The 144,179-nt window shown below is 33.5% G+C and overlaps 1 long non-coding RNA gene across 1 annotated transcript; it reads right to left on the reverse strand.

The window, feature by feature from the left end:
* Nucleotides 1–6,548: 6,548 nt before the first annotated feature.
* On the reverse strand, nucleotides 6,549–120,322 carry LOC146997053 (uncharacterized). Its single transcript, XR_015041084.1, has 2 exons — nucleotides 120,188–120,322; nucleotides 6,549–6,848 (listed from the first exon to the last, which is right to left on the reverse strand). It is a non-coding gene; the product is annotated as an uncharacterized LOC146997053 (long non-coding RNA).
* Nucleotides 120,323–144,179: the final 23,857 nt, after the last annotated feature.

Consider the following 144,179-nt stretch of genomic DNA (forward strand, 5'->3'; position numbering starts at 1 on the left):
TACAATCACTTTAAAGTAGACGTATTTCTAGCCATACATGCTAAAAAACTGAGAATTTTTTGTTCAAAATTTCTCAAGAGATACGTGAATTTATATATAGGCGCGTTTCGAAAGTTGACACATTTGTTATAAGCGTTAATTACTCAAATGTGCCTTATGCGTTTTGCTAAGATTATTTGAAAGAATGAATGAGGCCCTCTTTTTTCCGCCCCTGACAACGAAAGGAAAAGTAAAATAGGTTACCAAAAATTAAGAATTTCGACAAGAGAATTGAAATAAGTGCGTGAAGGTTAATTTTTTTTTTTTTTTTAATTTCACGGTAAGTTTCTCAATTTTCAAAATTTAAAATTTAGGACTAATTTGAGTCTTAGAATAAAATGATGAAAAAATAAAAATAGATATATTATTTCAGAAAAAGTCCGATTTCGTATCAAAATACAATGTTATTCAATTGTACCAAAATACATTGTTAGAAGAATTTCATATATAAATCTAATGTATATCCTAAGTCATGCTTTCGAAACGTAAAATACGCAAGTGAAATTTCGTAAAAGGGCTCAGTGGAACGGAAAATGTCCCCCCCCCTTTTTGTGCAGAGAGTATCTATTTTAAAATCGGTACAGGTCAGTTCGACGCCAACGTTTCGACGCCAACGGTTCGACGCCAGCGTTTCGACGCGTGGACAGTTCGACACGAGGTCGTTTCGACGTGGGGTCAGTTCAACGCCATACTTTTTTTGCTTTTGTTTGACGCCATACTTTTCGTATTTTTATTTATTTTTAGAATATGTTTGCATCATCATTCAAATAAATTTGGTGTCATCATCATTTGATGTTTCACACCCCACATTATGGGAATTCATAGATGGTCTCAGGCGTGTTTGAACATCAATTGATCAATGTTATGAAGAATTTGTACGTGGAGATGAACCGCGGCCCAAGCGGAACAGGTACCTACGAGCTAATATGAGAATTAAAGTAATAGTTGAAGATTTTGAAAATCGAGAAATAATGGAATACCTGAAAGGTGTGGCGCATAATTTTGCAATGGATTAGTATAATAACAGTTCTGTGATGTAATATTATTTATCTCTAATTTTATTTATATGTAATCTTATTTATCTGTAATCTTATTTATCTATAATTATATTTGTCTGCAATATAATATAACTACTTTGTAGCCATACGTTTATTTACCATTTGTGTATTTTGCCTTTTTGATGCTGTTTTGTGAAATAAATAAAAAAAAACCCTCCCTCCTTGTCCCGGGGCCTTGACGTTGGCGAGGGGCCTTCTCACGAATCTGGGACACAAACAAAAATCTAGAACACTTTCACACACATACACACATATATTTATTTCAAATATGCATGCAAATAATCGCTTATTCAATTTCTAAAAATAAATAAAAATACGAAAAAAATATGGCGTCGTACTGCCCCGGCGTCGAAACGACCTGCTTCGTTTTAAAATATCATACTATAATGTTGTACTGAACAATGAGTTTTATTCGTAACGGCAAGCTGGCTCGAAAATGGAGCAGACGTAGGAATCGGATTAAACTGGTTTGAATCGGATTAAACTGGTGGAAACCGGTGAATCGTATCGAAACTGATTATACCGGTTAAAGCAGCTCTACACCAGATCGAACCAGATCAAAAGAGATCCGAAACCAGATCAAACCGGATTAAACCGGTTAAAACCGGACTAAATCGGTTCGAACCAGATAAAACTAGGTTGAACCTGTTTCAACCGCCTGATACTGGATTAAACCGCATCGAACCGTAAACCAGATCAAACCGGATTAATCTGGTTCAAACTGGTCTAAACCGGATCAGACTGGTTTCAACTGGTTCAAACAGGATTAAACCGGTTTGGACTGGAATAGGATGTGTAATAGTTCTTGATCTTGATGTACATCAGTGTTGTAGATCCGGTTGCCTAAGTGCTCCTTGTATCGAAATCTTTGTCCGCATTTGAAGCTTGAATTTTTTTCTCCCTTTTTCTGTCAACAAATGATGGGATTCAGATGATTCGTTTGAGCCAGGCTAATCAGTGGTCCAGTTGTTAAAACTGTGAAACGTTGCGAATTTGCCCGGTTTTTGCTTGTATTGGTTGATTATTACAGCTTCGTGTGGTTTTAATAATTTTCTTCATGTGAAAGTCTATGAAGGGCAAATTAACTTCGAAAATCCTCCTGAATGTATCTCCATTCACAAGCATTTTGATGACTTTTGCCATAACTGGGTATTTTCGGACACAATAAATCAAATTCCTCCTCTCTATATAAATTATTTATTTATATTTTTACATTTGCCGGCAGACAATGTACTGGTTAGGGTGGGAGATACCGGAGGTCCCAGGCTCAAATCCCGGAGCGTCGCCGGATTAAACCGGATTGAACTGGTTTAACCGAACCGGATCAAACTGGATGAAACCGGTTTGAGCTCAATTAAACCGGTTGAAACGGGATAAAACCGAACCGAACCAGTTTGAATCGTATAAAAACTGGTTCAACCGGATTAAACCGGTTTAAACCGGTCTGAAGTGGATCAACCGGTTTGAACTGGTGTAAACTGTATTAAACCAGCTCAAATCGGTCTGAACCGGATCAAACTGGATGAATCAAACCGGACTGAACCAGTTTGAACTGGATAAAAACTAGTTCAACCGGTTAAACCAGTTCAAACCGGTCAGTACCGGATCAAACTGGATGAAACCGGTTCGAGGAAGCGGATCAACCGGTTTGAACTAGTTTAAACGGGATGAACCGAATGAAACTGGTTTAAACCGGATCAACCGGATGAAACTGGATGAAATCGGTTTACCCTAGACCGTATTGAACCGGATGAAACCGGTTAGATTAGTCTGGATCAAACCGGACTGAATGAGTTTGAATTGGATGCAAACTGGTTCAAACCGGTCTGAAGTGGATTAAACCAGTTCAAATCGGTCTGGACCGGATCAAACTGGATGAAACCGGTTCGAGGAAGCGATTCAACCGGTTTAAACTGATTAAACCAGGACAAATCAGTCGCCACCTATTAGGCCTGCAGCCCGCCCTACCGGTATAGTGGTTAGCTTCGCTGACTGCCGTGCTCGTGTCCCGGATGTTTGTAAATGTTTAGTGTCGGTGATGCATGGCTGCACACTAAATATGCGGCCAGCCGAAAGTCTTCTTGTGTGGTGTGTTGGAAGGGGAGAGGGGTGGTAGACACCCGTCCATCAAAATTGGGGGCGGTGGAACTGAGCTAAATCGCGCTGTCAACTGTAAGGGTGTTAAAGGCTATTGCCAACGACAAGGGTTATCACGACAAGTGAGCTTGGACCAATAACAACAGAAACAGGTGCCTCCATAAAGAGAATCCACAGAATTTCATGTAATTTAGTTTTGTGAATACAATATACATCGTCTAAAAAATGTGTGAACAGCCTCTGTAATGAAGTCACCACTGTTTACTTTTAAAACAGTTACAATGTTTACGTTTTAAAAAAGTTAAGGAATGCATTTCAAAATTGGCAACAAGAATACAAATTCTAAAGTTTTAACGGTTATTTTTGTTTTAATTATTCTTGCATTTACCATGGATTTAAAAATTTGGAACTCGCCTAATTAATTAAACATCTTCTATGCAATTAATTCCTGGTACTGTTAAGTTATCAGGACCGGAGTCGTCGCCAAATGTTTCGCTAAACTCGCCAAATGGTTCATATGAAATCGCCAATGTCTACTTCTAAATTCGTTATAATGTTTACTTTTTTAAAAAAGTTTAAGAATGCGTTATCAATATTGGCAACGAGAATACAAATTCTATAGATGTAAAGATAACTTGTGTTTTTATTATTACTGGATTTAACGCGGCTAAGAAGATTTAGGACTTATCTAATGATGAAACCTGTGTGGTGTTTAAAATTTTCTTCCTCTGAATTTGGTCAGTATCAACTTGATATGAATCACTACATTGTTGTGGATTGGAACAGTTGCATATGGGAAATCTATGGTCATGCAGTAATATCTAGACTGTCAGTTAAAATTGGAGGCACTGGTAATATTATCAAAGTTGACGAAAGTCTGTTTTCGCGCCAAAAAATAACGCCGGTCGTGTCCTTCCTCTCCAGTGGGTGTACGGCGGAATTTGCAGAGATATTTTTTAGTTGCTGTGTGCACCTGCGTATGTTTTTAGACATTTTGAATGATATGCACAGTCTTCGCATTAATTTTATTTCGATAACCGAATTTTTTCCCCTGATTCCTTTGGGGAAGCTCTTTAATTTTCATTAAAAGCTTCTAATTTTACGAATATATGTTATTGTTTTCCTTTGGATTTTTCTTCGCTGAAGTCCATTGTAAAAATTTTGGTGATTATTTTTATGCTTCGAATTTTTTTCTAGATCATCAGCTTTTGGCGATATCTGAATCCGGTTCGCGATAACAGAACAGTGCCTAATTTCTGCAGGAACAAGGAATCATTCACTTTAGTAGGAGGTTTTACAAAAAAAAAAAACCATACAAATAAGTTCTGCTCTAATTCGAAAGAAGTACTGAAATGGAGATGTGAAGATCCGGATTTGAACATTCCTGCGTGAGCCGTAAGTATAATTTTATCGATCCCGATACTAGTTATCAATGCTCAAACTTTTGAAAGGTTATTGGATAGTGCGAAATAGACTTCAACGCAGCAATGAACGTAACCAATTAGATTTTTATTTGAGTTAATGTGGCGGCAGTAGCGTTCTATAACGCTAATATTTTCAGACATTTAAAATAATATTCTCAGTTTCATGCCTACTCATTTTTCTTAATTCATTAAATTCCCTAACCAGCTTTTTAAAAAATTTGTTTAAATTTACATTAAAAATTTCTAATTATACAAATAGCTGTTATCTTATTTTTTACCTTGTATTTTTCTTCAATTAAACCATGTCGTAAATATTTTGACCATTATTTTTACATTTCGAATTTTTCGCCAGATCATCAGCTCTTGGTGATATTTGAATTCGGTCCCGATAACAGAACAAGGCTTTAGTGTACAATTGGATATCCTTCGATTGCCGACAAATTTGTTCAGTTTTGGCAATGAAAACCCATTTCTGTTTACTATGATAGTTTTAACGGTACTTTTCCGTTTTGCAGGCGCAGGCGATAAAGTCGCCAAAACTGGTACAGCCGACGACAAACGGAATATCTTCACTGGTAACGTTTTACGTCTCATTTTCAAAACAAGTCGCAGCCATTTCTTATCAGATAAATTGTCTCTTTCAATACTGGCATACAATTACATAGAAATTTTACCAGATAGTTGAATTTTATGCCCGAGGCCATTCGCGGTAATTAAGTCAATTAGGATGTAATCACACCGCTCACCCCCGAAGACGAAAATATAGAAAAGGCAAAGTAAAGGGTTAAATTCATCCATTCTAATTGACAGTCCACTAACGAAGTAAAGCACTGCGGTTTTACATAATTTCTGCGTAAGCTGTTCGTACGAATTGAAATTATTCTTGCATTTAAATTTGTATTCCATATTAAGAGTTCAGTTGAAATTAATGTAGATAATTACCGAGAGAATTAGATTTTTGTAGCGTAGTTTACATGAGATGATATCACTTGGGGTCACGTGATATGAATCGGCGAATCAGAATGTTGTACCACGAAAGCATAATAAATTCTTAAATTAATGTCTTTCTACAAATTTATTGTCTTTATTTATTGTCTTTTTACAAAATTTTAAACGATATTAAAAATTTTATGCCTTCAAAATAAAAAAATTGTAAGAACTAGCAATTTGTTAACTTTTTTATGTGTATTCTGTTGCCAATAAAGTCTGCTTGGCGAGATTTGCGCCGGCGAAACGGAAAAGTACCGTTTTAACTTAGTTTTAGCTTCCATTGCCGTTACCGTCAGGGTACCGTAACTTTGTTTTAACCTTATATGACTTCATCATTTTCCTGAATTTTTTTAAGGGAAAATATATCGATGACGTGCACATGGACAAAGTCAAGGCAGTGCGCAATGCCGAGTTTGTGCAATTGTCTGATGTTTTTTAAGTAAAAATAGATTGATGTGTACATGGACACCGAGTTTATGCAATTCCTTTGACTTCTTATTTTGGTTTTGTGTAGCGGCCATCTTGGAATTGTGCCTTCTTGGCGTCAAAAAAGAATCGGCGAAAAAACAAAGAGCACCCCAATTGTAAACTTTCCCAGAACAATACGAAATTTGAATATGCCGAAACTCAGTTTTTTTTATTACGGTAAAATAACATAAAGTAATATTTTTCGCTATTCTCATTTTCCTGCTGATTCAGAAGTGAACTTGCATCTGAGTAATTACACCTTCTGCAAGCGAGGATATGTGTCAAGGAATTTAACTATGTTTTGATTAATAACGATAACTGTCATTTCACTCACTGCATGGTATATCTGTAAATTATTTAATTCAGAAAGTACTCTTTTTATATCATTGTTGTAACGAACTGAGAAACGTAAATGTTTAAATAATGGTAAATGTGTGAAATAAGTGTGAGGTGTTAAAATATATACAAGATATTTTAAACTCGTATCTTTTATTATCTTTTTTTTATTTTACATTAATTCATCTAATCGTAAAACAACTTTTTTTTAACATCGGATATTTTTTTTCTCTGGTTAGTTTATAGAAATGAATCCCAAGAACTTTCCTTCATTTTACATCTGTAGACATAATCATATTTTATTTAACAGAAACACACTTGATAACACCAAAAGAAAGGAAAATTATTTTCTAATGAAGTTTGGACATTCTGCCTACTATCGAATCATCGAACCTTTTTCCTCTGGTTGCAAAAAACGACATGGGTCGCTTCAAGGCTGAAAGAGAAAAATAAAAAAAATTAGTTTTGGATTAAATAGATATATAAAAGAAATATTTCAATATAAATGCAGTTTTCTAATCTATCAAATTTCATCACTACCCTTCGACATAAACAATATCAGTGGCGGATTTAGGAAGAGGTCAGTAGTTAATCAGTGGCTCATTTAGGAAGAGGGGGGGCCAATCAATCGCTTGAGGGTGGAAGGCTCTCTTTTTAAATTATCGGTTATATTTAGTATTATTCTAAAATTAATTAATTAATTTTGGAGTATCTTAGAATTTGGTGATCTTCGTAATTGCGACTTGCGCAACATTATAAATCCACCTCTGAACGGAATGGGAAACCTATTTACTGAGCAAAAGTCATTTAGGATTCAACTGCTAGCAAGATTTGTATGAGCTATTAATTTATTTCCTGGTTTGTAAATCTAATTAACAAGAAAAGATTTAAAAATAACTTGATTATTAAAAGAAAAAACTTCAAATGACGGTTTAGATGCAAAGTTACCGTGTTTACTTGCGTAACAGTCGAACTTTGGTTGTCAATCTTTCATTGTGAAAGTCTAGGAGCGACTATTTTATGTGAGGAAATGTACTACACAATATTGCGCATTTTTGAGGATTTCTTCTGCTTCAAAACTGGGGGTGCGACTATTACGCAAGTAAATACGTTAATTACATTTCATTCTCCAAATAATCAGATGAAATTTAAAGAATGCGAACCATTATTATACGCACATCCCGGCCCATAAGTCCTTGTGATCTTTTTTTTTTAAATGAAAATTTTGAGTGAAAAATAAATTGTCTTGACAAAGGTTTAATATTAGTCAACAGAGAATTATTTGCTTACAAAACGGTGTGTTTAGTTTTTTTTTTGATTGCTGATATACTTTTTGTTCGTCTCATGTCACGTCGAGACCCCCCTCCGAAAAAAAAAATGAAACTGAAATCTTTCAGATTTTATATTACGTCCAAAGGGACACTTTTTAAACGTTTTGTGTGTTACTTTTATTTATTAAATATCATGTTCTACCATAAAGCTACTAAACTGTTTTTCTACTTAAACGACAAAATTCAATTCTACAGCAATATTGCAAAATGACTTAAGAAGAGCATATTTTTAGAATTTCCGATACAATCTTGCACACTAGCGATAATTTTTTTTTTTTTTTTTTTTTTTTTCCCGTACAGTGTTGCCATTGCTCGCTTCGAAATCGTTGAGTTTCTTAATCAAAAACTCAAATGCTTTACAAAATATGAAATTGATAATAAAACAAATTCCAAATTCGAGCTTCCAATTGCCCGTATTCGGGTGGAGACGTACGTTATTCAAAATTGGATGGCTCTAGGTTATCGTTATTTTATCACTGCGCTTCCTCTTGATATTTTAATAAGCAAGTGCTTAAAGTGGTTTGACTATTTTTTAGGCTTTAAAAAGATCTTCCCGTGTTTTATTCTCTTAAGGGCATTTAATGGTTAATGATCCTAATGCGATGCGTCAAATCGTGCCATCTCACAATGTTTTAGAAACTTTGATCAATAATAAATTCGTGATCTTTTTATTTTGATATACAAAGTACATATTTTACGTTATTAGTAATTTTCAGTATGGTAATTAGAAAAGCAAGTATACTGTTATTAGATAGTTTGTTCAATTGAAGTCAAGTTTTCCGGAACTGCAGATATCCGAAACTTCAGTTATCCGAGCAGCTTGTTTTCTTTTTACACTAAGTAAAATTTTTATTAATATAATACATAGGGATTCAAACATGACATGAACTGTTGCTGTTACAAATCACTACACATGCACAGAGCTGAGTGTCCTTGGGCCACATAACCCCACCTTCTTTGGTTGGTTGGTATCGTGTTGTTTGAGAAGTCAAATGGATCCATGGTGGAAATTCCAGCTTTTTGGCAGTTCTACAATCTTTCCACTATACAGGATCTTCCTGGAAAGGAAATTCCTCCAAGCTTTGCTGAGCTGTGCAAGTATTGTCGGATAGGTGAAGAGGTGTTCTGGAGAACGTTTCTTTTCGGGGCAGTTTCTACGAATTCTTATATGATCCATTACCATCTTCGTTAATTTTCATTCCTATGAAATGGCAGGTTCTCATTTTAATAATGGTCTTTATAATTTCTGACCAATCTTACATACCTGATGGTCTTTCTTAATTGATTTCTCTTTGAGTCTACCCACCTTACTTGCCGTTCAGATTAGAACTTGCTCAGTCAACTCCGGCTGTCGCGAGAATGTTGAGCAAACAACAGCTGGCTTGGAGTTTTACAGAATTCCGCAAATCGGAACCCGGAAGTGTGTTCTACGTCATCACCGGATATGTACCTTTGATATCTCTGTTGGCAACAAAGCTTGGCGAGCATTTGGCGTTATTTTTTTTCCGTAAATTTTTCCACAAGCTGAAGAATTGGCGCGAATTTGGTTCACGTGTTAATATTAGCGGGAGTGAGGTGTGTATTTTTTGTGCCATTTTTCTCGCATTACTTGAGCTATTTACATTTTTTTCTATTAATAATTATTTGTATTTTGGGCACAGCTTTAGTATTAGTCCTTTTTGGCGAGAAATTTGTTTGGCGACATTTTGGAGCGATAAATGAAAAATTATGATAACCTTGGTAACCCTAAATACTGAGCTTCAAACATGACGCCATTTCTGTCCACGTAACTCTAACGAATTTGATAGGTATCAGAGCTTTGATGGCAGGAGGGATAAATTGTGTGTTTTTCTTAAAGTTACTTTTGTGTTAGGAAAGCACAACATTTAAAATATCTTTTAAAAAGCCAAATTTTTTATAGTTAAAACTGGTGCTTTTAATATTACATCACATGAGTCTTGACATTTTTTCATATGTCAACTCTGCATATTATTATAAACGCCACCCCCCTCCTCAAGGAAAAAAAAAAACACATTTTCAGTAGCATGAGGTAAACTCTTGGTGTTTCCTTTGCTAAGGAGATCAAAATTACCATGGTCTAAAAATACTTGTATACCTCATATTAGAACTAGTGTAATTGCATGAATTCATAGGTTCAAATCAGGTTTCATTATTGCTTTTATAACATTTTCATAATTTGTCTGACTATAAAAAATATAATGCTGCTTAGATTATGGAATATATTGCTTATAATTTAGAGTTCTCAAATTTTGTAAATCTTACAACCTAACAGCTGTATATGAATAACCTTCACTGAGTATTATTACTTTCATTAATAGTATGTTGACATAACAGTCGACTTTTTATTTTAAATTTTATGCAAATTTTCTACATTACTCAAACATTTTATCTAACAGAAATCTGAATTTTTTTGTAATAAAAACTCTATAATAAAAGTAAGAGTACAATTTATATATAAAAATTTGACTACATGGCAAGCACTTAGATACTGATTTCAATGTCTTTAAATGTTATTATCATAAAGTTTAGATATATTCTTATTAAGTTAAGATATACTTTTATTCTATTATAAAGTTTAGATGTACAGAACAGAAGGCACACTTTGTACTTACGACTCGGTCAACCACTTGTGGCAAGATAACTTATGATAACAATTAAGTTCAAATGTAAAATTTAAATTCAAATAAATTTGTAGCCCAAAGGCTGCACAAATCAATTTAATGCAAAGTCGGTTAAAAACTTAACTGGCATGGAATTCAACTATCAGCAATTATAATGCAAGGCTGAAGACTACAAATCTTTTCTTATCTAGCAACCTATTAATGTGGCCTCAAAAGGCAAAACACGGTTTGTTTTACAAAATAAAAGCTTCATTTGGATTCTGGTGAGAAAACGGATGGAGGAAATAGACAGTAAAGATCCCAAGAATAAAATAACTCTGGTTACAAAATAAAGGATCATTACAATATACTTTGTTCCCTGATTAATTATTCAGTACATGAAATAGTGTAATGCATTTTTGTTTGCATCACATACAAATTATTTAGTTTATTTAAATGCTTTCCAAAACTGACAGGATTTTGCAAACATATTGACCATATTTTTTGACCTATAGATGCAACACTTCTTCTCTTCAGAAGTAAGATTTAGAATTAAGAAATAAGAAAATAAGAGAGAATTATGAATAGAAAATAAATACATATGCTGCCTAGCAGAAGAAGGATGCCTTCATAAAGTACTTTTTAAGAGAAACTGGCTCAGATTCACATTACATCTACGGAAAACTACTAAAACTCTCATATAGCCAGCCTGAACTACCACTGTTCGGTGGCTATCACTCCACCACTAGTGGATTCCAATGACTGTTCGAATTTTTCACAGAAATCATCATTTACGATGATTGTTGTATTATTACCATTGGTACAAAATTTACTCATTATGATAATTTAATTTTAGCTTTTAAATTATGATCATAAATTACTTGTAATAAATTAAGGGATTAAAAAATACACATTTCGTAATATTTTTACCATTTACAATATTTAATCATAAAAAATATTTCTAACACTGGTACAAAACTTGCCCATTATAATTGAATTTGATTTCCTTCACTTTGAAATATTTTTTTTTCTTTTAATAACAGAATCTAAGAAACTGAAGTAACATATACTAGTTTGAAATGCATTTATTAACCTTTTGTAAATTTCATTATTCATAAACATAAAAATTAACCTTTTGTAAATTTAAAATATTAGCTAAGTACTAATATAATAAAACATAAATATGAACTAACTACTTAAAATATTAATGTTTAATACATTATATTTTGTAATTAAAAATATTAACATTTTGTAAATTTCATTACTCATAACATAATAATTGTCATAAATTCATTTACAGTAGTGTTTCAAGAATTTATCATAGCAGTACTAGAAATATTGAAAATTAGAGAAAGACTGTTTATTCTGATTAAGAGCTTATTTTTTAGGATTGTTATTTAGTCTAGATCGGGTTTTGTTGACAATCCGCCATTTTTTTCCGATCTTCAAAACCGGGTCTACCTTGGCGATCGAAGTTTGTCGCCAAATAAAAAAATCGCCAAAAGGACCAATACTAAAGCTGTTCCCGTTTTTTATGAAAAATTAAATAATATTTCTTAATTTATTGTAGAGTTTTAACCCATAGAAATAAAAGTCAAATATTATTGTCCCAGCAGTTCGTACATGTGGTATATAAATATTGTTAAGAATTACCTCGATTTTCTATTCCTTTTCATTCATTACATCAGTTAATGAGAAATAATTATTTTGCTAATAACCAAAATATGAAATGTACTGTGACCCAAAATGTTTTTCGATGCCGTTTAATTACTTTTTCTTACTGTTATTTATTTCACTTAGAGTGCAAGTAGATGCGTAGCAATACAATAACAACAGTATTCAAATTATAATAATTTAATTCAATATATGTCACAGAGTAATATCATATGTAAATTTTCTGTCAAACATTGTGAATAATATGTAATAGGGAATGTTTACAAACTAAGAACAATATCTGTGAATTTAAAAATGTTCTGCCTAAAAAACACTGAAGATGTATAGTTTTCCTACATCAAATTTTTACCGATACTAGACCGTCAATCTCGGAACGCCTGCTATTGTCAGCTGGGCGAGTTCAATATACGCAGGTGAGAGGAATACAAAGGAAAGGTTCCGGAATGGTTTCCAACGGAAATAATTAGATCGTGGAATGGCTTTCAGTGGGTACTAGGGAAAAAAATGGATATGCTCGCTGACTTATTCCCGAACCGTGGAAGGAGTTTCCCTTCTTTTTTATGCACCATGTTTTGTTGAACATTTTGTTTAAGGAAAGATTAATTTTTATCAATTTATGAAACAAAAAAAAAAAAAAAATATTTCGTAGAGAAATACGTGTTTGCAATGTAAAATTGTATGCTTATTTAAAATTTGCTTAAAGGCATAATGTTTTGGCGAAATTACATAATTTTGTTTATTCCAACGAAATTTAATATTTGTTAGAACTCTTATTACGGTAAAGTAAGAGAGTATTACATGCAGTTACAATACGTAACTGTAAAGTTTTTATTTACTTAAGCTATTGTAGAAAATTGTAACTGTAAAAAAAAAAGGGCAGACAATAAGAATAATAAATAATACACTTACTAACGAAACGCTAGCTACCCTCACAAAGCAGGAGCCCGTTCATAGCAAGCGCTTAATCCCGGAATGACTGAAATTCCCTATACTCAAAATCCCTTTTCCTTTCTCCTCTTAGCTCATCCCTACTTTCACGTACAATACCTACAAATCTTGGACTCTTCCAGCAAACAATAGGATTCGTTTCGGGATTGAGCGCCTACTTTTACCGATAACTACTGTGCTTGTTTACGATATTATTTACCTATTGTAATTGCCAAGCAGTGATAAATCAAAGAGTAGGGCAACCACTGTTAGAACTATGTTAACCCTGCTCGTATGCCATTGGTCAGCAAAGATAATGTAACGATGACGTAGGTACACTTCCGGTGATGACGTACAACACACTTCCGGGTTCCGATTTGCAGAATTGTAGCTCGTTCGCTGGCTTGCAGCGTGGAACAAAGAATTGCGGTCGAATTTCTAGTTCGGGAAAACGCCCAGATACCTGAAATTTGGCAGTGATAAGTGACTTAGAAGAGAAGGGCTAGCTCATAGAGCTTTTCCCCCTGAAGCAGAAAGTGAGAAGTGATGACGTAGCCATGATGACGCTGAGCGCGCCAATATAATTCACAGCTTGGAAATTAGCGTTTTTGAACCAGCGTTTAAAATGAGCTGTATGTGAAAGATAGCTATAATTTGGAAAAGGCAATGTTACTGCTTTATGAATTTTAGACTGAACCATTAAAAATTTAATAATGCTTACTCAATTTTAAAATAATAGATAAAATGTGCTACTCTTTTAACATAAAGTTCCGTGGTTTTTTTATTTTTATTTGCAGGTTTTTTTTATTTAATGCACGTTTTTTTCTAATCATTTCTTTATTTGCATACTAACTGAGAGAATTTTTATGCTGCTTCTAAGATAACTATAATAGCAGCTATTTAAATTTACTCAAAAAACAACTTTACATTGACATAGGTTTAAACATATATGACATATATGGCAACATTTCTGCTAACCTACGTTTGATTTTTTGCCTAATTGTAAATTTTACATCGTTATAATTCTCTTCCGATTCAATATAATAGATATTTTTTAAATAATTTTGTAATTTATACTTATATCTATATTACAATTAAATAAATGTATATAAGATTGTTACCTTAATTTTGACAAAATAGCTTTATTCAGAGTACCTAAAACAGTTATTTAATTTTTCAAAAGTGTGAGTAAAGGAAGCAGGTCTTTTTATGCCAATTACTTTGATGTTTTATACTATTATATTTTATCTAGAATGCTAATCTAGCACAAAATCTAATCAATAATTAGTTACAAAGGATACAATAAGAATAACTTTAACAAGTACTTTACAAAATTAGTTTGTTAAATACTTGTTATTCTTGTTGGTACTATTTTGGTACTATTCATAATACCGAAAAGGCCCACCAGCGGACGAGCGGTAAAGTCGCTGAACACTGGTAGTTCGGTCCGAGGTTCGAATCCCGCGAACGGGCTGGCTGCATGGGTGTTTTCGTGGTTTTCCCCATGTGTAACGTGTATACGAGCCAGTTTTCCTTAGAAAGTCCTCCACGAAGGCATCCCTCCCCTTAGGCAGATAGCCCTAGTGTGCTTTTCCATAATTAAATACACACATACACATAATACCGAAGATATTATCAATTAACTCATAGAAGTCAGGTGCTTTCTGATTTCCTGTGGGGTAGAGTATACCTTTTGCGGTACTTTTTGAAAATAATGTTTTCTCTGGAGCGACTTTTTGTCTCTCGTTTCCCTTGACCATTAAATAATTTGGTTTTAGTTTGTGATACAATTTGATTTCTTCTCAATCTCTATTTAAAACCTCTTTAATAATATCAAAATTTCAAACAGTTACATCTTCTAAAACAAATCCTCTATCTAAAACGCGGTTTCTCAGTAATTTGAGGCAGAGCGCGAAATGAGACTCTGATTCAAACAAACTGCACATTTTGAAAAGAACCAACTTAGTCCAGTTTAGAGTCATAGCAGAGTTTTCAATCTATATGCATTTTTCGTCGAAACTGAGAACGCATATTTTTTCTACAGAATACAAATATTCGCTTCTTTCCTTCTTTAGAGTAAGAACATTACTTTGAATTCTTGGACTACACTAAAATTTAGAAAACACTAAAAAATAAAATAAACACCATTTCTTTAATTTGATAATACTAGGTAAAGATATTCCAATTTTTTTTCTTTCCAAAAATCATAGCTTTAAGATGACAGAGCTCTTATGACGATGCTACGTGAAATATTTTCTCTAGTCCACCTGATTTTTTTCTTCTTTTTCAGTAATGCATTAATCTACGTCTTTATAAAAATAGGCTTTAGACATTTTTCCAAATTCTCCGATTTCTGCTCCCCCCCCCCCAAATTTCGCTATTTGAGATTTTAATTTCTGATACCAATTTCTGTCTAGATGTCGTCCACCTTCTTTGTCGCTGAACAAACATTCTAAAATTGTTCTTTTCTCTATTTTTCAATACTTTAATACAATTTAATACAATTTTCTAAGGATATTATTTTGTTCTTCAAATTATCAATGCATTCTTGTTTATCCTTAAACATTCAGGATGATCTACATTTGCATTTGTGAGTTTTATTTCAAAATCATTAAAATTTGATTTATTATTGTCATCATCAATTTCGATTTATTATTGCCATCATAATTTACTTTCGGCACAGCATTCCATTTCAACAGTTTCTTTTTGTGGCTATCCAAACAATCGATTTTTCATATCATCTTCATAAACACTGCATAGAAAATGTTCGCTGCAGATTTTTCCGCTCTTCACATTAATAGAATCTTCTCTTTGACATTTGTGTATCCATTCTTTCGTCAAAAGCAAACTTTCATTTGGATCCTTTGGTCCCATGAAACAAAATACCTCATCCTTTCATACTTCTGTAAGTGCTACGGCACGTTACTGCAGCGCAAAAAGCCATATTACGTAAACGATATTTTACAATATAGAATTTAAAATAAAAACTGACTAAAATTACATATATATAAATTATTTTAAATATATACATTATTAGAAAACAGATATATATATTATTAAAATTAATTTGGGATATGTAACCTCTAGAAAATCGTCTCGCAGCTCAATGAAACTACTGTTTTAAACGCGGGAAATCAGGACAGGTGGCGGGAAGGACAGTGACGTCAGATTATTGCCTGTTACGTCCCCCCACTAGGCTCGCGTCGGCGAGGAGTCGAACAAAGAAATGAGCTAGCCCTTCTATTTATCCCTGGCGAGGCTCCATGGAAGAAACAAGCAGCCAACACATCTTCTTGCTTCTACTCGCACATGTTTCCGGTCATCCGAAGTTACGATTGTTGAGATAAAACTTTTATCACCCAACTTGGCGATCTTTCTAAACATGCCTTATATTTCCCATTGCAAACGAAGGGTGACATTTTTTCCGTTCCTTATTTTCCGGTGATATTCTTTCCGTTTCCCTTTTTTCCGGGTGACATTTTTTCCTACAACCCTCTTTGCTAAATGTGGTGTCATAAATTCTTTGCATTTCCTGGACAAGGACACCATTTCGACATGTGGGTGGGACAAAGTCCTTTCATGCCAGGACTGCTCAATGATTCTGTGTCCTTAAGAAAGGAAAGCATACATTCTGGAGTTAGCAATAGTGCTGTAGAAGTAACGAGAAATTGTGTACCCGTATGTATTCGTTACTCGGTGAACCAGTACTCGTTACTATCGTATCGTTACTCGTTACTTTCGGTAAAATCGATCGGTATCCGTATCTTGAGCCTATTTTATCGGTCTACGGCCCTAAAAAGGGCTTTGAAACGTCGCATTGCATTGAATAACGTGAGCTATTCTACCCTGCGGGAACTGGGTAGTGCTGCGATAGGGAGTTTTGCGTCGCATTTTTAGGTAGAAATAATTCACTTTATTTTGGCTATTATTTTTTGGTGCACTGGATTCATTATTAATTTTTCTATTGCTGTCAGGGCTTAGTTTCTAAAGTCAGAAGGCCATCAGGAAAACAGGAAAAAATAAAAAAAAAAAATAAAGAAAGAAAGGAAATAAATATTACAATAATAACATTAATTAGTAATTAAAATAACAAAAAATTACTTATTAAAAACTTAATAATTAAAATAATAAAAAATAGTGATTAAAATAATGAATAATTAAAGTAACATAATAATTAGCAACTGTATAAAATACTTATAAGTACAATTTAATAAAAATGTAAAAACAAATAAAAATTATAATAATTTTTTAATTTATGATGACTAATTAAATAATAAAGTAAAATACCAGATCTTGTCTTATTGGCTTAGTATCGTTTCGTCCTATCTCATTTTATCCCCAGCTCGAAAAAGTGTTATTTCGTTCGCTGCCTTCCCCCACCAATTCCCTCTTTCCCGTTTCATCCGCTGTTTGAAAAATAGGTTTTTACTTTACGATAAGGCGAACGTATGTTTACTTCAATTAAAATGGTTTAGAAGAAATGACTGTTTCTACTTCGACTTAGCTTTTGATTTTTTAATATTATTTAATATTTTATGCAGACAAATTATGTTGAGCAGAATAATGAATTTTAGACGTGTTCAAAAGGTGTGTATCTGAATATAATAACATTTTTGTTGTATAGTATCCATTTTTTAAATTTCACACATTTCTAAAGCAACAGAAGTACGTTATCACTATTTTGGCACACACATCAAAAACATGTATAATTAAGATTAATGTTACATTCCTTATTAAAAGTAATGGGTCCTCATTAAATGCAACCATTCATGCTTTTAGAGGATTTTACATGTGGTGGTCTTAAAAAGATGATGTTCACTACCAATGTTTATTTATGTTCCCAAAAATAGAGATCTCTTAAAAGGTGACCTCTTAGAGATGTCGTAAGTAGATGATTTGCTATAATTATTTTCCGATAGATAATGGAATTAATGTAATTTAATGTCAATAACTCGAGGAAGCAAGTTTAAATACGGTGCAACAAAAATACAGAAGTATTTTAAATGACGAAAATATTCATATTTTGTCAATGTCAAATTTAAAAAAGAATTAATTTTGGACAAATTATGAAATCTAACTTTTAATGTCGTCTTCTGGTTTCTATATTTATATCTGGCAAAGTTTTATACTTGTTATGAAAAAATAAAAATACAAGAAGTTTGAGTCCCGTAGGACAAAGATTGACCGGGAAATTTAGTTTCAAAATTTGCAATGTTTGGTGCCATTTGTAACTTGCCTTCGGGTATCGCTTAATTGAGTTAGAATAATTCGAGGAAATAAGTTTAAATGAAGTGCAGCAAAAATAAGCATAATTTAAATAGTCGTAGAAGGAAGTCATGCGGAATCCATATCAAATTTTCACTTTTTCATAATGACCATAAAACTTTCCCAAATACAAATACAGAAACTGGGAGACCGCATTAAAGATTAGCTTTCGTTATTTGTCCGTTATTCGTTATTTCGTTTGCTGCTTCCCCCATTCCCTTCATCAGAACCGCTAATGACGAAAGGGTGAAATTTCCCCGATTCATCCCCTCTCCAAAAACTCCTTGTTGAGACTGTTATTTGTTGAGACAAGGAATGCTATATTATAAATGCCAACTTGCTTTTTACACTTAACAATAAAATCGATAAAAACATTCGCAAATGTATAGGTTAAGTACAAATAAGAACTTGAAAGAAATTTAGAAATCTATAAAAGGTAAGGAAAGTTTTATGTTACTTTATTACAGATAATAGTGAAGCACTAAATATTTCAATCAGTGTTATTTCATAATGCTATGAGTATACCTTTATTCATTTAAGAAATGGCCCACCAGCGGTCGAGCGGTAAAATCGCTGAACGCTGGTAGTTCCGACCTGAGTTCGATCTCAGGCAAACGAGTTGGCTTCATAACCGTTTCGTGGTTTTTTTTTTTTCCCGTACCAGCTTACAAGCCAGCTTACCACGTACCATACGAGCCAGCTTTCCTAAGAAAGTGCTCTACGAAGGCATTTTTCCTTTTAGGCACATAGCCCCAGTGTGTTTTGTCATAATCAACTAAACCAAATCATTTAAGAAATATGGGGCCCACCAGCGGCCGAGCGATAAAGTCGCTGAACACTGGTAGTTCGGTCTGAGGTTCGAAACCCGCGAATGGGCTGGCTGCATGGGTGTTTTCGTGGTTTTCCCCATGTGTAACGTGTATACGAGCCAGTTTCCCTTAGAAAGTCCTCCACGAAGGCATCCCTCCCCTTAGGCAGATAGCCCTCGAGGCTTTGCCGTAATTAAATAACCTAACCTAACCTAACCATTTAAGAAATATATCAGTTGATCACTGCTCAGTGTACATCTGCTGTTTGCTTATAAAAACATAATTTTTTGTTTGCTTATAAAAACATAATTTAAAGACGTTTCGACTATTTTGCTAATAGTTCTGGAAGGCTCATAGAATCCGAAATTATGTTACACTAGCTAACAAAGAACTTAAGTCTGCTTAATACAACAAAAATCTGCTTGACTTGCTTTCGTGTCTTTGGGAAACGTAAGTATATGCAGAAATAAATATTAAAATCTATCACGTATATTTGTAAGGATGTAAAGCATACTGTTTTGGTTCACGATAATGATAAATGTGCATCATATTACGACAGTTTTAAAAGATCACAAATAACTATACATATGCTAGACTTCTAACAAAATTTCTGTTACAATATGAATATGCATTTATTATTATATGAGTCGTAAAACGGCCCACCAGCGGCCGAGCGGTAAAGTCGCTAAACACTGGTAGTTCGGTCCGAGGTTCGAATCCCGCGAACGGTCCGGCTACATGGGTGTTTTCGTGGTTTTTCTCATGTGTAACGTGTATACGAGCCAGTTTTCCTTAGAAAGTCCTCCACGAAGACATCCCCCTTAGGCAGATAGCCATAGTGTGCCTTGCCATAATTAAATACACCCATACACACATGAGTCGTAAAATTCAGTATTCGTCATTTTTAGATTCTAGGTGTACAAAAAAAATTTTTTTTTTAATTTTTGTTTTGTTTTTAAAAATTATTCACTTTATAGCTTTTCTTCAATTTATTATAAAAGAATAGGAGTTTAAATTTTGATTTATATATAATATGATATAAATTCATCACATTCATTAATAATATTTTATGTATAACAAAAAATTATCATTAATGTTCCAAATTTTAATTTTTTTAATGATTTGTCTTACATTTTTTGTATATTTGTTGAATGCATAGCTAAATATTTCAATTATACACAAAAAGGTTATGCAGAAAACAATTCAGCTGGCATGATAGCTAATTGCGAAAGAAAAATTAGAGTCTTATTGCTCTTAACTCTTAGTACAAGCAGCCATTTTTAAATTGACGTTAAAATAAATTTATTCTATGGTCTATTAGAAAATAACTATACTGAATCATTTATTGACGACTTCTAAGAGGTCGCTTTCTGAAAGAGACCTGTATTTTTGAGAACATAAACATACGTTGATACTGAACATCACTTTTTTAAGATGCCAGAGCAAATTCACAGAGCTCCAAAAATCCTCTAAAAGCATAGACGATCACGTTTTAAAAGGCTGACTACTTTTAATAAAGCCTGTATATATTAATGTTCATTATACATTTCTCACATTTTTACTTTCTTTCAAAACAGCGATGCTGTGGTTCAATTGCTTTAGAACTATGTGAAACTAATAAAATGGGCCCTATGTTATAAAAACCTAATTATATTCAGACACACACCTTTTGAACTTGTTTGAAATCTATTATTCTAATCAGAATACTTTGTCTACAGAAAACATTGAATGAATATTAGAAATCAAAAGCTAAGTGAGATTAAAGTAGGAAGAGTCATATCGTCTAACCCATTTTAATTGAAGTAAACAGGTGCTTACTTTATCGTAAAGTGAACACCCGTTTTTCAAACAGCGAATGAAAAGAAAAAAAGAGCCCACCAGAGCTCGAGCGGTAAAGTCGCTGAGCACTAATAGTTCGGTCCGGGATTCAATTCCCGGCTAACGGCTAGCTGCACGGGCGTTTTCATTGTTATTCCCGTGTGTAACTTGCATATGAGTCACGAATATCCTACACGAAGGCCTCCCTCCCCGTAGGCAATAGCCCTAGTGTGCTTTGCTGTAACCGAATTAACCGAAGCTGAAAAAAAAAAAAAAAAAAAAAAAAAAGGAATTGGTGGTGGAAGGCAGCTACGAAACGTCGTTTTAGAAGAATGGGCTACATAACCAAATTTCTATCTATACTCTGGTAAACAGTACATTATTTGCTCATCAAAAGCCTAAATTTAGCTAATGCTCGGCTTAGTTCTTAAATTGCAATTTTAGCCACAGCCCCCAAACAAGACAATGTCTGGTATTTTATTTCATTACTTAGTTATTCATCATTAATTTAAGAATTAATTAAATTTTCATTTGTCTTTAAATTTTTATTGAATTATAATAATAATCATTTAATATTCTAGTTGCTAATTATTTTATTATTGTAATAGTTATTTTATTTTTATTTATTTATTTATTTATTTATTCATCTTTCCTGATGGCCTTCCATAGAGCTCCAGCACTTCTAATTTTAAAAATTAAGTCCTGACTACAACCAATGATTGCGAAAATAAAAGTCAAGTAACTTATTTAGTGATAATTAAATAAAATAAAAGCCAAGGCTTTTATTTTCTCCTTACTTGGCTTTTATTTTATATATAGTGTGTGTGTGTACTTTACACTTAATTATAAGGACATATATGTCATAATAAGAGCAAAGGGAAAAAGACGGAACACTGTAGATGCGTGCTTAGATCCATATTGAAGAAGAATTTTGATTGCGTAGTATTTAAAGAACTTGGCAGTCGAGGCAGTTTCAATTCCATTTTTATTTCCAATTGATATTTGTGGCCACAATCACTTGGCACTCTAGTCGTGCCTTTCCACAGAAGATTTACATTTTTGATATTGTTGGGATAGAAAGCAAGCCAGCGAAATCACATCTCAGCACAGTAGCGAGCAAAAGCTGAAGTGCGTAGTTATGAAGGATGGAAGCACGCGAAGAGGAAAGTTTTTGTTTGTTATTTGGTGATTGGTCAAGAGGCATCTGCATTAGCGGTTACGTAAGATCGCATGATTAATTTGAATGACGCAATGCAGATAAGTTATTACGATTTTAGAATAGAGAGGAAGAATTAATATTTATAATTATATTATAATTCTGATTCATACATTTTTATCTTACATATATATATGTACTTTACATTTAATTATAATTTATTTGATATATATATATATACATATTTACGTTTGGTAGTATTACCGATTGCAATAAAAAGGGAGGTGCACATCTAGATGTTATAACGGACCCATATACTAAATTTCAACGTTCTATAACTAACCGTTTTTGAGTTATGCAAAATGCATACATACGTACTTACACATCACGAAAAAAATCCCTTTCAAGTGTCAACTTAGAGTCATAATCATTAGCCATAAGTATCAGCTTAGAGTAAATGGGATTACATTTAACAATAAGTTAAAAAAAAAAAAAAAAAAAAAAAAAAAAAGAAAGAGAGAGAGAGAGAGTCCTTCATTGTGTTCGTACGTACAGGCGTCAGCCCAAAAAATAATTCATATGGATTCCGTAATCGTCAAAAACGGATATTTTCGTTAAAATATGATAACCAAAAGTTTTCTCGATTACAATAATTACTACCATTTTATTTGATACAAGGAAGTAAAGAACCTACATTAACCTACATATTCTTATATAAACAATACCTAAGTGCAGTATATAAATATTTCAAATCAATAAAATCTGACTATGGCACGCTCAAGGGAAAAAAAAAAGAAAAAAAAAAAAAAAAAAGAATCATTTAAATTTTCAAATTGCAAACATAAATAGCAATAGTAAAAAGCAAATACAAAATAACGCTTCGCGCTATCAAAATTGCTCATTTTCTTAAATATCAACAACTAAATAGTATTTCAACTAAAACACATAATGTAAACAAGAGTTTGCCCGATGCCCAAAAAAATTCAAAATTATCTATGAAAAATATGAGCGCATTGTGACGCAACCGTATCATTCCTATTCGAACAGCAACCGCATCATTCGTATTCGCATCGAAACCGCATCATTCGTACTCGAACAAACCGCATCGTACGACAGATGCGAGTAACGAACAGATGCGAATAACGAAATGAATTTGTGAGTACCGAATCGGTACTTCGAGTCAACCGATGTACCCGTTACTCAGTAACGAATACATGCGGTTTGCTCCAGCTCTAGTTAGCAATTGATACTTACGAATGATTTCCCCCTCCAGATTATTAGTCTAAAAAAGAGAAAAAAATCGATCCGCCTTTAACTTTGCCATTTTGAAATGTTTCATACTTCTAAAACCAAAAATTTTCCGTCCCTATACCCTGCCTTCTGGGGCGACTGCACCGTCGTTTTTTACATTGTGAGAACCATACATTCAAACATTCTAGGTAACGTTGTTTCGTCATAGTGCGAGAAACATACATACATTTATGCAGATTCTTCCTTATTTAATTTTTAAAAAAATAGTACAGGGTGAAATTATTTGGTGGCAACAATTTGAAAAGTGATACGCCGTTTATAGTGAACCAACGCAATACATGTTATATTAAATTGTAAAAATCGTTCACATTAATAAATTCAATTTCAAGCTTAATATTAGTCCTGATTTTTGGACTTGGGTTTAATGGAAATGCTAGTAACAGATTCAATATATGAGCAAAATTAAACGCTTCGGAATGACATATTATGAAAATTTCGAATTGCAAATAATATACCACGTTTCCTCTTAACTTGCAAAGGTCATTCGATATTAAGTACCAGAATCCTGTTTAGTTACTTCTTTATTTATATTTAGAAAATGTGTCTATTAATTATTCGATCATACAAAATAAATACATTATAATAAATAGTTACAATTAATTTCCATTTCCACCCTCTGTTGAATTGGGATTGCAAAGGGAGAAACATTTCCTTCAGGATATCGCCTTTAAGGGGGCTCATACACCTTAGACCCCTTAACACCCTTCGAATATATGACTGTTGCAAGAATTGGGATATTTTATTTATTTTAAAATCAATTACCTCCAACTTTTTACAGCTGACTACATAATATAGCTGCTTTCTGAAATAGTGATCAGAAAGTTTGTGTTGCCACAAATATTTTTGTAATTTAATCCGCTTTGCGACAAAAGCTTTCGTCACATTTCCACCTTGCGCGCACGATATTTTAAAAATGGCTAATGGTACAGACTTGAAATTTGATGGATTTCTTTATATGAGCCCTATCTTTTAACTGAACCTAAAATCTGATGAATACTTTAATATTAAAAAATGTTATGGACGGAAACATTACAGATTTTTTTAATAAAATACATTTTAGAAACTCGACTCCAAACAAAATAAAAATTTAACATGAAATTCTTAGAATTTTTTGGTTCACAGTAGTTTCCAAATATTGTAAAAGCTGTATATTAAATATGGAATTAAATTATGGAACAGAATGTTTTAAACTGTGCGCGCAAGGTGGAAACATAACGAAAATGTTTGTCAAAAAGCGGATTAAATTATAAAAATATTTGTGGCAACACAAACTTTCTGATCACTATTTTAGAAAACAGCTATATTATGTAGTTATCTGTAAAAAGTTGGAAGTAATTGCTTTTAAAATAAACAAGTTATCCCAATTCTCGCAACAGTCACATATTCGAAAATCGTATGGGTTTTAAAGTGTACGAGTCCCCTTAAAAATTTTCAGGTAAGAAAATAAGAAATACAAAGGAACTTTTCCTATTTTCTGCTGACTCCTATGCCTGAACTGAGGTAGGTCACGAAGTTACTATTTCATAGTCGAATGATGGAATATTAACTTTTACAAACACTGAATTTAACTGTTTCATGTGCTTCCAAGGGCCCCTTTTCTGTGTCTTATACGGAACTGCGTCACTGCACCATATAGGAAGAGGGCCCTTAAAAACTTAAGACGATTTCTATTATATTGAAATAAGAATTCATAGTAGTACAAACTCTAAAAATAAAAATAAAAAGCGAAAGGGAAAAAATACTTTTAAGTTTAAACATGTAAATGTAGTTCAGCAGGACATTTAAGGGCCCCCTAAACCTTCGGGCCCCTATGCGACGGCATTCCTTGCATACCCTTATTTACGCCACTGATTACAAACATCCAAACGGTTGATTGCAAGAAGTAAAATTTCATCGAGAACGTAATTATAAAAATATTTTATAATAAATTTTAAAATGAATATTCGAATTGCATAAATAATTTAATTTTAGCATTAATTTTAATTATTAATTTAGGATTAATTAATAAATTAGTTGTTAGTTATTATTTTACTTGAAAAGTTTGAAACTGGTATCGCGATTTGCAATACGCAAATCGCCGTCTGTAATGGATTTTCATAGGCAGCAGGTAGTGTACGTACAAAATGAGAGAAGAACGTTGCTGTAGAACTAAATTTCAGCACAAGATGGCAGCACAGAACGAAATTTCTAAATATTCCATTTGTTCAGGAGAAATATTTTCTCCACTACTTTCTCGTGCCGCCATCTAGTGTTCAGCGTAAATTGAATTTTTTCACCTTCAAAGTTTCGTTAAACGATTTGTAAATTTTGAATGCAAGGACATACATTTTTCTAAATTAAAATTACTATTGAAACAACATAAGAATACTTGATTATGTCAATATGTCACAACGAACACTCTAAAAGTCACCTTTCAGAGTGTTCTATGTGACATATTCCTTTTATGTGTATTTTTTGTGGCAGCAATGTTAATATCACTGCTATTCATTCACCAAACTATTCAAAAGAAACGATGTCTTTTATAAAAATATTTACAAATTGATTAAATTGATAACATAGTCTGTTATGTAGCTTAGGTAATAGCTAATAAAGCCATTTTCTGCTGATAAAAAATCTTTAATAAACCTATGAAGTTGCCTATGCACAAAGCTGGGCCGATTTTCGTTTTCTTCAGGAGACGCATTTTTTTCCTCCTGACAAAGAGGGTCCTGAGACCGATAGAGTTCTATTGGAAATCTACTCCAAACTATGGTTGTTTCTTCGCCTAATTTCAAATCGAGTAAAATTGCAAATGATATCCGAACATGCTGTCGTAAAAATAACATATTTCGAATAGAAGTGGTACAAAAACAACGTTGTTTATATAACTTCAAGAGTGGAAAAAATAATATGGTCCAATTATAAGATGAATCTGGTAAAAGCTGTGAACGTCCAAGCCTCTAGCAATAAAACGGTCAATCAAGCGGGATGCAGATCGCCGTTTAGTTTATTTTATAAAGAACTACAGTAAGACCCCGCTTAACGCTGTTTCGGTTTAGCGCTCTTTTATTTCAACCCGGGGATTCTCCGAAATTGTGCGCAGCGCTAGGTTTCCAAATAACATATCCGAAACAGTGTAGTTGTGTTTCTTGCTTGGTGGACGCATTTTTATCATTTGAAACATTTGTTGACATTATTGTAAGTTTAAATTTGTATAATACTATAACGATTAATACAGTGACAAATATTATGATCTTTAGTTTTTATCATGGGTGATAATAAAAAACAAGAAAAGAAAGCAACCAGAAAAAGCATTTCACTGGAAACTCAAATGCAAGTGATTAGAAGATTAGATTCTGGTGAACGTCAATCTCAAATTAGTGCTGCATTGATTTTGGCAACTTCAACAATAAGGACAATTCTTAAGAATAAAGAAAAAATACTGTCATCGGCAACTGCAACTACGTCAAGCTCTGCAACTAGAATTACCCGTTCTAGAAATAACATTATAGAGGAAATGGAAAAACGACTGTCTATATGGATTGACGACGAAATTGAACGCAATATGCCATTAAGCCAATCTATCATAATGCCTTCTTGACAAAAAGGCAGAAAATTGGAAACCCAGAATAGACTGAATGATCTGACTGAGAATTTTATTTGTTTTTAAAAGTATATGCGTTTATATTGTTCTTATTTTTGTAAGAAATAAATGTTTGATTTTATTTTTATTAAAAAAACATTATTAAATTTAATGCCTAACCATCTTTTATCCGTCTTCCCCTAACCCCATTATTTACATGTTAAGATAGCCTCGCTTAGCGCTGTTTCGCATTACGCTCTACTTCGATGGAACGTATCCCCCGCGTTAAGCGGGGTCTTACTGTACGGTATTTTTCTCAGTAAATTCCCCCTTCTTCTTTAATAATTACTGTATACTAAATGTGAAAGATTGTTTCATCATCAAATTATTCTGTGTATCTCAGTTTTCTAGCAGCGAGATTCAAAATTATGCTCTGGACCATCACTTTACTGTATGGCAATTATGTTATGAAATTCTGTACAAAAAGATAGTCTAAAATTTTTATTTTCCTAACAGAGAAAAATTCTAGCCATGATTTCATGTTATAAGTAACTACTACTGTACCACTAATTGCTATTGTAATCTACTTTACTAGTATGATTTAATTTGCTATTATTTAACTCATTAGGATGAATATTGTTGCTTGCGTACGGGTTTGTAATAGATTGAATGCACAAGCTCGATAAAAAGTTAATAAAATTTATTCTTATCACAAAAAATTGAACAAAATGCTGAAATGTTTTTTCACAGATATTCATACAATATCACACAGTAGTTATATTTTAAACTACTAAAATGTTACATATGGTAGAACGCAATCCAAAACGAGGAGAATGTTAATCCGATTTAACTGCGAATTCGCTACAATTAATAGCAAAAACTTAGTAAAGAACTGAACTGAGATGTTTTTCTACGGCTTTTTAAAGCTTTTTAATCAAGCACGAGAACATTCTGGTAATTTTTATTTTCTGGAAAGGAAAAGAGTTCAATTACAGTTACAGCTAACACACAATTGCATTTATTCAATTTAATATAAATAACGAGATATTTATTTATTAAATGTTAAATGCGAGTGCTCCTGTATTTTTATTTTTCCGGCGTAGCTTTCTCTTAAAAATAAGTCTCGTGCTGCATTGCACGGAGATATAAAACAATTTTAATTACAATTCTACTAAAAATAGTCAACTAAATACGAAATCCGTAGCAATATGGTTCCCTCACAGTGTAGAGGTATTAGGATATTTGGAAGCAGGAGACGTGAAACACGAGTAATGCGCTCGCCGGGACTCGAACCTCTCGAATACGCACCGAGTGTGCTGACCATTACACCACGAAGGCATGCTAAGAAGGCGGGAGAAATACCTTATATGCTACCCCTTTTAAAGGGTGACTGCGGATTAGGAGACCCAGTCGCCAAATTCTGGTGGTGAAGAATCATCGTTCAATACCCTTTTCGTTGGGAGCCACTGTACAGACATTAGGTATTTTTGAAGAAAGGAGAGATGAAATAAGAGCAACGCCTTCGCTGGGACTCGAACCGGGCCTCTCGAACACACGCCGAGCGTGCTGACTACGAAGGCATGCTAATAAGGCGGGAGAAATAACATTTTAACGTCTGTTAAATTTTCTCAATGTCAGTTTTATAAGTTTACATAAAAATGCAAAGCAGTTTTTACTTTCTTTGGTACTTTTTATAATTCATACTATTATTGTTTAAACAGAATGATTTTTCATGCCTTGCTTTGTTTCCCTGGAATACAAAAGGCTAAATATTTATCTCAAAGTTATTAGTAGGTACGTTTTGTTTATAGCGTTCTATTCAGCACATTTTTTTCATTTCTTATATTTGTGGGCAAAAGATATATTTCTATAAAAAATTTTAATAGGTTAAAATTTCTATCATATGTGTAAGTATGATAACATGACAGTAATATTTGCGTAAATCAATATTAAAAATTGGATCGGGGATTTTATTTTCATTTAAATTTTTCCCGGCAAAAGAAATACTTTCATGAATTTTTAAATATACATGTCTGTTTGACATTTTTATATTATTTATTAGCTCTTTATTAAATCTGCTGATGTATTTCTCAAGCTGTGCTTCTGAAACGGTATTTCTGTTGTCTCCGAGTTATCGCCGCGGTTACAATAAAAGCATGCGGGCAAAAGTCATAAATTAAAAGTTCACTCCTGCTTGGTCAGAATTAAAGCTAAAATGTACTGTAGAGACATTATGTAAATTGGAAAAACAAGATAGATTAAAAATGAGCAAACGCCTTTGCTGGGTATCAAACCACAGACCCCTGAAATACCGGCTCAGTGTGCTGACCACTACACCACGAAGGCATGCCAAGAAGGTGGGAGAAATACGTTATAGTACAACTAAAAAAAAGTCGATTTTGATCCACAATAATGTTAGCATATAAGCGCCTTGTCTTATACTATTGCCAAAACATTTCTCTCATACAAAACACTTTGTTGTGTTCTTCAAATAGTCATGACAAAGTCCCTTATCGTCATTGAAAAGCAAATGGCCTAGGAGTTGCTGTAGCCTTCGGCAGAAACAAGCAGCATGGTGAGCTATCTTTCACTACAATAGAAGCTTTTAACTTAGCTAACGATCGGATCGAGAAAGTTGAAAATTTAGCTATGCTTCGCCAGCATTTGAAACACAAACTTACTGCTTTGTTAGTTGAACGTACTATCTGTTATACCACAAGTTCACACAGTGAGGAAGGTGCAAGTTCATCTTTTAATACCTTACGTTATTTTTATCTTTTAGGTCAATTTACCTAAAGCTTTGGTCTCAAAATATTCTCCATTATCAATAACAAATTTTTAATTTTCACTATTAATCCAGAGCTTTATCGGAAAGTTGTTTAAAATAGTTCAAATTATATGACTTTTTTTTAATCATCAGTATTGAATTTTAGCGAAAATTAAGATTCCTAATTTCAATTTAAGCAATACAGCAAACTCCTTGACGCGTTTTTATAGAATCTAATTATTTATATTGAATAACGAACTGATAGTGCCTTCGCAAATGATCTTGGAGAACATCGGCTCCCATGTTCCCTTTCCCGCTGTTTGAGTTAAAATTTCTGACTGCATTTTCGAGCGGTGCATGATCCCTTATTTTATTCATCTCTAGAATATGAACAGAACTTCCATGTTAAGAATCAGACGATATTTTCATTCGCGTATACGTGAATGCTGCAACGTTTGAACTTTGAACAAAAGCATTTCTTCTCGAACTGTTTATATTAAAAGCGAAATATCAATTACACAATACACGCTACTGTTCCAAAAAAAAAAAAATGCTTATTTAAGCAATTTTTGGTTAATCTTTGGATTATGGTAACTTGGCGAATTTTTGGCGAAAATTTGGCGACCAACCCTGCTGCCTGTTTTGTTTTGGACCCCATTTTGCTTTCACGAAGTAAAGGCATGTTTTTTTTTTTTTTTTTTTTTTCCCCTCAACATTTTTTCCAACAATCTGCTAGCCGAATTACGCTTATACTAGAACTTTTATGGAACAAAAATGCTTAATCATGACGAAGATTATGTGCGAAATTGGGAGAAAGTGCAGAATCGCAAACTGCTTGCCGCGTTTTTAAGAATTGCACATACGGTATCATCCATGTACATGTCGACCTATTTTCACTTAAAAAAACATCCCAGAATTGCACAAAAATGGCATTACGCACACTCGACTTTATCCATGTACAATGCTAAAGTCCTAGCTAGTAGCCTTTATCGCCTTACCAAAATGTCGCCAAACTACCTGTTACCATATTCAAAAGATTAGCCCAACTTTTTTATGGAAATAACTGGTAGTATTTGTGTGATTCATTTATCGAGAACTAAGATGAATTGTGAAAAAGAGAAGCTCCAGAAAAAGATGCGAGACAAGAAAATTGTCCTTCGTTTTGTGTTCGAGATGAGTTTCAAGCTTAGCTTATAAGGTTATTTCTTATGGGAAAAAATCTTTTGCTATTTGCCATACGATATGCCTTTAATATTACACAGTATGTTTTATGAAATAATCTCAAAAGTAGGGATTATTTCATATTACTTTCATTTATTTCAAATTTTATTTTTGAATAATTGTGCAGATAGAATATGGCTGTTGGCTGGCTATTTAACTTTAAAAGCAATCAAAATCACTTTCACTCCGGTTTTTCATTCTTTACAATACATATATTCTGTATGGACTAATTCAATTCTCTTTTATTTGTCTTAAATGTAGATACTTCATGAAACAATTTTAATTGGTAATTCGTAAACAACAGATTTTAGTAAAATATTCATTAGTTACAATTTTGGTTTCCTAAGCAAATTCCGTCTTGAATTTTTCTCTGTTGAAAGGCAAAACTCTCAAAATGTCTCAATTCAGATTTGTTTCAAAATGACTAAAAACGCAATATATGTGAATCGCTAACTGCATGCATATTTCACATGAAAAATTTTATTATTTTAATTGTCTCATTGGAATAAAGAAGGTGTTATTTACTGATCTATATCGTTAGGACTTCTGACAAGCTTTGAAGGCGTCAATAAATGTGCTTGCTGCATACTTCTTAAAATGGTTTCAGTTAAGCTGATTATGAAAAACCACACTAGGGCTATCTGCTAAAGAAAAGGAATGCCTTCGTGGAGGACTTTCTACTGGAAAATGATTCGCATACGCGTTACATATGGGGAAAACCATGAAAAAAAACCCATGCAGGCATTTAAAAAAGCATGGTGTCTAATCGAAAAGTTCGAATTAAATCTGAGATATTAATTTCTTCATTAGCTATCATTTATTAACTGTGCTCTTATTTAAATGTACTAAGAAAGAGGGCAAAATGATCTCTCAGCGGTATACCTAAAGCCATTTTCCAGCAAAATGATTTCGAGATCTTTTTTTTAACAAATAATAATTTTCATTAATTATATCTCTATGGGATAATGCTTAAATTGTCTAAGTTGAATATTTAAGACCATAAAATACTGATTTGTAGCAATTACTTCAGCAGAAGACTTAACAAATATATTATAAAAATCATAATAACCAATAAACAATTTGTAAGAAATCTTGAAAATAATTTGTGAAAAAATTACTTTGTTTCTAGATCGGGAATAATACACTGGTGTGCAAAAATTAAGGACGAGACGGTTTTTTCAATATAACTTTGTACAAAAGCTTTCCAAATCAACACATTTAATACCGTAAGATCCCCAATACGTAAGGACATGAGTAATGTAAGCAACACTTACTAAAAGAGAAATCAGAGGGATAAAAAGTAGCTTTATTGAAAACGTAGCATGGAGCGCAATGCGACTAAAGACCGAAACATCCCTGTGCTGGGTGTCCAGCAAGAAACATCCGGTCTTTAATAGGGGATATGATCTCTCCTGACTGCTAGGCAGGTTTCACAGCGTCTGCCCATGCTGAGAATGAGGGTGTCAATGAGTTGTTGAGGCATTGCTGCCCATTCGTCTTGCAGCGCCAATCGAAGCTCGTTACTGGTGGTAAGGAAGAATCGTTACTGGTGGTAAGGTACGAGCTGCCAAGCGTCTGCCTAGAAAATCCTATACATGCTCGATGGGATTGAGATCCCGAGATCGTGCCGGCCAATCCATACGTTCAATATCCTCACTCTCTAAGAGCTGTTCGGCAGCTACTGTGCGATGACATGGTGCATTGTCGTCCATGAAAAGGAACTGCGGACCCATAGCGCCTCTAAAAAGACGCACATATGGAAGAAGAATCTCGTTACAATAACGGGTCCCGTTGACTGAACCTGCGTCGAAAATGTGAAGGTCTGTACGACTACCAAGCATGATGCCTCCTCAAACGAGAACACCGCCACCTCCATACCTGTCCCTTTCAATGATCTTCGAGGGATGATTGCGGCTTCCCCGCTCTCTCCAGATGAGTAAGCGATGAGAATCGCTACTCAGACTGAATCTGCTCTCATCTGTAAAGATCGTCCCCATTCATTGTCTCTCCAATTCCGGTGTTCCCGGCACCACAGAAAACGCCTTCTCCGATGGGCAGGCGTTAGAGGTACACACCGTACAGGGCGTCGTGTAAACAAACCACCACCGTGCAGTCTTCTAGCCAGGGTAAGACGCGATGTCGGTCGTCTAGTCGCCTGTGTCGTGTGTCTAGCGATTTCTCCCGCTGTCTGCCGCCTGTTTCTTCTGGCCTGTAAGGCAATATACCGGTCATCTGCGGGTGTGGTTCTTCGTGGACGACCACTACTAAGCCCCCGGATAGCTGTTCCTGTAGTTTGAAATTGTCTCCAAAGTCGTGAAACGATGCTGTGAGCAATTCCGAACTCTGCAGCCACACGTGTCACACTGCGGCCTTCCTCCAACTTCCCAATGATTCGATCTCGGGTAAAAGCATCCAGATGTCGTCTAACAGATTGATTATTCGCCATTTCTCGCTGAGGCAGCAACTCGGTGTGATTTTAACTGCTATACGGCGTGCAATCTCTTTGCCAGAAATACTGATCTTACACCGACAACATGCTTTATACTACTCAGACACTCCCCCATTACGTCTACCTGCATATCTGCACATGTGCTACCGTACATCACCTTACTTAATCTCCTGATTGGTCTTTCTGTCCGCTCTGCCTCTTCGTTCAGCTGATATGCTAATTTTTCGACTTCGTCCTTAATTTTTGTACACCAGTGTAATTCATTTCACTAATAGTCGCAATGAAATTCCGACTACCGGGATTCGAATGACTGAAAAAAGTGAGAAATTTCGAGTTTAGGAATCTCTAATATTTTTCAAGCCTAGCAGGATTAGATTGTTTTACCTTATAAATAATAATAGTAAAATATATAATAGGATTGGCAATGTTGAGTAATTATAAAGTTATGAATAATGTTTGACCTATTTTTAAGCGTAATTTCAATTGTATAGGAAACGTTATGTTGTATACATCAAGAGAGAAGTACGAATAATATATTATGTTCAGATCTATGTGAATCACTTATTTCGCTTCTTACTACTTTTTCTCTACATCATAAGGTACAAGCCTTTCTGATATCATATGCTAGATATAAAATGTATTTGTCTCGAAACACTGTGCAATATTTACTTCTAGGGCCATAAACAGATGATAGCTCCAGCTATTTTGCGGCCCACCAGCGTCCGAGAAGTAAATTCGCTAACAGTGGTATTTCGGTCCGAGGTTCGAGTCCCGCGAACGGGCTCGCTGCATAGGTGTTTTCGTGTTTTCCCCCATGTGTAACGTGTATACGAGCCAGTTTCCCTTAGAAAGCCCTCCACGAAGGCATCCCTCCCCTTAGGCAGATAGCCCTCGTGTGCTTTGCCATAATTAAATACACCAACTATTTTGCATGAAACCTAGCTAAGTGCAAAATTGTATATAAGTGTAGGTAGTGTAAAATTGTATATAAGAAATAATTATATTTTGAGTTCAATTGTGTGCCCTAATGCTGCGATAGATTCTAGATATCACTGCAATAGACTAGAATAGACTAGAAGAGAAACACGCTAATGTGACAATCAAAATCGTAAAAACAACCTTGTATTTAGCGTAGGTATAATGAAACACTCAATCGATTTCGAGGGCAGCTAAAGGTCCCTCCTCATCAGGAGAAAGAAATACCTAGAAAGAAGAAAATAAAGGAGGAGTCACAGAAACATGTGGTCCTTATCAGCACTGCACGTGGTTATAACTAGATTTTTATTCAGAGTTGCACTGGCCGCCTACTTTTACTGAGCCAGGCTATCTGATCGAGCATGAAAAATTAGCGAAGTTAAAATAGGGAGCGAGGGGCAAATGCATATTACGCTCAAAATCTGAACTTCAAATAATGGAAAGCAACCACTGAACGGATTTTTATACCCTCTGGTAGCACCAAATGCGAAGAGGTAACGCCATCTATCGGCAAAAATAACTGAGTTAAGATAGTAGAATTTTAAAGGCATTAGGAAGGACTGGATTGGACTTCAAATCATTAACTAAACCTGCTAAATCTTTGTGAATGTGAAAAGCCTCTCACCTAAGAAGCTTTTTTGATAATTTTTGCAGATCCAAAATCAAAATTATGGTTAAAAGTCCAACTATGATACGCTATTGAAGACTTGTTAATTTCGCCTTTCCTGACATAAGATTCATGTTCCTTGATACGAAACTTCAACGCTCTTTTCGTTTGGCCGATATATCTTAAACCCCACTGACACGATATACTATAAATTCCCCAAGAATTCAAGACAGAGACGCAATCTTTTAGAATCGAAGGATGAATTTTATTAATAGGGGAGAAACCGACTTGAAAATTGAATTTCTGGAGAATCCGTACATTTTTATAGCTAACAGAAGGATAAAATGGAAGCACGACAAGGTCATTAATATTATTTCTAACAGTGGAATGTCTTCTTTGATGGGAATCTGAAAATTTTTTAACGGCTTTATCAATAATCACGGGAGAAAATCCACGGTCAAACGCAACTGCTCTCAAATAATTAAGTTCATTGGTAAGCAAAGATTCAGAGGAACAAACTTTAAGCGCGCGGAATACATAATAGTAAAAAGAAGCCATTTTTTGCTTAACAGGGTGGCATGACTTGGCATGGGGTGGTAAACAAACTGCAAAGGGTTTACGGTACACAGTGGTGCTAAAATCAGTTTCATTGCAGATTATAAGAATATCGAGGAAGGGGAGGGAATTGTTGGATTCAATTTCAAGAGTGAAATTTATGGCTGGATCAATTGAATTCATAATAGATAGAATCTCCGATAAATCCTCTTTATAACCGTCAAAAAGTGCGAAAGTGTCGTCAACATACGGAATCCAAAGACGAAAAGATAGTTTATCAAATAATTTCATCTCAAAATAGTGCATATAAATGTCAGCAAGTACCGGACTGAAAGGATTACCCATAACCAATCCTTCAAATTGACGAAAATATGCATTTTGGAAAACAAAGTGGGTTTGACTTAGAGAAACTTTAGTAAGCGAAACCAACTCATTAATTTCAGTATGTGTGAAGTGAAATTCCCGAAGCCTAGTTTCAAGAATTCCCGAAGCCTAGTTCACTGCAATATTTTATTCATAAATATATACCTTAAACAAAGTATTAAGCTGTTATAAACATTAAATCTCATATTATATAATATCTAAAGTAGTTATGTCTATTTCGAAAAATAAAGCTGATACGGAAAAAATCGATGTCACTTTTGAAATGAAGTGTACAAAAATAAATGCCGTTACCAAAACACTAAAAGAAAGTTTCTTTTCGACCAGCATCAAGAAACAAGAATAACCATAAATAAAATATACTTCAAATCATAACGAATTAAGTTCTTTTCTGGGTCAACATTTAACGTTTACACGACTCTGGTGTACTTCGGCTCAGGCAAACTCGATGAGTTTTCGCAAAGTGGGTTCCCACGTTACGACGCTATCCCGGGATAAGGGGTGTGCGATTTTCGAGTCTTTGAGCGTCGAACAGTCGGATAGAAAATTCGAGAGCACAATGAGTTCGTAACAAGAACCGATGATTGAGACCAGAAGAAACACCAGTAGCTGATATGGAGATAAGTGTGCAATGGCGTAGGTAAAAAGAAATTGCCTATCGCTAGTCTGAATAGGAGTCCATGTGACCACTCATCATAGTACAAATATATAAACATAAATACATAACATTCCATAGGTAATTAAAAAAATACATTATAAGGGAAAAATACATAAAAACATAAAGAGAGAAATATGTACACTATATACAGGTATTTAGTCAGGCGGCGAGTCAATTCAAATCAAATCAAATCAAATCAAATCTCTAGTAAGGGAGGGTGTTTAAATAAGTAAATTATAAAAGTTGCATTAATTTAGGTATCTTAGTACCGCAAACGGCCGTTTGCTATTAATATCAAGTGTATAATCATAGTGAGGCACAGGTATTGAACTATTGTTTACATTAGGAATATTATAGAAAAATTTTTCTGCAAGGAGTGCGAAATAATTTGAGATAGTTGGAATTTCCAACTCCTTATGTATGGCCGTATTTCTTATGAACCAACGGCTTCTGGTGAGTTGTCGAAGCGTAACATTCTGCAAGACTTGCAGTTTATTGATGTTAGTATGGCTGGTATATCCCCAAACAGGGCAGGCATAAGAAAGTATGGGACGCAAAAGGGTTTTGTAAATGAGCAACTTATTATCAACAGAGAGAACGGAGTTCCGGCTAATTAATGGGGTAAGTGTACGTTTACGAGCACGGAACTTGGCAATAAGCTGTGTAATGTGTGGGGTCCATGTGAGTCGCCTATCTAAAGTAATGCCTAGGTATCGGGCTTGCCTAGTCCACTGTACTGGAGTGTCATACATGATGAGGCAATCTTCCGAGTCGATGTTTACTCTTTTCGTGAACCAGATCGCCTCCGACTTGTCCACGTTGATTTTAAATTTCCAGGCAGTGAGCCAGGACTCGAGTGTGTGGATGTGCGCTTGGAGTGCTTGTATAACTGGACCAGGAGATGCACTTTTTTAGAGTATTGCCGTGTCGTCGGCGTACATAGCCAGGGTGGTGTGTGGTGTTTGTGGGATGTCGTTCGTGTAGATATTATAGTAGATGGGCCCAAGGAGGCTCCCTTTTGGGACCCCAGCCCTGATAGCCCGTGAGGTTGAGTATGTGTTGTTTACACGAACGACAAAGTGTCTATCCTTAAGATAGGAGTATGTGATGGCTGTAATGTAATCTGGGAAACCCAGAGAGATAATTTTGTGCATGAGGCCCTCCAGCCAGACACGATCAAAGGCCTTAGCTACATCAAGGAAGATGGCACTTGGTGTACTTCGGACATAACAATTACGGAAATATCTAACAAAAGCTATGGATTATTTTTCAAGGTGCACGGTTTTAAAGCAATGATTGTAGAAATATTTTTTACCTTAGAATTTTAAATACCTTTTTGGTTACTATAATATTAGGTTAAAAATTGATGAAAAAAAGTGCACTTAACATTTTAGAGAAAACTTAAATTCATAATTCAAAAATTTATTCATTCTTAGTTAAGGGAAAAAAATAAATCCGATTATGAAACAATAACAGTAGAGGAAAATATATTAGCCAATGTTATGAAACCTTTGTAAGGATCTTAAGTTTTACTAACGTTTATTTTATTTTAAATCTTTACTATCACTTCTTATTTTCTACTTCCGGCCAGAATTATAAGCGTTAACTTATTTATGCAAAGTTTGTCTGGCGAACGCCAAGTATTTAAGTTGTGGCTTTTTGCCAAGCGAGAGAGAGGAAGCAGTTAGTCGAAGCAGGCCGCTTACCTTAGAAGTTTTACTCAGTTGCTGGTTGCCTTCCAGGCCAGAGGTTTAATCCTCTTGATAACTGTAAACGTATTGTAGTGTTCACAGTTCTCTGTACTACATACGGCTTCCTGTTAATATAAGGCCAATCTTCCACGTTTATTATTTTAAAGTTAAATTAGAGTTTAGTTTTATTTTTATATTTTTACGTTTAGACCACAAGTAGTGGGTCTTTGTATTCCGAAGTACGGAAGTTATTGTAAATAGAGAAAAATAAAGGGTTTTGTATACCCTTCTTGTGTATCCTGTCTACTTCCCACAGTTATTGAACATAGCTTTAGTAAGCTCTCTGTTCCGAGTCAGGTCCTTGCATGTTCCCGAAGAAAGTAAGACGGAACATTGAACCTGATACCTTAATAATATATATTTACTAATTCCTAATGCTAATTAATAATTAATAATGCTAATTTCAAAATAATTAACTTATGAATTTTGCAAATTTCTGTTTGTAACCGAATGATACTGTAATTTGAGCCTAATTTAACATTAATTCCAGTTTCAATATGAGGGAGATGCTGTCATTTTTACAATTTCTTTTGAGAATAAAAAGTGAGCAAAATCAAATTTGATACCATGACAAACTTTAACAACCTTTCTTGCAACACGTAAATGTAATGTCGCGATGAAATGGACTTTGTTTTTCAAAATCAAATTCTTTATCGAGGATACATAAAAAATAATTCTGATATCGTTGAAATTTCATCTCTCAATCAAATCTCCTTTCAGTAGAACAATCTTAACAGCTTTCCTTAAAATCTTATTTAGCCTAATCGAAACCACAAACAGTTCAAAATTTTAACTCAATGCTGGATAGTTATAAGTCTTATATTGTCATAGTTCATAGGTAAATTATTATTCTGTATATTTGATAAAGGTTATCAGGAAGCAAAGCTCATGAACAAATATGCAGAAACGTTTACATACCAGCAATTAATTCCAGACTGCTCTTTTCAAACGTTGTACATTCACTTCCATTACCAGAAAGGCTAGCTTTTCTGTCGTAATATTTAAAACTTGCGAAGAATACAATGATTTAATAAAAGTAAATTTCTTTTGTATCTATAAATTACCAACAATTAGTTTTTCCTTAATGATTTCAGAATAAATTTTAATACATAATTTAATATTATAATATTGGTTACGTTACTTTACGATATAGTGTTTTAAGTATTATACCTCCCTTCTACTTTACGAAAGTATTTCTGCCGAAAAGTGGAAGACGATGAAGCTATCTTAATTTATATGAAAATTTACTTCCAGCTTTTCAAAATATCCATGAATTTTTTCCTATTAACTCATTATTGTAAAATAAAAACAAAATAAAAAGCGATATGCAGTGGCGCAGCTAGGGTGGGGTAAGGGGGGACATCTGACCCCAAGCGCAGCATCCAAGGGGCGCCAGGGGAGTAGTTAGAGGGGGACAAGGGGAACATCTGTCCCCGGGTGCAGAATCCAAGGACACCAAACTGATGTTACGACAATTTAGAATTAAATGCTTTCCATCCTTGGCAAGCAGTAGGGGGCGCGAAACCTTCAGTTGTCCCTGGGCGCTGAAAACCCTAGCTACGACTCTGAGGGGCGCCAAATTGACGCTACGGAAATTTTATAATGAAATGTTTTCCATTCTTGGTACACAGAAAGAGGCATTATCACACGTATGACTTAATTTCGTCTCCTAAATTTGCAAGGAGAAAGAGCGCATTGTAAAGCATAATTGTGATGGTGCGTTGAGAATTATCAATATCATGATATGTGTCAATATCATTATATGTGTCTTATGATTCTGGACACAGAGGGCGAAGTTTGTAGATCTATTAGATATTTATGTTGATCAGGAAAAACAAAAATCAGCTACGCTTTCTTGTATTTCGGTATTTGTTAATCTGAGATTCCAACCCGGAAATTCGATTTCCAAACGATGAGGCTCAGTGCTTAAATTGCGCCGGAGCCCGGCTCCGGTGCTTCTCAATTTTTAAGATAAATTACAATTTTAGCCGGAGCGCACCGGAGCCCTAAAAAAGATGAGCTTCGGTACTTTTTTTTTTTATAAAACTGAATCACAATTTAAAGGGAACAAAATTTAGAATTCCTAACGTTTTAGTTTAACAATAAGCAGACCTTGCAATACTCTATTTCCCTAGAAATACGAACTCATGAGAACATCAGAAGTTCAAGTAAAGTTCAAGTAAAGTTACTCGCATGCGGAAACCTTTCCCTTTAAGAAAAGCAATAAATTTGGGGGAGTTTGTTTAGAAACGCCATGCCATTGTATCTAGTGTATTGTTATCAGTTAGATATCCTCGCAGAAAGGAAAAGCTGTCTTCTTAAATGTGCGTTAAGTGACAGCGAGTACAATAAGAGGGAAATACTGAGATAAACTGCTCAAGCACGTCCTATGCAAAGAATCTCTAAGGAGATTCTTTGTCCTATGCATCGTCTTTCCCACAGTATCCACTAATGGGGGTTTGGGAAGGGTAACAAGCAACTTTACATTTAGGAGTCCGATTTAAGACTCATTTACCCCTGACACCCATCTGCTTGATGGGTATAATTATATCAACAGAGAGCCGCGGTCAAAGAGAACGTTCTCTCTCATCAAGATTCCGCTCATTTTTTGTTTCCACCCACTCATACCCTCATTCTGTTTCGCCCTGGAATTTTCATCAGCTATACTTTAAGTATATTTAATTTTTGTGATGATAAAAGAACTCCCCCCTCCCTACGATCAGAACTTAAATTGGGCCGGAACCCACCGGATTTCGGTTCCGGTGCTTCTTAGTTTTTGTAATAAATTATAATTCTAGTCGGAACGCACCGGAGCCCTGAATAAGAAGGCTGCGGCACTTCTTTTATGTAGTTAAATAACAATTTCAGTAGAAATTTTATCTCGAAAATTTTATTTTAACAATAGAATTATATTAAAAATCGCGTATTAAATTTCAATTTATCTCTTTACGTTTTATTAAATTTTAATCAGTTAATTACTTCATTCTTTAATTATTTCAATAAATAATAATTAATTATCTAATAATTATCAATTAAATTATAATTAATTAATTATATAATAATTATTTATTGAATAACAATTTATAAACATTAATTAAATATATATTAATTAATTTGATAATAATTAACTATTTAATTTTAAAATTATTAAGGAGTTTAATATTCATTTGATTTATTTATTTACTCTTGTTCCTCTCTGCTGATGGTCTTCCATAGGCCTCAGGCATTTCTAATCTTAGAAATTAAGCCCTAATGAGGCTACTATGAGGCACGAGATCATGCAGTGGGGAAAACAGAAATTCTTATACACTTCCTTTCACTTAACGGGACTCATACACCTTAAACCCCTCATGATCTTCGAAAATGTGACTGTTGCAAGAATTGGGATATTTTATTTATTTTAAAAGCAATTATTTCCAACCTTTTACAGCTGACTACATAATATAGCTGCTTTGGAAACTAGTAACCAGAAAGTTTGTGTTGCCACAAATATTTTTGTAATTTAATCCTCTTTGTGACAAATATATCGCCATGTTTCCACCTTGCGCGCATGATATTTTAAAAATGGCTAATGGTACATACTTGAAATTGGATGGAATTCTTTATATGGGCACTACTTTCTAACTGACCAACAATTTGATGAATATTTTAATATTGAAAAATTTTATGCACGAAAACGTTACAAATTTTGTCAATAAAATACATTTTACATACTCCACTCAAAATAAAATAAAAATTTAACATGAAATTTTTAGAATTTTAGGTTTACAGTTGTTTCCACATGTTATAAAAGCTATATATTAAATATGGAATTAAATTATGAAACAGAATGTTTTAAACTGTGCGCGCAAGTTGGAAACATGACGAAAAATGTTGTCACAAACGAATTAAATTATAAAAATATTTGTGGCAACACAAACTTTCTGATGACTATTTCAGAAAGCAGCTATATTATGTAGTCAGCTGTAAAACGTTGGTATTAATTGCTTTTAAAATAAATTAGTTATCGCAATTCTTGCATCAGTCACCTATTCGAACATCTTATGGGTTTTAAGGTGTGAGTCCCCTTAAATAGCGACTGGGAGAATAGAAAAGACTTGATCTTCGAAATCCACATGGTGAAAAATTATTACCATCATTTTGTCTGGTGTCACTGCAGAGATATTCCGTTTTTCAGAGCAAGATCGTAGATAATCAGCTATATATCCTCTCCGGGATTCGAAACGAATTATCCAACTCAGCTGAACATGCTTACCAATTTGACAGTGTACAATACAATACGAAAGGGTAATATGTTAATTTTTAATATCTAGTCATCATTTTACTTTTCTCTGTTTTAAAATGTGTTAAAAATTATTTGAAACTTCTTAATGCTTGCTTTTTGTCTTTCGGAATACTTGTTACAGAATACGATATTCTTCATTCTTACAGAATACGATATTCTTACGAAGATATTATTCATCGAATTTAGAAATTCAAATTTTCTGAAATGAAGATACATAAACGAAAAATTTAAATATTTTAAAGTCTGTTTAATCGTTTTTTGTATCAAAAATACCTTTATTTTAGTTACTATTATATTAGGGTAGGAGTTTTCAACGAAAAATTCATAGTTTCAGGCAGGAAACGTACTCAGCCTTTCATTTCCATGCTAAATATATATTTATGAATATAAAAAACTACTTTTCTGAATTTAGTTATGGTATTTAGAAATATTTTCAATACTTTTTCTTGCTTAATTTATAAAACGCATTAAAAAATAACCTAAATGTAAATAAATGAACATGTATTTTTCGAGTTTTTGACAGGATTGGGGGGGGGATTGCTAAGCTGGGAAAGAGGTTTCACGCCGTAAGCTCACTACTCTAAAGTACTGTATTTTAAAAAAAATCTGATGTGTACACCACATGACTTCCTTGTACGGAATATTAAATTATACGCATTTTTTTCTTGCATTTCATTTAAAGTTATTGGATTGAATTAAATCTACTTCGCCGACAGCGCAAAAACCACAATAGAATAAATGCATTCTTTAAAATTCAGTCTATTTGTTTACCATAGCGACACTCTGGTGCTAGGTTCACTTAACAGTATTATATTTCGTTCATATTATAACTGAGAAGGCACAAAATTTATATAATTTAAAGAATTATCTAATCGTTGTCACATGTTCTATTCAAATACTATAATAAAGCTAGAACGATGTATAAAAGAAATTAAGCAAACAAAACAAAAAAGAAACAGTTTTTCGCAGACGATTGAGTATTTCTCATTCAATTAATTCAGTTCTCACTTCGCGACAAGGCCAAAATACATAAAAACTTAAAATATCTGTATTAAAAATTACGAAGTAAATCTTAAAACACTTATTTCCTCGAAAAAAATTCCAGAAGGGGTTAAGCATGATTTAATTCGCAATAATAAATGAAGGCGCTATCTTTGTTGTTGCAAAGCTAAGTTTCTCTAGATTGGCAACAAATCCACTAGTCTGCTGTTTCAAATGTAAACAATCAATGGCCGCCATAAAAAAAAGGCTTAGCGGCAGTTAAACAACTTTAAAATTGTTGATAATTATAAAAATATTGCACACAAATTTACTAAAGGCATAAAAACCTTAACCGGAAGATAAAAACAACATAATTCAATCATTTTTAAAGCAAAAAATGTACAATTTACAAACATATACGAGTAAAGAAACTGAGATCACTGAGCCGGGTAACAGAGTGGATATATATATAAATATATTTATATACGTTTGGTGCGGCCGATTGCAACCAAAATACGAGGTGCACATCTACATGTTATAGCAGTTTTATATACAAAATTTCGACGCTCTGAGGCTACTCGTTTTTGAGTTATGCGAGATATGTACGTACGCACGCACGTACGCACGTACGTACATACGTTCGTACAGACGCCACGAAAAATTCTCTTCGGAATTCATTTTAAAGCAGTTTTATAATTTTTTTGGAGGAAAAGAGTCTTTTATTCTCTCCTTACGTACAGATATCACGCAAAAACATCGTTAAATTGCATTCGATAGCGGTCAAAATGGATATTTTCGTTGAAATATGCTGCCTGAAACTTTTCGCGATTACAATACTTCCTTTTTACTTCGTACAAGGAAGTAAAAAAGTTTATAAGGAACGGAGATCGCAACTTTACTCGTACATTCTCAACCATGCTTCAATTTTCCGCTGTTTATTGTAACGTCATAAACCAACGCACACTCAGCAGAAATTAACTTACATCTACTGTCTGGCACAAACTCTCATTTCAAATAACTGTCTACTATTTCCAGGGCATTTGATTTACTTTATTTAAGTGCAATTTGATTTACTTTATTAAGTGTAATCGCAAGTGCGATTTGATTTACTTTATTTAAAATCAGAACAAGTTTCTCACATATCATACTTATGAGGGAATTGTCTGAAGGAGAGTTCCGTAATATTGTTACGAAAAGTACAGGCGCGGTAAGATGGCTTCCCCGCAAAGCCGTTTTAGGGTTGCCATAAAATGACAATAGAAGGCATGGTTGCCCTATTTGGCGAGAAATTGCCCATTTGGGGACACTTGCTGACAAAACTGGCGATAAACCATGGACGGTTGGAGAACCTTCTGGAACGAATTCTTACCGGTTTAGTCCAGAATGTTCCCGAACACAAGCCGAAAGCTATATAAACCGTGCTGGTCTGCAGTCAGCAAGTGTGCTTCATCGAGAGGAAGTGTGCGTCTCTCATCGAGAGTGTGTGTGTGCCTCGTCTAGCGAGTCAATCCCTGCGGAGTCGATCGAGTTGACAGTCGGGCAGCGAGTGCCGAGTGGGTCGTCGAGTCCACCGAAGGAGTCTGTTAGTGTATCGCGGTTAGTGCATCGTCGAAAGAGCGTGTTGAGCCCGGGAAAGACTGAACCGAAGAGTCAGGAGCTGTGCTCGTGTGTCGTCGGGTGCATCGTGGAGAGTCTCGAGAGTACGTGGAGTTCCGAGAACGACCAAGCAGAGTCGGGAGCTGTACTCCGGAAAGCAGAGTCGGCTGCTTTGCAGGAAGCTGTCTCAACCGTGATAGCCTGATAACCTGAAGGCTGTGTCGCTGATCGTGTCAGCGTGTTTATAGTAGATCTTCAACGACTGTAAAACGTGTTTTGGAGCTGTCCTGACCATACTGGCAAATAAAGTGTGTTTCGATACTTCATCAAGTGTCGTCGTTATTCACTCCAAACCTACGAACCCCGTACGAACGTGAAGGAAGAAAATAACGTAACAACTGGTGTCAGATGTAAGAAAAGAAAACGTAACAATATTATGAATTAGTAATCTTAATTAATTAATCTTGAGCATTATATAAACAACATTTATCATCTAAAAAGCTTGAAAGGTATAATGTTTATGATTTTTCATAACAGTTATTAAAAAATAATAACATACAAATACAATTTTTTAAAGTACTACACGTGTGCATTTCTCACACTTTTTTATGAATTAGTATATAAGTACACTTATATAAATATATATAATTAATATACTTTTTTTGGATTAGTATATATATATATATTAGTTCTCCGCCCCTTTCTTGGTGTACCATTAGCACACTCGGCCCGTATTCGAGAGATCCAGGTTCGAGTGCCGGTGAGGGGATTGCTCATTTTTTTTGTTTCTTACTTCAAAAATCCTATTTACTCTACAAGTTATTTCCCATTCTTTGTTCTTCTGACAGTGTTTATTAGTCTTTCATTTCAAATTTATCACAAATAGTAAAGTTTTTCATACTAAATATTAATTTTTTTAATGGGGGGATCACCAGCGGCCGAGCTGTAAAGTCACTGAACACTGGTAGTTCAGTCCGGAGTTCGAATCCCGGGATACGGGCTGACTGCATGGGCGTTTTATGTTTATCCCCATGTGTAACTTGTATACGAGAAAGGTTTCCTTAGAAAAACCTCCCAGAAGGCTTCTCTCATGCAAATAGCCCTCATATGCTTTGCAGTAATCAAACAATCGTTGGTTAAACCATTCAACATTTTATTATTACTGAATTATTAAAAGGCGTATAACTGTGACCGCATTTTTACAGATATGTAGGCTCCTTTTGTCTTCAGAATTAAATATGGCTTATGACCAATTTTTTTTACAAAAAATATATCATTCTGTGATAACCCAAGCTTTATATCTAAACTAAAGCTGTACCGATGTTCTAAGGGTCAGTAAACCATAATAATGATTAAAATGTGATAGGCAGATAACATACGTTTTTGCCGAAAATTATTAAAACTAATAATATTTGTAATTTTATGCATGCAAACATTTTGATTAATTTTTCATGCAATTAGAAGAAAGCTCAAATAATAATTTGCATCCAGTGCAACTTGATTAATATATTCATGAGAGTCTGAATAAAATTTCGACGTAGTCAAATGGAATGACAACTGCTTAAAAATTCAGATTTTAAACTCAGTGTTTATTGAGTCAAAACCACTTCTAATGGCAAATTAAACTCCAGTTTAGAAGACGATTTGGAACTGCGAGATGTTGGCCGTTGAAAGGTATACCGTGTTTCCTCTCTGACTTCCCCACTTTTTACTAAATTTTTCGTTCTGAAATCGAGAGCGGAAAATAATGCGAGTTTTTTAATTTACGAAGGACGCGGTTACAGAAAAAACATAGCAAATAAAAGTATTCATTGGAAATCTACATTTCATCAAGAATGCATAGTGCTGTTAACATTAGATTATTTAATATGATTTCTTCATTTCTACTTTCCTGTAACATGAACCTAGTCCATTCTTATTGTTGTCTCTGCTACTTGTTATACCTCAGAACGTCCATAAAGAATTAGAGAAGATCAATCTGCAGCTGACTGAGTGAAGTAGTAGATTCAGTGTCTGTTAGTATTTGCTTCGCTCTAACTGGTCGGTTCCTGTTTTAGCCTGGCATAAGTTTCAACAGTTAGAAAGTAAATTTTCGGCTTGACCTTCGCAGATATTTTGCGAGGATTTGTCTTACTATTTATATTATTATTAGGATTTATATACTATTAGGATTCTTCCATAACTAGTACGGCCGTATTCATGTATGAAAGCAACCAGGTGAACGAATATTGGAAAGCTCCATTCTTCATCGTCATAACGACCAGCACTGAACTGATAGAATGGATGCTTCTAGCCGCACATTTTGGTAATTCTAATCGGCCTATCCTGTACTATTTTGACCAACTACTGAGGTTTTACTACCCTTAGTTTCGAGGCTTCCGTTGCCTCACCTTTAAAAAAGACGATGCGAGACTACATGCTGATCATGCCGTTCTGTTTCCTCTGTACACAGTAGAGACGTGCCTTTTCCCACGCATTTACTAGATCTTCTTCAACTTAAAACGTTTGGTATCTGGTAGTAGAGACACTAGTATTACTATAGCAACCAGCTAATACACAAATGAATTCTGATCGAATTGAAGCCGAATTAATTGGATTCGTCTCCATGCCCAGCAATATATAACAATTGCTATTATTATCCCACTTAATCCCACTTACTAATTATCCCACTTACTAGTTAGTAAGATGAAGACTGTCACTGAATGGATGAACTCATTTTAAAATACAAGGAAACTTGAGGAAGGCAAAAATGACGCGAATATTTTAAAAAATTTTCAGAATCTGGCACTTAAGAAGTTGGAGGAAAAGTACGCGAGGAGGGAGGGGAATTATAGAGATTATAAGAGAGGAAATGCGGTAACTGCGTGGAAGACGTAAGAAAAAATAGTATTATAAGTTGAATGTATAAAGACAGGTAATCTCATAATACTGAAAATAATTTAAAAATTTTTTTAAAAATTATAATCTCTGTCCTCTGGATGCAGTTTAAAATAAAAATGTCAAACGTTTAGAAGCTTTTATATGTCAAGCTGCCTCGCCCCCGCTAAAACTGTGCGCTAAAGGCCTATTCCATCGTATACCAAGAAGTATACTGTATAGTATATATATATATATATAGTATGCCAAGGAGCTGCATGTTGTATTTAATATTCTATTAGCTATTAAAATTGCTGCACCACGTCAGAAGCTCACAATAAATTTGTGAACCTGGAATTGTAACCGGTTGGTACTGTTGGTTATCGTACTGCGCACTTGCTGGTCCAGAATAAATGACTGTTATGAGAATTAGCAATTAATGGATTCATAAAGGCCACATATACTGACGTGTGAAATCAGAACGCTTCCTACTTTCCTAGGCGGAAACGTTAGATATCTGACATTAGACGAAAGTGCTGAGGCTCAGAAAACTGTTTGTGCTGCACATCATCAAATAATATCGCCGTGTATGGTGCTACAGCATCTCAAACGTCACGGATTTATTGCTTCAGCTTTTCTTAACTTTTTAGCACAGGAATCAGCGTTTACAGTGGCTCTTTGATCAACAACGCACATAGACGCATCAATAGCCGGATGAATCTTCCTCATGTTTAGAGGTGCATGTAAAAAGTAAGGGGAGCACCAGACCGTCATAATAAATCAACATGTATTGTTCCCACTTACTAGCCTTCTTTAAGATCTTCTGTAAAGGTTGAGAATAACCGCATCGGAATCCTTCCCATTTAGAAACTGCGTTTGTTCTATGCTCCATAACTAGATCTTCAATCTTCGGCAGCCCATCATTTACATCCCAGGCAATCAGATCTTTGCATTTCATACAACTGATTTACATAAATATATTATAAAAGGATAACAGTATCAGATTCACTAATTGGTTTATACAAGGCTGTTAGACATTCCATAAGTTATCACCATCCATAACTAGTACGGCCGTATTCATGTATGAAAGCAACCAGGTGAACGAATATTGGAAAGCTCCATTCTTCATCGTCATAACGACCAGCACTGAACTGATAGAATGGATGCTTCTAGCCGCACATTTTGGTAATTCTAATCGGCCTATCCTGTACTATTTTGACCAACTACTGAGGTTTTACTACCCTTAGTTTCGAGGCTTCCGTTGCCTCACCTTTAAAAAAGACGATGCGAGACTACATGCTGACTATGCCGTTCTGTTTCCTCTGTACACAGTAGAGACGTGCCTTTTCCCACGCATTTACTAGATCTTCTTCAACTTAAAACGTTTGGTATCTGGTAGTAGAGACACTAGTGTTACTATAGCAACCAGCTAATACACAAATGAATTCTGATCGAATTGAAGCCGAATTAATTGGATTCGTCTCCATGCCCAGCAATATATAACAATTGCTATTATTGCCAGAGAAGATCATTGGGACTTCTGCATGTTTTGTACCTCAAAATTACCGTAAATCGTGATTGTTCCAACTTTCTTTAACATTGAATTTATAAAATAAACATGATCTTACTGGCTGCCTACCTTGATGGCGCAGTACGCTTTACGGCCAGCGGGATATTATTTGACGATGTAACAAGCTAGAATGATTCATCCCGGATTTGCTCTTTTTTAGAGCTTAAAGAAATTCGTTACATCGAATTAGTGTTAATCGATATAGCAATAATCGGTTCGTATATTGAATTAAAATTTCTTTAGTTTAAGGGTACTCGTACACCTTAAAACCCATACGATTTTCGAATATGTGACTGTTGCGAGAATTGGGATAACTTATTTATTTTAAAAGCAATTACTTCCAACTTTTTACAGATGACTACATAATATAGCTGTTTTCTAAAATAGTGATCAGAAAGTTTGTGTTGCCACAAATATTTTTATAATTTAATCCGCTTTTTGACAAACATTTTCGTTATGTTTCCACCTTGCGCGCACAGTTTAAAACATTCTGTTCCATAATTTAATTCCATATTTAATATACAGCTTTTACAATATTTGGAAACTACTGTGAACCAAAAAATTCTAAGAATTTCATGTTAAATTTTTATTTTGTTTGGAGTCGAGTTTCTAAAATGTATTTTATTAAAAAAATCTGTAATGCTTCCGTCCATAACATTTTTTAATATTAAAGTATTCATCAGATTTTAGGTTCAGTTAAAAGATAGGGCTCATATAAAGAAATCCATCAAATTTTAAGTCTGTATCATTAGCCATTTTTAAAATATCGTGCGCGCAAGGTGGAAATGTGACGAAAGCTTTTGTCGCAAAGCGGATTAAATTATAAAAATATTTGTGGCAACACAAACTTTCTGATCACTATTTCAGAAAGCAGCTATATTATGTAGTCAGCTGTAAAACGTTGGAGGTAATTGATTTTAAAATAAATAAAATATCCCAATTCTTGCAACAGTCATATATTCGAAGGGTGTTAAGGGGTCTAAGGTGTATGAGCCCCCTTAAAATGTTCCAAGCAATGTGCATTTAAAAGACATACATAAACTTTCATATTCTCAGTTCTAAAGCGAACATTTCATTTGGAAGCAAAGCTAAAATATAGTCATTTTAATAATGTCTAGATAGATGTACTTTACATTTAATAATAATAATAGCTAATCAATGTAATTATAGATGTACTTTACATCTATAATTATACATTTATTGGCTATTATTCAGTATTCAGCAATGCGTTTTCGTTTTGATAATTATCTGAACGATTTTTTTCAGCACTGGAAAAGCTTTTCATATGTTCATTGAGAAGATTGCATTCTTGTTCCATTAAAAAAGCCGTAAACTTGCATCTCATAACCATATTTTTATGAAATTTTCATCCCCATTTAGACGATGAATCATTTCTGGTAAACTATAAAGCAAATTTCTTCTAATCAGTCAGCATACGTGAGATAAATTTTCCAATATTTCAATTCATTTTTAATTTCGCAGTCACAATGTTATGATACGATCCAGCTAAAATATTTCAATTATCAAAGCCTTCCGGTACAATCAGTCGCCGACTTCGAGGTCTGATTTCGGGAACCAAATGCATTTTATCAGATGAGATCGACGGGCGCTTGGAACGGAAATGATCATTTTCCGATTCTCGGCCATTTTTGCACCACTTACCTTAAAACTCATAAGATGTTCGAATAGGTGACTGTCGCAAGAATTGGGATAACTTATTTATTTTAAAAGCAATTACTACCAACTTTTTACAGCTGACTACATAATATAGCTGCTTTCTAAAATAGTAATCAGAAAGTTTTTGTTGCCACAAATATTTTTATAATTTAATCCGCTTTTTGACAAACATTTTCGTTATGTTTCCACCTTGCGCGCACAGTTTAAAACATTCTGTTCCATAATTTAATTCCATATTTAATATACAGCTTTTACAATATTTGGAAACTACTGTGAACCAAAAAATTCTAAGAATTTCATGTTAAATTTTTATTTTGTTTGGAGTCGAGTTTCTAAAATGTATTTTATTAAAAAAATCTGTAATGCTTCCGTCCATAACATTTTTTAATATTAAAGTATTCATCAGATTTTAGGTTCAGTTAAAAGATAGGGCTCATATAAAGAAATCCATCAAATTTTAAGTCTGTATCATTAGCCATTTTTAAAATATCGTGCGCGCAAGGTGGAAATGTGACGAAAGCTTTTGTCGCAAAGCGGATTAAATTATAAAAATATTTGTGGCAACACAAACTTTCTGATCACTATTTCAGAAAGCAGCTATATTATGTAGTCAGCTGTAAAACGTTGGAGGTAATTGATTTTAAAATAAATAAAATATCCCAATTCTTGCAACAGTCATATATTCGAAGGGTGTTAAGGGGTCTAAGGTGTATGAGCCCCCTTAAAATGTTCCAAGCAATGTGCATTTAAAAGACATACATAAACTTTCATATTCTCAGTTCTAAAGCGAACATTTCATTTGGAAGCAAAGCTAAAATATAGTCATTTTAATAATGTCTAGATAGATGTACTTTACATTTAATAATAATAATAGCTAATCAATGTAATTATAGATGTACTTTACATCTATAATTATACATTTATTGGCTATTATTCAGTATTCAGCAATGCGTTTTCGTTTTGATAATTATCTGAACGATTTTTTTCAGCACTGGAAAAGCTTTTCATATGTTCATTGAGAAGATTGCATTCTTGTTCCATTAAAAAAGCCGTAAACTTGCATCTCATAACCATATTTTTATGAAATTTTCATCCCCATTTAGACGATGAATCATTTCTGGTAAACTATAAAGCAAATTTCTTCTAATCAGTCAGCATACGTGAGATAAATTTTCCAATATTTCAATTCATTTTTAATTTCGCAGTCACAATGTTATGATACGATCCAGCTAAAATATTTCAATTATCAAAGCCTTCCGGTACAATCAGTCGCCGACTTCGAGGTCTGATTTCGGGAACCAAATGCATTTTATCAGATGAGATCGACGGGCGCTTGGAACGGAAATGATCATTTTCCGATTCTCGGCCATTTTTGCACCACTTACCTTAAAACTCATAAGATGTTCGAATAGGTGACTGTCGCAAGAATTGGGATAACTTATTTATTTTAAAAGCAATTACTACCAACTTTTTACAGCTGACTACATAATATAGCTGCTTTCTAAAATAGTAATCAGAAAGTTTTTGTTGCCACAAATATTTTTATAATTTAATCCGCTTTTTGACAAACATTTTCGTTATGTTTCCACCTTGCGCGCACAGTTTAAAACATTCTGTTCCATAATTTAATTCCATATTTAATATACAGCTTTTACAATATTTGGAAACTACTGTGAACCAAAAAATTCTAAGAATTTCATGTTAAATTTTTATTTTGTTTGGAGTCGATTTTCTAAAATGTATTTTATTAAAAAAATCTGTAATGCTTCCGTCCATAACATTTTTTAATATTAAAGTATTCATCAGATTTTAGGTTCAGTTAGAAAATAGTGCCCATATAAAGAATTCCATCAAATTTCAAGTATGTACCATTAGCCATTTTTAAAATATCGTGCGCGCAAGATGGAAACATGGCGAAATATTTTGTCACAAAGAGGATTAAATTACAAAAATATTTGTGGCAACACAAACTTTCTGGTTACTAATTTCCAAAGCAGCTATATTATGTAGTCAGCTGTAAAAAGTTGGAAGTAATTGCTTTTAAAATAAATAAAATATCTCAATTCCTGCAACAGTCACATATTCGAAGATCATGAGGGGGTTTAAGGTGTACGAGTCCCCTTAAGTCATTCGTAGCATTGCATACGACTTATTCAGTAATTAAAATAAATCATTAGATTAAGTATAACTGTAATTCGATTAAAAACTGTGTTTGTTAGAATCATATTTATATGGAAATGTGGTACGATTTTTAACTCATTGATGGTGAGTTCAAAACTACGCAAATCTTATGGCATGGTCTCATCGCACGCAGTTAAACGTTCCGTATTTATCTCCGTTTCACTGTTTTCCCGCAAGCTATTAACTTTCTCCAGATATATATCTATAGTTGAGGAATAAGTTTATCATATAATCTTAAAAAAAGCATTAACATTGACTTGAATAAATTTAAAAGGATGTCTGTGCCACATAATTTTAAATTTAAGTTTAAATTCCAAATTACATTCGATAACGACAACTTATATCAATTAGGAATTTTGCCAATATATGCACACACACACACAAAAAAAAAATTATCTAGAAAGCGTTTATAGTTATTTAACAATATCTGTAACAGCTATATAAAGTAACGTTTTTTACATTTTTTAAAGCAAGAGCCAAAGGGAATATGGTGTTTTTCGGCTGAATTATTTCTAAAAGTTATGGGCTAAGGTCGATGCATAAAAAGGGAGCAGTTACTCATCTTTATAATCTGGATAATTAATTGGTTAGATAGGACTTGTTACATTAGCCAGTAAAAAAATAACGTAAATGTGTATACATTTAAGTCTTTAGATTATTGTGTGTGTGTGTGTGATTATGGCAAAGCCTCGAGGGCTATCTGCCTAAGGGAAGGGATGCCTTCGTGGAGGACTTTCTAAGGGAAACTGGCTCGTATACACGTTACACATGGGGAAAACCACGAAAACGCCCATGCAGCCAGCCTGTTCGCGGGATTCGAACCTCGGGCCGAACTACCAGTGTTCAGCGACTTTACCGCTCGGCCGCTGGTGAGCCCCTCTCTTTAGATTATTAGCCCATTACATAATTTTATTGCTAGCTTGTAGAGACATTAGGTATTTTTTCGGAAGCAGGAGAGATGAAAAATAACTACGCTTTCGCAGGGAATAAAACCACGGACCTCTCAATTACGCGCTGAGCGTGCAGACCACCACACCACGAAGGTATGCCAAGAAGGCGGAAGAAATATCTAATAAGCGTACTAGATGTTTTTATGTTATATCGCTATATATATTTTTTATCTCCTAGGCCTAAATTGAGGATTTGCATTTAAACCTTTAAAAGGGCCATTATTTTAATATTGCTGATAATTGGCTCTGGTTACAATAGATTTTACTGTGTTTTTAACATTAGGAAATAGCCTCTCTGAAACAACTAAAAATATTCCGAACTGTCAGTAAATGAGATTCGTTCTATAGTTGAGAAAACACTTTTGACGAAGTATCTTAAGAAGATTATACGATAAATGGTTTAACTATTTGAGTTCTTTCATTAGAGTTTGAACAATAATAATAATATTGATAATAATAACTATTAATATGTTTTTATGTAATAAAGATGTACAGTACGCATATTATTAATAATAATAACTCGTAATATGTTTTAATATGTAAATGTTAAAGAAATCTTTGACAGAAGCGGCTTTCTGTGAATTTTTGAATATGCTAAGTTACATCCGTGCCATGGGAAAACCTTTTCGTCTCGTTTCCCACAAAAATGGATCGGCGAAAAAAAGCGAGCTATTTTAACAGACAGTTTGCTTTAAATCAGCTTTACTTCAAAACAAATGTAGTCGTAATTGACATTCCACTGCTTAATAAAAACAGCTCGAAAAGCCAAATGCATATAGGAGCCAAAAGCCAAATGCAAGGTCATGGATATGGAGATATGCGCGCATTTTCATTTCTACAACCTAATATTAATTTTAAGCATTACTTACTAACTGTAACCAGTGCTGTTTATCCAATATTGAACCAAAAAACTTCAATACGAGAAAAATCTCTAATTTCTTCCTAACTCTGAAATGAAATGCATTCAGAATTACTCAGAATTCAGAACAACTTCTTTCCCGAATTTCTTCGTGAAGAAGATAAGAAAGAAATGGAGTTTAACTCTAGGAAATTGAACATTCCAACAACGAGAAATTTTGTTTACGGAGACACAAAGTTGAATTTTAAATAAAATATTTTGCAAATACAATATATTATTATTTTACGACTAAAGCTGAAATTGTTTTCAGAAAATTTTATGCTTTGCTTCAAAAAAAATTAATTTGAAGGTTATGTTCAACAGTTTAGTTTTAAAAATCTGTATCCATTTTTATTCGAATTTATGTTCTGAAAAATACGGATATAGGATTTTGTGTATGTGTACATACCGTTGCAGTGCTCATTCATAACATAAAGTATATATTTAAACTTCATTATATTAAATAATTAATTAAGAATTGACAGAAACCTAATACTGATATATTCTTCTTCAAAGTACTCAGATATATCAACGAAAAAATTATTAGCCTTATGCATTACGGATCTATTATTACATGATAAATAGAGGTGGCAAATTCACATAAAGTTTCATGTTCTTACTTAGTCAGCTGCGAAAAAAACCCCCTCTTTGTTAAGTGACATTATTTCTCATGAATTTCGTTACAGTTTTGTGGTACTACACCCGATGTAATAATGTCTATAATAACAGCTGCCCAGGCCTTATAATGGTGGTTACTGACGCTGACAGCCGTAACGATAGGCCCGAGTTGAAATCCTGGAGAAGAAATGAAAGTTTGCAAGTGAATAGTGTCTGTGCGGTAAGGGACACTAAAACTACACGGCGAGCTCGAAGTCCTCGCGAGAAGCTAGTGTGAAAAGATGTGTGGGAGATCCTCATACCTCTCCCGTGTTGTTCTCTCTCAAAACTGGGGCGGAAGCAGGGCGGTTAGCTAGATTCAGCAATACCGCAATCACATGTGGTACAGAACCTAGCTACTGGCCTATCTTCTACCAATAACGGTTTATGAAAATGCAAGCTTCATTAGAAAAAAAGGATTATAAACACACATTATAGCCACACTGTTACTGAGTGGTTTGCGATTTCTTCAACCTAAGGTTCGTTTTATTATTCTTAGTTGGCAAAATCAGTATAGCAGTATAGCTCGAATTATTTAATTTCATTGTTTATTTTTGAAGTATAAAACGCAGTTGAAATAGAAAGTCACAATTTGTTTTCATAAAAAATTCATTTGCTTTTTGTACACGTCGCGAGTTTTCTAACATCGAGAAAGTACGATTATTTGATCATCGACTGCATTTCTAATCCTACAAAAGGGTCGAGTATACACAGCAGCAATAACAAAATCATGTCAATTCTATTAAAAAAATCTGGTAATATTTACACACTATGGATATTTACTAGGACATATCTCGAAGTGCGATGTTGCATTGAAATGCAGGGCAGTCTTATGCAATCCGAGATGTCTGATCATTTTACCCATAACTAAAATCACCTGAAATTAGCCCGTTCATAGGAACCGAATGTAGGACTAGTTACCAGTATTCGGCGGTGTTTGCTAACAAAAGTGTTCAAAATTGAAATATCTCCAGAAAATTTATTTTAATGTTTAAAAGTATATAAGTATTTCGTGAAGAACTTTCTAAAGAAACTTCTCTATAGGACTTCCTAAACAAAATTCTCTTTTTCATGTAGAAATCTACGAAAATACCAATACATGAGCCCGTTCGCAGATAAGTATTTTTAAACAATCGGGTTTATGTTGAAGTAACAGTATTCGGCAACCTCATTCATTTGGCTGCTGGCAGGCAGGATAAATAATTACTTAATTCTCCTAGAAGAAAGAATAATTTGTTGACTTACGTTAAAGGTGAGCAATGTAATATTAGGAATCCATTTACTCATTTACATAATTCTACGTAACGACGGAAATATACTTGGGTAATTATATAGAGCCAGAGAGTTTCAGCGTTAAATCATATTCACTTTACATCAGGTTTATGAGTTACATAGTGCAATGCATGGTGTAAATTAAAGAAAAGTCAAAGACCGCCATAAAAATCAACAGACAGTCACAGAAAAATAGAAGATTCTGAGATTAATTGTGGCGGCAGATTATTGCAAACGTATGCAGTTAAACTGTAGCTAAAGTTTATACGAGCGAGAAAAACAAATGAATCCTTTATACTTAAATAAATAAAAAGATTTTTAAATAAATCTCAAAAGAAACTCTTATGTATAGCCAAATTGGAGTATGATATGGTGGCACGATTTTCTGTAAAATGCTTTTGGTACAAACAAAATATAAAGCATATCCGAAGAAGGGAAGCAAGCTTTGGTTGATCTAAACCCTTGCAATCCAAGTTTAATATCCAAATGAATACGTGTACTGATTTCAATCTATAGATCGTATTCAGTATTCCATAGACTTTTAATCTATAGACACCATATTCTAATATGAAATGTATCTGGAATTTTGAAATTATTTAAAAAGGTGCTAAGATGCCCAGTTTAGAAATCTACACTGCTTCGAACCGATAAATTTTCTGTGATTATCGTGAACATCACTTTTCTGTACGATTATAATTTAAGTCTCTGTTCTAGAATATTGGACTCCAGACAATATTAGATATATTACGTGAGTTAAACAATTCTACCCATTTTTGAAAATGCAGATTACAAGTGGATTTAAAAACATACAGGATCTTATGATGAAAGGAATGTCTGGCTAATAAACGTGCGTGTAACCAAATAATAAAAATAAGACAGGTCTTTCTGATATTTGGCAATTAAATAATAAATATTAGACAGACTGTGCGAGTTTGATAGAAGCAAACCAAAATTTTCGTCAAGTATGCCGGGAGTTTATGATAATAGATGCCGTCGCTAATTTTGAAAATATAGGGACGGAGACAGAAGCTATAAAATCCAGCCACATTTCGAATGAATGTCTGTCGATAATTTGATTCATGTCTATCGATAGTTTCTCAGTAGATTGAGGAAAAATCCTAACGTCCAACTGTTGAGGAATCAGCGGAAACGCTTTTTTAATCTAAAGTGCTATCAAGCTGGATGCCGCAGAACATCAAGCTAGCTATCAAGCATCATGCTATCAAGCTAGATGTCTATCATGTCTCAGAACTTGCTCCATCTTCCTTCTCAGAAAGATTGCATCCCAAAAAGATTTTTTTAAACTGGGTAGATAAATGCTGGTTGACATGTAATGCCAATAGCTGGATAGAATACGGTTCTCGTGTTACGTAAGTGACCAGCACTTTTCAATCACAAAGCCTTCATGCTAATAGCGTAGGTTCATGCTAATAGCGTAGGTTCATGTACGTTCATGCTAATAGGGATGTGTTACATTTATGCTCTTTGCGAATGTTAGACATAACAGTCTGAAAACGAACTACATGTAGTTGATTCTTCATTCTACAAGTGCATGAGGCTTTGGATAATGAATGATTTCGTGTTCTGTTCGAAATCGTCAAGTGCTAGAAAACTAGACAGTTTTTCTGTCCATCATTAAATATAACTTCTCAGATTTCTTTGATAGTTGATTATTATATGTATCATTTTTAAGTAGATCGATATTTTTATTATCTAGTGGAAAATTAATTTTAAAAATAAAAAAATTCTCATGTGGACACCACACAACTTCTTTGTACGGCTTATTAAATAATAGAAATTTTTTGCTGCTCTTCATTTAAACGTATTATTTTCTCGAATTTCATTAGAGATAATATTTCTCATTCAATCGATTCAGTTCTCACTTCGCGGCAAAGCAAAAATAAATTCAAAACATCGTCATTAAAAACAGTAAAATACAGAAAAACCTAAAATACCAAATGCAGTTAAAAACAGTTTTAAAAATAAATTTGCAATTAAAACTAAATTTTCTACGCAAAATTAAGCAATTCATCCAGCGTGCAGAAGGACAACATTTTCGATGCACAAAAACTTAAAAGTAAACTTTTGGTCCCAAAAGACATTGAAGTTGAAGCACCAGCTGACGGAATTCACTATACTACTAAGAGTTTCAGATGTAAACAAACAGCAGACACATTAGGCCTATCCGTCACTTACTCTTTTAATTTGTTGATAATTCTAGAACTATTGCATGCGGATTAACTAAAGGCATAAAAACCTTAACCGAAACATTAGAACAACATAATTCAATCTCTTTCAAACAAAAAATGCTCAATTTACCAACATATGGGGAAAAACTAAGCTCATCGAGCTGCGTAACAGAGTAGGTATATATATGTATATATATATATGTGTGGGACTGCTATATATATATATAGAGAGAGAGAGAGAGAGCAGTCCCACATACAAAATTTCAACATTCTACGGCTAATCGTTTTTGAGTTGGGTAAGAGAGATACATACATATATACGTAGTGACGTCATGACAAAATTCCTTCCGGATGCATTTAGAATCTATTTCGTAATCCATATTGAAAAAAAAAAAGCGCTTTATTCTGTCCGCATGTACCTATGCCATACAAAAAAATTCATTCATATAGGTTCGAAAGAGTTCAAAATTAATATTTTCGTCGAAATAAGGTACCCGAAATTTTTCTTGATTACACAATTCGCACAAGAAAAAAATAAACATAAAGAATAACCTTGAAACCCGCACTTTAATACAATGTTTCCATTTAGGATTAGTACATCCAAAAAATGCTGCATATTTTTCTGGATTTAGGAAAATGTAGACATGAATTCGCTTCCGTATAATTACGTAACTATTTTCTGAAATCACAATAGAAATAAATTCAATAATCAAATAATTTTTCGTTCCGTGCATACACGTAAATGAATGTCTATGAAGGGAAATGTTTAAGTAAAGTATGATGAAGTTACATTTCTCTTTATGCGTGGAAGCTGTCACCATTAAAGTTAAGAAACGAGAAGTAAAACATACTATGGCATAGAATTCAATCAAATTACTTAAGTTCTTAACACGTTATGCCTAGAAACCACGATTACTTGATTTTTAGTAGATATTTCAAAATTTCACAAAAACATCATGATGACCGTTTGAAGGAGAATACGAAATTTGTGTCAATTACATTTGAAAATCCAAAATATTCGTAAAATGCCTGAATATTTTATAAATACATTTTCTGAGACATCCGATTTCGGAGTTCTGCAATGCAGGAATTGTTTCTAAAACTCAAGAAAGTCTTGTCACTTTACTCTGTACGTGTTATCCTTTTCTCTTTGTCACTCCGAAAGATTGTAAACCTATTTTACCGGTAGGCATTTATTCCTTACGAGACATTAATTGAAACCGAATTTCGCCATGTTTCATGTGTACCGTATACTAGAATTAAACCCATAATAATTTTTACTATATACATGTCTAAAATTTGGGGGCACACTTTAAGAATTTGACGGCACATAAAAATGCCGCGGCATAGTGGTTCAGAATCACTACTGTAGAGTCATTAGGACTTTAGAAGCAAGAGCCATGAAAAATGAGCAATGCGCTGTAAACCTAGTTACCAGAGGCGTAACTAGGTTTTACAGCGCACGGGGACTGCTGAAGATTTTGTACCCCTTTCTGCGTGCCAAGAATGGAAAACATTTCAGTCTAAATTTTAGTAGCATCAATTTGGCGCCGCCTGGTTGCTGCGCCCGGTGAGAGATGTCTCTCCTTGCCCAATCCTAGCTAAGCTACTCTCGTCGCCGGGACTCGAACCTGGACTCCTTGATTATGCGCCCAATGTGCTAATAAACTTCGTACCACAAAGGATTTATACACGCAACAGAAAAAGAAAAATTTTGAAATTGTATATTAATTAGTACAAAACATAAAGGTAAGACATAAAGCAGAGGTGAGGTCTATAGGACCGCGGCCCAATTTTAAAAATTATTTAAAAAATGTAACTAATGGATAGAGTTTAGTAAAACTTTAGAAATAGTTATATTTTATGTCAACTTGAAAGTACTGAAAGGGAATAGAATAACTATACAGTAACTAAACACTTTCGCAGTTCTAAAATATTCGCGCGGTCATATAGACCCCACCTCTGTGTAAGAATTGTAAGAATTGGAGGCTCCCTACAGCCCACCTGGACACGAGTGTCCCCATAGCTCAAAAGAAGGGGCCCCGTATCTCCACAAACGAGGGCAGCCAGTAACCCAGTCACCCCCAAACAACAAACAAAAATACTAAATCAAAAATAAGTGAGCACATCTAACACAAAATTACAGACCAACAAACAACAACAACAAAAAAAAAAAAAAAAAAAAAAAAAATCCATAAACACAAATTCACAACATAGAACACCACATATATCTAAAACCCATATAAATACAAAATTCAATTTTAACAGAAGATTCCTACTAGCACCCTATTTTCATTGATGAACTTCATTAGAGCAATAGAATATGATTTGAAAACTTTAAAATTAATGACACTTACATTAAAATCAGTAATGTTAAAAATCTGTCTAACAGGGGCTGTTAAACTACAATCAACCACGAAATGCCTAGCATCACCATCAACCTGACAACTATTACATGATCTATTTTCCTCCAGATTAAATCGGTTGAAATAGAACGAAAACCTACCATGTCCAGTTAAAACCTGATTAACATCAATATTGTTCATACATTTCATTTTATTTGTTATTTTAATTAGTTCCATAAATCCTTTGTTTTTAGGTGAAAAGAACCACTGTATTTTCCATTTGTTAACATAAATTTTTTTCATTCTTCGAATAGCAATTCTCTTCGAACCTGTTACTTCAATATCCATTGCACTGACATTTGTGTTATTAAATTAAACACAAATGTCAGTGTTTAAGGGTTAACACAAGAGATAACGTGGTCTTCTTGGCAGGGTTCTATTTAGAACACATAAGGATAGGGACGAACAGGAAACAAGATAAAAACCCGGGATAAAAAAACCGGTGTAGGACAAGGAGCAACTTTTGAAGAAGGGGGGGTGGAGTATCTTGGGTTTAATTGTCGAAGGCTGGAAATCACTTATATAGCTTCATCTGTTGTCCCCTTTTTTTCTTGTCATTTAGTCAGTCAGTGGCGAATGTCTGTGAAAGGCGAAAGATAAAAAACGATGTTCAATTCCGAGGTTAGAAAGACTAAGAAGTAAGTAAATTTGGTTTTTCAGAAATTGGCATTATTGTATAAATATTTATTTACTTTCATTATTATTTTAGTTTTACGTTATGTTAATTATAGAAATATTGTGTAAACAAATAAATATATTATTTTACGTAATTTTAGGGTAAATGTTATTTAGATTATTTAAATTATAAAATTAAATAAAAAAACTATTTAATTTAATATTTGAGCTCATCAGATAAATTTGAGATGTTTTGATGTATTGCTGCTATTATTACTGTAACAACTCTAAATAGTGTTCACTTCAACAAGTTCTCCATAAAGGCATCTCTTTCCCTAAGCAGACAGTCTTCGTAGGCTCTGCCATAACTCAAATACATGTTCGAGTGTCTTTCAATAGATTCTTTTGAACCTAAATCAGCATCAAAAGTAAATTTAATCCAGACAATCAATTCTAGGTGTGAGGGATTTATATTTAACAGTAAAAATAGAAGTTTATATTTGTACGTCTGTTTCCAAGGGGAAAAAAAATGACACACTTTTTATTTTGTTTTTAGAAGTATGTGCGCAAGAAATGTAAATTTTTTACATAAAGATACCAAGGATGAATCTGCGTTTCTATATTCTTACACTTTACTTCCCAATACCTACTTCTCTTACATACTAAGGTGCTTGTTCATATAAACTAAATTAAATGCAAAGTGACACAGTATTTTAAATTTTGCGAATGAAAGTTTTTTCTGATTATTTTTAGTCTTTTAAAATCTGAAAACGTAAAATTTTGGTAATCACTGATTTTATTTATAAGTGATAAAAATCATGTTCTAGTCAAAACTGTGAAAGTTTACCAATGATTATAATTATAATTAGAAACTGCGGTAATAGCATGATTTTTATGAATTGACAGGAGGAATTGTTAATGTTGTTAAATATTATTTTATTGATTTTAATAGCATTTATTGATTGCGGACAGCATCTTACTTAAATCTTATAATTTTTCTGAATACTCATAATTTTCTATCATAATTTGACCCCTATTGAATGCAATTTAATGATACTTCTGCGTAACATCTGTATCTAAGAACGGAATAAAGAACTCCTTTCCCCAGAAAAATTCATAAAACTGATTTAAAATGACTTCTGAAGAGATTTTTTTCGTGGCGTCTTTACGTATGTATAACTCAAAAACGGGTATCATCAGAACGATGAAATTTGTATATAGGATTGCTATAACATGTAGATGTGCACCTCCATTTTGGTTGCAATCGGCCGCACCAAATGTAATATACATTCTGTTACTCGTCTCAGTTTCTTAGTTCTTATATGTTTGTAAATTGTGCATTTTTTGCTTTAAAAATAATTGAATTATTTTGTTCATATATTCCGGTTAAGGTTTCTATGCCTTTAGTAAATCTGCCAGAGTCGTGCCGACATATTTTTTCACCTGAGGCAAAGCGGTAAATGTGCGCCCCTGTGCACAATGCAAGATTATTTGTTTACCTACTTGTAAGGGAGGGAATAAATAAATAATACTAAATGAAGTGTGGAAACGTAACATTATACAAACACGCGCAAAATATATATATATGCATTATTGCATATATATATACATATAATCATACATATAGAACAAATTAACTATATGTATTTATATTTTATGCTCATTAAAAGTAACTATTTCAAGTGAAAATAGAACAGCTCTTACAGAAATATTTAATTTTAACATTGTATATTCCACAAAGTGAAATATATAATGATTAACAATTTTGAAATGGAAAACACTAAAAATATGCTTTTTGAAAAATGGCAAATAATATTTAGTATAAATAAAACATCTGCTTAAAAATTTAAAGCATAAACTTTCCACGCATATTTATAATTCAATTTTTCTAGCTTTTAAAAAAGCAAAATCTTCAATAATTTTTCAAAATCTATTGGATTACGTTCTATAGAGGTAATGATCATATTTGAAGGTTTTTCTTGGCTTAGTGAAAATCTCGTATAGTTCTTTATTATTTTAAGTTTTCTCTTTTGTTTCTATATCTATAAAGCTTTCTTCAATAAATATGGATTTTTAAAGAGTTATGTCATATATTATGTTTAAAATTTTTGTATTACATTCAAAATTCTGTACGTTTATAATTATGCTATTTTATACATTAAGCTTCAATTTTTTTTTTTTCTTTTTTTTTTTTTTTTTTTTTTACATTCCAAACTATGTATTATTGCAAATTTTGTATTCATTTCAAATCATGTATCTGTTTGCTAATATCAATAAACGGCTGGGATCACGTAGTGGGGAGACGGCGCTAAACCAATTAACCAAATGGTAAAGGCGTGGTGCCCGTCTTTCCCGTTTCCTAAATCCTAAATAAATATGGATTCGTCTTTTATGTACACGTATCTAAGAATCTGATGCAGTTGCTCATGATGCGAAACATCTGGTGTACAATCAAATATCAAACAAAAATAATTCGCTTTTTTGATCCTAGATCGAATATCAAATCGAGCAGGATTACCTAAGAGTAATATAAATTCATCTTGTACTTTATTAGACAGATAAGAAACAAATCCCTTTCTGTGATTAGTTATATGATAAATAACGTAGTTAACCCTTAATTAAATTAACCTTAACGTAGTTAACCCTTAATTAAATTAACCGGTGATTATCAACAGGCATATATAACAAAGACAAACTGATCTGATTTTATTAAATTATAGAAGAACTTTTCAGCTGAGATTTTAGCCTTGAAATCCTCCATTCTGAAGAAGATTTACTTAAATGTAGTGCTTCCAATCATCATGTATGGAATTGGAGCCTGGAGATCCAGGGCAAGGGAACTGGTTAGATTACGAATGAAGTTAGACAGTATTCAGAGAACTTGGGGTTTAGCTTTAACCCGATGTTTTACAACGGTGCCTATCGAGGCCGTCTTTGTGTTGGCTGGGCTGCCTCCTCTCTCAAATTATACGAATTTTATCATGAGAAATTTTTATTTAGAACTGGACGAATGGAATTGAAAATGTATGAAGATTATTTAATTACAAAGAATGTTTTTGAAAAATTTAATGTTCATTTAATACATCCTTCCAAAAGATTTGGTTTTGTTTTTGATAAATGTAATCCAACTGTTGATGTGTTTGATATTTATACAGATGGTTCTGGGGTCGGAGGGAGCATAGGAACTGCCTTTGTTGTTTTTTACTATGGAACTGACGGGGGTTATAGAATGTTTAAGTTGAATATATATAATTCATTTTTCCAAGCAGAAAGTGAAGCGTTCAAACAAGCCTTATTATGGATTAAAATTACCTTATTTATACCCACGTCTGTAAATATTTACACTGACTGCCTGTCACTTCTCCATGCGCTCTCCCGCCCAGACAATTTCAATCCATTAATTGTCGAAATTAAAAGTCATTTAGAAACTTTGAGTTCTTGTTTAAATATTAAGCTACATTGAGTTAAAGCCCATATAGGCTTCAATGGTAATGAGAGGGCCGACAGCCTAGCCAAGCAGGCGGACTCGAATGTGAGTGCAATGGATATTGAAGTAACAGGTTCGAAGAGAATTGCAATTCGAAGAATGAAAAAAATTTTACGTTAACAAATGGAAAATACAGTGGTTCTCTTCACCTAAAAACAAAGGATTTATGGAACTAATTAAAATCACAAATAAAATGAAATGTATGAACAATATTGATGTTAATCAGGTTTTAACTGGACATGGTAGGTTTCCATTCTATTTCAACCGATTTAATCTGCAGGAAAATAAATTATGTAATAGTTGTCAGGTTGATGGTGATGCTAGGCATTTCGTGGTTGATTGTAGTTTAACAGTTCCTATTAGAGAGATTTTTAACATTACCGATTTTACTGTAAGTGTCATTAATTTTAAAGTTTTTAAATCATATTCTATTGCTCTAATGAAGTTTATGAATGAAAATAGGGCGTTAGTAGGAATCTTCTGTTAAAATTGAATGTATTTATATGGGTTTTAGATATCTGTGGTGAATTTGTGTTTATGAATTTTTTGTTTGTTTGTTTGTTTGTTTGTTAGTCTGTAATTTTGTGTTAGATGTGCTTATTTATTTTTGATTTAGTATTTTTGTTTGTTGCTTGGGGGTGGTTGGGTTACTGGCTGCCCTCGTTTGTGGAGATACGGGGCCTCTTCTTTTGAGCTATGGGGACACTCGTGTCCAGGTGGGCTGAAGGGAGCCTCCAATTCTTACAGGCATATATATGATACGGCCGAGCGTATACGAAGTAACCTGACGGCAAACACGCGCCACTAAGGGCTCCTAAGCTCTCCTCCTAAAGTCCAGTTCCAGTTGCGCTGTGCAAAGTATGCAAGCTGTATACCGGCTAACGTCACATAAGGTGCTTCAAGGAGCGATGCATGTACAAAAGTGCTTGAGTGTGTCCAGAGAAGGACGAAAGTTGGTGACTCATTTGTCACGTGAGGGATGTGAAAAACACATTTTACAGCATTAAGTAGTACATAAAACATAGAATATATATTTTACCCAGAAAATGGACCACTATTTATATAATATTTACAAGTACAGTAAGACCCCGCTTAACGCGGGGGATACGTTCCATCAAAGTACAGCGTAATGCGAAACAGCGCTAAACGAGGCTATCTTTACATGTAAATATGGGGTTACGGGAAGATGGCTAGGAAATTGGTTAGGTATTAAATTTAAAAAGTATGTTTTTTTAATAAAAATAAAACCAAACATTTATTTCTTAAACCCCAAATTAATACCACATTATTATTTCTTGCAAAAATAAAAACAAAATATAAATAACAAAACGAATATTCTTAAAAAAAAACAAATAAAATTCTCAGTCAGTCATATTTAGTTAGCCTTCCGCGTTTTCAGTGTTCTGCCTTTTTGTGACAAAAGCATCTAATGTTGTTTGCCTTTTTCTTTTGCGTTGTTCTCTTAAAAGTTCTTCATAAACGGATAGAGCATCTCTAACACCACGCCTTACTTTTGAGCTCCTGTCAAAATTCGGATCATTTTCAATGAATTGATCCATTATTTCAGTTATGGTAGACAAACTCCTTTTTACAAACGCCATCGAACGTTCTTTTTGCTCTTCTTCTGAATCACTGCTGTCAACATTTTTGTTTTCTTCTTGTTCAGTTAATTCCTTGAGCTCATCATTAGAAAGACTAGCCGCTGCTTCTTGAATTATTTCTTCGACATCTTCCACATTTACCCCTTCAAAATATGTCTGTACGATACCGCACCAAACAAGAAATACAAGTACACTCTTTCGGATATGTATTTGAAACCTATCGCTGCATAATATTTCGGGGAATCCCCGTATGCTGCGAGCGATTTCGTGGAATCCCCGGGTTGAAATAAAAGAGCGCTAAACCGAAACAGCGCTAAACGAAACAGCGTTAAGCGGGGTCTTACTGTATATGCCATACTAAAATAGCAGAAAGTCCTACCAAAATTAGGAAAAAGATTTAGAATGCTTGCACAATATGGAGTTGTAATAAGAATTTTAAATCCTACGTAGAGAAATTTTAGTTTTCGTTTAATATAAAAGCTATGCAATGACGCAAGTGCCGGTCTTGCAGAATTTCATAGCTGAAGAGATTGAAATGATTCATCATGTTGCAATCTTGAGCGTCCTGATAGAATTGCTTATTAATCTTGTGTAAGAACTTCGCACTTTGAGGTCATCATGAAGACACTTATTCCTTACAAAAAAACTCCTACTGAAGTAAGCTGAACCTTCCTTAAATACTCCTTCTACCTCATTTACATGCAACGCGATACAAAAAACTCGTTCCGGTAGGGAGATTGTAAGTGGGAAACAAGAATTTAAAGGAAAGAGTTTCAAAATTAAAAATAACTTATAAAATTAAAATAAACCTTACAAGATAATAAAGCAAATTCGGTCTTCCAGGTGCCCATGTTCGGGTGGAGGATTACATTATTCAGAATTGGATGGCTCTAGGTGCTGTCGTTTTTTCACAACGCGAGAAACATGGTAAAATAGTTCCCAGCAGTAAATATACCTGATATAAATATATACTGTACTTTTTTAATAGAAATAATAATGTTAGAAGTGAGCATTTTCACTTAAAATGCAACACTAGGATTACCTAGGTAGGGTCTCGGTTCAAAACAGATATAAATAAAAATGAATCGAAAAATATGTGCAAAATTGTAAAGTTTAAGGCATGACAAATACTAAACCCGTAAACAGTACAAGGCATGACATCCAATCGAATAGACTCATACAGATTCGTCATTATTTAATTCATTTAAATATAATAGAGGTCATATTTAACATTTTGTATTTAGTGGCAACAATATGAAAAGTGGTACAGCCGGTTACAGTTGATTGGATTTAAAATAACCTTACAAGATAATAAAGCAAATTCGGTCTTCCAGGTGCCCATGTTCGGGTGGAGGATTACATTATTCAGAATTGGATGGCTCTAGGTGCTGTCGTTTTTTCACAACGCGAGAAACATGGTAAAATAGTTCCCAGCAGTAAATATACCTGATATAAATATATACTGTACTTTTTTAATAGAAATAATAATGTTAGAAGTGAGCATTTTCACTTAAAATGCAACACTAGGATTACCTAGGTAGGGTCTCGGTTCAAAACAGATATAAATAAAAATGAATCGAAAAATATGTGCAAAATTGTAAAGTTTAAGGCATGACAAATACTAAACCCGTAAACAGTACAAGGCATGACATCCAATCGAATAGACTCATACAGATTCGTCATTATTTAATTCATTTAAATATAATAGAGGTCATATTTAACATTTTGTATTTAGTGGCAACAATATGAAAAGTGGTACAGCCGGTTACAGTTGATTGGATTTAAAATAACCTTACAAGATAATAAAGCAAATTCGGTCTTCCAGGTGCCCATGTTCGGGTGGAGGATTACATTATTCAGAATTGGATGGCTCTAGGTGCTGTCGTTTTTTCACAACGCGAGAAACATGGTAAAATAGTTCCCAGCAGTAAATATACCTGATATAAATATATACTGTACTTTTTTAATAGAAATAATAATGTTAGAAGTGAGCATTTTCACTTAAAATGCAACACTAGGATTACCTAGGTAGGGTCTCGGTTCAAAACAGATATAAATAAAAATGAATCGAAAAATATGTGCAAAATTGTAAAGTTTAAGGCATGACAAATACTAAACCCGTAAACAGTACAAGGCATGACATCCAATCGAATAGACTCATACAGATTCGTCATTATTTAATTCATTTAAATATAATAGAGGTCATATTTAACATTTTGTATTTAGTGGCAACAATATGAAAAGTGGTACAGCCGGTTACAGTTGATTGGATTTAAAATGCTGTTTCGAGAGTAATATCCCTTCTGGGTTTAACGCCTTTTTGGGCTAATTATAATTTATTTTTAAAATACGATCCAATTCATATGTATTGTCGCTGTTGAATAATTGTCAACATGAGGAAAATTTAGATCGACTGCTGTATCGAAGAAAGAAGTGCTACAATTAATAATCCAAATTTAGCAATTTACTGCCGAATGTGCAAAGAAATCGGTGAGGAAATTATGTGTGTGTGGGGGGGGGGGCGACTAGCGGCCGAGCATTAAAATCGCTGAACACTGGTAGTTCCGTTCGAGGTCAGACTCCCGCGCACGGGTTGGCTGCACGGACGTTTTTGTGGCTTTTCCCATGTGTAACGTGTATACGTTAATTAGTTTCGCTTAATTACATAAAACTGTTTAAATACTACTAAATTAAAAAAGGAATTAAAGGAAAAATTAAAAAAGAAGAAAATGGAATTCAAGAGTTTTTCAGTTAAAAATTTCATAGTTTTAATAACGATGTAGGGTTTATATTTATTTTAACTAACATTTATTTTAAGTTTAAACTATCTTTCCTGTGAAGCCTTACTTTCCCCTGGAATTGCCGATGCCAGAGTATGTAAATTTTAGTAGAACGCGCAAGGATTCAAATTGTCAGCGGAAGTATCTGAGTTAAATAGAAAGAAAACGAGTTCGAAAGTGGGCTTTTTTACTTCACGAGCGTGGAGGTGGCTAGTTAGAAATTGAAGAACCACGCGTTTCGGCCTGTGTGCTTGCCTCGGCAGTTTGTTAATCTTTCAACGTAATATTCAGAAGTTTGCTGAATTAGCGGTATTTTAGAATGCGGTGAGGTTAGTTACGTTTAGAGAGCCTCGTAGTTAGTCACTTGTTACTATTCTTTTCTTAATTAAGACACAATAACACGCCGAATAAATACTAATTCAGAAGTCAAACAACAAAAATCAGCGTTATATTTACAAAATTTTCACAGGACTAGTTTCGATGGTTTTACCGAACCACCATCTTCAGCTGCAAAACCGCAAACGAACAAGATAAGAAATAATGATTAGATAAGATAAGAAAACCTGGACAAGAATAAGCAAGTGGCTCCATCTGTTGGTGAAACCAGAACTAAAACATAATTTCTTTAAAGGCCGAAGGCAAATTTGGATTGGAATTAGGATCGTTAACTAGAACAGAAAGATTTTTATGAATGTGAAATGACTCTAGAAAATCCAGTTCTCCAATGCAAGATGTTTTTTGAATAATTTTGCAGCAGAAAAACTGAAAGTGTGGTTTTCGGACCAACAATGTTGAGCAACAGAAGCCTTCTGTGTTTCCTTTTTTCTAACATATGCCTCATGTTCCTTGACGCGAAATTTTAAGGCTCTCTTAGTTTGGCCAATGTAAATTAAACCACACTGGCAAGGAATCCTATAAATACCCCAGGAATTCATATCCGGAATGGGGTCCTTGAGTATGGAACTCGGAATTTTATTGATGGGAGAATAAACAACTCGAAAGTTAAATTTCTGCAAAATATGTGCAACTTTAGCTAATTGATGGAAAGAAGGGAATTACAACAGAATTTTTATAATCTCCTAAAACAAGAGTGTGCCTTTTAGTGTGTTGAGATGAGAATTTTTTAACTGCTTGATTAATAATGTTGGGTGGAAAGCCCCTGTCAATAGCTATTGCTTTTAAATAATTTAGTTCTTCATCAAGGGCTAGTTTGTAGGAGCAAACTTGAAGAGCACGGAAAACATAGGAATAAAATGAAGCTAACTTTTGTTTAGTCGGATGACATGATTTAAAGTGTGGTGGAAGGCAAACCGATGAAGGTTTACGGTAAACCGTAGTACTGAAGTTGGGTGTGTTACGTGTGACCAGAATGTCGAGAAACGGAAGAGAATTGCAAGTCTCAAGTTCAAAAGTGAACTGAATAGCAGGATCAATAGAATTCATTGTTGAAAGAACTTTATTTAAATCATCTTGATTACCTTCAAACAGAGTAAAAGTATCGTCTACGTAGCGGAACCATGCCGGGAAGTTTAAAGTTTCAAACAATTTTGATTCATAATAATACATGTAGATATCAGCCAGGATGGGACTGAGGGACTTGTAAATATAACGCTGATTTTTGTTGTTTGACTTCTGAATTAGTATTCTTTTCTTAGTTTCTTATTTTTATTTTACTGCCGGGTCGGCGTAGTTTGTGAGCGTCAAGAGCACGCATTTGTAATTTTTAAAGTTGAATAAAAAGGGATTTAAACCCTTCTCAAGACTTTAGTCTACTTTCCAGTTCTTAGCAGTCACCACTATTGTTGCGTGCAGGTTGGAAGCGCGCAACATTACAACGAAACATAATTGTATTTAATTCTCGGCCATATTACCTTAAAAACAGCAGGTGAGGAACTTAATAATGATATTTTTCATTTTCACATACACGTACCAAAGTCAAATAACTAAGTAAATAATAAAATGCATTTCGAGATTCATCATCGAAACGTTATGTGTAATCACTTAGAGAGCTGAAAGCTTGCTTTCAACCTAATAAACAAATAAAGTAGTGATAAAATATGCAAACAGATATATTTTGAGACATTAAAATTCAGATCTAAATACTCCATTTGCTATAATTAGAATTATAAATACATTTTATAGTAATAAAACCATAAGTCCCTTTTGATTATGTGGGTTTTCATCAGAGTGGGCTTTTATCAATGTGCGTTTCTATCAGCGTGGGCTTTTATCAGTGTGCGCTTTCATCGCTGTGGGTAATTATCACAGTGGGATTTTCTTTGTGGGCTTTTGTCCAGTCTAGGAACCGTAACGTGTATACAAACAGTTTCTCATAGAAAGTACTCCACGAAGGCATGTCTCCCGTTAGGGCAGATAGCTCTCGAGGCTTTGCCGTAATTACGTAAACCAAAGCAACCTACATACATTGAAATTATTAAATGCCACAGAAAATGTAAATATGCTGAGACTTCTCTAATACGACCACTGACGGTTTCAAGCCATTTGGGCCCCTCATGTTGATGGTTGTACAACGGCAATGTACAAAAGCCGGTTTATTTATGTTATGGAAAACACTTTCAGAGTTCATCATCATGAAAAAAAATTTTTGTAGCGAAAAAGTTTCAATTGTCTGTTTCGGCGAAACGCGTAATGGGGTTAGCTTGATTCGACGTTCAAATAAATTAAATTTCCCTTGAAAAGCCACTTTGGAAGTCGAGTAGGGATAATTTACCATTTTCCGCTTACTTTTTTTTATCTGATTCTGTTTTTATGTTTTAATGTTTTACATGTTTAATGGTTTGATTTTCATATGTGTTAATTTTTTAAAACGTGTTGAACTTTTTGGAGCAGCAGCTGTTGGTGACTTTTAGGCGAGCTTACTACAATTTTTATAATATATAAATATATAAATTTATAATATATAAAACAGTTATACGTAAAACAAAGGCAAGTCTTACTAAAGCGATCAGACATATTTAGGCTTTTAAAATCATATCAAAAAATTTTTTAAAGAAAATCTAACAGGAGGGTTGCTAAAATGGTTAAATTTAGAGCAGTTAACACAGTTTATGATAAACTAAAACATTAATCAAAGCATCACGGGATTCAGAATGAAAGTAGACTAGCATGATCATCAAATCATATTAGTATTTACGTTATCGCAAAGCACCCTAAGACTATTTGTCTAAGGGGATATGGATACCTTCATGGAGGACTGTTTATAGTGTGGAGTTGACACAAAAAATATTTCACAGGTCTAATAGAAACTGACTCGTACTCCTGTTACACATGCAGAAAACCACGAAAAATTCCCTGTAACCACCCCATCGGCGAGGATTTGAACGCCAATCGAACTACCAACATTCAGCGATTTTTGCCGATCGGTTGTTAATGGTCGAAGGTCATCAAAGCTATTCTCTGAATTTCAAAGTTATCGGCCTGTGTTTTATTACATGCTTAATCATGCTCAAAATTTTGGAAACTTGGGATAAATCAGAAATTGGAATTGTGCATAATTAAGTTAAATTATTAAATTTATTTAATTTTCCGTTCTGATACGTTTTAGGTTCTGAATACGAAGAGCTCTCACGTATGATTTATTTGAGGCGCAACCCAGAGAACAAAACGAATAAGTTTCCTTAATTTGGTTTGGTTTATCTGGTTACAGTAAAGCGCACGAAGACTGTCTAAGAGAAGCGACGTCTTCGTGGAGGGCTTTCTAAGGAAAACTAGCTCGTATCAACGTTACGTATGGGTAAAACCACGAAAACGCGCATGCACTCAGCTACTTCGCTAAAAGTCGAACTTAGAAGAAGGAATTATTCGAATAAAGCATTACGAGATTCGTGTTTGATACATAGTTTGAAAATGAAAGATACAAGAGAAATTGACTGGATTGTTATAATATTTAACATGAGCGTTATGGCATATGTAATAAATATGATTAGAACATGGATAAAAATGGGGGGAAATCTCTTTAGCTTGCGTTTATCATAGAAGTGTTTGTTTTGTATCACGAACTAACTTTTAAGAAATACAGGTCAAACAGAATTAATTAAAGGAAAACATTAAAGGGAACTAATAAATAAACTTAACTTTCGATACACCTTGATAAAAGTTAAATTTACTATCGTTAAGGAATAGTTAATGCTGCATACCTTCTAGCTCAATCGTACGCTGTGTTTACACTCTTACCGTTTGAAAATGGCTTTTTAGTACTACAGGGGTTCTCAACCGGTGGTACGCGTACCACTGTTGGTACGCAAGAGTAAAATAGGATCTAGGATCTAGGATCGTATCTTTTCTTCTAGCATCAACTTCTAGGAGTTCTAACCAGTAGTTAAACATCTTACCAAAGGCCCTTAGTAATCATAATAAAATAAGAGGTGTATTGAGAAATACAGTAAGACCCCGCTTAACGCGGGGGATACGTTCCATCAAAGTAGAGCGTAATGCGAAACAGCGCTAAACTAGGCTATCTTTACATGTAAATATTGGGGTTAGGGGAAGATGGCTAGGAAATTGGTTAGGTATTAAATTTAAAAAGTATGTTTTTTTAAGAAAAATAAAACCAAACATTTATTTCTTAAAGCCCAAATTAATACCACATTATTATTTCTTGCAAAAATAAAAACAAAATATAAATAACAAAACGAATATTCTTAAAAAAAAAAAAAAAAAACAAATAAAATTCTCAGTCAGTCATATTTAGTTAGCCTTCCGCGTTTTCAGTGTTCTGCCTTTTTGTGACAAAAGCATCTAATGTTGTTTGCCTTTTTCTTTTGCGTTGTTCTCTTAAAAGTTCTTCATAAACGGATAGAGCATCTCTAACACCACGCCTTACTTTTGAGCTCCTGTCAAAATTCGGATCATTTTCAATGAATTGATCCATTATTTCAGTTATGGTAGACAAACTCCTTTTTACAAACGCCATCGAAAGTTCTTTTTGCTTTTCTTCTGAATCACTGCTGTCAACATTTTTGTTTTCTTCTTGTTCAGTTAATTCCTTGAGCTCATCATTAGAAAGACTAGCCGCTGCTTCTTGAATTGAATGTTTCCAATAATAAAAATATGTCTGTACAATACCGCACCAAACAAGAAATACAAGTACACTCTTTCGGATATGTATTTGAAACCTATCGCTGCATAATATTTCGGGGAATCCCCGTATGCTGCGAGCGATTTCGTGGAATCCCCGGGTTGAAATAAAAGAGCGCTAAACCGAAACAGCGCTAAACGAAACAGCGTTAAGCGGGGTCTTACTGTACACCACACCCGAAGGCGAGATCGAAGTCATGAGATAAACTCAGTAAATAGTCATTTTTAAATGCAATGAAATGGCATGTCACTAGCAGTGGTCGGTGCAAAATAAGTCCTAAGTTTCATAAAATTGCTGAATCAAACGTAAAATAAGACTGTAGAATAGGTGAATTATAAATAGATTATCTATTTGTAAAATAGGTGATACGTAAAGAAGCAAAGTATTTTTAACTATTGTATTCAAAAATTACACCCCAACATCCCGATTAAGTTTTTTCTCTAACACTCGTAAATTTATGCGATTTGAGCTTTTGTTCAAGAGTGGGGGTGGCAATGGTACTTTGTAGTAGTTCTTTATAGTAGTTCTACCCATTGAAAGTGGACTCCCGTTTAATTGCTTTTTTCCTTTTCCAAGAGGCAGTTTTTGAGAACATCTGGTAAGGGGTCAAACTAGCCAATTATATCGCAGGGACCTACAAACTACAAACATAGTCGTAAATTACAAATCTAATCACGGGAAATGCGGAAGAAGGGGAGACTGACCCCTTCGGAGGCATGGTAAAATGTGGGGGATCGTTTAAAACATCTAACTTCTCTGCACAATTGAGAGAGAAAATGAAAAAAACAAATTTAATTCTTTGAATGAATGCAATTTTGTACAATGGGAATGGATTATTGTAAGATAAATTGTAAGGCAAATAACATCTTTTTCTTTAAGAGTAGAAAGACGCATATTTGTTATATCAATGAATCTGTAGTGTAGATAGTGAATTTTGCATTTCGAATGCTGTATGTGTACGAAATATTTGACAAAACAGTCTGGCTCTCAACATTTTCACGTCTAAGAACCGTTTCCCAAATTACAAATGGCTCTCTGCCTAACGGCGGCCGTCAGTTTAGTTTCCAAAGAGGCACCCCCCTGCGGATTCCTATAATATGGAGGTAAGAAAGGTCATCCGTGGAGATGGTCGTCTTAGAGAATGGGACTGTCGGAAATATTTTATTACAGTCAAGTGCAATAAAACTGAAGTATGGTTATCGATTTATTAATAAAATTATGAATTAATTACCAAGATTCGTTGTCCAGTGGTGGAAGAATGATTAAGACCCGCAAACAAGATGGCCGCATAGGTGTTTTCTGTGGTTTTCACCACGCGTAACGTGAAGATAAGTCAGTTTTTCTTAAAAAGTGCTTCACAAAATCCCCTTATTAAGCAGGTAGTCTCTGCTATATCCAAATAACCTAATCTAATTAAGATTCCTCGCAAGTCATTTAGATATGGAATAAAATTTCAAAAAAATTTATCATCATTTTCTGAAATACTCTGAATGTGTAATGTTTTAAAATACAGAAAGTAAGTTTTATAGATGAAATAACTACAAACATGTTACAAATTTTGCTTAAGCTTTAAAAATTCTTCCTATTTGAATGATTGTGCGAATGGTGACTTATTTAATTATGGCGACGCACACGAGGGCTATCTGTCTAAGATGCCTTCTTGGAGGACTTCCTAGGGGTTTGGTTTGGTTTGGTTTGGTTTATGCGATTACGGCAAAAGCCTCGAGGGCTATCTACCTTAGGGAAGGGATGCCTTCGTGGATAATTGGCTCATATACATGTTATGCATGTGGAAAACCACGAAAACGCTCATGCAGCCGTTTACCAGATTCGAACAGATCGAATTACCAGTGTTCAGCGACTTTGCCGCTCGGCTGCTGGTAGGCCTGACTTTCTAAGGGAAATTGGTTCTTATCCACGCTGCACGTGGGGAAAACCAACCTTCTTCTTTTTGAATACCAAATGAGAAACAAATAAACAGAACCTATTATCCGTCATTAGATCACTATACTGTTGCAAATTTACAGTAAAAATTTATCTAATGTGATTTGTAGTCAAAATTTATGTAATGTGATTTAATTTATCTAAAAAATTAGTTTATCTAATGTGAGTTAATTTATCTAAAAAAGAAATTTATCTATTGTGATTTCTTGCTGGTAAATTTCTGTAACTTTTCTAAATTTACTAATGCTGATGTTGTCTCAATTGTTTTATCAGGTTTATATTACTATACGAAAACTTTTCATCTTGATCCATTTTGCACAGATTTGGAGCAACAAAGGATTAGGAGCTTAGAATCCTTATTAATTATAAACCATGATTTGCCTTCAGATAAAGTACCTGATTAAAAAAATTATAATATAAATAACAGAAAATCGTTCTTCGCACTTAAACAAAATTCAGTTCAACAGCAGTCTCGCAAAATAATTTAAAAAGAACCTATGTTTAGAATTTCTGAAACACAGTCTCGCGCGCTGGAAATAAAAATGTCTTTTCCCCCTACAGTGTTGTCATTGCTCACTTTGAAATTGTTGGTTTTGTTAATCAAAAATTCGTTAAAATTTTATAAAATATTAAATATATAATAAAACAAGTTTTAGACCAAATCTGGGCTAAAACTTGTTTTACCAATGTGCGGGTTAAGGATTATGTTATGTTATTCAAAATTAGATGGCTCTGGGTACCGTTGTTTTAACACAGTGCGAGAAAAATGCGTACATGCATGCAGATTCTTCAGAATTTAATTTCTTTAAATATATTACAGGGTGATAATATTTGGTGGCAGTAATTTGAAAAGTGATTCAGACTTTTAAAGTTTTCGACGAAAAATGCCAAAACAAAATTAATAGCCTTTCTGAGCCCTTTGGGCTAAAAAAAAAAAACTTGTGTTCAAGCCTGCAGCCTACTTGCAGCGCAGTCTAGCTATGATTTCTTCCAAGCAGTTCTCAGTCCAAAAGTCACTTGCCGACAGATTTTCAAGCAAAGGTAAAAATCAAGAAATGTAATGCTGATTTTTTAGTTACTGATCTTAGCTTATAAAGTGACAGTCTATTCATAAAAGCGGTCGAGTGGATGAGATCTTTTAATTCTGGTAATTCGACCAGAATTCATATCCCGGCGAATGTGTAAGATGGTTGTATGACGTTTTCAGTTTTTTATGAGCCAATTTTCTTCAGAAAATGTGCCACGAAAGCATCTCACCCGTTTAGGCAGATTACTCTTACGTGGTTTGCTTTGATAAGACTTTTAAGACTGGAATTTTGCTAACCAGCCCCAAAGGGAAATGATTTCACGGAAATGTGCTGAAAGAAAGAAATTGATGGAACACAATTTTGTATTTTTTATAAACTGTTGTACATTTGCAGGATTACACAGTTCTATGAAACTTTTCATATATAATTATGTTATTAATTAATAGTATTATCCCGTAGGTTGACATTGAGATTGAGAAAATTTCGATTCCCTTCTTGTCTTAAGTAGTAAATAAATAATAAATAAATAAATAAGTAAATAAATAAATAAGATAATAAACGTAATAAATAAATAAATAAGATAATGCAGTATGAAATGAAAGAAGTTAAATGTCGGTCACTTTCTGAAACTAATCTGCAGCATTTTCATAATTCATCAAAAAGTTTTCGAACTTGTTTATCTTGGAATTTGAACTTCCTTTTCATCCATTTCTTTTTCATTATATAGTTGTATTGCATTCAAGTTGTCATGTAGCTAGAATTTGTATGTATTTATGCTAACTTGTAGTTAAATAACTTTCATTAATTCTTGCATTATGTTTCTAACACTTTGGTACAGATTAACCTTTAGTCTTCAATATGCAGCATATTTTCCAATCTAGTTTTAGGTTTAATTATTTGAAATTATATTATGACTGTTATAGTTTATAATGCAATGAGTCTGAACGCGGCGCTGCGCCACACTTGTAGTAAAGAAACTCTATTTAATTTGCTCTTCAACATCAGAATGATAATATTATTGAAATGAAAATGTATATATTGTTTTGAAGGAAATGTTTGAATATTTTAAATCGCTGAATTTTCGACATTCATCTACCTGCAGTGTGAAAGCGATTAGAGTGTATCCTGCATTCTAACGCCTAGAGCCAAGCCTCGATTCGATAATTTTTCCCCTTTGCATAAACCCTGAGCTAAGAACCCCCCAGTGAAGATCATGGAGGTAGGAAGTAACTTTCTTACCTCCTTGGTGAAGATACCTTTCTTACCTCCATGGTGAAGATACACAACTTTTTTCCAGCCCCACGGAAAAAGGTTACTAGTAGTAGCAGATATTTGTTTCAAAAGAGAAGTGAGAATCAGGATTCCTCTGGAAACCCTAGCAGTCTGTATGCAAGATAAAGCAATTATAGAAACTTTTCTGGAAACTTGCCGGTCTTAGCTCTGAGTATTGAGATGAAAGCCAAGCTAAACGGCTGAACTTGGGGGGGGGGCGATGAATTACAGCTAATTACACTAAAAAGGTCTCACGGAGTGAACCGCTAGTCCCCAACCGTGAGAACGGGTATTTCCATGAAGCTTAACTCATGGGTATTGCACGGTTGTAGGAAAAAATGTCACCCGGAAAAAAGGGAAACGGAAAGAATGTCCCCGGAAAATAAGGAAAGGAAAAAATGTCACCCTTCGTTTGCAATGAGAAATATAAGGCATGTTTAGAAAAATCGCCAAGCTGGGTGATAAAAGTTTTATCTCAACAACCGTAACTTCGGATGACCGGAAACATGTGCGAGTAGAAGCAAGCAGATGTGTTGGCTGCTTGTTTCTTCCATGGAGCCTACCTCCATGGTTTCTTCCTTAAGGTTAAAAATAGAGGGTTGTTTAGAGAAGAAAGCTTTCGCGATGGAAGCCAGGGGGAAAAGCGGGTTGTCCAGCGTCGGTCATTGTCAGGTCTTTAGTAATTACTCTCCTCGCACCCCATGTAGTTATAGCCTTAAGCTGCGGTTTAGTGAAACATTTATTGACGCACTATAGAAAACTAATTCATCCTGAGCTTTGGTATAAGCAACAGTTGTAGATGCAATTTCAAGTTACGGTTTGCGATAAGAACAGGACTGAATTTTTTACCTAATTAATTTTCGCATAATTTTTTTTTTCTCATTTGATTTTGATTAAAAGTAACGCATCTGCACAGGAAACAATTGTTTAATTTTGCACTTAAGTTTGAAAACAAGAATACCACAGTTATTAAAATTAAGAGGTTTATTTCAAAATTATTAGTCCCTGAGGGACTAATGTTTTCAGTTTGTGATTTTGCGTCGAATCACTCTGAATGTCCGTTTCACTTTTCAAACTGTTGCCACCAAATATTGTGATAAAACAACGGTACCTAGAGCCATCGAGTTTCGAATGACGTAATCCTACTGCTGGAAGCCCAAATTTGAAATTTGGAATTAGTTTTATTATCGATTTTATATTTTGTAACGAATTTTTGATTAACAAACTCAAGAATTTCAAAGCGAGCCATGGCAACGTTGTACAGAAAAAACATTTTTATCTCCAGCGCGTGAGACTGTGAATCGGAAATTCTAAAAATGTGCTCAATTTAAAATTATTTTGCGATACTGCTCTTGAACTGAATTTTATGGTCTAAGTGCGAAGAATATGATATTTAATAAATAAAGGTAACACACAAAATGTTAAAAAAAAGGCCCATTTGAACGTAATTTAAAATCTGAAACCTTTCAGATTTTTTATTTTACTAAAATTTTAAAATCTAATTAAAATGGATCCTATAACCACGCGATCTGGATTTAAACATTTAATATGCAATGAACCCTCTTATGGCGACCTCTTCCAAAATAATTTCTCAGAGTAGAAATTAACACTTGTACCGAGTATTATCTCTTTAAGACGACCACTTCCACCAAAGGCCAAAATAATTAGAAACGCGGATGATCGTATTAGAGAGGATTTAATGCATTTTACAATGCACCAATGCGTAACCTACTCAGAGCCTGACCATCTAGTAGCTCATAAATGATTGGCGACCATCTCCATAAGACGATCACTTCCAAAAGTGACAGGCATTTCTATAGGTATAAACAAACGCTTGCACTGAATATCATCTTTCTAGGGTGGTGATCTTCACAGAATACCAAAAATCAACTAGAAACATGGATGGATTAGGATTATTCAATTATGGCAAAGCGCACGAGGGCTATCTACCTAAAGGGAGGGATGCCTTTGTGGAGAACTTTCTAAGGGAAACTGGCTCGTATACATATTACACATGGGGAAAACCACGAAAGTGCCCATGCAGCCAGCCCATTCGCGGTATTGGAATCTCGGAACGAACTACCAGTGTTCAGCATCTTTACCGCTCGGCCGCTGATAGGCTGAAATCTGATGGATGGCTGATGGATATCTTAGAAAGTATTTTTACTTATAGTAGTTATATTAATTACAATTACGTGTAAAGCTTATGGAAACTTAAAAGCGGCCGACCGGTTAAGTTCCTGAATACCCTGGTTGTTAGATCTGGGTTCGATTCCTAGCAAAGCAGCTTTTCGTGGTTTTTCCCCGATATAACGTGGTTACGAGCTAGTTTTCCTTAGGAAGCCCTCCACGAAGGCAACCGTTCTCTTAGGCAGATACCTTTCGTGCGCTTTGTTATAGTCAAGTAAATCAAACCAAATTAAAGAAGCTTATTCCTTCTACTCTCCAAATTGAGCTCCAAATAAGTCATACGTGGGAGCTTTTCGTATTCATAACGTAAAACGTATCAAAATGGAAAATTAAATAAATTTAATTATTTAACTTGGTTATCTAGAATTCCAGTTTTTAATTTATCTCTTGTTTCCAAAACTCTGAGCATGAATAATTGTGTAATAAAGCATAGACCGATAACTTTGAAATTCAGAGGATAACTTAAATGGCCTTCGACCACTAGCAGTCGAGAGGTAAAAATCGTTGAATATTGGTAGTTCGACTGGTGTTCAAACCATGGCGGATGTGCTGCTTACCAGGAAATTTTCGTGTTTTTCTCCATGTGTAACATAAATACGAGTCAGTTTCTATCAGACGTATGAAATAATTTTTGTCAATTACTCGCTATAAACAGTCCTCCATGAAGGCATCCATATTCACTTCGGCAGATAATCTTATGGTACTTTGTCATAACCTAAATAATCTGATTTGATGATTCTGCTAATTTTTTCTCATACTGAAGCCTGTGATGTTTTAATTAATGTTTTATTTATCATAAACTGTGTTAACTGCTTTAAATTAACCAAATCAGGATTTTTTTTCTGTTACATTTCCTTTTTGAAATTGTTCACATCATTTTAGAAGCCTAAATATGTCAGATCGCTTTATCAAGACGTATTATTTGTAACTGTTTTACATATAAGTACAGAGAATCTCATGACGGTGAACTCTAAAAGTGTTTCCTACAACATAAACAAACAGGGTTTTATACATTTGCCTCTCTAATGCAACCATCTATATAAGTGGCTTAAAAATCACTTGAAGCGGCCATTAGTGGTCGCATTATAGAAAAGTCTCATTATATTTGCATTTTTGTGGCATTTAATAATTTCAGTTACATGTATGCCTTAAAAATTATAATATTGATTTTTCAAGGTAGTGTAACAACTTTCAATATAAAATAGAATAGTAATAATCTTTTACATTCCATTCGGATTATTGTATTCGTACGAAAGCCTTGAATCAATTGTTGATCATTATTTTGTACGTATGTTATTGCAAAAATTTTAAAATTCTTAATTATGATATTTTCCAATATTCGGGCTTTAAATGCCCAAGTTATTTAATTTTATGCCAAGATTTAAACTTTGTGCATTTACAATAAGAAGATCTTAATTCTGGAACTTTTTAACATCTGAAGCTGGTTAAAACTGGTTGAAATGTGTTGCAGTCGCAGTTCGTATGCAAAACCATTCTCGCACTGATTTGTTTTATGCGTAATTTATAGCAATTTCCCTAAGTAACCAAATTTTAGATTTATATCATTTTGTTTTAAATTGTGAAAATAAACAAAAAGAAAGGAAAACATTTTTCTTTCTTACATTATAATTATTTTCAGTTCATCTTTTATGATAAATAGTGTATTTTTCAATTTTCCTCAACTGTCAAATCTTGTTGTATTTCTAAATATCTTTAGATTATTTACAGTCCCTGCAATTTTAGAGTTTTTATGTTAAACTCTAAAATAGTTATTAGAAGAATTATTAGAAGCATTTGATGTAATTAATGACGCACGTCGCCCATAGATTCGCAAATTTTGAATTTTCAATATTGTTGCAAGCACTTGAGCAGAAAATTCGTCTTTTCTAGCAAATTGCAAATTTTAAAATTCAAAACATTCAACTCCATCAATCCAATTTTCAATTAAAGGCACTGAAGTTATTTAACATTTAAGAACTCTCGGTGATTTAGAACTCCCCGGAATTGGTACTCAAGAAATGATTTCAAAAATGCTCTTCTACATCTATTAATAATTTGTTCTATCCCTTGAATAGCTAGTATCTACTGCATTTTCTCCTCATTTCTTCTTTGGTGGTTATTTGAATCATGGCAAAGCACGGGAACTGTCTGTCTAAGAGAAGGGATGCCTTCGTGGAGGACTTAACGAAGTATGAGAAAGGGAAACTTGATTGTATTTACCTTACACATGAAGAAATAACTAAATTATCTTGCAACCAGCTTGTTTGCTGGGATTTGAGCCCCTGTCGAACTATCAGTGTTAAGCGACCGCCAGAATCGTAGCTAGGGTTTTCAGCGCCCAGGGACAACTGAAGATTTCGCGCCCCTTACTGCTTGCCAAGGATGGAAAACATTTAATTCTACAATGTCGTAATATCAGTTTGGCGCCCCTTGGATTCTGCGCCAGGGGACACATGCCCCCCTTGACCCCTTCTAGCTACGGCCCTGGCGACCGCTGGAACGCTGATGAGCTGCATTATGTATTCTGCTTAAGAATATAGAACACAAATGACTGTCAATTTTATTATATCGTCAGTGTTTGGTAACTTTTCCTATGAAAATAAAATTGTTAGAAATATGAGTGAAAAGACATGTATATATTTTGAATTTGGATTCAATTTAATCCCCTTCATGTAACATATAATGCTGTAATTTACGTAATAGCATTTAAAATTTTTGAATATATTAACACAAAAGGATACGGCAATGCTGTTACGGCATTCGACAAAATATGTCTCGTTTACGTATATACCAATCTTTGCAGAAGGAAGAAAATTATAGCCAATGCAGAAAATTTCTAAATTCAATTTCGCCAGATAAATTTTACATAAAATGAAAAAACAATTTTCAGTACACATAAATAATTAATTGACTGAATGTAAATTTTTAATGCAGAATACATAAATTTATTTTCAGCTCAATGTAAAACTGTTCCCACGCAAAATTTATATTATAAGAAAAAGTTAAATGTCTGTTATGTCGAATATTTCTTCACTTAGATTGCAGAGACATTCGATATTTTATGGAAGCAGAAGACTTGAAAAATGAGCAACCCCCTCTCTGGGAATCGAACCGCGGATCTCTGGAATACGCGCCCAGCGTGCAGACCACTACACCACGAAAGCACGTCAAGAAGGCTCAAGTCTAAAATTTATGCATATTTAGTATTAATTCTATATTTTGCATATTAACATTTAAAAAAATACCTGACTAAATTACTCCTGGACGGTTGTGCCTATGGTTTGTTTGATCAAGTGCGATTCATTTGTAAAGTATTGAATGGTGTACTCGCTTGCAAAACCTTGTGAATTTTGTGTTTCTTGAAAAATCGGCAATACTAAGTATGATTGCTAAATATTACATTCTTTTTAAGGGAACATTATAGTATAATAATAAGAATATTTTCTTCTGGGATATACTTTTATCAATGATATGTTACTGTAGCGCAGTTTTGCTAAATTCCTATAAATCAGTTCTAATTATTCTAAGCTGATTTACTAAGACTTGGAATGATGCTCAAGGCCGGCGCTAGACGTTTTGCCGCACGGTGCCTGCTTTACAACTTCAAAATTCTGCCGCCCAGCTCTTTCCAAAGTTCTAAAAATTTTGCGTTCTCTCAATTCTGCCGCCAGGTGCGGCCACACCGATTGCATATGCTCTGGCACCAGCCCTGATGATACTAGGAATGACTAGGAAACGATAATTCAGATAATACTTATTATCTGAATTGTCATTTCCTCATAAACATGATGCTTATTAAAAATTACAGATGTTTTAATTAATAACAACCTTAAAAACTGGTTGTTAGTAGCTTTAATTTTGACTCCATACACTTCAACAATTAAAAAAGCCAAAAGATAGGAAGTTTCCTTGTTTTTGAGTCCTTTTCTAACACTGCTAAAATTCTGCATGATATTTGTTTTAGAACTGCTAAGAAACTGCTAACAAAATTTTAAATACAAAAGTTATACTGCAATTTTAAGTCTGAAAAGTAATTAATTCAGACTTGAAAGCTCTTGAAACATAGAACTTGAGCTCAAAACAATAAGAATAGAATTTTGCATTCATTTTTTTAATTATACGATTGTTGCTTCATTGATAACAATGTTATAAATAGTTCATTTAGAATTACACTACAATTGCTGCATTAGAATCCATATTTCTTACTAATTATTTAAACATGAACATGAGAACTATAATATTTATATGTACTTTTTTATCTCCAAAGTCATAAGTTTTCTCATAAATAGGGAATTGACTGTTTTCAACAGTTTTCACCTCTTCGTCAAGAAACATTTCTTTTACGGTCCTAATTAAAAATTACAGAACAGCAGAACATAATCTATCTCACGAAGTTTGCTAAAACAAATTCTTTCGCATTAATTTTGAATTTTATTTAACTCAAATTTATTCAATATTTCGAGTTCTGGATAATCAAATTGGCGGTATCATTCTAAAGCTGCAAAATGTAATTAAGAAGCTCAGCTTCGTTTTTAATGATTCATTTTACCACGCCACTGGGAAAAAAAAAAATATCTGAGTTTTCAGATTTTCAATTACGTCCAAAGGGCGTTTTTTTAATGTTTTGTGTGTTACCTTTATTTATTAAATATCATGTTCTTTGCACTTAAACCATAAAATTCCATTCAATAGCAATGCCGCAGCATATCTTTAGAATTTCCGATACACAGTTCCGCGCGCTGGAGACAAAAAGGTTTTTCCACCCGTAGAGTGTTGCCGTTGCTCCCTTATCGCTGAGTTTGTTACTCAAAAATTCGTTAAAGTTTTGAAAAATATAAAATCGATAATAAATCATATTCCAGATTTCAAATTTGGTCTTCCACATGCCCATATTCGTAGGAGGATTACGTCATTCAAAATTCGATCGCTCTATGTACCATTGTTTTATCACAATGCGAGAAATATACATACATTTATGCAGATTTTTCATTATTTAAAGGAAAATCTGAAAGCTTTCATATTTCATATTGCGCCCAAAAGGATTTTTTTAGCGTTTTGTGTGGTACCTTTATTTATTAAATATAATGTTCTTCGCACTTTACCATAAAATTCAATTCCACAGCAATATCACAAAATATTTAAAAAGCGCAAAATTTAAGAATTTCCAATACACAGTTTCGGGCGCTGGAGATACATTTCTTTTTTCGTACAGTGTTCCCGTTGCACGCTTTTAAATCGATGAGTTTGTTAATTAAAAAATTCGTTAAAGTTTTGCAAAATGTATTTTTTGGGAATAGCTAATAAAACAAATTCCAAATTCGGAATTTCAAGTGCTCATATTCGATTGGAGTACTACGTTATTCAAAATTGGATGGCTCTAGGTACTGTTGTTTTTTGAAAATGCGAGAAACATTCATGCATTCATGCAGAATCTTCATTATTTAGTTTCTTTAAATATAATGCATGGCAATAATATTTTGTAGCAACAGTTTGAAAAGTGAATCAACGCAGAAAGTGAAACCACGCAAAATGTCGTTTTGAGACTAATAGCCCTTTGGGTCTAACGCCCCTTTGGGCTAAAAAAAAAAAATAAATAAATGTTAAATTACCAAGTTAAAAGTCAGAAATAGCAACATTTAATCGATAAGAAAGTCAGAACTATTTACTACCTCACTCGAAAAATGCAATTTTGAATAAAATGATAATTTTGCTTCTTTATTAAATTATTCTTATAACAGGGCTTGCATGAATGGATTATATTCTACTACAAGAAATTTTTTCATACCAATAAATTGCCAGAGTTAGAGACAGAAAGTACAGTAAACCCTTTCTAAGATGACCACAGGTTCATAAGATTTTGAGCTTTTGCGAATTAGAGAAATAGCTCTCAGCACTGATGTCCAAGTTCTCAGAAATACTGATCATCATAGGAAGATAATCACCAGAAGAAAGTTCCCTGTTCACATTCGGAAGTGCATTATTCTATAAATGAAAGTACATTAAGCCGATTCGATTGCGTGTATGGCCGTATCTATTTATATATGGGAAAAATTTTATTATAAAATAAATAAATTGTAAAATATATGTTACCGTTAAAGCGTATAATTAAGTTATTTCCTCGAATAAGTATTTGGCGGGTGGGGGAACTAGCCAAGCCGGTTTAGCTAATTATTTTAAAATAACTATATTAATTAGTATAGAATATAATATTCTATAAACTAACTAATGATAAATGCCGCCCAGACGGTGTAGTGGTTAGGGGAGCCAACTGCGATACCTAACGGCTTGGGTTCGAATCCAGGGGAATGCATAGTTCTAATTGTCCGTCCCTTCATAGGAGGGAAAGGTGGCCCACCTATTAGGTGACTGCATAATAAAATGACAACTGCTTCTGGTCAAGTCGAAGTCGGCTGAAGGACCATCATTCATATTAAAAAAAAAATTCTTAATAACAAAAAAAAAGTTTCAAAGGTTTCAGGTTTTAAACTACGTCCAAAGAAGGCTTTTTTTTTTTAACGTTTTGTGTGCTACCTTTATTTATTAAATATCATGTTCTTTGCACATAAACCATAAAATTCATTTAAATAGCAATGTCGCAAAAGAATTTTAAGAACGCATATCTTTAGAAGAATTTCCGATACACAGTTCCACGCGCTGTAGATAATTTTTTTTTTTTTTCGTATAGTGTTGCCATTCCTCGCTTTTAAACCGTTGAGTTTGTTAATCAAAAATTCGTTAAAGTTTTACAAAATATGAAATAGATAATAAAACAAATATCAAATTTGGGCTTCCAGATGCCCATATTCGCAGGAGGATTATGTCGTTCAAAATTCGATGGCTCTATGTACCGTTGTTTTATCACAATGCGAGAAATATGGATATATTTATGCAGATTTTTCATTATTTAATTTCTTAGAATATAATGCAGGACTCTAACATTTGGTGGCAACAGTTTGAAAAGTGATTCGCCGTTTATAGTGATTCAGCGCAAAATCGCAAAACGAAAAGAATAGTCCTCCAGGATCAAAGTCTCTTTGGAACACCACCTAATGATAAACCGTTAAAGTGGGAAAAAATTACACTATAAAATACCTGTCGTTTTATAAATTAACTGATGATAAACCGTTAATGTTTAGAAAATTATATTTCATATTACGGATAGCTTAAATAATAACGGAATGCATAATATAATATTATTGCTAGATTCGTTAAATCGTAATAAAAAATAACAGACTATACTACGCCAATAGTTCTGTTTAGCTGCTTTCGTGTGCCGTCTTTACTGACAATTCGTCATTTATCAACACTTTAATGTGAACAAGCTGTTAGTTTCCAGTTACGGATGGATGAAATTTAGTTTAAAGACCGGCAATCATTATTTAACAGAGGAGAAACATTTGCTCCCCGTGAATTCTTTCCTTCCGGGTGAGGTGGGTCGGTTTCTTTAAGGAAACGGGTGAAGCAAACCACGGGGGAGAACATACGATTTTCCCGCAGGCAAGTTGGAAAAACCTGCTATCGAAATGACCTTGCTCAGCTGCAGCCAGCTCAACGTCTTACCCTTAAAACCTCCCTCAAGAGAGCCCGCTATAACCCTGCCCGTTTGGCAGGTTTCCCCATCTCCAATCGGCGACATTATTTGGCGAGATTTTAGAGTTCCTTTTTTTCCGTTCCTTATTTTCCGAGTGACATTTTTTCCGTTCCTTATTTTCCGGGGACATTTTTTCCGTTTCCCTTTTTTCCGGGTGACATTTTTTCCGCACACCGTATTGCACTACCCCTGGGCGCTGAAGGCTATTTGGTTAATAAAAGACAGCTGAAAACTGAGGTTGCTTCCATGAGCTTGGACAAACAGAAATAGCATTTTTTAACTTAATTGTATTTATATGTTTTACCTTTTACAGCTAACGTGTAGAGGAAATACCCTTATATGCAGTCAGGTCGTAAATTTACGACCTGAGCGGACAATCTCTCTCGGGATCTTAAGAAAATGTGGGGGTTGTTTAAACATCTAACTTCTCTACATTCAGTTTTATACAAAGGAAAATACAAATTGAATTCTTCGAATGAATGCAATTTGGTACAATGAAAATGTATTACTTAACGATAAACTGTAAGATAAATAACATCTTTTTTTTAAAGCCATAGGTGTAGAAAGACAGATATTTGTTACACGAATGAATTTGTAGTAAATATTGAGTTTTTCATTTCGAATGCTATGTTCCATGTATGCGAAGTAGCTGAGTATGTGAGATAATAGTCATAACCGAATGGCTTTCAACCTTTTCACGGCTAAGGACTGTTTCTCAATTACATTGTGGTCGCTGCTTTTTGGTTAATTTTCTAATGGCATATAAACAATAATTGTTTTTATTTGAGACTTATGAATAAAATAACGCAAACTAGACTGCAGAAAATTCCTAAGAATGAAGTTAAATAATACTGAAAAATACATTATTGATGCACTTTTGTGTTTTATATGGAGTAGTATTAACTACGACTATAATCCTTAAACGGAATCCTTAAATTATATATATCTATGTATAGATATATATAAATGGAATCAAATATAGAACAAGGTATAAAATATCTTTATTATACAATGTTCATTACCATACGTATATTTACGTAATATCAATATAAATAGTTAGTTAGGTTTCGTACATATATAATTTATTTTTATATTTGTATTTTTTGTATTAGATTCAGTAAAGTATACGTATCTGAAGTTTGATTTATTCTCTTTTTGGGTAACGACTTTAAGTGAGAAAGAATTGTTAGGGCCTTCATAGGGATTACATTATATACAATCAGTTAGGATCCGACTTTTCCTTTCTTTTAATCATTATATATATTGAAATACTACTTGATAAGTATACATAAAATATAGCAGTTTTTTTTAAGCTACTTATTTATATATCTATTGTTTCGTCTGATTTGTTTGATTATAGCAAAGCATTCGACGGTTATTTGCCTAAGGTTAGGGGTGCCTCGTAGAGAACTTTCTAAGGAAAACTGACTCTTATGCACGTTACGCGTGGGGAAAACCTCGAAAACGCCAATACAGCCATCCCCGTCGATCCGGATTCGAACCCCGGATCGACCTGCCAGAGTTCAACGACTTTACAGCTCAGCCGCTAGTGAGCCCCCCCCCCACACATCCACACATATACATTAAATAGTATTTACATGTCGTTTATAAAGTATAATTGAGTGCAATTTAATCATAAAGAGTTAGAAAATATTCTACGGAATTACTTCACTTCGTAGACTTTTTGTTAAGCTTCACCGTATTTCTTAAAGAGAATCTCAATGCTAGTTCCATTTCCAAGCTGTTTATGTACCTTATTTTTCATGCTTTGAATTATATTTAGAAAATTATTTCACTTGGTTATAGCTGAAAATGCAGTTTTTTTTATTGAAGAATTTAAGGGTAAGAAGAGAATTATGCCCTTTTCTAATTATTTATTCTTGAAGCATTTAATTTTTTTAAAAAAAAGCGCACATTAATACGGATCACTGAACTAAAGTGGTCGACACAGGACAGGTGAAAAAAATAAAAGAATTACAAAGTATTGCAGAAATTACATAAATTAGCGAATAAACTTATTCGGCACAAGCTCGCTAAATGTAAAACAGATTGTACAGTCAGAAAGCTCGCCTTGTCACAGAAATATACTGTTCATCGGGTTCAAAGGTTATTCAGACTAACGTGCGAAGTTCAGTGAGTAACTTGTATTTTCCTTTGAATGTATAAACTAGCCAAAAAAATTGAGCACTTGACAATTAGATACAAATTTAACAGATGGGAGCACTTGACAATTAGATGCAAATTTAACAGACGGATTGAAGGAACCCTACTGCAACGTACCACATTGTGTAAGCATTTTCGTGCATTTCCTTAAGGTATGTAAATATGAGCCGATTTTCTTTAGAAAATTCTCCATGAAATCATGCCTAGCCAACCCTCATATGTTTTGCCATATTCAACACAAAATCATTCTTAAGATGATTAATTAATTAATTTTATGTTAGATGATACGAAGCTTTTCAAAAACTAGGATGCTTTCCGTAAACAATTAGTATTAATAAGCGCTGTTCAACTGGAATTGGGTTGGATTATTTGTTTATAGCAGTGCTTTTCAGCCGACTTACATGTACCTGTATATTGCTCTAATGAAATTTTAATAAACAAATAAATATAACTTTTCGTATCGTATGTAATTTGTCTCCATTCTGATACCATGTGCATCATTTATTTCTGATATACTGATACTGAATAAGACCTAAAAACACTTTTTTTTAAATATATCTCCCCTTACGATCCCTGGCACAGCCGTTTACTTTCCCCTTCCGTAATTAACGTCAGTCTCCTGCTCTTGACCGCATTTGCCAAGCCACCAACGTGTAGAACTCTTACAAGTTGATGCCAGAAGAAAAGATACCATCCTAGATTCTAGTGCAGTTTAAAAACCAGAACCCAGAAAAATGTTTACTAGTGTTTACCAAACATATTTGCACCGTCGTTTGTTTGTATCTCGATAAAGCTTTTTGCTTCTTTTCCATATATGTATTCATGCATACAGATTTATTAAATTAATATATAATTTTGTGAATTAATTGTATTAAAATGATCGATTTAATTCACACTCTTTTCCTTAGTTTTGGCCAAACGTTAGCGTTACGAATAATAAGTAACATAACATTTTAATCTCTTTCCAATAAAATCACATATTCATGACCATAGTAATCAAACCTTTTGTACTGAATCCAGGCATCCCCTCCAATATTTACAGTGTGTTTGCTGATTAATGCATAGGTATGCACTGATTAGAAAATGGTTTTGTGAAATCGTGACTGACGTACGAGTACCATATAAAGAAGAAGATTTTAATCAGAAATTTTTACAAAGTATACTATGTTCTATTTTATAAAATTTATGAAGTTTGCTTTCAATTTTTGTGCAAAATGTTCTACCGCGTTCTTTCTTTCCTTTTCTAGATGCAATGTTAATATACTTATGAAGACATAGTATACTTTGTATACTTTGTATTTAGTATACTACTTATCATACTATATGAAGCACTGAACACTTATGAGACCACTGAATAAAGTTACGATACCACTGGAATTTGAACCTAATTGAATCATCTACACAGTTGAACAACTTCTCTACACATTCCAGAACCTCATCAACCATCGTTTCTATTTCATTTTCCTTGTGGAACATAAGACCACTTCCAGACTGTTTCGTTCTGAGTTACTGCATCATCAGTATTCGTCTGAAATAAAACTTATTTTCCCTTTTTTCTTTATTCACTCTTCTGTGTTTTCTTCACATATTTTTGCAAATCTTCAGCACCGCGAGTCATTTCAAAGAAGCCCGATTACAGTTTTAGGATTCAGTTTTTCCAGCCAAGAATGATAATCTTTTAACTCAATTTCAGGTTACTATTCAATGCATCAAATATGCGAGTTTCTTCTAAAAAACTGTAAACTTTTTGCCTTTGTTAATAATTTTGAGGAGCAATGAAAAAAATAATTTGCAAAGCGCACAGTTCCCACACAGATCATCGAGAATTCGGCCTAATGATCTTTGAGGAAGGAATGCTACTTCCATGTAATATATTCCTGTTCTTAGATTAATTACATCTAATTGTATAATATTATTAGCCCAGAAGGGTTATTAGTCTCAAAACGGCATTTTGCGTCGAATCGCTTTAAATGTCCAAATCGCTTTTCAATCAAATTGTTGTCACCAATGTTATCTCCCTGTATTATATTTAAAGAAATTAAATAATGAAGAATCTGTATGAATGTATGCATGTTCCTTCTATTGTGAACAAAGAACTGTGCCTATACTCATCAAATTCTGAATAACACAGTCTTCCACTCAAATATGAGCCCTTGGAAGCCCGAATTTGGTATTTGTTTTATTTTCTATTTCATATTTTGTAAAACTTTAACGAATCCAACAATTTCAAAGAGAGCAGTGGCAACACTGAAGGGAACAACACGTTTTTATTTCTAGCGCTCGAGACTATCTATAATTCTAAACATATGCTATTTTTAAATGTTTTCTGCACAATATGAGGTGAGCTCAATTGTTCTCGAAACGTGTATGTGTGTGTAAATGAAAAAACAAATCGCCCGAAAATAAAATCTGGAAGCGTTCAGATTTTTTTTTTTTTTTTTTTTGTAAAACTATTTCCTGTATTGCTCATTTGTTGTAAACTAAGACCTGTTGCTATCATTTTGATACCTGATGTCAGTAGATATATCAAACGCGACCCAAAGGAGAAATACTGTCGTTTTCAAAAAGTCTGGTTTGCAGCTTTGTTTAAATACCCAAATTTTCGAATAAGTACTATGATTTAATAATGTATAAATAAATTAAAGTCAAATAAAATTTAAAGGACGACATTATTCCAGGCACCTAGTATTTTTAACACAACTATGAACAAAAAGAGAATGCTTTTATTAAATCTCAAAGCTTTCTTATTTTATATTATGCCTAAGAGGGCGATATTTTAACGTTTTGTGTGTTACCTTAATTTATTAAATATATTTATTCTTCGCATTTAAACAACAGAAAATTCAATTCAACAGCAATATCACAAAATGTTTAGAAAGAACATAGCTTTAGAATTTTCGATAGACAGTCTCACGCGCTGGAGATAAAAATGTTTTTTTCGTACAGTGTTGCCATTGCTCCCTTCGAAATCGTTGAGTTTGTTAATCGAAAATTCGTTAAAGTTTTACAAAATTTGAAATAGATAATAAAACAAATTAGAAACTCGGTCTTCCAAGTGTCCATGTTCGGTTAGAGGACTAAGTTATTCAAAATTTGATGGGTCTAGGTATAAAGTATTTCCCCCACCTTCTTAGCATGCCTTCGTGGTATGGTGATCTGCACGCTGGGCGCATATTTCCAGGCGTCAGTGGTTGGATTCCAGGAGAGGGCGTGGCTCATTTTTCACATCTTCTGCTTCCAAAAAATACCTAATGTCTCTACATAATGTCAATAAGGTACCGTTGTTTTTCCACAGTGCGACAAATATTCATGCATTGATGCAGATTCTTCATTATTTGGTTTCTTCAAATACAATACAGGGCGATAATATTGGGTGGCAACAGTTTGAAAAGGGAACCAGTGCAAAGTGAAACGATGCAAAATACTATTTTGAGACTAATAGCTTTTTGGGCTTTAAAAAAAAAAGGCAACCTTAGTAGATGTTTTCATTGTCCCCCCCCCCTACACGCACACACGGGAAGCAAAGAAAAAGGGAGAAACATTTAGCAGAAATTTTTTATTTGCTCCTGAAGAAAAGGAACTTTAGTCTGACTGCTCTCGAAATCGATATTCAAAATCTGCACATTGGTAGTTTGACCTGGATTCAATTCCGGGAGAACGGGCTGGCCAGTATCGGCGTTTTCGTTGTTTTCCCCATACGTAACGTGAGTATGAGTCAGTTTCCCTTAGACGTTTCTCCAGGAAAGTATCACTACATTTACTGAGATAGTGTGGATGGATTGGATTGGATTATTTAATTATGGCAAAGCCCGCGAGGGCTATCCGTCTAAAGGGAGGGATGCCTTCGTGGAGGACTCTCTAAGGGAAACTGGCTCGTATACACGTTACACATGGGGAAAACCACGAAAACGCCCATGCAACCAGCCCGTTCGCGGGATTCGAATCTCGGACTGAACTACCAGTGTTCAGCGTCTTTACCGCTCGGCCGCCGGTGAGCCCTGAGATAGTGTGCTTTTCCGTAATCAAATAATGTGTATACGAGCCAGTTTACCTTATAAAGTGCTCCACGAAGGCAGCCCTCCCCTTAGACAAATAGCCCTAGTGTGCTTTGCCGTATTCTCAATACACCACCGTAATCAAATAAACCAAGCCAAAAGCATGAACAAAACGACGAAACTCCCGTGCAGCTCGGATATAAACCCCGTTCGAACTACCCGTTTTCAACTATTTTTCCGCTCTGCCGCTTGTGCACTCAACAGAATTTGAAATGAATTGTATTACGAAACTGGCAGAATTGCAGACCTTCAACATTATCTGACTGAATTTTGCTAAACATCATGCAAGCGATAAAGCCATGAACTAGAAAGTAAGAAATTATTGGACTGTGTAATTGTATATCTCAAGATTCATAAGCGATGAAAAAAAAATTGACAATTGTCCGCGAATAAAACAAAAGTCTGCTGCGATTTCTCCCGATCTAGTCCTTTTCAGTTAATAACTAAATTACGCTTAGACTTTTTAAAGGTTCATGTCGTAACGAGCAAACCTTTTGTTTACGTTTCAACGTAAGGAGCTTTTTGCTCCGCTAAGTTCTTTGAAATATTAAACTGGAATCTTTTAGCAAAAAGTTGATTACGTTCCATTAGTGATTTACTTAATTAGATGAGAATTAAGGTGATTAGACAAAAATTATAATTATTTAATCGTCAATTCTTAAACTTTTTAAAAGTTGCACGACATACGCAGCAAATTTTTTTTATGCTTGAACCAAAGACAAACAGAAATCCTTCTGCTCGCAGGGCGTTGATTTTGATTGATTTATTGAGATTACGGCAAAGCACACTAGGACTATTTCCTAAGAGGATGGATGGCTTCGTGGAAGACTTTCTAAGGCAAACTGGCTCGCATACACATTATTTGATTACGGAAAAGCACACTATCTCAGGGCTCACGAAAACCACGAAAGCGACCATGCAGCCAGCCCGTTTTCGGGATTCGAACCTCAGATAACTATGTTCAGCGACTTTACCGCTTCGCCGCTGGTGGGCTTCTGCCCGCAGGGCGAAAGACAAACAAAAGAAAATGGAAAAGGGCAATTTCGTTTGAGAGAAAAATAATTTCGCAGCATTTTAATACGAAATATTTAAAGGCCACATAAAAAAACTGTGTTTAAAAACCCTGAGCACTTCCTTCCCTTGTGTGCAAGATCCCGTTAACTAAAAATTAATCATATGCTTAGTTAACCGTTAATTAATTGGTTAACTAGGAGTTACAAATAACTCTTTCAAATCTCAGCTGGATTCTATTAATTCAAGGTGATTACGTTTCATTAATAATTCACTTCATTAGCTGAGAATTAACAGAAATATTTCGAATTTAGTTGGATATTCAATATTAGTTGGATACTGTTAATACGTATGTTTAGTGAATCCGTGAAAACTGTAAAAAAATCTCAAGGAAAAGTCTCTTTTCTGTGTTGTGATTGCAACAAATATCTTTCACTTATCTGTGCTATTATTACAGACTGCATCGAGCAGTAAAATTGCTGAACACTGGTAGTTCGGTACGAGGTTCGAATCCCGCGAACTGGCCGGTTGCATGGGCGTTTTCGTGGTTTTCTCCATGTGAAACGTGTATAGGAGCCAGTTCCCTTAGAGAGTCCTCCACGAAGGCATCCCTTTCCTTAAGCAGATAGCCCTAGTGTGCTTTGCCGTATTCTCAATAAACCAATAAAACTCAATAGAGCGTAAATTGATTAAAAATTCATTTTATCTGGATAGTAATCATTTATGTTTGCAGTGAGTATTATTTTATACTAAGCATATCATAAATAAATATTTCTAAAAACATGTACAAAAAAAGTCGATTGCAAAATTTCTAATTCATATTTTTATCTCCTGCCTTTAAAGTGAAAATCTTATCTTCCGCCTATGTTTATTTTTGGAAAGCAAACTACTAAATAATAGTACAATTTTCAAATAATAATAAAGCGAAAAAAGAAAATCTGTAAGGTTTCAGATTTTAAATTACGTCCAAAGGGGCGTTTTTTAACATTTTATGTGTTACCTTTATTTATTAAATATCACGTTCTTCGCACTTAAACCATAAAATTCAGTTCAAGAGCAATATCGCAAAATAATTTTAAATTGAGCCTATCTTTAGAATATCCGATGCGGAGTCTCACGCGCTGGAGATAAAAATGTTTTTTTCTGTACAACGTTGCCATGGCTCGCTCTGAAATCCTTGAGTTTGTTAATAAAAAATTCGTTAAAGTGTTACAAAATATGAAATCGATCATAAAACAAATTCCAAATTTCAAATTGGGGCTTCCAGATGCCCATATTCGCAGCAGAATTACGTCATTCAAAATTGGATGGCTCTAGGTACCGTTGTTTTATAACAGTGCGAGAAACATACATATATTGATGCAGATTCTTCATTATTTAATTTCCTTAAATATAATACAGGGCGATAATATTTTGTGCGACAATTTGAAAAGTGATAGAGGCGTTTATAGTGTTTCGACGCAAAATCGGAAAACGAAAACAATAGTCCCTCAAGGACAAAGCCCCTTTGGACTAATAAAAAATACAATTTATTGCAATGATGGATGAGAAACGAGGTATATTGGCTTATTAATTATACGCAGAACTGGCTTTACTAATGCTTAGTCGCTTTGACTTTCTGTGTTCCCTCTTATTTATTGCAGCTGCTGTGGATTGTGTGCTTAGGTTCCTATGAGTTGAGTTACTCCCATGGGTTTTGACCTATCGTCGCGAACGCGCAAATTTTTTTCATGCTGAAAACAGTCTGCGTTAGAAAAACACCGGAAGTGATGAAAGATGCTGCAGGTGGATAATTTTTCTTCAAATATAAACAAATCTTTCACTTCTTTCCCAAGGTTCACTCGCTCATTTTTGTTTTACTAATCGTTTTTTGGCGCCGGAATACTTGCAAAATAGAACATGGAATGTGTCAACAGCTGCCGTGGGACGAATTCGTCTTACTCTCCTATTCTCGGTCACCGTTAACCTTGGATGCAGGAACTAATCAGTCGAAGTCCGCAGGCTTTTGCCAGTTGTCACCAGTTATGGGATCCTGAAAGTAGAAACATTTTTAAAGGGACAAGATGTGAATTTTGAAGAGAAAGTGCCCACATTGCCACTGAACAAATTTGTCATCGTGTGGGGGAGATATTTTACGGATTCAGTAGTTAAAATAAATGTACAGTGATTCTCGATTAAGTTAAGATATTTGCATAAATACATAAAATAGTTTAGGAATAATCAAAGTCCAATTCACTCCCGCTCATTATATACTCGTGGTTCAACTCGGATCGATTTGTTGCGTGGTGGAAATTATCTCCTCACCCTTTCCTTTTAGTCGCAGTTTGGAATCGAATTATTTTACCCACGCAGATTTTGGTTTGGTTTGGTTTGGTTTAGATAAGAGTTTTTTAAACTGTGTTTGGGGGTCGAGAGACCTGCAGCAGGGGGTCGCCAAAAATTTTAGCGTTTTTGATATTTCCTTAACTGATTATAATAGTTTTACAATTACCAAATATTTTTACACAATGTATCTGTAAGTAGATAAAGATACAGACGAAGAAAATGAAAAAAACGTTTCGACGCATTCTTTTGCGTCGTTCAATGTACATAAACATTCATTATACTTGGCTTTGCACGTGATGCTGTCATTTCTTCTGTTATTTACAAGTACTTGTAAGTTTTACTAACTAACGTTTATTTTATTTTAAAACTTTACTGCCCTCTCTTATTTTTCACTTCCGGCCGGAATAAAGAAGATCCATAAAGCTTTATGGCCAGAGAAGCCATAAAGTTTTATGATGCATTTCAAGAAGGAGAACCTGGATTGACTGCTAGTTCTGGCTGGCTCCATGGATGGAAAAAAGTGTACCACCACCCACAGATCAAGTGACAAGGGCAGTGGCGTAGCGAGGGGGAGGGCAAGGGGGTGTATTATACCCCGGGCGCCGCTCGCAGAGGAGCGCCAAATGATCTCCAAACAAGATTTTCCCGAAAATTTCAGTTTTTATTTTGATCGATTTCTGGAAAATATATTTAAAATTAATAATTATTGTAATATAATTAATTATTTATTTTCTTGGTTTGTCTGACAAAATTGTGTAATGAAATGTTTGCAGTACATCAACCAAATATCTCCGCATACAAAACGTTCTTTCTGACCACTTTATTTCTCTACCATAGAGATATATTTTTAGTTTTTTTTTTTTAAACGAAATGCTCATATAGCTCCCGCTTTTTATATTAAAACGATAACACGACCTTGTCCCGAATTTCTCAAACATATCCAGTTTCCAGAAACGATTCCATAGTCTGGAAATGACATTTTTGAAAACTCCTAACACTTCCGCTATAATGGATTTCGTTTGACTCTCCTTTGAACGAATGATGGCCTTCCTGACTATCGATTCAACTAAGTCATCTTGCTGAGACATCGTATATTCACTGCTACAAAGCATTCAATGCGTGTCAATTGTTTTTAATCTCCTACTACAAAGAAATACTGCAGGTCGCTCCTTATCTAATACGCATGGTGTGCGGAAAAAATGTCACCCGGAAAAAAGGGAAACGGAAAGAATGTCCCCGGAAAATAAGGAACGGAAAAAATGTCACTCGGAAAATAAGGAACGGAAAAAAAGGACCTGTAAAATCTCGCCAAATAATGTCGCCGATTGGAGTTGGGTGAACCTGCCAAATTCTGATTTAACGGGCAGGGTTATAGCGGGCTCTCTTGAGAGAGGTTTTAAGAGTAAGATAAAACTTTTATCACCCAGCTTGGCGATCTTTCTAAACATGCCTTATATTTTCCATTGCAAACGAAGGGTGACATTTTTTCCGTTCCTTATTTTCCGGGGACATTCTTTCCGTTTCCCTTTTTTCCGGGTGACATTATTTCCTACAACCAATACGCATAGTTTTCGACGTAACAGACGTCGAAATTTAATATTATTTTTTAATAATTTAATATTATTAATTAAATTTGCATATTTTGTAAAGGTTATAATTTTCCTTTATAATCTCTTCTATTTCTTTTTGTTAAAATGTTTGTCTATTACATGGTTATTTCATACCGAACTCACAATGTCCCCTAATTGTTTTGAGCAGTGAATGTGACTGCAAGATGTTAGTTACTCCGCAGTAGAAAAGAAACTGAACCTAAAACTCCATTACAGATCTATGCAGAAAATGTTTTTTTTTTTAACCTAGCAGTCGCACTTCAAACACTATCTAATACTATTTCATTATCAAATCGTTCGTTCAGCAAATTAAAATAAATTTTGACTATTTACAATCAACGGTGGGACAAGATCCCCTAAGTCATTTGCATTTTTAAATGCGGAAAGAGAAAAATTTGAAAGGATCGACTGATGAAGTAAGTGATAAATTTCCTTCATCTAAGGCAAGAAAAATTTATACATAGTAATTTATTGTATTAATATAATTTGAGAAGGCAAAATTTTTAAAACTTTGGAAAAAGCTGGACGGCAGAATTTTGAAGTTGTAAAGCAGACACCGTGCGGCAAAACGTCTAGCGCCGGCCTTGAGCATCATTCCAAGTCTTAGTAAATCAGCTTAGAATAATTAGAACTGATTTATAGGAATTTAGCAAAACTGCGCTACAGTAACATATCATTGATAAAAGTATATCCCAGAAGAAAATATTCTTATTATTATACTATAATGTTCCCTTAAAAAGAATGTAATATTTAGCAATCATACTTAGTATTGCCGATTTTTCAAGAAACACAAAATTCACAAGTTTTTGCAAGCGAGTACACCATTCAATACTTTACAAATGAGTCGCACTTGATCAAACAAACCAGAGGCTTATACACAACCGTCCAGGAGTAATTTATTCAGGTATTTTTTTAAATGTTAATATGCAAAATATAGAATTAATACTAAATATGCATAAATTTTAGACTTGAGCCTTCTTGACGTGCTTTCGTGGTGTAGTGGTCTGCACGCTGGGTGCGTATTCCAGAGATCCGCGGTTCGATTCCCGGAGAGGGGGTTGCTCATTTTTCAAGTCTCCTGCTTCTATAAAATATCGAATGTCTCTGCAATCTAAGTGAAGAAATATTCGACATAACAGACATTTAACTTTTTCTTATAATATAAATTTTGCGTGGGAACAGTTTTACATTGAGCTGAAAATAAGTTTATGTATTTTGCGGTAAAAATTTACATTCATTCAATTAATTATTTATGTGTATTGAAAATTGTTTTTTCATTTTATGTAAAATATATCTGGCGAAATTGAATTTAGAAATTTTCTGCATTGGCTATAATTTTCTTCCTTCTGCAGAGAGATTGGTATATACGTAAACGAGACATATTTTGTCGAATGCCGTAACAGCATTGCCGTATCCTTTTGTGTTAATATATTCAAAAATTTTAAATGCTATTACGTAAATTACAGCATTATATGTTACATGAAGGGGATTAAATTGAATCCAAATTCAAAATATTTACATGTCTTTTTACTCAATTTCTAACAATTTTATTTTCATAGAGAAAGTTACCAAACACTGATGATATAATAAAATTGACAGTAATTTGTGTTCTATATTCTTAAGCAGAATACATAATGCAACTCATCAGCGTTCCAGCGGTCGCCAGGGCCGTAGCTAGAAGGGGGCAAGGGGAGCATCTGTTCCCGGGCGCAGAATCCAAGGGGCGCCAAACTAATGTTACGACATTGTAGAATTAAATGTTTTCCATCCTTGGCAAGCAGTAAGGGGCGCGAAATCTTCAGTTGTCCCTGGGCGCTGAAAACCCTAGCTACGATTCTGGCGGTCGCTTAACACTGACAGTTCGACAGGGGCTCAAATCCCAGCAAACAAGCTGGTTGCAAGATAATTTAGTTATTTCTTCATGTGTAAGGTAAATACAATCAAGTTTCCCTTTCTCATACTTCGTTAAGTCCTCCACGAAGGCATCCCTTCTCTTAGACAGACAGTTCCCGTGCTTTGCCATGATTCAAATAACCACCAAAGAAGAAATGAGGAGAAAATGCAGTAGATACTAGCTATTCAAGGGATAGAACAAATTATTAATAGATGTAGAAGAGCATTTTTGAAATCATTTCTTGAGTACCAATTCCGGGGAGTTCTAAATCACCGAGAGTTCTTAAATGTTAAATAACTTCAGTGCCTTTAATTGAGTCTGAAAATTGGATTGATGGAGTTGAATGTTTTGAATTTTAAAATTTGCAATTTGCTAGAAAAGACGAATTTTCTGCTCAAGTGCTTGCAACAATATTGAAAATTCAAAATTTGCGAATCTATGGGCGACGTGCGTCATTAATTACATCAAATGCTTCTAATAATTCTTCTAATAACTGTTTTAGAGTTTAACATAAAAACTCTAAAATTGCAGGGACTGTAAATAATCTAAAGATATTTAGAAATACAACAAGATTTGACAGTTGAAGAAAATTGAAAAATACACTATTTATCATAAAAGATGAACTGAATAATAAGATGTAAGAAAGAAAAATGTTTTCCTTTCTTTTTGTTTATTTTCACAATTTAAAAAAAAATGATATAAATATAAAATTTGGTTACTTAGGGAAATTGCTATAAATTGAGCATAAAACAAATCAGTGCGAGAATGCTTTTGCATACGAACTGCGACTGCAAACACATTTCAACCAGTTTTAACCAGCTTCAGATGTTAAAAAGTTCCAGAATTAAGATCTTATTGTAAATGCACAAAGTTTAAATCTTGACATAAAATTAAATAACTTGGGCATTTAAAGCCCGAATATTGGAAAATATCATAATTAAGAATTTTTAAATTTTTGCAACAGTATACGTACAAAATAATGATCAACAATTGATTCATGGCTTTCATACGAATACAATAATCCGAATGGAATGTAAAAGAATATTACTATTCTAAGTTATATTGAAAGTTGTTACACGACCTTGAAAAATCAATATTATAACTTATAAGGCAGACATGTAACTGAAATTATTAAATGCCACAAAAATGCAAATATAATGAGACTTCTCTAATGCGACCACTAACGGCCGCTTCAAGCGATTTTTAAGCCACTTATATAGATGGTTGCATTAGAGAGGCAAATGTATAAAAGCCTGTTTATTTATGTTGTAGGAAACACTTTTAGAGTTCACCGTCATGAGATTCTCTGTACTTATATGTAAAAAAGTTACAAATAATACGTCTTACTAAAACGAACTGACATATTTAGGCTTCTAAAATGATGTCAAAAATTTCAAAAAGGAAATCTAACAGAAAAAAATCCTGATTTGGTTAATTTAAAGCAGTTAACACATTTTATGATAAATAAAACATTAATTAAAGCACCAGAGGCTTCAGTATGAGAGTAGATTAGCATGATCATCAAATCAGATTATTTAGGTTATGGCAAAGTACCATAAGATTATTTGCCGACGGGGATATGGATGCCTTCATGGAGGACTGTTTATAGCGGGGAGTTGATACAAAAATTATTTCATACGTCTGATAGAAACTGACTCGTATTTATGTTACACATGGAGAAAACCACGAAAATTTCCTGGTAAGCAGCACATTCGCCAATGGCTTGAACGGTGGCTTGGCAAATGCGTTAAAGAGCAGGAGACTGACGTTAATGACGGAAGGGGAAAGTAAACAGCTGTGTCAGGGATCATAAGGGGAGATATATTTAAAAAAAAATGTTTTTAGGTCTCATTCAGTATCAGCAGATCAGAAATAAATGATGCACATGGTATCAGAATGGAGACAAATTACATACGATACGAAAAGTTATATTTATTTGTTTATTAACATTTCATTAGAGCAATACATACAGGTACATGTAAGTCGGCTGAAAAGCACTGCTATAAACAAATAATCCGACCCAATTCCAGTTGAACAGCGCTTATTAATACTAATTGTTTACGGAAAGCATCCTAGTTTTTGAAAAGCTTCGTATCATCTAACATAAAATTAATTAATTAATCATCTTAAGAATGATTTTGTATTGAATATGGCAAAACATATGAGGGTTGGCTAGGCATGATTTCATGGAGAATTTTCTAAGGAAAATCGGCTCATATTTACATACCTTAAGGAAATCCACGAAAATGCTTACACAAAGTGGTATGTTGCAGTAGGGTTCCTTCAATCCGTCTGTTAAATTTGCATCTAATTGTCAAGTGCTCCCATCTGTTAAATTTGCATCTAATTGTCAAGTGCTCAATTTTTTTGGCTAGTTTATACATTCAAAGGAAAATACAAGTTAATCACTGAACTTCGCACGTTAGTCTGAATAACCTTTAAACCCGTTGAACAGTATATTTCTGTGACAAGGCGAGCTTTCTGACTGTACTTCTGACTGTGTTTTACATTTAGCGAGCTTGTGCCGAATAAGTTTATTCGCTGTTTTATGTAATTTCTGCAATATTTTGTAATTCTTTTATTTTTTTCATTTAAATTTTATTTTTTTAAAGATAATTTCTTTTTATTCACAAATATTTATATTTTCTATTTTTCTAATAAGTGAAACATTTAATTAGATTCTGATATTTTGTTTTCATAAGATAAGTACAAAACCTTTGTTAAAATTTTCATTGCTCAATGTAGTTCAGTGACCGTATTTTAATGTGCTATTTTATTCGCGAGTCCATTCATCCGATTTGAAACTTGGAAATGAATTAACAAATCGATCTTTCCATTCAATTGGTCCTATCGACTTGAATACAGTGAGCCTGAGTAAACGGGAAGTATCTTTCGTAAATATAAAAACCATTATAAGCGCACTTCTAAATAATAATTTTAAAATATAATTTTGATAGCTGTTTGACGCTGCTTTCAAAAGATTTCTTAATTATAAATATAAATATATATACTGAAGATTACGAAGAGAATAACACATACGTATCTGTTATTACGAGAATAAGTATTTCTAATGTGCAATAGGGCAACTTATTTACTGTATTGACTTATTACTTATTGTAATGGATTGGAATATCTGAATATGAATTAGCTGAATATTTAAGAAAAATATTATGACTGCGAGAATAGGAAAAAAAATTTTTTTTTGAATATTTACTTTCTTATAGAATGCAGATGAATTCATTTTTACTCAACGAAAATCAAAATTTAGTAGCTAATTAATTTGTCCTGTATTGAGCACTTTAGTTCAGTGATCCGTATTAATGTGCGCTTTAAAAAAAAAAAAATTAAATGCTTCAAGAATAACCAAGTGAAATAATTTTCTAAATATAATTCAAAGCATGAAAAATAAGGTACATAAACAGCTTGGAAATGGAACTAGCATTGAGATTCTCTTTAAGAAATACGGTGAAGCTTAACAAAAAGTCTACGAAGTGAAGTAATTCCGTAGAATATTTTCTAACTCTTTATGATTAAATTGCACTCAATTATACTTTATAAACGACATGTAAATACTATTTAATGTATATGTGTGGATGTGTGGGGGGGGGGCTCACTAGCGGCTGAGCTGTAAAGTCGTTGAACTCTGGCAGGTCGATCCGGGGTTCGAATCCGGATCGACGGGGATGGCTGTATTGGCGTTTTCGAGGTTTTCCCCACGCGTAACGTGCATAAGAGTCAGTTTTCCTTAGAAAGTTCTCTACGAGGCACCCCTAACCTTAGGCAAATAACCGTCGAATGCTTTGCTATAATCAAACAAATCAGACGAAACAATAGATATATAAATAAGTAGCTTAAAAAAAACTGCTATATTTTATGTATACTTATCAAGTAGTATTTCAATATATATAATGATTAAAAGAAAGGAAAAGTCGGATCCTAACTGATTGTATATAATGTAATCCCTATGAAGGCCCTAACAATTCTTTCTCACTTAAAGTCGTTACCCAAAAAGAGAATAAATCAAACTTCAGATACGTATACTTTACTGAATCTAATACAAAAAATACAAATATAAAAATAAATTATATATGTACGAAACCTAACTAACTATTTATATTGATATTACGTAAATATACGTATGGTAATGAACATTGTATAATAAAGATATTTTATACCTTGTTCTATATTTGGTTCCATTTATATATACCTATACATAGATATATATAATTTAAGGATTCTATTTAAGGATTATAGTCGTAGTTAATACTACTACATATAAAACACAAAAGTGCATCAATAATGTATTTTTCAGTATTATTTAACTTCATTCTTAGGAATTTTCTGCAGTCTAGTTTGCGTTATTTTATTCATAAGTCTCAAATAAAAACAATTATTGTTTATATGCCATTAGAAAATTAACCAAAAAGCAGCGACCACAATGTAATTGAGAAACAGTCCTTAGCCGTGAAAAGGTTGAAAGCCATTCGGTTATGACTATTATCTCACATACTCAGCTACTTCGCATACATGGAACATAGCATTCGAAATGAAAAACTCAATATTTACTATAAATTCATTCGTGTAACAAATATCTGTCTTTCTACACCTATGGCTTTAAAAAAAGATGTTATTTATCTTACAGTTTATCGTTAAGTAATACATTTTCATTGTACCAAATTGCATTCATTCGAAGAATTCAATTTGTATTTTCCTTTGTATAAAACTGAATGTAGAGAAGTTAGATGTTCTCAAGATCCCAAGCGAGATTGCCGCTCCTTGTCAGCTCTCCCCCTGAAAAAAGGGATTGTAAATTTACGACCTGACCGCATATGAGGGTATTTCGAGATGCACTACTCCCGCTCTTTCCAGATTCCTAAATGAATCCCCTTAGGGTCCTGACGTATGTAAAAGTCCAAAAATGAAGCTTCTCCAGTTGAGATAGCCTTGTAAAAATAATAGAGAAGTGATGAGTTGAACTTGCACCAAAAAGTTCAAGAACAGATCTTTAGATGCATTTGCTGGATGCGTAGTTCCGATCCACTATTCATTCATTGGACACTAAATTTTAACCATTTGCATATTTGATCAAAACATTTATGCACACGAAATTTCAAAACAATCGAATGATTCCTTCTTGGTGCCTCAATTTTTTGTTATACAGTATATTTGGATGTCGATGGCTTCATAAAATTTAACAAACTTCTCTAAAGACTCAGCTCATAGCTATACAAGCATAGATAACGATATTGTCTGTGAACAACACAATTTCTGAAAAGAGAGTGTTTTAGAGGACTTACCTTAAATTATTATGTTATGATGCATATTACTTCTTTCATGTCAGTTCTAATATGTATTTTGTTTGCCCGTATAGCTTTGGGTAGAATTTTATGTAACATTTTCTTGCAAGGAAAGCTGCTTTTATTAGTAAAGTTTGGGTTACATTTTTTAGTTTCACATTTTTGCGTGGCCCACCAGCGGCCGAGCGGTAAATTCACTGAACACTGGTAGTTCGGTCCGAGGTTCGAACCCCGCGAACGGGCTGGCTGCATGGGCTTTTTCGTGGTTTTTCCCATGTGTAACGTGTATACGAGCCAGTTTCCCTTAGAAAGTCCCCCACGAAGGCATCCCTCTCCTTAGGCAGATATCCCTAGTGTGCTTTGCCATAATTAAATACGCCACATTTTTGCGTATTAGACAATTTTGTAAATTGGATTTAAATATACAGTTTTCGGTTTTCATCCAGTTTTTATGATTTACATAGTTCAAATATAAATTTTTTTAATAATTGCTGGTATTGATGATTACTTAAAATTAAATTCCTTGAATAATGTTTCCTTGAAATACATTTAACTGTCGTGGATTTGTAAACAAACCCAGCATTTATTTCACAAAATGCCTGCATCGTGTGCAATCGTGCGACTGCATCGTGTAACAGTCGCACGATGCAAGAAGCTGAAAAACATGCTGTCATTTCTGTAAATATGCCAATTTTTTAAATCCAGATATGGCTTCCAGTGCTTTAACAATTTTGAATAGTTCCATGAAGCCTCTAAAATTTAAACTGTGAGTGGGTTTTGGTTGGTTGGTTTGGTTTATTAGATTATAGGAAAGCACTCGAGGGCTGTCTGCCTTAAGGGAGGGATGCCTTTAGTTAACGCAAAGTTTGGAACAGCTCACAGATGTAACAATTTAAATGGCGACAAGTAAAATGCCAAGACGAGGAATCAAATCTTATTAACGTTGTCTCTGCGAGGCAGAAACACGCTCTAACTTCCAATCCGAAAAAAAACCTCTGCTTAAATACTCTTTACCAGATTTGCGTTCTAGTAGGAAAACGAAAGGGCTATGGGAATTCAGGTGTTTAAAATAATTTTAAAAACAGCTTTTTCGCAGTAACCAAAAAATGTGTGTGTGCGTGTGTATGTGTGTATTGAGAATACGGCAAAGCACATTGCGCTAGCATTGCTTGTGTATTGAGAATACGGCTATCTGCCTAAGGGGAGGGATGCCTTCGTGGAGGAATTTCTAAGGGAAACTGGCTCGTATACACGTTGCACATGGGGAAAACCACGAAAACGCCCATGCAGCCAGCCCGTTTGCAGGATTCGAACCTCGGACCGAACTACCAGTGTTCAGCGACGGAGTGAGTTTTGGAGTATTTAATAATGGAGTTGCTTTTGTATGCTAAGTTTTGTACAGGAGTGTTACTATTAGCTGTTTGTGAATTTGTGATTGTGTTGTGATTGGCCTTGTGGATTATTGCTTCTTAGTTTTGGGAATTTTATATAACCTGGATGAAAATTTTTGCAATTGACGCAGACTGTGCTTTCTATGAATCCTGTTTTATGGGCAGGAGTTAGTTGCGTGATCCGAAGTGCATTTTACATAACGAGGAAACCGTCTTCTGATGATGCCATTTCTGGCAATTGTGGCATTGTGGAATAAGATTTTTATTAACATATTTTTAAATTTTTACTATGGATAGTGACATATGTTGTTCAACATTAGGTTGGAGGGCCGAATTTTGATTTGATGAGATCCTAAGCTGTTTGAGATATGAGGCCCTTTATGAGGGATACGAGTCTTATATATATATGAGATATGCGACAATTTTTCGGAACGGGGCCAAGAATGTGCGTGTGTGGGCTAAGCTATAACTTGTTCAGCTTATACATAAATTCGACCCTGATTAGGTGTGGAAAAAAATTTGAATTTCGAATAGCGGTATTGGTTGCATGGCTATGTTACATGTCATCTGAACAACTTTGTGAACTTAGTAACCGTATTCCGTTAAAATATCTCATTTCCATACCTATGGGCAGTCCTATGATGACTGCTTTTACTGAGTGTTGGTGTTTTGCATTAATGGTGTACAGTTGTACATTATTATCCCGGAGAAATTGTGTTAAAAATTCTGTGACCGTTGGGTGTATTGTGTAAAATTTTGAGAAATTCTCCATTTATTTTGCCAAAAAATTTTTGCTTTTGATTGGTTTGCAAGTTATTTTAGGTCTGGATTACATTTAATGTTGCCCGGCAGCTTTACCATGACTGGAGGGGGCCCACCAGCGGCCGAGCCGTAAAGACGCTGAACACTGGTAGTTCGGTCCGAGGTTCGAATCCTGCGAACGGGCTGCTGCATGGGCGTTTTCGTGGTTTTCCCCACGTGTAACGTGTATACGAGCCAGTTTCCCTTAGAAAGTCCTCCACGAAGGCATCCCTCCCTTTAGGCAGATAGCCCTCGTGTGCTTTGCCATAATTGAATAACTCATACCATCACTGGTGGAATAGCTTTTGGTTGTGGTGATGTGGGTAAATTTTGACTTGAAGTACTTGGTTGATTTACAGTGTTAACTGCAGACTGGGTATTATTAGTATTGTTTTCGGGGTCTAGAGGACTAAATTTATTTTTCGTGGCAATGAAATTTGATGCATCTCTAAGACTTACATTTTTTAAAATCTGTTTTTCAAACCTAAGTTGGCTTGCCATCTTTGTGGTTAGAATTAGCATCGGAATTATCCGTGTTTAAAATTATTCAAGTTTCCATATTGTTTCCATACTGTTTAAAATTAGCAAGGCTATCTAGGGGGTGGTTAGCACACTGAGATATAAAAAATGCACACTTACCCCAGAGCCGTTCCTAGGCCATTGGCTGCCCGCGTATTTTCCTAAGATTGCTGCCCCCAAATTAAAAAAAAAAAAATATTCTCAGTGATTAATAAAATTTTTATTTCACACTAAGCACTTAGATAAGACAGATTGTATAAAACGTAGTTACGTATGACAAGTACTTACAATGAATTTAAAATATTTAGACGTAGTATCGTCCGGCCGCCCCTAATTTTGGCCGCCATATATGGATATACCTTTACTAAAGCGTTAGCCAACGGAAAAAAGAACAAAAAACAAGTTCTTTTGTAGAGTCATTAGGTTAATTGGAAGCAGAAAAGATGAAAAATATGCAACCGCCTTCGCCGGGAATCGAACCACGGACCTCTGGAATACCGACCCAGTGTGCTGAACCACTACACCACGAAGGCACGCTAGGGAAGTGGGAAAAATACCTTATACTTTTATTTCGTAACAGATTTGTCTTTCTCTGAGTTCTTTTAAAGTAAAAGACGACAGCGAGAGCAAAATTGATCCTTTAGAACAGGGTTTCTTAAACTTTTTTCATTCGCGCTCCTTTTTATCGCCGAGATTTTTTTGTGACCCCCAGAACCCCATAATATTTACAAAAATTTGTTAGAACCTCCATAAGTATTCTGCAAATCCGACACACGCGTGAGTAAAACTGTCAATTCTTTCACTTGTACTGTAATATACTATTGCAGTTTTAGGTCATTAACTTTAATTTCTAATTTTAAGACATAGAACAATGTGAAACTTTTAAATAAGTAACCGATGAAATGACAGCGTCACGTGCAAAGCAAGGAAAATGAACGTTTATACTATAAAAAGAATTCGTCGAAACGTTTTCGTTTTTTTCTTTGTCTGTATTGTCTTATCTTTGCCTGTTTTCAGATACATTTTGTAAAAATATTTGGTAATTGTAAAATTATTATAATAAGTTAAAGAATATAAAAACTGCTAAAATTTTTGGCGACGCCTTGCTGCAGGTCCCGCAACTCCCTTGGGAGTCGCGACCCACAGTTTAAGAAACCCTGCTTTAAAGTATGGGTGTCTAAATTGTGACCGTTTGAAGGCCGCATTGGAAAAAAAAAAAAAAAAATTACGGGGGCACACTTACAATATTTTTTAACAAATTTAAATAAAAATTAGCTCTATGTTGTTTTATTAAAATAAATTAACTTCTTTTTAATTAATTTTTAATTTAATTAATTTTCTTTATTTGAATTATATATATATAGGTACATATTTATTATTAATTTGTAAAAGTTTCGTTTCATTTAGTTTGGGCCCACCAGCGGCCGAGCAGTAAAATCGCTGAACACTGGTAGTTCGGTCCGAGGTTCGAATCCCGCGAACCGGCTGGCTGCATGGGCGTTTTCGTGGTTTTCTCCATATGGTAACGTGTATAGAGCCAGTTTTCCTTAGAAAGTTCTCCACGAAGCATCCCTCCCCTTAGGCAGATAGCCCTAGTGTGCTTTGCCGTATTCTTAGTACACCAGTTCATTTGGTTTGGATTTCATAAAAATGTAAAAAATTCAAAGGAATGAGGTGGACGAATTTGCTTTTGTTGAACAAGGAAATCGATATCGGGTTCAATAAACGAGGTTGCAATTCTTAATGAATTTTCAAGATGTTTGTCAGTGATCTTTGTCTTATTTTGTTTTTTGGATGCTTCATTCTTGAAAATAATTGTTCACAAATATACGTACTGCCAAAAGCTGAAGACATTAATAAAGCATGATTGTGAAAATTAGGATATTTATCGCGGGGTAGGTAATCTTTATAAAACTCCAGTAAAGAAACATTTTTCAAATTTTTCTTTCAGTTGAATGTCATTTTGCAGTTAATACATCATGACATACTAAGATGTTTTTATTTAAATTTTTATTTTCAAATAAATGCCAACGAATCAATTATACATGAATCAAATTCAAATATTTATTTTTTAAATAAAAGTGTGTAAATTTAAATACTTTCATAATTTGCGTTTGGGCCGCCCTTTAGACACCCGTGCTTTAAAGTAGGGGTCTTCAAGCCGTGGCCCGCTGAAGGTATTTTAGTGGCCTCACATTTGAAGAAAAATTGAAAAATTTTTAAGAAATTTGGTTTCAAGAAAAATTACCTTATCAGCTTTTTGTCGTAAAAAATAAATTATTCTTGATATTTAAAACATTTTATTGACATACCCGTTATTATTTGGGATAAAATTTTCTGAAAATGACGAATTTTTCAAACATTTCACTTTCTCTTATGTAATATGTGTTTCACCTGCACTTCAATTAGAATTTATAGATTTACAGTGTGACTCTGCAGTAAAATGCAAGTTTCTTGAAAATCCTACATTAATTTTTATTCGAAATACGTGACGGAAGACAAGTATCCAGGAATTCGTAAACATGCAGTCTTTCATGTATTCTATTATTTGTGATAAAATTTTCTGAAAATGACGAATTTTTCAAACATTTCACTTTCTCTTATGTAATATGTGTTTCACCTGCACTTCAATTAGAATTTATAGATTTACAGTGTGACTCTGCAGTAAAATGCAAGTTTCTTGAAAATCCTACATTAATTTTTATTCGAAATACGTGACGGAAGACAAGTATCCAGGAATTCGTAAACATGCAGTCTTTCATGTATTCTATTATTTGGGATAAAATTTTCTGAAAATGACGAATTTTTCAAACATTTCACTTTCTCTTATGTAATATGTGTTTCACCTGAACTTCAGTTAGAATTTATAGATTTACAGTGTGACTCTGCAGTAAAATGCAAGTTTCTTGAAAATCCTACATTAATTTTTATTCGAAATACGTGACGGAAGACAAGTATCCAGGAATTCGTAAACATGCAGTCTTCATGTATTCTATCTTTGGCATTGCCTACATATGTGAACAGCTTTTTAGTAAAATGAAAATTCAAAAATCAAAAACAAGAACACGGCTGACAGAGAGACATTTGGAGGAAACTTTTAAGAATTGCAACAACACAGATTAAACCGGATATTGAAGCTTTAATCAAGAAAAAACAATGTCAAATTTCACAATGAAACCAAAGTAACTACCATCTCCCGCCAGTAATATAAGTTTTTTTTTTTTTTTTTAAATTTTTACTTTTTATTGTAAATGCATTTTGTAATATCGTTCTGTACAGTCATCTTTATACTTTTTTTCTTTCATAGTTAAAAAAAGTTGCAAAACATTTTAATTTGAATTCCAACTTTTGGATTGATTTTTTGGAACCAATGCATACATATACAAATCTGTAACACTATCTCTTCGCAGTTGTACACTCTTGTAAAAGAAACCTCCCTTTTTACTTCCTTGTACGAAGTAAAAAGAAAGTATTGTAATCACGAAAAGTTTCAGGCAACATATTTCAACGAAAATATCCATTTTGATCGCTATCGAATGCAATTTAACGATGTTTTTGCGTGATATCTGTACGTAAGGACAGAATAAGAGACTCGTTTCCTCCAAAAAAATTATAAAACTGCTTTAAAATGAATTCTGAAGAGAATTTTTCGTGGAGTCTGTACGAACGTATGTACGTACGTGCGTACGTATCTCGCATAACTCAAAAAGGAGTAGCCTCAGAACATTGAAATTTTGTATGTAGGACAGCTATAACATGTAGATGTGCATCTCGTATTTTGGTTGCAATCGGCCGCACCAAACGCATATAAATATATTTATATATATATATATCCACTCTGTTACCCGGCTCAGTGATCTCAGTTTCTTTACTCTTATATGTTTGTAAATTGTACATTTTTTGCTTTAAAAATGATTGAATTATTTTGTTTTTATCTTCCGGTTAAGGTTTTTATTCCTTTAGTAAATCTGTATGCAATATTTTTAGAATTATCAACAATTTTAAAGTTGTTTAAGTGCCGCTAAGCCTTTTTTTTTTATGGTCGCCATTGATTGTTTACATTTGAAACAGCAGACTAGTGGATTTGTTGCCAATCTAGAGAAACTTAGCTTCGCAACAATAAAGATAACGCCTTCATTTATTATTGCCAATTAAATCATGCTTAATCCTTTCTGGAATTTTTTCGAGGAAATAAAGTGTTTAAGATTTACTTAGTAAATTTTAATATAGATATTTTGAATTTTTATGTATTTTTGCCTTCTCGCGAAGTGATTAATTGAATGAGAAATACTCAATAGTCTGTGAAAAACTGTTTCTTTTTTGTTTTATTTGCTTAATTTCTTTTATACATCATTCTAGCTTTATTATAGTATTTGAATAGAACATTTGGCAACGATTAGAAAATTCTATTCTTTAAATGATATAAATTTTGTGCATTATGAGTTATAATATGAACGAAATATAATACTAATAAGTGAATCTAGCGCCAGAGTGTCGCTATGGTAAAGAAATACTAGAGTGAGTTTTAAAGAATACATTTAGTATTCTATTGTGGTTTATGCGCTGTCGGCGAAGTAGATTTAATTCAATCCAATAAGTTTAAATGAAATGCAAGAAAAAATGCGTATAATTTAGTATTCCGTACAAGGAAGTCATGTGCTGTACACATCAGATTTTTTATATAAAATTTTCCGACTACAAGATTTTTTTGACTGACACGTGGCCCGCGGATCTTTGTGAATTTATTGATGTGGCTGTTGGATGTGAAAGGTTGAAGGTTCCTACTTTAGAGCGTGAGATCATTAACGGACGCAGATATCTTAGTAATAACAACAACTACGAATAAAATTCTGTTGACACTGCATTTTTCGCTAGGCGCCAAAACAAAAAAATAGACGTTGTTCGTGGATTTTGCAGCTGCTTTTAAAACACTTCAACTGAAGCGAATATTTTGAGTCATGAATTTCATTCCATCTGCCTTTTTCGTTTCCGATGTTTTCATAGTAGCTAAGGGTTGCCATATTCTAACTAATTAGAGAAAAAAAGAGTACCATTTAAAACTGTGGTAGCTACTTTGAAAATGGCTAAGTTTCTTGCAGATACAAAGCATATTGATCGGAAATCGTACCTAATAAAGCTATGCAAAAACGTACATTGTATCGAACATTGTACGTGCATTTGCCATACCAGCCCACAATGCAAATTTCGAGAGACTATTTTCCCTAAGGGTCTTCAATAATCGGATAAAAGTAACAAATTTGCAGTGGAGACAGTTGAAGCAATTTTGATTTGTTATTTTAATTTTAAAATGACTTGTGCCCAGTTTTATAATTATGTGAAAGAAGAACAGGATATAATTAAGGAAGTAAAAATCAACATAAAGGCATAAAAAAGATTAGTCTTACATCTTTTCTATTATTCGTTTTCTAGATTTTTACTCAAACTTTATTGATTTTTTTTTTATCAGAGTACAATAACCATTTTAAATGTAGCATATAAACTTCCCGTGTCAATGCTTAAAAATCAAAGTTAAATTTTAACGTAGGAAGTCCCAACAGCCGTCGAGCGGTAACGTCGCTGAACACCGGAAGTTCGGTCCGGGGTTTGAGTCCCGGCGGCATATTTCGTAAGTGCACATCTGCATCGCCACCAAGGTAGTTTCTTCTAGAATGGATCAATGGGCTTTCAGTAATATTTCTGCCATTTTACATGACTTCTGCCCCGCTCTGAAAATGTTTTGACACGCAATTCACATTACAAAATAATTAAAGCATCACGCTTTTCTTGTGAAAATTTTCAGTGCAAGTTAGATAAAATCTAAGCATAATTTAATTTATATATGTAAATAGTAGAAGTCTTAGGATTTTTTACTGCAGTCTGTATGAAAAAGATGTTCTATTATAATAGCCAATGCATAGTTTTATTCAAAGTGAACGTTCCTCATTTGCCTTTATACACATTTAGCGTGTTAAATTTCACATTAATAACTGTTCACACTTAAATGTACTCTCTATTCTTCAAAGAGAATGAATTTATTTTATTTACAACGAATATATTTAATTTATTCATATGTAACTTTTAACAACAGGTATAATCAGATCATTTACAATTGAATGATCTTTAATTGAATTGAATTGAATTTTTATTTAATTGATTTGACTTTTGATTTAATTGAATTTTGATTGAATTATCAAATTTTGAATCTTTTAAAATCAAAGGAACGCAAGCATTGAGATAAGAAAATACTAGATTTATTGTAACACTTCCAATTATTCTCAGCTCAATTAAAAAATTATACACTTGAATTCTCTTAATCCACAGGTGTTAGTAAATACATAACATTTGAGGTTAATTGTAGCTTAAGTTATTTTCTCGATATAAGGAGTGATAATATGTCACGAACATTAATCTGAATACCCTGTGCGTGATAAGTTTCGCGAAAATGAAATAAATGCGGACGATTAAATAAACTTACGAAAGCATTACGAGATTTTCTGTTAAATTGATAGCAGCATTTATACGGCGTACATTTATAACTGCGAAACAAAAGCAAAATAAAACGTAAATAACAACTATGCAGTTTCAAAGACTCAGCGTCATAAGAGCAATAAAAGCTCATTGGTCCATTTTTGAAACCCTTCCTTCAGTGGCGATACTGGTGTGCACTTGTGAATTATGCGTCCCGGCGAAAGGGCTGACTGCATGGGTGTTTTCGTAGTTTTCGACATGTCTAACGTGTACGAGCCAATTTCACTTCGGAAGCCCTCCACGAAGGCATCCCTTCTCTCAGGCAGCCCTTCTCCCTTGCGTGCTTTGCATTAATTTAACAAAACAAAAACATTAACTTAGGTAAGCTCCCGCCCTGACCGGGAAGTGGGTAGTGACTTTGACTGCCGTACCGAAGACCCTGGGTTCGAATCCCGGAGAAAGCATGGATGTAAATTGTATGTCCCTTCATAGGAGGCAATGATGGCCACTCGTTAGGTGCCTCCACGTTTTCAGGCCTTAGTAGTGGCCAACGCCTATAATCGGCTAGTGCCCGCCATTTCAATTACGTACACATACATGTTTGTGTTGGTTGTGCTGCGTGCGATTATTATCGGCCAGGAGGGTTGCAGCACACTCGTATATTACATTATATTACACATGCACATTTCGAAAGCATTTGGGGTAATGTTCTTTTGGTCTAAAAGTATTTAAAAACAGCATATCTTTAGAATTTCCGTTAGACAGTCTCGCGCGCGGGAGATATTTTTTTTTCCCGTTATTGTTTCTACTTCTCGTTTTGAAATCGTTGAGTTTATTAATAAAAAATTCGTTAAAAGTGTTCCAAAATATGAAGTAGACAATATAACATATTCCAAAAATCGAGCTTCCAGGTGTCCATATTCGGGTGGAGGAATTAGAAATTGTTCGAACTAGTTGGCTACATGAGTATTTCTCATGATTTCTCACGTGTTTTGCAACATGAATATGAGCTAGTTTCCCGCGAAAGTCCTCCACGAAAACTACCCATCCTTCAGGCTGATACCCTTATAGTGCTGTGAGTATCCAAGTAACATAACATATTTTTTTTTAACCCAAAGGGACAGTGGGCCAGATGCCCATATTCGAGTAGAGACGTACGTTATTCAAAATTGGATGGCTCTAGGCACCGTTGTTTTATCACAATGCGAGAAACATACATACCTTTATGCAAATTCTTGATTATTTAATTTCAATATAATACCGGGCTTTAATATCAGATTGCAACAATTTCAAGTGATTCGCCGTTATTAGTTAATCTACGCAAAATGCCAAAACGAAATTAATAGTCCACCTGAGCTAACGCTCCTTTGGGCTTAAAAATTTATTGATACATGTATCGTTAAGTTATATCGATGCCCCAGGAACGGGAAAAATGGGCAGTGACCTCGCCGGTATTAGAAATCCGGACCTTCCGAATACACGCCGAACATGCTTCCAGCTACACCACGAAGGTATGCTCAGAGCAGGAAAAAAAAATATCTTACATGCTTTTAAATACTTTAATTTATTAATTAATAACAGAAGGGAAATAATTACTAACAGAATGGAGAAACGACTGTCAAATAACAACAGTCGTTTTTCCGAATGGCAGCTGACTCGAATGAAAAGTGAAACAACTCAAAATCGTGTTTCGATACTAAAAGCCCTTTTGTAACCATTTAGTAAGGTTACAGTTTTTGCATTATTGTTTTACATTAGCATGTTTTCAGGGCTTAATTTCTAAAATTAGAAGAGCCGGAGCCCTAATTTAGACCCTCAGGAAAGAGGAACAAGAAGAAATAAATAAATAAAATCATTAATCATTAAAATAATTAATGATTAAAGTGATTAATAATTAAAAAAATATATTAAAATTTATTTCTTTAGTGATTTTAAATATAATTTAATCTAATAAATATATTATATATTAGATTATTAGTCCAAAGGAGGCTTTCCCCTGAGGGACTATTGTTTTCGTTTTGCGATTTTGCGTCGAATCACTCTGAATGCCCGTTTCACTTTTCAAACTGTTGCTACCTAATATTATTGCCCTGTATTATATTTGAAGAAGTTAAATAATTAAGAATCTGTATAAATGTATGTATGTTTTTCGCATTGTGATAAAACAACGGTACCTAGAGCCATACAATTTGGAATGACGTAATCCTACTGCGAATATGGGCATCTGAAAGGCCAAATTTGAAATTTGTTTCGTTATCATTTTGTAAAACTTTAACGAATTTTTGATTAACAAACTCTACGATTTCAAAGCGAGCCATGGCAACACTGTACAGAAAAAACATTTTTATCTCCAGCGCGCGAGACTGCGTATCGGAAATACTAAAGATATGCTCAATTTAAAATTATATTGCGGTATTCATCTTGAACTGAATTTTATGATTTAAGTGCAAAGAACATGATAATAAATAATTAAAGGTAACACACAAAATGTTAAAAATACGCCCCTTCGCATGTAATTTAAAATCTGAAACTTTTCAGATTTTCTTTTTTGTCTTTTTTTAAAATTTATCTCAAATTTTAATAAATCTAATAAGTAAATTTTAATATAATTTTATTGCTAAAATAAAATTTTCGAGATCAAATATCTACTGAAATTGTTCATTTCCATAAAAGAAGTCAAATAATTTTCAGAAACGTATGAACCCTTCGTAAATGCGAACAGTCTTTTCGTGTTTAGAATTTTATGCAAGATATATTACTGATCATATTTATATTAAATTAGTTAAATTCCATTTCTGTTTTGAAGGGCAATTTTTTCTCAGCGTTTATAGCGTTATCATGATACCAATCATGATTATTACGATAGCAAAATAGTTATGGACAAACGTGATCACATTAAAGTGCGCTTGCAGTATATTTTTCACATCATTTATTATATATTCGTTACAATCACACATTCCCCTCCCAAATAGCTAATTAAATCATTTCCTTTGCCTAAAACTGAAGTTCAGTTTACTTGGTTCTATCTAAGTCATAATAAAGAATGTAACAAAGAATAAACACTTTTGTGTTACTTATCTGAAAATCTACGTGAAAACAAACGTGTGGGCTTTAGCCCCAATATAAACCTTAATGTAAATTCGTTGGTAAATAATTGAACTAAACGAGTGTTCGAACTGGCGAAATGTATTTAGCGAACAGGCAGAACGCTTATATGTTAAAAAGGTATCTGATAAAATAAGTTTATAATAAACAAATAAAATCTTGAACTTAGGCTTACTGTTACTGGAACAGGTACTTAGGCATACAGCTACATGGAGCTATTACCTACATTTGGGGTAGTTTGTAAGGGCATTGGCGGTAATATAAAAAATAAGTGCTTAGCGTCACACAAAAATTACGAACTTTTTATGGGTAAAACAAGAAATGCGTGGCGAGAAAACAGCAGATACGAGAGCTCCTCGCGTCATCTATTGAGTAAATAAATAAAAAAAAGTTATTTAGTCGATCCTGAGAACATAGAGCAGGTGCGAATAGTTTTCAGCCCCAGTTTGTTCTGTTTATAAAAGTATCTGTTAGTTATTCGAAAACGCAGGTGTTTATTTTAGAAACCGAAAAAACACCTGCATTAATTCAAATTGTTCGAAAAATGCTAACAAAACACAAGTCCATCCAATAAAATTTACTGCTATTCTTAACTAAATTTCTGATTGGCTGGAAAGGATAAATTTTCATCTTTTCCAGCCAATCAGAAAATTTATTGGATATTTGCGAGTGACTTTGGAAACGCAGAAAGAACTACCGCTCATTCTTAGTTCGAGATTTATCACGACTAAGGCGACTCAAATTTATCTGATTATCTACCATTATATTTATCTTATCTTTAAACTTTTTTGCTTTACTTAACTTTTTATATTATATTTAACTTACTTTTTATATTATATTTAACTTTTTATATTATATTTAACTTTTTATATTATATTTAACTTACTTTTTATATTATATTTAACTTTATCTGTATTTATATTATATTAACTTTTCATCTATACGTGTGTTCTATTTTCGTAAATTTGTACATATATATCATAAAAATTTGGATTATTCAACATGAGCGCACCTAGGAAGAGCTCCAGGTAAGGGAATTTTTATCTATATACTTATTAATATTGTTATACTATTTATTTAGTTTTATTCTGTTTTTTTCATCGTTGCTGGTTTTCCCGGGTGCATATTTTCGAATTTCCGGGGAACGTAAAAAAATTTAAGGGAAAATGCATGCGCAAAAGCGCTAAATCTAGCAAACACGCTCATTTAACTGCGCGCCAAATCTCGTAAACCCGCTGATTCAAAGCCCCCTGAAGGCGGCTTTGGTTGATTTCAAATTGCATAAGTTGTAGGCGGCTTTGGTTGATTTCAAATTGCGTAAGTTGTAAGTCACCATTGAAATACTGGTTTAATTTTTTAATTCCTTTTTTTTGATAGCGCTATGGATTTAACAGTTTGAACAAACAGCAAACGCGCCCATTTAAAATAGCGTGCCAAATCTAGCGAATTCAAATTAAACTCTAATAAAGTTCTTAAATAATAAGGTTCGCATACAATAAAGGCCTATTAGAGATATAGTTGAAATGTTTTAGTCCAAATTTAGTTGGATAAAAGATCGTAAAGAACTTGATATGGAACAATGTTAAAATTTTAAATACGTAACAGACGAAATGACAGCGTCGCTTGCAAAGCTGTGGCCTTGGCTACTAATATTCAAAACTAAATTATGATTAACAGCATGAATTATAAACAAATAGCTAAGTTTATTGCTTTTTATTTTCCAGCTACCGAAATGCGACGCTACTAGAATACTAGCGTTTGGAAACCAAAACCTAGCAATCATGAATCAGAACTAGTTGCCATTCAGCATAAAGAAATTTAAATATAAATATGAACTACTTATTGCCAATCAGCATAAAAGAAATATAAATATGAATATTAAAAAATATTAAAGTTAATTTTATAAAATTTAAGCACATGAACAAATATATGAAATAAAAAATAATTATTTCTCATGCAATAACTGGGCCACTACAAAGCAAGTAAGATGAACGTTTTTATTATAAAAAGAATTCCTCGAAACGTTTTCCTTTTTTCTTTGTCTGTATTGTCTTATCGGGGAAGTGCAGAATCATAATGGAATAAAATTTTTCAAGTCTTTAAAAAACCATAAAATCAATTATCGATACAGATATGACTGTATAAGTTTAGGTTAGGCCACTGGTTCTCAAACTGTGGTGCAATATAATGTTTTTAGTGCTACAATTTTTACAGAAAAAAATTAAATGAATATAAATTTGCCCCCTTTTAACGTTTTGTTTTAATCTTTATTATTCAGAAACGTATATTTTTCAAGTTTTTGACTTTGGCAGCTCTAGCTTTAATGTTGAAATGATGACTTTTCCAAGAAAACTGGTTAAATTTTTTTAAATCTTGTGATATCTAAAATGTCAAAAAGGCAGAAATTACATATTTTTTGTGTCTTGTCAATAATGGCCTTGTGACTCAGGTGTCTTCTTTGTTTTGTACAACTATATTATTTGCTTGATAGATGCGTTATTACTCACTATTTACTACTATTGTTATATATTATATACACTCGTAGTATACTTATTTATATTTTATTGTAATGTAAAAGTTTCACTTACAAATATAAATAAATAACATAAATTTAAAGGGTTTTATTCTTTGATTATATACACACCATTTAGGATGTATTGATTTTTAATGGCAATGCTTTTATGGTGGTACATATATTTTTGTTTCTTCATATTTATGTAGTACACAATTTGAAAAGTTTGAGAATCCCTGCTTTAGGCTATTTGATTACGGTAAAAGCATCTCAGGTTTGTCTGCCTAAGTTGGGGTACTTTAGTGGAGGATTTTCTAGTAGAAACTGGATCGTATTCACATTATACATGGTGAAAACTATGAAAAACCCATACCTCAGCTACGATTTCATATTTTTTATTTTATAATTTCTACATGCCATCTTAGTAGGTTTAACCCTCTCAGCATTACAGATGGATTGTTCCGTATTGAAAGATGGCTTGTCAATAATGGCCTTGTGACTCAGGTGTCTTCTTTGTCGGACACGAATTATTTTGCCAGCTTTTTGAATTCCAAATCGTCGGACACGAATTATTTTGCCAGCTTTTGATGAATCCGAAAGCATTTCAAACGATTTTTTCTGCCTTACACTTTCAGCCTCAAAATCGTTGACGATGAAATATTCTGTACTGTCGTTCCCTCCGACCTCCTGTCACGCTTAATTGGTAGTGGGGAAACAGGGATCCTTAGAGGAAGACGTTACAATGGGAGGATCATAAATAAAAACATCAAATCCAGCTGTACCATCTGCCGACCTAAGGGCGATTTTCGTGCCGAAACTGGAAAATACTGGAAAGCCTTCAACGCAAAACTTTCTGTATGTGAAAAATTTACGAAACAAAATTTCTTCTGCAAAAATAAATTTAATTTGCATGGAACGCATGAATAACTTTTAAAGAATTCAGCATCACCTAATTTACAAATAATTTCTTTTACCATAGAATAAATACTTAAATAGGTATCTTACAATGACTGTAGAAACAGAGAAATTTTATATAATTTTTGGTTTAGCTGTGCATATTAATAAAAACACTGCATTTTTTAAAATTATTATAACAGTTCACAAAATGAGTTACTTCAATATATATTTTGAACAATTGTTCTGAAATAAATATGAGATTTTTGAAAGAGTTCAAATCTTGTAATTGCATTTCAAACTAATGTGTCATTTATATGTTTGTATTGAAATTCATTTAGTTGTGTGAATGTGAAGTATGGACATTTTATTATTAAAATATGAAGACAAGGTGCGTTTCCTTAAAGAAAAATTTGTTTTACTCTTCTGATTTCTCATCTAAAACAAACTAATTGAGAACCTTCTTTGGCATGATATGAAAATCATTCGCAAATGATATCGTATTTGATTAAATTGCTTTTTGGTGTTGATAAAATAAAGTACTGAAAGTACATGAAATCATATGATGCATTTTTTACCCTAAGCAAAATACTTCCGTTTTATCGAAAAAAAAGGTCTGAACGATATTTGATTATGAATACTTTACTGTTATGAAGATGTGTTTATTTCTAAATTTCGACACGGTTGGGACATAAAATTCTGGATGCAAAAAATTTCGAAAAAGGAAATAAGAATTTCCGATTATTTGTCTATATCAAGATTTGAAATGACACAATTAGATGCTCAGATAAAGATAGACAACTTTAACTTTCATGGAGGACTTTGGATGATAAAACAATTTGTTATTTACGACTAAGGTTAATTAAAACAAAGGAGGGTTGTCTCTGTATGGGAAGAGATGCCTTCTTGGAAGACTTTTTAAAGAAAACTGGCTCGTATTCACGTTACAAGTGGGAAAACTCAATTCCAGATCAAACTACTAGTGTTCAGTGATGTTACTCCTCTGCCGCTAGTGGACGTTATTTATGACTGAGGACTGATGAGCTATGTTAAATTAGGTACTGATTACCATTTATTTAAAAATTCATTAGTTAATACTTATGATTGTGGTTTTACTAAAAAGACCAATATATGCATGTATTTCTTGAAATCAGTTTTCATATCTTATTAACATTTTATGTGCAGTTTTTATGGCGTCCTTCCTTCATGTCCACTCAAATAATTTCACAGCCTAAGAACAAAATAGAACTATTTAAAATTTAATATCTATGCTTCGTTTGAAATATTTCTCTTTGGTTTGGTTTACTTGAAAAAGTGTTCGAAGGCTATTTTCCAAAAGAGGGATGTCTTCATGCAGAACTGTCTAAGAGAAAATGGCTTCTATATACATGTTACACAATGGAAAAATCATGAAAACATCCATGCAGCCAGCCCATTATCTGGGATTCGAACCGAAATACCAGTGTTCAGCAATTTTACTGCTTGGCTGTTGGTGGATGTATCCTCTTTTGAGATAATTATCATAATATTGTTACGGATTTGGTATTTAAATAGCTAATGTTAGTTGAATTATGAATTAAATTGTTTTATTCCCTGTGCAGTGCAGCACGTGACGAATATTAAATTAAAGCTAAGCCGAAAAATTAAAAATACAAGAGCACGTGCATTTAACATTTAATAAATAAATATCTCTTTTTGATTCCGAGAAGTTCCAAAAAATTCTCGCACGTGATTTAAAATCTTATAAAAGGAGGAAAACCTCTCAGTTCGTGTGATTTTAGTTAGTTTGTTTAGTAAACTGCTCTTGTTGACTGTAGCGAATTCGCGGATTAGCTTTCTTTAGCTGTTTTGAATTAAGTTCTCTTGAATGTTTGAGTAACAATCAATGCTTACTCTTGTGATTTACATTTCCAGTGATGTTAATCTCGTAATTAATACTCTTGGCTCTGTGCTCTGTGCGCAATGCCATTTTTTTGCAATTCTAGGATGTTTTTTTTAAGTGAAAATAGGTCAACGTGTACATGGATACCGTGTATGTGCAATTCTTAAAAACGCGGCAAGCAGTTTGCGATTCTGCACTTTCTCCCAATTTCACACCTAATCTTCGTCATGATTAAGCACTTTTGCTCCATAAAAGTTCTAGCGTAAGCGTAATCCGGCTAGCAGATTGTTGGGAAAAAATATTGAGTAAAAAAAAAAAAAACATGCCTTTACTTCGTGAAAACAAAATGTCATCAAACAAAAACTAGCAGGTTGCTGTAGCAGGGTTGGTCACCAAATTTTTGCCAAAAAATCGCCAAGTTACCATAATTCAAAGATTAACCATAAAAAAGAATTGATGAAATAAGTATTATAAAAAAAACAAAATTCTTTTATATCTGGGTCATTTGTTACCATTTACTTTGTGTTTTAATATATTTTCATATTTTATTTCAATATTCCTTTATAGAGTAACAAAAAGACATACTATTCACTAATTAATATGCAATTATCGTTAATTAAAGTGCATTTTGGTAGTAGATTCATGATAGTTGTAATGTACACATGCTTCAAAAAGATTCCAGGACTAAACAATTTTTTCAGTGAAACAGAACAGTGAAAAAATTGTTTAGTCGTGCAATTTTTTTGAAGCATGTGTACATTACAATATTCTGGGCAGAACCATGGTTTCTAATTTATAATAAATAGATAAATAAAAATAAAGTAGGCTTCCGCAAACGACAGTTTTTGACTCATTTTATTACAAGTGTATGAAGAAAATTTCTTTTCGTTCTGCAAAAGAAATAAATATGTCATTGAATAATATGTTTTTCGGTATGCTATTAGAATAAGAAATCCATACTCGTCTGATGCAAATTAACTGATATATATTTTTAACCAAAATTTTTCAGAAGAGATTTCAAATATTACTTTCAAGCACTAACTACACAGAAGTTGCATTTTTAAGTTTTTAAATGCAATTTTAGATCGTTTCAGCATCTCTTATAAGTGCTAAGAACAGTCTTATTTCTCTAAATTTTCTTTAGCAAGGTAAGGAACAACACATTCAGTGGCATTTTATCGCACAATCACTTTGCAAGCACTTATTTCACACGTCTCATGCATTCAAAAACGGAATAGTCCATAATTGAAAGCCTAATCTTATTCATTTAATTTCTTACATTAAAATCATAACTGCATGTACTCTTTTTAAGATGTTCCCGGATAAACAGCCATTATTCTAAAAGAGAAATGATAAAATCATTTGAGATATAAATTTTCCTTCTCAAAACAAACTATTTATTTTGCCAAAATATAATCGAAAATAATTTTAGAGCTATGAAATAAATTCAAGAAGATGACTAAATATTTTTAAATTCATTCAGTTGTATAAGAAAGTAAATAATGGCAGCACAACATTATACAGTCAAAAGTCATTAATCCGGACTCGTCGGGACTTCGGCGTTTCCGGATTATCGATTTTTCCGGATTATAGATCATCAGTTTAAATCTCGTAAGATGGCCTGCAGAAATTCTAAAATTAAAAATATGAAACCGCAATTTATGAAATAAAGAACAATTATGATCTCAAGGGTATAAAAATTTACCAAAAAAAAAAAAAAAGCTTAATATTTATTTGTTTACTTTATTAAACATTTCTTTCAATGTAAGTTGTTTAAGTTGCTTCATTTCATCTGATAATACTTTCTATTTAATTCTATTGAACAGACATAATTTCTTGTTCAGTTACAAAGTTCCGCTGTTCAAGTCCTATAATTGCTGTGTCGAGAATACCAACTAATTTGTCAATCGAAATTTTTTCGTTTTCACTAACCTCTCTGTCACATTCTTCATGTCTTTATCCATTTTTTGCAGCAATTCCACTTTTTGTTTGTTGGACATCGAAACATACTTTCGTTTTGTAGATCCTTTGGAAGTTCCAGCATCGGAAATTCTATTTGACATAATCGAAAGTTCAAGTTTACTTTTATAAAATTGCTCTTACAGTCTGCAAAAAATAATAAGCGGGATTCAATTCGAAGATTAAGGAACAGCACAATCATTAACATTAACTGAAATAGATAATTAGATAATTTTAGCTTACACCGTCCGTTATACATTAAACGCGCAGGCGAAAACGTATTCTGCACTTGCGCACACGCATATGCGCAGTAGTCAAAGTCTTAAGCGCACGTGTAAAATGCCAACGCGGCACATGCACAGAAAGTTTTTAGCTTTGAGGTCCGGATTATGGGTGTCCGAATTAACGACTTTTGACTGTAATGCATCATCATAATATCAGCTGAGAGCTGTAAAAAGTTTCATTCCTACTAAATGGTTTATATAACTCTCCTTTCATAAAAGCTCGAAAGAGGAGAATATATATATATCATGTGCATTTGGTGACTTGACGTATTAAAGGCATTGATGTATATAATATAAATAGTTGCTTGTTATTTTATGAAATAAGTGTGTCTGGAGCCCATTCAAATACCCTGTAGAATTTTAACAAATTATTTTGTAGGATACAAATATGCACATGCTTTTTATGAAATATGCAAATATAATTCTGTTTTATTAAAATTAAGGATTATTAAATTAATTTTAATATAAATATATTACTCTACATAGAGAAATCTGCAGGCATCTTTATTCCCATTATTTTATTATTATTATCATCGCAAAAAAATAATGTCTTTATCTTATTATAAGCTAATTAGATTAGTGTAAAAATACGACCTGTGAAACTTTTTATCCTCCTTGCTTCAGTTTTTCTTATGACAGTTCTTTAATTTATTCTTTAATTTGATATAAGATCCACTTATTTTAAATACTTTTCTAAGCTGTTTTATAAAAAATAAGAAAATAATGCTAGCGCAAAATATTTGGTTGAAAAGTTATGTAAAACTGGGTTTAATACCCCTAAAAAATAAATAAAAAATGAAAACAGATTTTATATTAGGTCCAAACGGGCAATTTGTTTCATTTACAGACACATACATGTTTCGAGAGCATTTGGGTTAACACCACTTTGGGTTAAAAATATTTAGACACAGGCTCGCAGGCCGCGAACAAAAATGTTTTATTCCTTAGTGTTGCCATTGCTCACTTTGAAACTGTTGAGTTTTTTAATCAAAAATCCGTTAAAGTTTTACAGAATATGAAATAAACAATAAAAACATATTTCAGATTCTAAATTCGGGCTTCCAAGTGTCCTTGTTCGGGTGGAGGACTGTGTGATCCAAAATGTGATGACTCTAGGTAAAGTTGTTTTTCTGCAATGCGAAAAACATTCATACGTTCATGTAGGTTCTCATTATTTAGTTTCTTTTAATAAATACAGAGCGATAATATTTGGTGGCAACAGTTTGAAAAGTGATTCGACGCAAAATGCCGTTTCGAAACTAATAGCCCTTCTGTACTAACACTCATTTGGACTTAAAACTCATTTGGTTAAAAAAGAATTATAAAATTAAAAACATTAAAATAAAATTCAGAAGCTTTCAGATTTTATATTACGCCCAAACAGACTTTTTTGACGCTTTGTGTGTTACCTTTATTAAATACATTTAAAAGTCGTTAATTCGGACACCCATAATCCGGACCTCAAAGCTAAAATCTTTCTGCGCATGCACCGCGTTGACGCATGCTCATAGGTGTTTTACGCGTGCACGCAAGACGTTTACGACTGCGCATATGCATCTGCGCTAGCGCAGAATACGTTTTCGCGTGCGCGTTTAATGTATAACGGATGGTATAAGCTAAAATGATCTAATTATGTATTTCAGTTAATGTTGATGATTGCGTTGTTCCTTAATCTTCGAATTGGATCCGGCTTATTATTTTTTTGCAGACTGTAAGAGCAATTTTATAAAAGTAAGTTTGAACTTTCGATTATGTCAAATAGAATTTCCGATGCTGGAGCTCCCAAAGGATCTAGAAAACGAAAGTATGATTCGATGTCCATCAAACAAAAAATGAATTGCTACAAAAAATGGATAAAGATATATCCTTTGTTTATCTACCCATTCCGAAATCTGTTTATCAATTTCACGAAATCTGTTTATCAATTTCACATTTCAGGCTGCTCTGTGCGGGGGGGAGATGTGGCAGTGACGTACCATGAACTGGAAGTTGATCTGTCACCACTATCCTTATCTTCAGGGCAGATGTTTTTATTTTATTCCGCTTATAATTCCTTACTGAATGTAGTATTTAATCTCCATGTACTCCCTCTTTGATATGATTTAAATCAAATTCCTTGTCATTATAAATATCAGGAATACAAATCAAATAGTTTTCTGGTTGCAATTTTCTAATTTCGGCTATGCGTAAGGTACGCATGCACGCGTTGAAAGAAATGTTTAATAAAGTAAACAAATAAATATTAAGCTTCTTTTTTTGCAAATTTTGATACCCGTTAGATCATAATTGCTCATTATTTTATAAATTAGGGTTTCATATTTTTAATTTTATAATTTCTGCATGCCATCTTACCAGATTTAAACAGATGATCTATAACCCGGAAAAATCGATAATCCGGAATAGCCGAAGTCCCGACCAGTCCGGATTAAGGACTTTTGACTGTACTTTATATGTTCTTCGCAATTAAAGCACATAAATTCCAATTCAATAGCAATATCATAAAATATTTCAAAACAGCATATCTTTAGAATTTCCGATAAATAGTCTCGCACGCTGGAGATAAAAATATTTTATTCATTACAGTGTTACCACTGCTCGCTTTGAAACTGTTGAGTTTCCTAATCAAAAATTCGTCAAAGATTTACAAAATATGAAAGTGATAATAAAACAAATTCGAACTTCCAGATTCCAGTATGCATATTCGAGTGGAGGATTATGTTATTCTTAATTTGATGGCTTTAGGTACAGTATTTTGGAATAATGCAAGACAAATATTAATGAAGATTATTAATAATTTAATTTTTTTAAATATAATACAGGATGATAATATTTGGTGGCAACAATTTAAAAGTTGATTCGTTTATAGTGAAACGCTATAAAATGCCATTTTGAGACTAGTAGCCCATCTGTCCTAGCGCCCCCTTTGGGGTAAAAAAAAAAACTATGAAAAATGAATTTGTAAATATATATGTATAAAATCCGTTCTTAAATTTTGTATATATTACTCACATATTATAAAATTGAAGCATTTTGCAGAAGATTTTCCTACAAAATGCGTTCTTACATTCAGTTGAACATCTTTCTCTTACGATACTGAGAAAAGTTTAGCTCTATTTCTAAAAACAGATCAAGTATTTTCAAATAGGGTGCATGTTGAAAAGAAACGATAATGTAAAACGACTAGAATAAAGAACAGGATATGCATTGAAAATTAGGGAAGGGATGATAAGAATGAAAGGCAATGTGCATTGTCATTCTATGTATTATATATGGCACCTTTGATGAGAAAAAGACCTTTTATTTGCTATCCAGGAAAATCAGTACGCCCTCCACATGTATAACTATTATCTGTTCGTATAACTTGGCTCACGCTTTAAAATTTAGAACGATGCGAAAGAAAATTCGAAAGTGCAGTTTACACTTAAATTTTTCCAATATCGATATTACCTGCTAATGGCATTAAAATTAGCTAACTACAGAGCACAAGAAATATAGTAAGACTAGAATTCTCTTATTGTGAGTGTTGAGTTTAGTACTGTATGCGAATAAAATTTTTGAATTGGTTTCGTCTAGTAGAACCTTGCTAATAGCCGAATGATAAAACACTTGCCGATAGTTTGATTTAGGTTCGAACATAGGTGAATGGGATGACTGCATCATAGGTGTTTTGTGCAAAGTCAGTTTTCATTAAAAAGCCCTTCACGATGGCAGCCCTGGTATGTTTGCAATAAGTATCTCTCCTATGTTCTGTAATATCCAAATAGTATAAACTATTTTTTATTGAAAATGAATAAATTATGCTTTTTGTTTTGTAAAAAAAAAAAAAAAAAATTATCTTTTTGAATTTTAGTATCTTAGAGGAAAGAAGGAAAAAAAGTTTATATATTTATTTCTAACTGAAGCAGCCAGCCACACGAACAAAACTTCCTTTTAGTTCCTTTTAGTTGAAGTAGAAATATATTGTGCATTTTGGTGAATCAAAAGGGTTTTACACATCTGTTTTGCCTTAGAATATCTGTTTTGTATTTTGTTTTACGGAAATTAAAATCTTTAATTTTTTTGTTGTAAACCCTAGATGGAGAAAACATTCTCTGTATAAAAAAATAGCAGTCACACATGTACGTAATAATAAATAAATATGAGCCTATAGGAAGCAAACCTGTAGCCAACACTTTCTTATAAATATTCAGATAGATTGTGATCATATTATCCGGGATATTCGTTGAAATTAGTTGAATTTCTGTTCCAAAGCTTACTTTTACTTCCGTGTATGCTTTATATAATTTCTAATATTTACACTTTGAGCATGTATATTCTTGAACACATAAATATTTTTGAGAAAAACTTAACTGAAAGAAGATGAATTTAATCATGATCAATTCTGCACAATTTTATTTTAAAATTTGTTAGCATTTGCATTTTTTTGAGCGCAAACATATTTTTTTCTTTTCATATTTCAAAACTTTAACCATTTACACCCTTTAAAAATAACTGCATATTATTATACTGAAAAATGAAATTTAAGAATGTATAGAATACTGGGTAATCTTAATTCATTATATCGAAAACCAAATTATAAATATTTATAAAACTTTTATGTTTCTGCATTAGGTAATTACACTGAAAGTAATGCTGATAGAAAATTGCCTCTATTTAACTATAATATTTTGACAAAAAATATTTTCAATTTTCCGACTGCACATACAAAACTTATATTCAATAAAACGCATCAAGAGCGTTGGCCCATCAGTGAACGAGCAATAAAGCCTCTGTACACTGAGAATTCAAGTTTCGGCAAACGAGCTCACTGCGTAGGCATTTTCTTTGTTTCCTCCACGTGCAACGTGTATACAAGACAATTTCCCTCAGAAATTTCTCCACGAAGAAATCCCTACCCTTAGGCAGGTGGCCTTCGAGTGCTTTGCCATAGTCAAATTAAATAAAATTAAAAAAATAAGTAAGCATCATGAGCATTAGACTAGATTCTCTGTTTAATTCTTTCTATATATATAGAAAGAGAAAGAATTAAAGCTATAGAGATTAATAAAACCATAAGAATCTGTCAAAATCCAATGTCTTTTTTCATTAATGCTCTTATAATTTTTCAATGCAGGAATTTCTAAGAGCACCTGTTTATTTGCTCTTAGTCCCCTCCAAATAAGTAAAAATTTTCAAAAAAAATTTTGAAAAATGAATTTCATTTACTTGCAAAATATTACATGGGTATAAAGAAATACCTTTAGATGATTGATCTGTGATGTGACAAAAGCTGAGGAAAGCTTCTTCAATATTGAGATGAGTCAGTATACAAGGTGCGGAACAAAAAAAACGAGACTGGTAAAATAAATCATTGTACTTAACAGTATCAGTTCTTCTGTGCACCTTTAAGGGAGTCCCCTTCAGCATTCACACACATCTGCATTCGGTGCTGCCATTGCCAATAACAGTTCTAGAGCGAGATTTTTGGAAGGTTCTTCAGGAGGTTCTCTGTTTTTGCCCAAACCTCTTTAACTGAGGTAAAATGACTTCCCTTTAAGCAAGATTTAACTTTAGGAAATTAAAAAACTGTCGCATGACACCATGTCAGGTGAATAAGGAGTATGCCCCATCACAGTAATGTTTTGCTAATCAGAAACTGCTTGACAAATAGGGCCATGTGAGCCGGTGCATTGTCCTGGTGCAACAACCATTCATCATTCCACAACCGTGGCCTTTTTTCCCTAATTTTTCGACAAAGTCTTTTTAGTGCTTCAGTGTCGTAGTGTTGATTAACAGTCTGACCACTTGGAACCCACTGAATCATTACAATTCCATTAATATCAAAGAAGACAGTTAACATTGCCCTGAATTTTGATTTCGACATGCGTGCCTTGTCTGTTCCCTTTGAAAACGACTTATGCCATTCAAACACGTGCGCGAGACAAAGTTTCGTGTCCATAAGCCTGTTAACATTTGAAATGTTTCTGTGGCTGATTTCTTAAGTTTCACAAGAAACGTGATGTTGATTCACTGTTTGGTTTTTTACATTAGACATTTTTTTACAGCAGAATGTAGTTGCAAATGTTCACTCAATGATGCAGTACTCCCTACTGGCGTGGTTGGTTAAGTCGATTCTGGCCAGATGGATAGAGGAGGTGTGTGGGATGACTTCACCAAAATAGTTGTTGCCAACTCCACTTTTTTTCAAGCTACACACCTAGTTGCATTTTTTTTGTGTGTCACACCTCGTATTTGCTTCACCATCTTTGATTATTTTTACATAGCTATAAATAATGCTTTTTTTAAACTGTTTTTTGATTTAACAAACTCAGTGATTTCAAAGGGAGCAATGGTAATGCTGTATGGAAAAAAAATCTCTTTATCTCTAGCGAGGCTATCGGAAATTTTGAAGATAGGCATTTTTAAATGTTTTTTTATATTACTGTTTAATTGAATATTACATGGTTTAAGTGCGAAGAACAGGGTATTAAAGAAATAAAGGTAACACACAAAACATTAAAAGAATTCCCTTTGGGTGTAATATAAAATTTAAAATCTTTCAGCTTTTATTTTAATGTTTTTAATTTTATAATTTTTTTCTAAAGCCCAAATGGGAATTAGCCCAGAAGGGCTATTAGTTTCAAAACGGCATTTTGTGTCAAATCATTTTAAATGTCCGAGTCACTTTTGAAATTTTTGCCACCAAATATTATAGCCCTGTATTGTATTTAAAGAAACAAAATGAGAATTTGCATGAACGTATGTATGTTTTCGCATTGTGGAAAAACAATGTTGCTTATAGTCATTAAATTTTGGATAATATATTCCTCCACCCAAACATGGGCACTTGAAAGCCTGAATTTGACATTTATCATATTTTTATTGTCTATTTTATATTTTAAAAAAATGTAACACATTTTTTTATTAAAAATCATTGTTTTAAAGCGATCAGTGTAATTATTTTATATTTTGTAAAAATTTAACTAATTTTATATTGTAAATTGAAGTTTAACAAAAGTAGTTAAATAGAAATTAAAACATCAAACTCATTAAGGAAATTAAACAATTTAATTGTAATAAATTGCCTCAGGCTCTTTTTATAAGTGTATTATTTTATGTTTTATAAAAATTTAACGAATTTTTGATTAAGAAACATAGTTTTAAAGCAAGTAGTGTAATTAATAAAACATTTTTATTTTAAGTGTGCAAGACAGTCTGTCCTAAATTCAAAAGATATGTAGCTTTTAAATACTTTAGTCCAAAGTAGCATTAGCCCAAATGCTTTCCAAGCATGTATGTGTCTATAAATGAAAAATTTGCCCGTTTGGACCTAATATTTATCCTATAAAAACTGAAATTGTTTTCATTTTTTATTTATTTATTTTAGGGGTACTGAAGTTTACATAACTTTTCAACCACTTTTTTTGTGCTTACATTATTTTCTTATTTTTTATAAAACATTTTAGAAAAGTATTTAAAATAAATGGATCTTATATCATGTTAAAGAAAATGCTTACAGATTGTATTTTTTAAATAATCTAATTATTTTTAAGGTAAATGCTATTATTTTTTATGATGATAATAATAGAAAAATAAGGGGAATAAAGACACCTGAAGATTTCTTTTTGCAGAGTTACATAAAAATAAATTTCATAATCCTTAATTTTAGTAAAACAGAATTATATTTGCATGAAAAGAAAAAATGCCTTCAGAAGCATTTCGCTTCTATTTGGAAAGAAAAAAGTACTTCATAAGTGCTTGTAAAAAGTTCATCTCGTGCATACGTGCTGCCATCTGTTGGTCATCCCGTAAGTGGGCGCAAAATTCAATGTTAGGCTTAGCTGCGATGATATTGTGGCTCCATCTATCGGTGGTCGCAGAAGCTGGCCAGAAAAGGAGATTTAGGCTTAGTGAAGGTCTCATCTGCTGACATCTATTGGAGAAGTCTGAAGTTGTCTAATTTTCGTCAGCAAAGTTCATCATGATCATTTCTGCTCGGAATCCCGCTTTGAGCTTATCTGCTGGCGTTTTTCGCTGCTTGAATTCTTCCAATTTGTGCTATTATCATCTTTAAGAAGTTAGATATCTTGTCATTATTTAGCCAGGTGACTGCTTCACTGATATCATTAGGTGGTTTGATTTTCCTTTAAAGCTTCTGACTGTAGGAAATTTTGGCGTGCTTAACTTTTCTGGGATGTCTGCTGTTTTTAGCATCTCAGAGAAGTTTTCTTTATCATTTTTAGGAGCTGCTGGCTGGGGCTTTTGTGTTTTCTTCTCGAATTTCTTGCAATATTCAATGCATCTACAATAACTCGAAACATGATCTAAATTGCAAAAAATGCATTTCGGCTTTTCTTCTTTTTTAAGTTGGCAGGTGTTACTTTTCTGATTCTCACCACATTTGCAGCACTCTGTTTTATTACAATACATTTGTGAGAGTCCCCACTCTTGACAGCGGTAGCAATGTACCGGTCTTTTCCTTAGCGTAAATTTTTCGATGGTAACTGAAAAACTGAAGACATTGCTTAAATTGTGAATTAGCTGTCCTTGTTTATTAAGTTCAAGTAGAAAAATCGGTAGTTTTTCTTTATTATCCTTGTGTCCTTTTGTAAACTGTTTCACTTTTAGTATTGGGTATTTTCTGCTTTCTAAATTTTCCAGAATTGCTTGTGCCTTCACTGAAGCTGGGAGCCCTTTCAAAATAACTCTTAGCAGTTTTTCATTATGTAGTTGATAAGAGTGCTTTTTGTTGTAAAAGACTTCTGCATATATTTTTGTAGTCAGTCATCGTTGACATATAGACATAGATGTTTTTTGCTTTTACTACTGATTCATATTCTTTCTTGCATTCCTTTTTGAGAAATTCATCCATTTCGAGCCAATCAATCTCATCATGAGGGAAGACAATGGGTGGTTGTGGTTCTTTGTAATTCGTGTTATTTCCTTCATCTGGCTGCTGCTGCAGGATTTGAAATCTATTAATCTGTCAATATCCATAGGTTTCGGCTCATCTACTATTTTTGCTACCTTTTTAGGAGTTTTCCATTCGCTGTTGATCGTTTCTGGTTTTTGAGTTTCTTCGATACTTCTGTTTTTTGAGTTTCTTTGATACAAGTTCTTTTCTTTTCGTCTTCTACGCTTGGAGATGTGGTGGTCTGCATTTCTTTAGGAGTGTCATCCTGTTTTGTCATTACACTTCGGATTTCATCAATTCCATGTTTAGTAATCATTTCAATTAAAAATGGCAATTCCACATTTTCATCTTTTAACTTCAGTATTTCTTCCTGAGAAAGTGGAGTGGTATTTGGATATAATTTCCGAATCATCGTATGCAATTCTTCCTGAGAAACTGGAGTATTATCTAATTTCTTCTTTTTAGTTTTCGTTGGTTTAACTGCTTGGTAAGACGCAGGGTTCTTCATAAATCCTCTTCGTGATGTGCTGGGTAACGAAAAAATTGACTGCTCGGAACCAGCATCACTAAAATCATTGTCATCACAGGATGGTGTCCTAAAATAGGACATTGTATGAGAATCCCGAAGGAAACACATGCAAAATAAAGGTCAGAATAAATGAAATTCAGGAGCTAATATCGACCGCCTACGGGACTGGGTCTAGCTCTGATGATACTTGAAGATTATGTTATTTCACATAATTGTAAGATACCTGTTTAGGTATTTATTCCATGCTAAAAGAAATTATTTCTAAATTAAGTGATATTAATTTCTTTAAAAGTAATTCATGGGTTCAGTGCAAATTGCATTTTCTTTTGTAGAAGAAATTTTGTTTCACAAATCTTTTGCATACACAAAAATTTTTGCGACAATTTCGGTTTCGGCACGAAAATCGCCCTGAGATCAGTAGATAGTGTGGCTGGATACGAAGTTTTTGTTTATGAACCTCACATTGTAACATCTTTCTCCAACGATTGCTATTTCCCACTACCTGTTGAGCGCATCAGGAGATAGGGGGAATATTCCGTTCCCAGTGATTTTGAGAAGAAAAATGTAATGGAAAAAAAAAAAAAAATATTCAAAAAGATTTCGTATCTATCAAAATCTGACGAGTATTTTGCATGTAATGATATGGAAAGCCATCTTTCAATACGGAATAATCCATAGGTCCTAAAAGGTTAAAGACGAAATAGTTTCATCTCGTGGTTCTTGGACTATAGTTTAAACCTAATTTTCTATCATGAATGGCTTTTCTTTGTAAAAATTTTATTGCAAATTTTTCATCTTTAGGCAATTTCTAAATAGATAGATCCAATGTGCTATTAAAAAATTAAAAAATTAAACCCGTATTTCAGTGGTAAATTAAAATTTAGAGCTATCTAAATTTATGTGCAGTCATAATTCACTTAATTGTATGTACTTTTGTTTATTACAGGAATGGAGAGCGCCCAGAAGGGCGTGGGCAAAAACGCCCTTTGGATGTGGAGACCGAGAGGTAAGATATGAATTTTTTTCCCTTGGCTTCTTTCTTTGTTGTTTCTTTCTCTTTGAATATGGTAATAAAGTCATGCTGCGATACTGATGTTATGTCACACTGCGACTTTTATAACATCACAGTGACATGAATGTAACATAACAAAGTGACATAAATTTAATTTCTTTAAAGCAGCGGTTCTCAACCTTTTGGCTAACACATACCATCTAAACAAAAATTGAAAAACTTTAGTACCACCAGTACATTTTACAATAATTATTATTCAGTTCTGAATAGAAATACAGTAGAAGTCCAGAAATTCGCAAAGCTTGGGACCAGAGGTTGTGCGGATTTTAGGATTTTGCAGATTTTGTGACAGAAAAGATAAATCATAATATTCAGGCTAAAATTGCAAAATAAATAAGGTATATTAGATATATTTAATTAAATTATTATATACATTAAATTATTATTACATACATAAATTGATTATATTATATTATTCATTTACATTAAGCTCCTCTATTTTTAAATCAGCATAAATCTGCTTCCCCATTTCTCTCAGGAGTAGTCCTGAAATTGGTACCCCATCACTCGGGCCGCTGCCGGAACCACTCGTACAAGACAGCATCGAGGTTTGCTGATTTCGCCTCGTAAAGATTTCCGGTTTTTGGATTCCGGTGTTAGAATCACTATTGCTGTAAAATTTCAACAGCTTTTCTTTATTATTCCGTATATCATACACAGTGCATGTGGCAATTCCATATGATTCTGCTATAAACCGAGCAGTAGCACCTGCCTCCATCTTTAGCAGAATTTCCACTTTTTTCATTACTGTCAATGCAACGTGTTTACGTTTTTCAGTGTTGCAAGCAGTAAATCCCGAGTGTATTTGTTATCTGTCATTGTATTAAAAAGTGCTGAAATTTAAAATATTCATAATTTATTCACAAAATATCTGGATAAAAAAAAAAAAAAAAAAACGACATCACTAAACAATCTCGGGACATAACAAAGCTCAGAAAGTACAACAACATGAAGCGTGAACTTGAAAGAAGAGTTGAGTTAATCGTCTGCTTTTTTTACCTCGATGCAGATTGGACAAAGAATTGTTTGGATTGGACAGAAAAAAAACTTTTATCATGATGTCAATAATTTGGAATTTCCATTATGACTAATTTTATTTGGTAATTATGATGTCATTAAACATTAAGTATTTTTTTTTTTTCAATATTTCGTGCTCCATGCTGCAGTTTCCGAAACCTATAAATTGAATGTTTATATTTTGAGAGGCAGCGCAGATTTCAGGTCAGCAGATTTTCGGTATTTGACTGTATTTAAAAAAATATTCATTTTGACATTTGCACAAGCTATTGGCTATTTGTATTAAATATGCACACATAAAAATATTAGATTAAAAATTGGTTACCATTTTAATTATGAAAATTTAGGTTATAATACTTAAATTCTAAAATTTAGGGTAAAATTTGGGGCAGTTTAAGAGAGATCAATTTCTTTATGTCTGGCCTTATTTCACTTAGCTTTAAGTGTGATCCACTTTTAATTTTGTTCTGTATTTATTTTTCTAATAAAACACGGAAGAAAATTCTTGTTCACACAAATAGGTTGTGCGAAAAGGCAATAAAAATTTAATAGCTTTATTTGAAATGCCTTTAAATTCTTTTTTTCGGTTCAGCCAAAAGTTGTTATTTTTGAAATATTCAGTTGAAGTTCAATCATAGGAATTTTCTATCAATTGTTCTTTTTTTCTTCACAGAATTTTTTAACTTAGTTTCTTTGTATACCACCTATTTTTCTCTTGTGCACCACCTGTTGAGAATTGCTGCTTTAAAGATCTGTATGGGTGTCACACAACGTTACATTAGTTTAATCAGTATAATGTCACAATAGCAGTTTTACACACAGTCATTTCAGACAGATATGATCATGTCAGATTTTCTGAGTGATTATTGTTATATCTCATTGTATTGAAATTATATTACTGACACATTTATGATTTATTTACATTTTTATGTAAAACTTTGCTCATATAAATTGCTATAAAACCATATGCTCATAGTTTTTGTGTATCATTTTTGTGTACATCATATTGCTATAAAACATATGCTCATAGTTTTTGTGCAAGTAAAACTTACATTTCTTCATTCAAATATTAAGTAGTATAGCCAATAATTACAGTCAGCATAGTTATGTGAATGAAATTAAGCATATAAAATTAGTATATTTTTCCAATAAATGTAAGAAAGTTTTAATTAGTGCATTTTCCAGTGTATACGACGCACTTTTTTCTTTGAAAATAGGTCCGAAGAATGAGGCGCGTCTTGTACGTCGATACTCAATTTTTTATTACATTAATTTCTAGAAATTTCCTCTTTTCTGGAGTTATGCGAGTTTTTTCTTGTTTCCTTGTGGAGTATGGGAATATTACAGTTACGTAGAGTTTTGTAAATGCACATGTGCTTTCATCTATGATCACAGCTGGGTTTGTTTAAACTTTAATGTTTTTGAAACTTTGGGCAACAATTTCTACCATTTGGTTTTCTTAAATTTGTTGGCACATTATGGCTCAAAAACAACATCAAATTTGCTATAACATAGCATGCAAGCTGGATGCAGTCTTCAAATTTTGAAGTTACACCATCAGGAAGAAGGAGGCCTAGGATTTCAAAAGTTTGTGAATGGGTCAAAGCATCATGGGATGCTGTGAAAACAGAGGCAGAGGTTAAATCATGTAAGAAGTGTGGCATTAGTAATACACTGGATGGTACAGAGGACAATTTGTTGTATGAGGACTCGAATGCTGATTTAGGAGAGGTTTCAGGTGACTCTTCATTTAACTCTGGTGATGAGTGTTTAGGGTTTGATGAAGAAAATTAAAAGCACTTTTCCAGATGGATTTGCGGGTATAAAGTATTACATTGTATTTAAATTTAAAATACTGTAAATTCATTATAATGATCGGTAATAAAATTTTATCCTTCAAAAATGTGCATAAAAAAGAGGGTGCATCTTATACGCCAGCAAATACGGTAATAAACTAAAACTAAACTCGGTGGTGCAAACAGCCCTAATGGGCCAAGGTCTGCAGTGCCCTGAAATCTGTTTTCTTGACCATGGGCCCTGAGGAGCATATAAGCATATGCCCTCATTATTAAATGGTCAGCTTGTCAGTTTAATTCAGCCCAATTACTGACAAATGGAGATATAACAAACTTAGTAACAATGCATCATAAAAATTAAATAACAGAACAAATTAGGATTAAACATAATTTTGAGAAAAAAAAAAGATTTGTGATCAGATAAAACTGCTATTTTATTTTGTCTTCTAATTCATTTAAAGTTTTCTTGACTTAACAGGTTCAGACCCTAAATATATTCCCCTTCCTTCATGCATTTAAGCATGAAGGAATATTAGCATAAATTATAAAAGGAATATTAGAATATAAAGGAATATTAGAATAAAAAATATTAGCATCCCAGATGCTAATATTTCTTCTAGATTTATTTCTTCTGGGAGACTCACATATGCATCTAGTAGCTAGTATTAATAGCACTCTTCACCGGAACACTGGTCTTATTTTATTCAATTTTTCAAATAATTAAGATTTGACTCGAAGACTGAGAGCTATGGGTGCTGGGTGTAGCTTAATTTGGCAGATTTCAAGAAGCACTTCCGCAGAGAACCTGGTAAATGTAAATATCGGCAACTTTGTTGAAAATAGTTCAAACCTGGTAACTCAGCGGATTTATCCTATTCGCTTGTTCGAAGTTTGCAACCATTCCTCTTGTGTTCATTTTGTTGAATTATCACTGTCGTTGTTCGCATTTGCAGGTTTATATTATTCTTCTCTTATTTATTATTTTTTCTGAATTTTTTAACAACGAATAGGTAGAAATATTTTCTTAGATAGATGAGGCTTTTGGTTCGGGATGAAAGGAGGGGTGAATGCTAATTTGTAACACGGCTGTTCACGTTGTGTTCTTAATTATTAACAGCTCTAAGAACCATGAGGTTTCCAACTTCTAAAATAATTTGTTTTCGTAGACCGCAAAAGTGTGCATGCGCATTTTAAATAATTAAGTAATGCTTTTATTTTCATTATTGGTTATTGTCATCTAAAAGTATGAGAATAAATCAATTTTTATGATGTAAAATTTTAACAAGATAATATATTGTTAATGCTTTTCTAACAATAACCTTTCAGAGGATGGCAGGTGTGACATAAATAGATGGTTAAATTGAAATAAAAAATATTATTGGTTATCTAAGATGACAGAATAGTTTGATGCATCACCATGGTCATCAAAATTGGCAAACTACTGCTGTCGTAAGGAATATATTGCTTTCTGTGTTAACTGGAATTTAAGACAATTTTTTTTTCCATATATCACGTTTAACCGGTTAATTTCAGTATATTATTATTAATTTATATTTTTTAAATAAATTTTTATTTCCATTATAAATGCTTATATATTGTCTTATGCTTAATCTATTCTTTTCTGTGCTAACTTGAATTTAATACAAATTTATTTTTGTATATCACGTTCAACCGCAGAGTTTTACATCTACATGCTTATTATCTGTGAATTTTTACTACCATATGCTTAATATATTGTTTTGTCTGCTAACTGGAATGCACTAAAAATCTTTACATGCACTAAAAATCATGTTTACGGCTCGGTTCATCGTCAATGAACCGCGAGCTTGGCGAGTAAAAATGCAACGACACCAACAGGTTCTTTCCCGAAGCGCCAACGTTTTCTCTGTGGATGAAAACCCAGATTTCATATTATGAAATTAATTGAACGTAAATTATCAAGATATTTTGTAAATGATGAGGTACATAAAAATATATTGGGTCAGTCCATAAATTCGTGCACATTTTTTTTGGTAAATTTTTAAATAATATAAAAAAACACAATTTAACATTTTAATCAATTATATATTTTCTCCATTATCTACAATGTCTCGCCATCTTACAGGCAGCTTTTTTATGCCATTGCTGTAGAAAGACTCTGGTTTTGATGCAAAAAAAACTTGAAAGTTCATTGTGTACATCCTGTTTAGAGTTAAATTTTTTTCCCAGTAAAAAATTTTGTAAGGCACGAAATAAGTGAAAATCGCTCGGGGCAATATCTGGGGAGTAAGCAGGATTTGGCAAAAGCTCCCAATTAAATTCACCCATTTTTTGCAGCTTTGTTCGAGCTGTATGCGGTCTAGCATTATCATGATGAAACAACACTTTCTTGATATTCACCCATCATGGGCGTTTTTTGATCAATTCTTGAGTTTAGACGGCAAAGTTGTTCACTATAAACTTCTGAATGAATCATTTGATTTGGTTCTAACAGTTCAAAACGTCCTGAACCGGGTTCATCATCAATGCTGCTTTTTCAAACTTAAAAATTTTTAAACCATTTCTGGGCAGTCCTTACAGTAATAAATGTGTTCGCCATGCACACTATTAATTTTTATCACTGCAAACCTGGCAGATTCACCACACGAAAATAAAATATGTAGCACAGCACGTTTGTACTGATTATCTATATTCATCTTCTATGGGTATTAAAATATGTTCGATATTTACGAAAGTTGGTGATGAACTAAATAATATGTTAGTCAAACAATGACAAGTTTCAACAGGTTCAGAACTGTATTGTTTTAATAAATGCGTCATAGTGAATTCCACGTATGCTCCTAATGCGCACAAATTTATGAACTGACCCGATATTTTTAAATGTTGACTTACATAAAATAACTTATGATAACTTAAAGGATTTAAATGCCTTCTTTTTTTGGCACCTACCCAACTGTACTCTTCAGTTAGTATGACTGACGTCACTTCAAAATGTTCATTACAATTTAATAGTCTCATTTACCATTAATATATTTTAATTTATTTATCTAAAAATAAAAATTCACTTTAATATTTAAATGCATAACCAACAGGCTATCTTATTCTATCATTTAAGAAAATTATTTCAACTTCACAGAACACTCAAGAAATCTAACTTTCCTCAAAATAAAATGCAAATGTAATGGAAACTTATTTATAAAATCATAACGTTTTCATTGCTTTAAATTCCATATTTATATTTTACTGCATTTTATGCAGTTAGTTTTTATATAAAGAAAATAAGATAATACTGAATTATAAAATTTTGATTTAAGTAAAAACGTAAAAGAAATTACTTTATAAAATAATGA

This window comes from Stegodyphus dumicola, chromosome 5 (genome assembly GCF_044657685.1).
Source record: "Stegodyphus dumicola isolate Sdum_Otavi_A_Nest chromosome 5, ASM4465768v1".
Classification (NCBI taxonomy): Eukaryota; Metazoa; Arthropoda; class Arachnida; order Araneae; family Eresidae; genus Stegodyphus; species Stegodyphus dumicola.